The following is a 113,985-nucleotide window of genomic DNA, read 5'->3' as shown; positions in this document are numbered from 1 at the left end:
CTTGATCCCTCCGTCCCTAGTACTGCAACACACACACACGTAACTATATTCCATCAGTTTCAAGTTTTACAGAATTTATCAACTCAGATTCGCTGGCAGTGGGTGAAGCAAGGTTCGACTCTTCTAATGTTTCAAAACTAAAGCTTCGTTACGTCAGATTGAACTCGTTCCTCAACCTCCAAATCGAACCCGGAAATTTTCGGTTTTAAAGAATCCGGCCACAACCGCAAGCTCTCGAGTTTGATCCTGGGGCGAGGTGAAACGTATTGGTGTCTTCTGACACCTGCTGCCCATGCTCAACTAGCAGTAAATAGGTAGCTGGAGTGTATGTTTAATTCAACCCTATTTTAAGGATAAAAGTATCCTTGACTGATATACAGGCAATATGCTACCTTTGGGTTATCCTAGGTTCTCTACACATATGCTGCTATGTATGATAATCTATGTAACTGTATTTGTGTATACCTGAATAAACTTACTTAATGACTATTTGTGACAAGGACCTCGAATGAAAAAAAAAATACATTGCTTGACTTCACCTTGGGTTCTAGGTAAGTTAATATTAACACCATTATAAACATTTGAACTTATGCATGACAAACAAAAACTGAATCGGTATCAGTCGACTATATTTTGTTATCGCCAGAGGAGACAGTATATTGTATTCATCCTCTGTACGTCTAGAGGGAGGTTCCTTGATGCTGGCCAGGGGACTGTGATGACAGGAAATTGACTCTTCCCCTTCCTTGGATCGACCTTGGTTGTCTCCCATTTTCCCGGGCGCTGTGGGACCCCAACGGGTTTAGTACTTCCCTCTTAATTTAATATAATTGTGCATCTATACATTTCCCAGGTGCCGTATGACCTACGTTTTTTCCCATGGATAAATAGTTTTAAGGGTGAGAAGTTTGTTTAAAAGCTTTGGGACTGCATATAACCAGATATGAAATAAAATTTCCATATGAGCAGCCGGCCTCATGAATGTTCTGAGCACGTACTGTTACATTACTGGTGTTGAGCAACATGCATCATATTTAACATTCAGCGAGAAAACTAGGCCACTCTTAGCAAGTTTACATAGATCATTCGTGCTCTCCCTCTACAACATACAAGAAAATGAAACAATACCATTACTTTAACTCTGAAGATAATTTTTAGCGATTACAAAATGTATAAAACTCCACCTTGTCACTGTTGTTTGCTGTGGTCAACTACCTTAGATTATTATCAAGTAAACAGTGTTTAGAAAGTGAAACATTGTGATTAACATGTAACCTACTGGTGATAGTTCCATTGTTATATTCACGGGGAAACTCTTAACCAGTAAGGGTCATGCAATGGAAATAAAGTAACCGATGACGCGTTGATTTTTTTTTATCCCGGGTAGAGGAGGCATCTTAGTACATGCACTGAATGAAGACTGCTCGTTTGTGTGTGTGTGACCTAATTCTCGTCTGAATATATAACTCATTACGACAGTAACCAGATATAAACATGTAAAGTTCATACCACTGTAACCTGTTTAGTCGTCAGAACTTTCAGGCTCAGACCCTGGATCCTATTATGTGCCTCTAATATTTTAACTACCCCGCACACCATGGGTACGAGCTACGCGATAAAGATATTTAAATTAAGAGTACTGACGCTATTTTAGCTAACCAGCATCAAGACGCCCCTTTGAAGAGAGTCAATCCCTATCCTTTCTAACCAACATGACTCCACAGCTCATGAATATTCCAGTGCTATATGCACGTAGAATAAATATGCATTTTTTCTGTTGTAACATGCAAGTATGTACTCACCTGTATGTGGTTGCAGGGGTCAAGTCACATCATATATATATATATATATATATATATATATATATATATATATATATATATATATATATATATATATATATATGATGCAAGGAGGGAAGAGTATATGGAGAAAAAGAGAGAAGTTAAGAGAGTGGTGAAGCAATGTAAAAAGAGAGCAAATGAGAGAGTGGGTGAGATGTTATCAACAAATTTTGTTGAAAATAAGAAAAAGTTTTGGAGTGAGATTAACAAGTTAAGAAAGCCTAGAGAACAAATGGATTTGTCAGTTAAAAATAGGAGAGGAGAGTTATTAAATGGAGAGTTAGAGGTATTGGGAAGATGGAAGGAATATTTTGAGGAATTGTTAAATGTTGATGAAGATAGGGAAGCTGTGATTTCGTGTATAGGGCAAGGAGGAATAACATCTTGTAGGAGTGAGGAAGAGCCAGTTGTGAGTGTGGGGGAAGTTCGTGAGGCAGTAGGTAAAATGAAAGGGGGTAAGGCAGCCGGGATTGATGGGATAAAGATAGAAATGTTAAAAGCAGGTGGGGATATAGTTTTGGAGTGGTTGGTGCAATTATTTAATAAATGTATGGAAGAGGGTAAGGTACCTAGGGATTGGCAGAGAGCATGCATAGTTCCTTTGTATAAAGGCAAAGGGGATAAAAGAGAGTGCAAAAATTATAGGGGGATAAGTCTGTTGAGTGTACCTGGTAAAGTGTATGGTAGAGTTATAATTGAAAGAATTAAGAGTAAGACGGAGAATAGGATAGCAGATGAACAAGGAGGCTTTAGGAAAGGTAGGGGGTGTGTGGACCAGGTGTTTACAGTGAAACATATAAGTGAACAGTATTTAGATAAGGCTAAAGAGGTCTTTGTGGCATTTATGGATTTGGAAAAGGCGTATGACAGGGTGGATAGGGGGGCAATGTGGCAGATGTTGCAAGTGTATGGTGTAGGAGGTAGGTTACTGAAAGCAGTGAAGAGTTTTTACGAGGATAGTGAGGCTCAAGTTAGAGTATGTAGGAAAGAGGGAAATTTTTTCCCAGTAAAAGTAGGCCTTAGACAAGGATGTGTGATGTCACCGTGGTTGTTTAATATATTTATAGATGGGGTTGTAAGAGAAGTAAATGCGAGGGTCTTGGCAAGAGGCGTGGAGTTAAAAGATAAAGAATCACACACAAAGTGGGAGTTGTCACAGCTGCTCTTTGCTGATGACACTGTGCTCTTGGGAGATTCTGAAGAGAAGTTGCAGAGATTGGTGGATGAATTTGGTAGGGTGTGCAAAAGAAGAAAATTAAAGGTGAATACAGGAAAGAGTAAGGTTATGAGGATAACAAAAAGATTAGGTGATGAAAGATTGAATATCAGATTGGAGGGAGAGAGTATGGAGGAGGTGAACGTATTCAGATATTTGGGAGTGGACGTGTCAGCGGATGGGTCTATGAAAGATGAGGTGAATCATAGAATTGATGAGGGAAAAAGAGTGAGTGGTGCACTTAGGAGTCTGTGGAGACAAAGAACTTTGTCCTTGGAGGCAAAGAGGGGAATGTATGAGAGTATAGTTTTACCAACGCTCTTATATGGGTGTGAAGCGTGGGTGATGAATGTTGCAGCGAGGAGAAGGCTGGAGGCAGTGGAGATGTCATGTCTGAGGGCAATGTGTGGTGTGAATATAATGCAGAGAATTCGTAGTTTGGAAGTTAGGAGGAGGTGCGGGATTACCAAAACTGTTGTCCAGAGGGCTGAGGAAGGGTTGTTGAGGTGGTTCGGACATGTAGAGAGAATGGAGCGAAACAGAATGACTTCAAGAGTGTATCAGTCTGTAGTGGAAGGAAGGCGGGGTAGGGGTCGGCCTAGGAAGGGTTGGAGGGAGGGGGTAAAGGAGGTTTTGTGTGCGAGGGGCTTGGACTTCCAGCAGGCATGCGTGAGCGTGTTTGATAGGAGTGAATGGAGACAAATGGTTTTTAATACTTGACGTGCTGTTGGAGTGTGAGCAAAGTAACATTTATGAAGGGATTCAGGGAAACCGGCAGGCCGGACTTGAGTCCTGGAGATGGGAAGTACAGTGCCTGCACTCTGAAGGAGGGGTGTTAATGTTGCAGTTTAAAAACTGTAGTGTAAAGCACCCTTCTGGCAAGACAGTGATGGAGTGAATGATGGTGAAAGTTTTTCTTTTTCGGGCCACCCTGCCTTGGTGGGAATCGGCCGGTGTGATAATAAAATAAAAAATATATATATATATATATATATAGATATATATATATATATATATATATATATATATATATATATATATATATATATATATATATATATATATATATATAAATATATATATGCAATAAGATCACAGTAAACAGGTGATTTCAGAATATGCAAAACAACCACTCTGAAAGAATAGAGAAATTCCAAGCGCATTCGTGACTACTCACATTATCAAGGAACTATGAAAGTAAAGCATCCCCCCCCCAGTACCAACAATACCACCAGTCCGATAACATTCTTCTTGGCAAATATAGGGTCTAAACCCAACAACAAACAACAAAATACCTTTCATCCGTGGACTGCTTGCAGAGGCAAAGGCAATGTTCACTGCTTTCACTGAGACCCACATAAAGGATCACTTGGACAACGAAATGTGGATCCCAGGTTACAACCTATACAGATGTGACAGAGTGAACAGGCAAAAGGATGGGGGGTTGGCCTGTACATTGCAGAGTCACTTGTTTGCACAGAACTGCTAAATGCCTCAAATGATGTAGTGGAAGTTTTAGCGGTAAAGGTCGAGAACCAAAACCTAGTCATTGTGGTAGTCTACAAGCCTCCGGATGCAACATCCCAGCAATTCCAGGAACAGCTGTTAAAAATTGACCACTGTCTGGAAAATCTTCCAGCTCCTGCACCCAACATCTTGCTCCTGGGGGATTTCAACTTAAGGCACCTAAAATGGAGGAATATAGCAAATAATATTGTTGCAGTAATAACACCAGGAGGCAGCTCTGATGAAAACTCACACTCACGCGAGCTTTTAAATCTCTGCACAAAATTCAATTTAAACCAGCAAATAATAGAGCCTACTAGACTGGAGAATACACTAGACCTCATCTTCACTAACAATGATGATCTGATAAGAAATGTCACCATATCAAAAACAATATACTCAGATCACAACATAATTGAGGTTCAGTCATGTATGCGCGGAGCCCCAGACCGACATAATGAGATTAGTCACGAGGGAGAATTCACCAAATTCAACTTCAATAACAAAAACATAAAGTGGGACCAAGTAAACCAAGTCCTAACCGATATAAGCTGGGAAGATATACTAAGCAACACAGATCCCAACTTATGCCTAGAACAGATTAACTCGGTGGCACTCGATGTATGCACAAGGCTTATTCCTCTAAGAAAAAGGAGGAGTAGATGTAAAATAGAAAGAGACAGGCGCTCCCTTTACAGGCGACGGAAAAGAATAACAGAGCGGCTAAAAGAGGTCAATATATCTGAAATGCGTAGGGAGACACTGGTCAGAGAAATAGCAAGCATCGAACTTAAGCTAAAAGAATCCTTGAGGAGTCAGGAATCGCGGGAAGAACTAAAAGCCATAAATGAAATCGAAAGAAACCCAAAGTATTTCTTCTCCTATGCCAAATCAAAATCGAGAACAACGTCCAGTATTGGGTCCCTACTTAAACAAGATGGGTCCTACACAGATGACAGCAAGGAAATGAGTGAGCTACTCAAGTCCCAATATGACTCAGTTTTTAGCAAGCCGCTAACCAGACTGAGAGTCGAAGATCAAAATGAATTTTTTATGAGAGAGCCACAAAATTTGATTAACACAAGCCTATCCGATGTTATCCTGATGCCAAATGACTTCGAACAGGTGATAAATGACATGCCCATGCACTCTGCCCCAGGGCCAGACTCATGGAACTCTGTGTTCATCAAGAACTGCAAGAAGCCCCTATCACGAGCCTTTTCCATCCTATGGAGAGGGAGCATGGACACGGGGGTCGTCCCACAGTTACTAAAAACAACAGACATAGCCCCACTCCACAAAGGGGGCAGTAAAGCAACAGCAAAGAACTACAGACCAATAGCACTAACACCCATATCATAAAAATCTTTGAAAGGGTCCTAAGAAGCAAGATCACCACCCATCTAGAAACCCATCAGTTACACAACCCAGGGCAACATGGGTTTAGAACAGGTCGCTCCTGTCTGTCTCAACTATTGGATCACTACGACAAGGTCCTAAGTGCACTAGAAGACAAAAAGAATGCAGATGTAATATATACAGACTTTGCAAAAGCCTTCGACAAGTGTGACCATGGCGTAATAGCGAACAAAATGCGTGCTAAAGGAATAACAGGAAAAGTTGGTCGATGGATCTATAATTTCCTCACAAACGGAACACAAAGAGTAGTAGTCAACAGAGTTAAGTCCGAAGCAGCTACGGTGAAAAGCTCTGTTCCACAAGGCACAGTACTCGCTCCCATCTTGTTCCTCGTCCTCATATCTGACAGACAAGGATGTCAGCCACAGCACCGTGTCTTCCTTTGCAGATGACACCCGAATCTGCATGACAGTGTCTTCCATTGCAGACACTGCAAGGCTCCAGGTGGACATCAACCAAATCTTTCAGTGGGCTGCAGAAAACAATATGAAGTTCAACGATGAGAAATTTCAATTACTCAGATATGGTAAACACGAGGAAATTAAATCTTCATCAGAGTACAAAACAAATTCTGTCCACAAAATAGAGCGAAACATCAACGTCAAAGACCTGGGAGTGATCATGTCGGAGGATCTCACCTTCAAGGACCATAACATTGTATCAATCGCAGCGGCTAGAAAAATGACAGGATGGATAATGAGAGCCTTCAAAACTAGGGATGCCAAGCCCATGATGACTCTCTTCAGGTCACTTGTTCTATCTAGGCTGGAATATTGCTGCACACTAACAGCACCTTTCAAGGCAGGTGAAATTGCTGACCTAGAAAATGTACAGAGAACCTTCACAGCACGCATAACGGAGATAAAACACCTCAATTACTGGGAGCGCTTGAGGTTCCTGAACCTGTATTCCCTGGAACGCAGGGAGAGATACATGATTATATACACCTGGAAAATCCTAGAGGGACTAGTACCGAACTTGCACACGAAAATCACTCACTACGAAAGCAAAAGACTTGGCAGACGATGCAACATCCCCCCAATGAAAAGCAGGGGTGTCACTAGCACGTTAACCCTTTGACTGTTTCAGGCCCCTCTCTGAAACTGTCATTCTATGTCGCCAAATATTCAAAAAAAAATTATTTTTTCTTATGAAAATGTTAAGATTATTTTTCTGAGTGTTTTAGTCCAAAAAAAAAATTTTTGCCATCGGTACTTACCGAGATATAGAGCCGTGAAGTTTGCAGAAAATGAGCCGCGTATGGCAACAGCGGCGACTGCCGCTCACCCGGTAAACTTTAGTTTACTTGTAATTGAAGGTTTTTTGTTTTTTTCACTATTTTATTTTTTCACATAACTTATGTGGCCTATGAGACCAAAGTAAGGTGCAATGTATATATATACACTCGTTGTATACAACACAATAAGCACACAAACATAATTATCAATATATTGTTTACAAAACTTGTTTACAAAAACAAACAAACAATCATCCTCCTCCTCCTCCTTCTCCTCCTCCTCCTCCTCCTTCTCCTCCTCCTCCTTCTCCTCCTCCTCCTCCTCCTCCTTCTCCTCCTCCTTCTCCTTCTCCTCCTCCTTCTCCTCCTCCTCCTCCTCCTCCTCCTCCTTCTCCTCCTCCTTCTCCTCCTCCTCCTCCTCCTCCTCCTCCTCCTCCCCCTCCTCCTCCATTGCTTTTGGTCTCAAACTCCTCCAAATCATGAAATTGATCTTCACTGACACTTCCATCTGTGTTAGAGCATCACTTGGGAAGAGAAGAGTCCCAGATTTGCTGGGGAATCACATATTTCTTACCGCTAGACATGCTGAAAAAGGACAACTGAAATGGCATTCCCACAATGCACCACTGGCTCCCCGATTTTTTTTATATGGTGCACACTGACCATGGAGACCCATTCTCTCACATGTGGGCCTACCAGCTTTCTCCTGCTTGATTTGAAGCTGCTAGAATTTATGCGTATAAATACGTCAGAAACATTGGCTCGTAAGACGTATTTATACGTCGGAAACAGTCAAAGGGTTAAGAGACCATACATAAGGGGGATTACCAATAGACCCCTGGCAGTCTTCAAGCTGGCACTGGACAAGCACCTCAAGTCGGTACCTGACCAGCCGGCTGTGGCTGGAGTTTACCTGGAGTTTACCTGGAGAGAGTTTCGGGGGTCAACGCCCCCGCGGCCCGGTCTGTGACCAGGCCTCCTGGTGGATCAGCGCCTGATCAACCAGGCTGTTGCTGCTGGCTGCACGCAAACCAACGTACGAGCCACAGCCCGGCTGATCAGGAACTGACTTTAGGTGCTTGTCCAGTGCCAGCTTGAAGACTGCCAGGGGTTACCTGGAGGTTACCTGGAGGTTATTCTGGGGATCAACGCCCCCACGGCCCGGTCCACGACCAGGCCTCCCGATGGATCAGGGCCTGATCAACTAGGCTGTTACTGCTGGCCGCACGCAGTCCGACGTACGAGCCACAGCCCGGCTGATCCGGCACTGACTTTAGGTATCTGTCCAGCTCTCTCTTGAAGGCAGCCAGGGGTTTATTGGCAATTCCCCTAATGCTTGATGGGAGGCTGTTGAACAGTTTTGGGCCCCGGACACTTATGGTGTTTTCTCTTAGTGTACCAATGGCGCCCCTACTTTTTATTGGCGGCATTTTGCATCGCCTGCCCAGTCTTTTACTTTCGTAGGGAGTGATTTCTGTGTGCAGATTTGGGACCATTCCTTCCAAGATTTTCCAAGTGTAGATTATGATATATCTCTCCCTCCTGCGTTCCAACGAGTACAAGTCAAGTGCTTTCAAGCGTTCCCAGTAGTTAAGGTGCTTGACAGAACTTATACGTGCAGTAAAGGATCTCTGTACACTCTCTAGATCTGCGATTTCACCTGCTTTGTATGGAGATGTTAATGTACAGCAGTATTCCAGCCTAGAGAGAACAAGTGATTTGAAAAGGATCATCATGGGCTTGGCATCTCTCGTTTTGAAAGTTCTCATTATCCATCCTATCATTTTCTTTGCACGTGCGATCGTGGCACTGTTGTGATCCTTGAAAGTGAGATCCTCAGACATTACTACTCCCAGGTCCCTTACATTATTTTTCCGCTCTATTGTATGGCCGGAGTCAGTAGTATACTCTGTTCTAGTTATTATCTCCTCCAGTTTTCCATAACGGAGTAGTTGGAATTTGTCCTCATTGAACATCATATTGTTTACCGTCGCCCACTGGAAAACTTTGTTTATATCTTCTTGGAGGTTAACCGCGTCCTCAGCAGATGACAGCCTCATGCAGATCCTAGTATCATCCGCAAAGGATGATACGGTGCTGTGGTGTATATCTCTGTTTATGTCTGATATGAGGATAAGGAATAAGATGGGGGCGAGTACTGTGCCTTGTGGAACAGAGCTCTTCACTATGGCAGCCTCCGATTTAACTCTGTTGACTACTACTCTTTGTGTTCGATTTGTTAGGAAGTTGAAGATCCATCTCCCCACTTTCCCAGTTATTCCTTTAGCACGTATTTTATGGGCTATTACACCATGATCGCATTTGTTAAATGCTTTTGCAAAGTCTGTGTATATTACATCTGCATTCTGATTTTCTTCCAGTGCATCCAAGGCCATGTCATAGTGATCCAGTAGTTGTGAGAGGCAGGAGCGACCTGCCCTGAACCCATGTTGCCCTGGATTGTGCAGATTTTGGGAATCCAGGTGATTTGCAATCCTGCTTCTTAGCACTCTTTCAAAGATTTTTATGATGTGGGACGTCAGAGCTATTGGTCTATAGTTCTTAGCTAATGCTTTGCTGCCACCTTTATGGAGCGGGGCTATATCCGTTGTTTTAAGTGACTGTGGAATCTCACCCATGTCCAAGCTCCTCCTCCATAGTGTACTTAGGGCACGCGAGAGGGGTTTCTTGCAGTTCTTAATGAAAACAGAGTTCCACGAGTCTGGGCCCGGGGCTGAGTGCATAGGCATGTTGTCAATGGCTTTTTCGAAATCTATCGGAGTTAGGGTAATGTCGGAAATCTGGCATACATTTATGGAGTTTTGAGGCTCATTCATGAAGAAATCATTTGGGTCGTCGATCCTCAGACCGATTAGTGGTTCACTAAACACAGAGTCGTACTGGGATTTCAATATTTCACTCATTTCCTTGTTGTCATCTGTGTAAGTCCCATCCTGTCTGAGTAAGGGCCCGATACTAGATGTGGTATTTGCCTTGTTTTTGGCATATGAAAAGAAATATTTTGAATTTCTTTCAATTTCACTAATAGCTTTAAGCTCCTCCTGCCTCTCCTGGTTCCTGTAAGAGTCATTTAGCTTAAGTTCGATAGTTTCCACTTCCCTGGTCAGCGCCTCCTTTCGTGTATCAGATATTCTAGCACTCCTGAGGAGCTCAGTGACTCTTCGTCGTCTTCTGTAGAGGGAGCGTCTTTTTCTCTCCAGTTTACTCCTGCTCTTCTTCTTTCTTAGGGGAATATGCCTAGAACATGCTTCGGCTACCAGGAAGTTGATCCTTTCAAGGCACTGGTTTGGATCCATGTCATTTAAGACATCTTCCCAACATGTTTCGTTTAGGACATGGTTTACCTGGTCCCAGTTGATGTTCTTGTTGTTGAAATTGTATTTTGTGAAGACACCTTCACCGGTACATGCATTCTGCTGATCAGGACCCCTATGCATGTACGTCTGGACTTCGATTAGATTGTGATCGGAATTAGTTGTTTTTGATATTCTTATGTCTCTTATCAGGTCCTCATTATTTGTGAAGATAAGGTCAAGTGTGTTTTCTAGTCTTGTTGGCTCCACTATCTGCTGGCTTAAGGAGTGTTTTTCGCAGAGACTTAGTAGCTCATGTCTGTTGGTAATCCCCCTTATGTGTGCTGGGAGGCAGTTGAACAGTCTCGGGCCCCTGACACTTATTGTATGGTCTCTTAACGTGCTAGTGACACCCCTGCTTTTCATTGGGGGGATGGTGCATCGTCTGCCAAGTCTTTTGCTTTCGTAGTGAGTGATTTTCGTGTGCAAGTTAGGTACTAGTCCCTCTAGGATTTTCCAGGTGTATATAATCATGTATCTCTCCCTCCTGCGTTCCAGGGAATACAGGTTTAGAAACCTCAAGCGCTCCCAGTAATTGAGGTGTTTTATCTCCGTTATGCGCGCCGTGAAAGTTCTCTGTACATTTTCTAGGTCGGCAATTTCACCTGCCTTGAAAGGTGCTGTTAGAGTGCAGCAATATTCCAGCCTAGATAGAACAAGTGACCTGAAGAGTGTCATCATGGGCTTGGCCTCCCTAGTTTTGAAGGTTCTCATTATCCATCCTGTCATTTTTCTAGCAGATGCGATTGATACAATGTTATGGTCCTTGAAGGTGAGATCCTCCGACATAATCACTCCCAGGTCTTTGACGTTGGTGTTTCGCTCTATTTCGTGGCCAGAATTTGTTTTGTACTCTGATGAAGATTTAATTTCCTCATGTTTACCATATCTGAGTAATTGAAATTTCTCATCGTTGAACTTCATATTGTTTTCTGCAGCCCACTGAAAGATTTGGTTGATGTCCGCCTGGAGCCTTGCAGTGTCTGCAATGGAAGACACTGTCATGCAGATTCGGGTGTCATCTGCAAAGGAAGACACGGTGCTGTGGCTGACATCCTTGTCTATGTCGGATATGAGGATGAGGAACAAGATGGGAGCTAGTACTGTGCCTTGTGGAACAGAGCTTTTCACCGTAGCTGCCTCGGACTTTACTCTGTTGACGACTACTCTCTGTGTTCTGTTAGTGAGGAAATTATAGATCCATCGACCGACTTTTCCTGTTATTCCTTTAGCGCGCATTTTGTGCGCTATTACGCCATGGTCACACTTGTCGAAGGCTTTTGCAAAGTCTGTATATATTACATCTGCATTCTTTTTGTCTTCTAGTGCATTTAGGACCTTGTCGTAGTGATCCAGTAGTTGAGACAGACAGGAGCGACCTGTTCTAAACCCATGTTGCCCTGGGTTGTGTAACTGATGGGTTTCTAGATGGGTGGTGATCTTGCTTCTTAGGACCCTTTCAAAGATTTTTATGATATGGGATGTTAGTGCTATTGGTCTGTAGTTCTTTGCTGTTGCTTTACTGCCCCCTTTGTGGAGTGGGGCTATGTCTGTTGTTTTTAGTAACTGAGGGACGACCCCCGTGTCCATGCTCCCTCTCCATAGGATGGAAAAGGCTCGTGATAGGGGCTTCTTGCAGTTCTTGATGAACACAGAGTTCCATGAGTCTGGCCCTGGGGCAGAGTGCATGGGCATGTCATTTATCGCCTGTTCGAAGTCATTTGGCGTCAGGATAACATCGGATAGGCTTGTGTTAATCAAATTTTGTGGCTCTCTCATAAAAAATTAATTTTGATCTTCGACTCTCAGTCTGGTTAGCGGCTTGCTAAAAAATGAGTCATATTGGGACTTGAGTAGCTCACTCATTTCCTTGCTGTCATCTGTGTAGGACCCATCTTGTTTAAGTAGGGGCCCAATACTGGGCGTTGTTCTTGATTTTGATTTGGCATAGGAGAAGAAATACTTTGGGTTTCTTTCGATTTCATTTATAGCTTTTAGTTCTTCCCGCGATTCCTGACTCCTAAAGGATTCTTTTAGCTTAAGTTCGATGCTTGCTATTTCTCTGACCAGTGTCTCCCTGCGCATTTCAGATATATTGACCTCTTTTAGCCGCTCTGTTATTCTTTTCCGTCGCCTGTAAAGGGAGTGCCTGTCTCTTTCTATTTTACATCTACTCCTCCTTTTTCTTAGAGGAATAAGCCTTGTGCATACATCAAGTGCCACCGAGTTAATCTGTTCTAGGCATAAGTTTGGGTCTGTGTTGCTTAGTATATCTTCCCAGCTTATATCGGTTAGGACTTGGTTTACTTGGTCCCACTTTATGTTTTTGTTATTGAAGTTGAATTTGGTGAATGCTCCCTCGTGACTAGTCTCATTTTGTCGGTCTGGGGCTCCTCGCATACATGTCTGAACCTCAATTATGTTGTGATCTGAGTATATTGTTTTTGATATGGTGACATTTCTTATCAGATCATCATTGTTAGTGAATATGAGGTCTAGTGTATTCTCCAGTCTAGTAGGCTCTATTATTTGCTGGTTTAAATTGAATTTTGTGCAGAGATTTAAAAGCTCGTGTGAGTGTGAGTTTTCATCAGAGCTGCCTCCTGGTGTTATTACTGCAACAATATTATTTGCTATATTCCTCCATTTTAGGTGCCTTAAGTTGAAATCCCCCAGGAGCAAGATGTTGGGTGCAGGAGCTGGAAGATTTTCCAGACAGTGGTCAATTTTTAACAGCTGTTCCTGGAATTGCTGGGATGTTGCATCCGGAGGCTTGTAGACTACCACAATGACTAGGTTTTGGTTCTCGACCTTTACTGCTAAAACTTCCACTACGTCATTTGAGGCATTAAGCAGTTCTGTGCAAACAAGTGACTCTGCAATGTACAGGCCAACCCCCCCCCTTTTGCCTGTTCACTCTGTCACATCTGTATAGGTTGTAACCTGGGATCCATATTTCATTGTCCAAGTGATCCTTTATGTGGGTCTCAGTGAAAGCCGCGAACATTGCCTTTGCCTCTGCAAGCAGTCCACGGATGAAAGGTATTTTGTTGTTTGTTGCTGGCTTTAGACCCTGTATATTTGCAAAGAAGAATGTTATCGGACTGGTGGTATTGTTGGTACTGGGGGGGGATTTTTTTTCCGGCATTAGTATCTGTATCTGTTGGTTTGGAGTGGAGGCCATCGACTGTGGTTCCACTCCAGGAATGACTGGATTTGGTGTACGATTTCTGCCATTTCCTGCCAGTTTTTTTTCCTTCCTGGTACTAAAAAACCTCTCCCTCTTGAGTGGCTGTGGCTACCCAGGTTTTCCCATGGCCTGGATGTTTTGTATCTTTTTGTCCCCTTTAGATGGTATGCCTGGCAATTTAAGTTATAGCACAGTCTTTCCTGTACTGAAGAGGTACACATTTCAGGGTGAAAAAGCTTACAGGAAGGGAGTTTGCATTTTCCTGTTGTCATATGGGCATGGCATTTTCTAGGGTGGTCATAGTTGCACGTCCCATCTGTTTTTCCAGATTTCCCATGCCAGCAGATACCAAGTGCATAGTATGTGCACAGGCTTGGTTTCCGCTTGCCTTGGGTTTCTGTGACTGTATTCCCTGTTGGTGCATGTTTCCCTGTCTTACTTCTATCCTCCCTAGCACCAACAATGGAGCTCCCACCAGTTGTTTTTGGTAATTTATCCTCACTATTGCTATTGGAGTCCTCTTGTTTGCTATTTCCTGCGGTATTTCTAGTTTGCAATATTGGTTTTATCTTATCTTTGACTACACTTGTTTCCCTACTATGGCTCCTGTCCCCTATGAGGTCATTTATATGTATTCCTTCCTGCGTATAATTCCCGACTACCTGGACAAAATCTCCAGCTTCACCATTACTGTCTCCCAGGACAGTATCTCCAGCTTCACCATTTCTGTCTCCCAGGACAGCACCTCCAGCTTCACCATTTCTGTCTCCCAGGACAGCACCTCCAGCTTTACTATTACTGTCTCCCAGGACATCACCTCCAGCCTTACAGTTTGTGACTACATGGCCAGTATCAAGGGCAGTACCATTCAGCCCAGACTTTTTATGTTCCCATCTGTTGTAGAAAGCTTCCAGATTTTCTATGAAAGCAGCTTTGATGTTGTCCTCTTTTAATACCCTTGTGATTTTAGTCCACAGATTTTCCTCATTTGGGCATACCCAGAAACACTTCTCTGTTTTAATACTGCTTGTAGCTAGTTCTGGGATATCTGCACAAGGGGCGTGACACCAATTTCCACAAAAATGACAATTTATCCATGTGGAAGCCCGTTTGTTTGACTGACCACAGACTACACACAGCTTCATAATGATTTGAATGGTTGATTTACTGCAATTCTACTAGCAACCTCTTGAATATTATATTAATAACCTTAAATGAAGCTCTAGCTATTTGTATTTCTGTTTCTAACTCTTTTTGTATATTGGACAGCTTACCGTCCGTTGGTTTGCGTGCAGCCAGCAGTAACAGCCTGGTTGATCAGGCTCTGATCCACCAGGAGGCCTGGTCACAGACTGAGCCACGGGGTAAACTGTTTTTGCAGAGGTGCCCAGAATACAACAGTTCAGAAGCATATACGTATGAACATACACAACATATCCCTCCAAACTGCCAATATCCCGAGCCCCTCCTTTAAAGTGCAGGCATGTACTTCCCATTTTCAGGACTCAAGTCCAGCAGTATAAAAAATAACCGGTTTCCCTGAATCCTTTCACTAAATATTACCCTGTTCACACGCCAACAGCTCGTCAGGTCCCAAATACCATTCATCTCTCCATTCACTCCTATCGAACACGCTCAAGGAAGCCTGCTGGAAGTCCAAGCCCCTCGCCCACAAAACCTCCTTTATCCCCTCCCTCCAACCCTTATATATATATATATATATATATATATATATATATATATATATATATATATATATATATATATATATATATATATATATATATATATATATATATTATATGCAAACAATTGCAGACAGGCAATCTTAACCATGCAAGACAAGCCACGGGAGGGGGGGGGGGAATCTTTAGCCCAAGTAATTTCAAAATTCTCAGTGCATCATCAGGAGCTATGCAATGTTGCTACCTTGCAACATTGCATAGCTCCTGATGATGCACCGAGAAGTGTGAAAGTACTTGAGCTAAAGATTTCCCCCCCCCCCCTGTGGCTTGTCTCGGTTTGGTCATTTAGAGAGAATGGATCAAAGTAGAATGACATGGGCAGCATATAAATCTGTAGGGGAAGGAAGGCAGGGTAGGAGTCATCCTCGAAAAGGTTGGAGGGAGGGGATAAAGGAGGTTTTGTGGGTGAGGGGTTTGGACTTCCAGCAAGCATACGTGAGCATGTTAGATAGGAGTGAATGAAGATGAATGGTATTTGGGACCTGACGAGCTGTTGGAGTGTGAGCAGGGTAATATTTAGTGAAGGGATTCAGGGAAACCGGTTACAGTGGAACCTCAAAAATCGAACTTAATCCGTTCCAGGAGCTAGTTGTAAATTCGAAAAGTCTGAAATTTGAAGCAATATTTCCCATAAGAAATAATGGAAATACAATTAATCTGTTCCAGAAACCCTAAAATATTCACACAAAAAAATGCATTTTATAGAGATTAATTACAGTTTTACATACAACAAATACATACTATAGTTTTTAATTATGTATAGTAATACATATAAAATAACATTTTTACTTACCTTTATTGAAGATTGGTGATGGCATCTGGAAGATAGGGAGGAGGAGAGAGGAAGTTGAGGTTAGTGTTTGGAAGGAGAATCCCCCTCCATGAGGACTTCAGGTAAAGCCCTCTCTGGGGTTACTTCCCTTCTCTGTCTTTTAATGCCACTAGGGCCAACTTGAGAGTCACTGGACCCCTGTCTCACAAAATAACTGTCCACAGTCCTCAGTTTCTGGCGCCTCTTTAACATTTCCCTAAAATGGGACATGGTTCTGTCACTGAACTTGTTGCAAAGATGGCTTGTTTTAGCTTGCTCAGGGTGGTACTTCTGCACAAACATTTGGACATCATTCCACTTGGCACAAATCTCCTTAATCTTTGAAGAAGGCACCTCATCCACTCCCTATATTAACACCTTTTGCAACATCAGCTTCCTTGATTTGTTCTTTCTTTGACAGGATAGAACCGATGGTCGACTTGTTTTTCCCATACATCCTGGCAAGCTCAACAAGTCTCACACCACTCTCATACTTCTGTATTATTTCCTTCTTCGCATCTATGGTGTTTCTCACTTTCTTTACCACAGGGGTACCATTAGCAAGTTTCTTTGGGCCCATGGCAGCTTATTTCACAGTCCCACAAGCACTAAACACAACGAAATAATTGTAAAATGCGTGAATGAGAGCGCAGGTTAGTGTTCACTCAAGCATAAACAAAGCTAGACTGCTCACAGCGCCTGCACGGGGACGCGGACAGAGCGGGCCGGCAGACAGGTCCCGTACCTGGCGGTCCGAAAATAGGGGCGCGTTCGATTATAGGGACACAGTTTGTCCGAAAAAATGGTCCTATTTTTGAAACGTTCGGCATGTGATACATTCGATTTTTGAGGTTCCACTGTATTTTTATATAGCCGGACTGGAAGTACAATGCCTGGGAAGTACAATGCCTGCACTTTAAAGGAGGGGTTTGGGATATTGGCAGATTGGAGGGATATGTTCTGTATCTTTATACATACGTATATGCTTCTGAACTGTTGTGTTCTGGGCACCTCTGCAAAAACACTGATTATGTATGAGTGAGGTGAAAGCCTTGATGATGAAAATATTTTCTTTTTGGGGATTTTCTTACTTTTTGAGTCACCCTGCCTCGGTGGGAGATGGCCAACTTGTTAAAAATATACATGTATATACATGTATAGAGTTCTTGAATCTACTGCATCTCAACACTATATATATGCCACTTGTTTTGACACTGTATATACAGGACTTGATAATGCCTCATTTTGATCAAATGTTGTACTAATAAAGGATTTTTTTTTTTTTTTTAACATCTGGCTCTTGGATGATGACTGGAACTGCTAATGCACGTCAGGAAAATAATAGTTTATTATTATTATTATACTCATAACCAAGTGCTAAACCCATAAGGGTCATAGTGCTGGTTCCACTGATGAAGCCTGAATAGTTCTTGAAAACAATCTATGATTATTCCTAAGAGCCTTTCACTAGTATTAGGGCACCTCCCTTGAAGAAATCATCTAATTATTATTATATTTAGGGGTGCCAAACCTGTAGGGGTCATACTGTGCCTGGGGAATAAGAGGTAATCAGGTTCTATCCAAGGGGAAAAAACAAATCTTAATTCCTTGGATCAAGAGCCCCTCACCAGCATCAAGGACCTCCCCTGAAGGGTCCATACTATTAGACATGTCAATCCAACTATTTCAATATGGGTGGGCCTCACTTCACAGCACTTCGCTTTAGAGCATTTCGCTAATACAGGGGTTTTCATTATACCCATTCTTCATTTATTCAGACTTCCTACAATAAATATACTCACCACTCACTATAAGCTAAGGACGAAAATATTTTAATTAAGGTAAGTATCGTGTGTACTGTATGTGCGTGCATTTTTTAGGCCTAGCTCTATTGCTTGCTTAATATATGATAGTGTAAACATGTTATCAAGCTTTTATATGCATTTGAAAGTGAAAACAAAAAAATGTTTCACTTTACAGTGATTTTTGCTTTACAGTAGTTGTCCAGAACCTAACCTGCTGTATATGCAGGGCCCTCCTGTATACAAGTATCCCCACCCCCCTGTCCTGGCAACTACTGCATCACTATATTAATACAGCACAAAACCAAACTATAAAAACAATGATCCTTCAACACCTTCCAGGAATACATATATTACACTCTATCAGAGTTCTTCTAAATTTAGGAAAATGCCTTGACATACTATGAGGAATTAATTTCTGTACCTTTATCCTTTGGGTTTAGCACTTTTTGTGAACATACAATGATAATCATCACCTTTAGTTGTTTTCGGTCATGACTCGGTCATGGTGTAACACAAGATGCTCAACCTTTCACGGATTACCTCAATGCTGGTGAAAGGATCTTGATCCTAGAAGCTACCACTTCTCTTTCCTTCCTCAGGCAAAGCTTGATTACCCCTTATGGGTTTAGTACTATACTTCCCCACTTCATGGTGGCTCATGACTCATCTAAAGAAGATAGGTTCAAACCTAGGACAACTGGAAATGTTTGACATCTTTTCTTATGCAAAGACTGTGAACACAAACTCATAATCCCATGCCTGGAATAATTGGAAATATGAAAATGCCTACACTCATAATTTATCATTATGACTGTCCACTGATTTTCCCCCTCATCACTACTGTAATCTCAGACTGGACCACATGGGCAATGATCCCAGAACCATTAACACAACAGATACTGCATAAAAGTACCTCACTTGCTTAGTCAGCAAAACGTGGGCCCAGTTCCTGGACCAGTTTTGCGGCTCAGTAAGTTTTTGATTACTGAGGTGCAAAATAAAGCTAATCAAAGAATTCGAGGAACATAATCCTTATGCATTAAATTAAATATACAAGATACTGTATGCTAAATTATAATTTGTATTTATGAAAAATAAACCATTTAACACTTAATCAAAATCAACATATACTTGATTCAGTTTAATTATAGTTGTCAAATGTCAGTGCTGTATGCACGAACAATAATAGAACTACACTGCTAATACAATTATAGTGTCCACTAAGTCTGTTTTTAACAAAATAAGTAAATTTTTGTCTTCCCATATTTGCCTTTTCCCACTGAGGTAGGGTGACCCAAAGAAGGTAACACATTCAATATCACTAATATTTTTGCTGTCTCTACAGAAGGGCACTGACAACACAAATCAATTTCCCCCACCCATCCTTCAGTATTAGTGCAAGAAAAATCTCAGGAGCAAGGGGCCAGTAACCCTTTCTGTATTAATTACTAAATTTAAAAAAAAAAAATCTGGTTTTTCTTTTTAGGTCACCTACCTTGGTGGGATACAGCCGGTGCATTAAAAAAAAAAATCTAAGACCTATACCATATATGTTATTCTTCTCTTGCCCTTACTGCTTTTTTTGCTGCCTGATGGATTTTAGGATCCAACTTGTATATTTTATGCTGCCCTTTAATTGGAAACTTGAGTATCATTTCCTGTGGATTTTCACAGACAAAGACATAGGGACTATCACTTTCTCCGTCAGGGTGTACCTTACGGTACTCTTCCTGTGGAAGAACATCTATTACATCTACACATCCTAAGAGACAGCCAGTGGGATAATGATGTGGAAATGGCAGATTCTCATCCTTTAAAAGAACACTGTACGCATGTTCCATTTGTTTAATCTCATCTGGAGTCGGCATCTTTGCAGCAGCTGCAATCCACAGCCTTCCTCGGTGAGGAGAGTACCATGTTCTTCCTTCATGCCTTTTAACTCCAGCCACCAACAGTGATGCCCATGGCTGGTGCATGCTCAGACACATTCCTTCATCTGTCATTTCCTGTAGTTCACGGTCCTGCACACGAAGTTTGGTATCAAGCCCTCTGAACTTACTACCCTGTCCTTTACCAGGTCTAACATCAGTTTCCATATACTCAGGGCGACTTACCTCGACTAATGGGCTAGATTCTTCTCTATCTGGGGCTGAAAATATGTCATTAGTTTTACCTTCAAGAATCTCTCTAACCAAAGGATCATCTGGATCATAAATACCATTTATATTATCATCAGCAACAACCTTTCGGCCTAAAAAGTCAATAGTAAATTTCTGATGGCTCCTATCATACATTTTGCTTCTAAGTTCCTCTTCTCGTTTCTGAAGTCGCATCTTGTCTTCCTGACTCAGCCAACGAGAACTAATATTGAAGTAATCATTTTCATCATCAAAAACTTTGGTCCTCTTCTCACTTGTGCGATCATACTCCAAGAGCTTGTTTTTGTGCTCAATGGCCTTCTTTAAGGTCTCAGATGGTTGTCCAGTTTCAGCTGTGGGTTCAATGACAACAGCATTTTTCTCACTAAGAAGTCGTTTTTGAAGTACCTCTGATTTCCGGGAGCCTCGCCTAAGAATTTCTTTTTCTTCTTTTGTAGTTACCAGGTTTCCACAAAACTGACATGGCCCTGAACCTTCCTGTTCACAGACAATTCGACCACACTTAAGGCAGTTGTTTATAAGTTTATGTTTACTTGCTTGACAATCACACTTGTGCCTTCCACTTAAAAGAACTACATCTCTATCCTGTCCTTCATCTGAGTATAGGTTAACAAACTTTGTCTTCTTCTTCCCTACACCTGACAAACTTGGAATACTAGAACCAGCAGCAGAGGGCAATTCTTTTTGACTTTTACCATTAGGCACCCCATTTTCTTTTAAATTTTTTTGTTTTTTCTTGTTTTCACTCATTTTGAATCCCATATTTTCTTCCAAATCAGGTTTCCGGTAAAACCTGGAGTCCACATTTGACTTTGCCTCCTCCTGCTTCTTCAAGAATATTTCAATAAATTTCTGATGAGATGACTTGTTCACATCCAACATTGATATTAAATACTCTTCAACCTCCACTGGGTTTTCTATGGGCTGTAGGTATCGTACAATATCTCCAGGATCATGTATCCCCAACTTCTCCAGCTCTTCACAAGCCCACTTCTCTAGTGATGCCATTCTTCTCCAGCTAGGTAAGTGCCTGAAATTAGAATAATCACAATGAAATATTGTATGCCTACTAAGATGTCGCCATGCAGGACAATAATGATGGTATCTCTCAGAATATTCACAATAATATAGTGTGCTTACTTGGGCATTTCCATGCAGGACATTTTATTTATGGTATTTCTCCCACAATAAACTTGACACCATCTACAAATGGCTGAAATTAACAGTTTTAATTTAAAGGACATGTGAATACATAAAACTAACAGTTTTAAAAATTAATATAAAGTATATGATTTAACTGACTCTTGTACCAGCCTTGGTGATGAGCAGATGTATCACTCTCTCATGAGCATTGGTGACAAATTTTCCCCCATTCTCGCTGGCACACATGTTCTCATCTTATTCTGTTCTCTGGGCACATTAAAAAAGGGACACCATTCATCAGTTCCATTTTTCTGCTCTCTGGAGGATTATAGTTTGGGTCTGAAGAGTTACTGATTCAGGTGAGAATGCAAATGTCCTTCTCTGCTGGGGTTTAGGTAAGGGTAGGTCCACCTGACCTAATCGGGAACATTTTGCTCCTGTTCCTATTGGCAGTGGGAAATCCTGTCCATTATTCTTTCATTGCCCAGCTTTGGGCAATACTTCTTCCCATACATTAGGAAGCAGGGATCAATATGGTAAAAGCTCTCAGTGGCTCTTAACATTCCCAAAAAGTAGCAGTATATGATTAAATGGCTCTAATACCTTTAAAGTGATAATTTATGGATGAAAGGCTGGATGGAATTGGATGGGCAGAATGGGTTCAAATGGATGGAATGGGTTTAATGAATGGAATGGGTTCAATGGATGGAATGGGTTAGATAGACGGAATGAGTTGGATAGATGGAATGGGTTGGATGGATGGAAAATAATAGATGAATAGATGGAATGGGATGGGTTGGATGAACCAGACAGATGGAACGAGCTCAATGGAATACATTAAATGGGTGGATAACTTCGAATATCACGATTCAGTAAACTGTCATGATTTACGTATAACTGGTAATATCCAATAATGCAATCAATAATAATACTTCGCTACACAGCAATTTACTACCCAAATATTTTCCTTTTTGTCTGAAAGTTCATTAACTAGGTACTTCTTAGATTTAATCCTTAATTTGATTATACTATTACCGGCCTTGACATGGTCCAGGTAAACTCCAGGTTAAGATAAGATAAGATAAGATTTTGTTCGGATTTTTAACCCCGGAGGGTTAGCCACCCAGGATAACCCAAGAAAGTCAGTGCGTCATCGAGGACTGTCTAACTTATTTCCATTGGGGTCCTTAATCTTGTCCCCCAGGATGCGACCCACACCAGTCGACTAACACCCAGGTACCTATTTGCTGCTAGGTGAACAGGACAACAGGTGTAAGGAAACGTGTCGAAATGTTTCCACCCGCCGGGAATCGAACCCGGGCCCTCCGTGTGTGAAGCGGGAGCTTTAGCCACCAGGCCACCGGGCAATTAATTTCCAGTTTTATAAGGGTGTAGAAGGCCTTGATGATTATCTGAAAATAATCCAAATACATAAAGCCTAAACCAAGTTCCACAAAGGAGAGGATGAAGAATATTGCAGCACATGGTACAGGATGAGAAATTATCTCCTGGGTCAAGTCATGACTGACCAATAAGCAATAGTGTGCATAAATAGAGAGAAATCTGAATGAGGACCCCTTTTAGGCGATGTGCCACAGAGGTCAGTTGTGGGATCTTTGTTGCCTTGGTGTTCACAATATACATAAACAGTACAGAAAATAGATGAGAGAATAAATAGACATAAGTAACTTTGCCGATGACACTAAAATGGGTCATCAGAGAAGTAGCAGGTGCAGATGAATGTAGAAAAAGTAAGGATCTAATGCTAGGAAAAGAAAATAACTATGGTACTTATAAGCTAAATAATGTAGATCTTAGCCCAAGTAAATGCAGAATTGATTAAGAAACCCTGGTGAATACTTGCTCATTTATTCTTTTAAACCACTTTGTCGGTATCAAATACCAAGATTTACACCAGAAATTTAAAGCCAAGATAACAGTGCATAAATATTCACAATAAAGCTAAGATTCTTGGCTTCAGAGCAAGAAGTATAAATAATAGTAATCCTAATGTTATATATACTTCAACTTTATATACAGTATCTTTGGTGAGATCTCATTTAGATTATACTGTTCAGCTTTGATTCCCATATTAAAGACTGGACTTAAATGCACTCAAAAATATACAGTGAAGGATGCTGAAGTTGATTCCATGTATCGGAAATGTTTCCCAACAAGACAGGCTGAAGGAACTAAATTTTCATTCTATGAAAAGAACAATTAGGGAAGATATAATATAAGTGTACAAATGGAAAACAGGAATAGATTAAAGGACATAAATAGCATACTGAAAGTACCTAACCAGGACAGGACTTGCAGTAAAGGATTCAAGTTGAACAAATTTAGGTTTAGAAAGGATATTGAGAAATATTGGTTTGGCAAAAAGAGTTATAGATAAGTAGAACAAACTCTATGGTAGCATCACTGAAGTAAAAACTGGGTGGTTAAATAAAGGTCGGATTGATGCATGAGTGGGTGTGAGTTGAACCTGCATAGAATGGGTCAGGAGGCCTACTGCAAGGTTCTTTTATTCTTGTGTTTTTGAGTGAAATGAATCCATTAATATTATATTCACGGGATCAAACAACATAAGGACCATACAGCACCTGGAAAATAGGAAGTAATCAGGTTTGATCCGAGGAGTGGGGTAGCTCTAATTCCTTGGATCAAAAGCTCTTCACTAGCATCAAGGAACCGCCTGCAAAGGACAATATGGGTCAAATATTAGGTACTGTAATATCAAAATAAAAAAAAATCACGCAAACATCAAGCAGCTATTTTAACACTATTATACCAAGCACAAACTATTATAGTTTTATATGCGAACAAAACTGAAAAAAGCTTGATTTTACAGATAATCAAAACCTTATATTGCTTATTTTTTCCTCCTCTTCAGGAAATATGTAGTTTACTTAAAAGTTTCTTTTGATGACTAGCTTCCTCTTGTTGTTGGGTTTAAGAGGCCACTGACAGCTTACACAGTATCCAACCCGCTTTTCCCGTGCACAGGAAAGATATATTGCTCAGAGTTGGGCAATGAAAGAAAAGGAACTTTAGTTCCTTTGTAAACAGAAAAAAAGAAGTTCCCAGTCAGATCAGGTGGACACCACTGTCAAGCCCCAGCAGAGCTGGACGCCAACACCCTCACCTAAGTTTACTAACCGGCTTCCCACTAAACCATTAAAGTTCTGATGACTGTACTAGTTGCTGTTCTTGGGTTTGTAAGGGCCACTCTCAGACAGTTCCTCGATGACGCACTGCCTTTCTTTGGTTATCCTGGGTGACAAACCCTCTGGAGTTAAAAATCCGAACAAGATCTTATCTTAAGTTGGACTGTAACGTCGTCATAACTTCATAAGTTTTATTCACCAATGGGCGGGTTATTTGTGTATTTTTCCAGTCACGGTATTGTGCCTTTTTATTCTTTATGTTGAAGAACCCTTGATTGTTGCTCAGTTCAATCGAATATCTTTCATAAGTTGGCCTGTGATACTCCAATACTGAAACTATGTATTGTGCGAAAACAAAAGCATTCACATTGCTGAACTCACAAACTAGTATTTAGTCACTTAGCCATAATACAGTACCAACTTACCTCATAATTTGTAATATTTTAAAGTTAAGAATTAATCTAAGTCTGCCCGAAATGCCTAGCCATGCTAGGTGTTCTAGTGGCCTCCTCTGTAATTAGTATTTTAAAACATGTAAACCACACAATATCCAAATTCTGTAAACTCAGCATTGTAATCCTTATAGAGAATAAACTTGATTTGATTTGATTTATTGCTGAGTTACGGTAGCTCTAGAGTTGTAAGAACCCTTCATTATTGTTGCTGAGTTGAACTACAGTATATAAGCCACTTCTACAGCCCTGTGCTGTACTTTCTACAAAATTGATAGACTTAGGATAGGATAATACGAACTTTCGACTGTTTTTTTGGTAGGAGATATTACCGGAAAACCTTATAAACCCTCCAGCTGTTGTTGTTAGATAATATGATCCAAGGTGCGTACAGATGAATGGAATAGGGGAGATGGATGGATGGAATGGGACTGGTTACATTATGAGGGCGAATTGCATTATAAGAATAGGTTATATTAGGTCTTGAAAAAATATTTAATTATAACAAGCGCTCCTCTTTTTTAACCTTCACACTGCGAGAATCCGGGTTCGATTCCCAGCGAGGGTAGAAACATTGAGCGCGTTTCTTTACACAAATAATAATATAACATAATATCTTTATTTCTATCTTCATTATACAAGATACACAGTCCTAGCTGACATCAACGACATACTATATAGAAAGCCGCTCGTTAATCAGAGCATTCGGGCAAATTAGGTCAGTTATGTCCCAGGATGCGACCCACACCAGTCGATTAACACCCAGCTACCTATTTTACTGATGGGTGAACATAGAAACCTGTGTAAAGAAACTCCCAATATTTCTACCCTCGCTGAGAATCGATCTCGGACGTCACCGTGGACAGCGAGAGCTTTAGCCACCAGGCCTAGATAATTTACATTGATAATTGTCTTATGTAAGCCTGGGCCTAAATAAACTTACGAACGCAATTGCTAGTAAGTTTATTAAGGCCCAGCTCACATAAATACAATTATCATACATAGTATAAATTACTATATATTAGGATTGTACATCTGTGTATCTTGTCCAAATTAATAATAAATAAATAAATAAATAAATGGTTTGGTGATACTGACAAGATGTGGAAAAAGACGCTTATGTACATAAATGTCTTTTTCCACATTGATTGGTTTGTCTGAAATGCGCTGCATGCTGGTGGCTTTTTTTTGTGCCTGCCAGTATTTTATTATATGTAAACTACATTATTTTTTTTACTAGAGAGAAATAAAAATTTGTTATTTGTGGTGTGTTGGGTCTCAGGGCTGCCCGAAATGCCCAGGCATGTTAGTGGCTTTATTTGTACTTAACATTTTATAAAATGTAAATCACACATTGTAACCCTTGCAAAGAAATAAAAATTTGAATTTGTATTGTGTTTGGTGATGGGCTGCCGGGAGGGCTGCTGGGAGGGCTGCTGGGAGGGCTGCCGGGAGGGCTGCCGGGAGGGCTGCTGGGAGGGCTGCTGGGAGGGCTGACGGGAGGGCTGCTGGGAGGGCTGCCGGGAGGGCTGCTGGGAGGGCTGCCGGGAAGGCTGCCGGGAGGGCTGCTGGGAGGGCTGCTGGGAGGGCTGCCGGGAGGGCTGCTGGGAGGGCTGCTGGGAGGGCTGCTGGGAGGGCTGCCGGGAGGGCTGCTGGGAGGGCTGCCGGGAAGGCTGCTGGGAGGGCTGCCGGGAGGGCTGCCGGGAGGGCTGCTGGGAGGGCTGCTGGGAGGGCTGCCGGGAGGGCTGCCGGGTGGGCAGCCAGGAGGGCAGCCAACTACCTCAGTAACACCTGCCTTCACCTCGGCACTAACATCATGGCTGCTCTCCTCAGAAAATTAGCCCAAAATGTAAGTGCGAGGGAGTGTTGCTAGTCCATGTATGTGTAATTTAGATGGTAAGACGTCTTGGTATTTTGGGAAGTAGCTTTAATAATAATGTGAGTTTTGTAGTTGATTTAAAGGAAGTAATAGAGGCAGGGGGTGGGTAGGCATGTCCTAGGGCAGGTTATATAAACGGCAGGTTTAATTAATCCCGTTAAGAATAGTGACTGTGGTAGTCAAGGGTTCTTAATCCAAGGAATTGATGCTGCTACCTTCACCTTGGATCCAACCAGTCCCTGTATAACCCGGGACTTAACATGTGCACTATTGTCATCTATATATATTATGTAGAAATTATTATTGTTATTATTATTTTATTTTAATTATCAGTATTGTAACATATATTTAATAGATTATGAAATTGTGATTTGTCATTCGTCAATTTCTTGATGTAGTCATAGAACAGTGGGTTTATTAAGGTACAATTACACAAGTTTTGGGTGATTACAATTGTCTTGCATAGTAACGTTTGTGTAAATTACCTAGAATAACCCCTCGAAAAAGTCAGTGACTTGTTTCGAACTATAATTGAAGAAGAATTTTATATTCTCCAAAATAATTTAATGTATTTTATTCTGCCAGTCATTTTACAAGGCCTGACTTCCATTCTGCTTTAGCTGGATGTTAAAATATGGATATACAAATGTGGCATTTTATGATGACTTAACATAGGTTATCCTACAATTCTTCAAAAGGATTTTAAATTCATTCTCCATTCTTCATTCTCCTTATAACTTGTATATAATTAAACTAGATGTAAAAAAGTGATGTGTCATGGTGATAACCAAAATTTTTATTTGTTTCAAACAAAAGTTTAAGTTTTGCAATAATTTTGTATAGTACTGGTACTTTATATAGTATTTAATGAAGGATGAGTCAGTAAAAATGAAAAAAACGTTCAATATCATTACATTTATAGAAATAGCCAATATCAGCATGTCTCCTAACATGTCCTCAATTTTACAGTCCACTAGAAATATACAGTATTAACAAACAGGTAAACTTCAGGTAACCCTCAGCTCATCCTGTGAGCAGTACTCTAATGTTAAAAGATAGGATTATAGGTCATAATTGGCATTCTAAGGTTATACTTCATCTTTTTATTTCTTTGTTAATGCCTCATTTAGATTACGCTTCTCGGTTCTGGTCTTCATATAGGATTAAGATAATAAATAACGGCCATTAATCCACTGAAAAATATACCGAGAAGGATGATAATGTTGATCCCATGTATTGGAAAACCTTTTCTACGAAGAAAGGCTTTAGGTTAGGTTGCTTAAAAATCATCTCATCTCGCAGTACTAACCGAACCAACCAAAAAACCTCTAATCATTTTGAAGCAATTCTCCCAAATATATTATATGACCTCAAGTCTGTTAAACATCTGCCAATCCATAAAATATTACTGTTTGAACCATTATTTGTAATATTGTTTTTATTATGTGCAACTTAAAGATTATTATTCTTATAAACCTCCACCTTGACTACCTCGCACTATTATTAATTAAGATTAAATAAAGATTTTACTACAAGTTAACCACTCTTGTCTAGATTTAAGTAGTTATTATATACTGTACTAGGATTAGTCTGCTCAAAATGCCCTGGCATAATAGTGGCTTTCTTTGTACTTAGCAAACCAGAATTGTAATTACACGTTGTAACCTTTACAAAGAAATAAAATATTTATCTTCTCTTTATCTTTAGACAGGTACCTCAGTGGGTGAGAGTTGGACCTGCCTAGCATGGGTCAACAGTGTACCGCAGTGTACCTTCCTTCTCGTTATATCTTGTAGATATAACAATCATTTTATGTATTATGGTCACATTATATGCATTCTGTAGTAGTGAATATAAATCCAATCTTAAACTTTCAAATATTAATTATTATTACTGTATTATATTCATATTATATTGTGATGATTGCACAGTGCCAGATCATTAACACTGAAATCATATTAATATTGGTAGAATTACTGGCAAATTACACTGCAAAGCGGACATCAACCAAATCTTTCAGTGGGCTGCAGAAAACAATATGAAGTTCAACGATGAGAAATTTCAATTACTCAGATATGGTAAACATGAGGAAATTAAATCTTCATCAGAGTACAAAACAAATTCTGGCCACAAAATAGAGCGAAACACCAACGTCAAAGACCTGGGAGTGATCATGTCGGAGGATCTCACCTTCAAGGACCATAACATTGTATCAATCGCATCTGCTAGAAAAATGACAGGATGGATAATGAGAACCTTCAAAACTAGGGAGGCCAAGCCCATGATGACACTCTTCAGGTCACTTGTTCTATCTAGGCTGGAATATTGCTGCACACTAACAGCACCTTTCAAGGCAGGTGAAATTGCCGACCTAGAAAATGTACAGAGAACTTTCACGGCGCGCATAACGGAGATAAAACACCTCAATTATTGGGAGCGCTTGAGGTTCCTAAACCTGTATTCCCTGGAACGCAGGAGGGAGAGATACATGATTATATACACCTGGAAAATCCTAGAGGGACTAGTACCGAACTTGCACACGAAAATCACTCACTACGAAAGCAAAAGACTTGGCAGACGATGCACCATCCCCCCAATGAAAAGCAGGGGTGTCACTAGCACATTGAGAGACCATACAATAAGTGTCAGGGGCCCGAGACTGTTCAAATGCCTCCCAGCACACACAAGGGGGATTACCAACAGACCCCTGGCAGTCTTCAAGCTGGCACTGGACAAGCACCTAAAGTCAGTTCCGGATCAGCCGGGCTGTGGCTCGTACGTTGGTTTGCATGCAGCCAGCAGCAACAGCCTGGTTGATCAGGCTCTGATCCACCAGGAGGCCTGGTCACAGACCGGGCCGCGGGGGCGTTGACCCCCGGAACTCTCTCCAGGTAAACTCCAGGTAATATGTTAAGTAAAAGGACACAAGTGTAACTAATGTGACAGGCCTTCTCATATACATTTGCCTAACCTATTTTTATGTTACCCAAGCCATAGCTTTTATAACCACATGTATCACTACTACTACTACCTCCACCAGTACACACCTCACTCAAAACCTATACATACCCTCTTTGTGTCCATGTATTGTTTGTAACGGCTTGACAAAGCTCCTGGAGAGTGAAACTTTGCCACAATAAAGTGTCACATTAGTTGCAATTGTGTGCTTTTACTTAACACTAAAATCATAGTTAGAAACATTGGGCATGTTTTCTTAAACCTGCTGTTCCTCTTCACCCAGCAGTAAATAGGTACCTAGGTGTTAGTCAACTGATGTGGGTCACATATGGGGGACAAGATTGAAGGGCCTCAATGGAAATAAGACAGACAGCCCTTAATGACACACTGCCTTTCTTGGGTTATCCTGAGTGGCTAACCCTCTGGGTTAAAAGTCCAAACAAAGCTTATTTCTTAATTACATTCTCATCATATACAGTGGACCCCCGGTTAACGATATTTTTTCACTCCAGAAGTATGTTCAGGTGCCAGTACTGACTGAATTTGTTCCCATAAGAAATATTGTGAAGTAGATTAGTCCATTTCAGACCCCCAAACATACACGTACAAACGCACTTACATAAATACACTTACATAATTGGTCACATTCGGAGGTAATCGTTATGCGGGGGTCCACTGTACTGTACTGTAGTAGTTAATTAACCCTTTGACTGTCGCGGCCGTATATATACGTTTTACGAGGTGCTGTGTTTGACGTATATATACTCATAAATTCTAGCGGCTTCAAATCAAGCAGGAGAAAGCTGGTAGGCCCACATGTGAGAGAATGGGTCTGTGTGGTCAGTGTGCACCATATAAAAAAAATCCTGGAGCACGCAGTGCATAATGAGAAAAAAAAACTCAGACCGTTTTTTTTAATTAAAATGCCGACTTTGTGGTCTATTTTTGTATAGTATTTATGGTTGTATTCTCGTTTTCTTGGTCTCATTTGATAGAGTGGAAAACATATTACAGAAATAGAGATGATTTTGATTGATTTTACTATAAAAAGAACCTAGAAATGGAGCTCAAAGTAGGGGAAATGTTTGATTTTTGCCAATGTTCAAAAGTAAACAAATGATGCCATTGTCCAATAAATGTCTAACTAGCCATTCTAATATGCAGTCATGAATGGGTTGATGTTATTTATACAGTTATTACAGCATTGCAGTAGTCTGCATAATAGTAAGTCTAATATTTTTTGTTTGAATAAAAATTCAAAATAGAAAGCAAGAGTAATATCAGAGGGGCCTGGAGACGTGACTGATGAACAAAGAAAACGTTATTTTAGAGCCTGGAATGTCTGCATTGTTCATTCTGGACATTATTTTGAAATTGTCATATTTTTTAGTTTTCGTGAAATTGGCCAAATTGCAAATTTCTGACCACATTATTAGGTAGTTGAAATCAGTAAATGGGCAGTTTCTTGTACTCAATCGATAGAAAAAATGAAGTTCTAAAGAAATAGCTATGAGTTTGGGCGACTAGAACAATGGAATTAGCCGAAAATAGGGCTCAAAGTGGGCGAAATCGCCGATTTGTAAACAGCGCCGAGGTCGCTAACTTCGCGAGAGCATAATTCCGTCAGTTTTCCATCAAATTTCGTTTTTTTGGTGTCATTACAATCGGGAAAAGATTCTCTATCATTTCATAAAAAAAAATAATTTTTTTTTTTTTTAAATTTTGCGACACCAGGAGACACCTCAGGATTGGGGGTTGCGACAGTCAAAGGGTTAAACAAGTTGATGCAAGTAAACTAGTGGATGAGTGGAACAAACTCCCAAATACCGTCATTGAAGATAAAGCATTGTTAGTTTTAAAAATAGGTTAAATACACAAGTGGTTGTAAGTTGGACATAAAGCATTGTGTAGTTTTAAAAATAGATTAAATACACGAGTGGTTGTAAGTTGGACTTGCCTCGCATGGGTCAGTAGGCCTGCTGCAGTGCTTCTTCTTTCGTACGTTCTTCAGTGTGGATATATGCTCGAGATTTCAAATATCATATTACCCATGAAGTTATCAGTCATTACCTGTATGATTTTGCCATGTGATAAAAGGTTTATTGAGTTAATAATCTAAAGAAAGTTAGTATTCCTCATTAGAATAGTTGCCCCCCAAAAATGTGGCTTCAGTTGTAATACATATAATACAGTGGACCCCCGCATAACGATTACCTCCGAATGTGACCAATTATGTAAGTGTATTTATGTAAGTGCGTTTGTACGTGTATGTTTGGGGGTCTGAAATGGACTAATCTACTTCACAATATTTCTTATGGGAACAAATTCGGTCAGTACTGGCACCTGAACATACTTCTGGAGTGAAAAAATATCGTTAACCGGGGGTCCACTGTAGTTACAGATTATATTACTGCTCATAATTTGTTAGAAAAGTCCTGAATGTATATTTAACATTTAACACACTAACCATTGCTCATTGGCTACTTGATGATATTTTATTCAGAATTACGTATATATTTAATAGCTAATTTTCAAGTAATGAAACAGGATATTCTAGTTATAGGTTTATGCAATATGACTAATTACGGCATTTTTTTCCCCCCAGACTACACGCAGCATGCTGTCCCAAGTGGGAATGCAGCGCTATTTTTCCACTACCTCACGGTGTTTGGGTGTTGCTGTGACCCAGCCTGCACCCAGCTTCAAGGGTCAAGCAGTGTTCCAGGGACAGTTTAAGGAGATCTCCCTCCAGGACTACCGAGGGAAATACCTAGTGCTTTTCTTCTACCCTCTGGATTTGTTAGTGACTTTAATTGATGTACTGTCCTGTTATTAGGAATAGTGTACAGTATACCGTAAGTAAGATACATAGGCAACAGTCAGGCATCTTTATTCCGAAACGTTTCGCCTATACAGTAGGCTTCTTCAATCGAGTACAGTAAGTAGGCAGGAGCAGTAGAGATGTGAACACGATGTAATTGTCTACTGCTCTTGCCTACTTTCTGTACTCAACCGAAGAAGTCTGCTGTGTAGGTGAAACGTTTCGGAATAAATATGCCTGACTGTTGCCTATGTGTCTTACCAACCTTTCGGTATTGTATACCATTTTGATATTCACAGTATACTGTTATTAGAAATAGTGTACAGTATTAAGAATGATCATAATGACAACAGGAGGAAATTGGTCATTTCTGTAAATTCATTTTTAGTTAAAATACAGTATAGACAATCTGCATTGAAGTTGGAAATGTCAGAGGAGAGGGCAAATGAGTTATGTCAGTGCACTTAAGAAAAGGTTGGAAATAACATCTCTGTGGTTTCTGATGACTGGGGCAGTTGATCACAAGATATTAGACTGTCAGCATGACCTGATAATTCCCATGGAGACACTGGGTGCCTCTCCTTAGTACAGTTCTGGTTGCAGATCTTTGTGTAATGTTTCTCAGAGATATATAATTGCTGCTTGTTGATCCCAAACATAGAGCTTGTAAGGTAGGAGCTGATCACTGTGTACCTAGGTAAATAATAGATTATGGAAAGTATGCAGTACTTATAGTGGATGTTAAAGTTGACGGTCAGTATGAATGCCTAGGAATTATTTATTTTTCAATTAAATGCCAGTAGTCTCCCACCGAGGTAGGGTGATTCATATTCATGTAGTTTATTTGGACATGATACATAGTTGTACAAGGAATTATAGTAGTTGGATGTACATACCAAAAGCCCCTTGTATGCAGAGCATTATGGGCAGGCTTAAAATTAACTTAAATTAACAAGCCATAAGCAATGAAAGGTACAGAGGAAACTCAAATATTTACCTTCATTCATTTACTAGCTATCTTGCCAGAAGTGTGCAGACATCACAATACAAATGATCTTCCAAACTGCAGCATCCTCTACTAGCAAGCACCAGAAAGCCTGGCCAGGATGGACTGTAGGAATAGGAAAACTCTTGAAAAAGTCAGTGGTAAAGTACTGTGTATCCTTCCTTCTGAGAGCAGGCACTGTACTTCCCACCTTCAGGACTCAAGTTTGTCTAACCTGTTTTCCCTGAATCTGTTTGAAAATGTTACATCTCTCACACTCCCAACAGTACACCAACCCATAAAAACCACTTGTCTCCACATGTAATGATCTAACATGCTTACACAAGTGTGCTGGATGCTTGAGCTCCTAGCACTCAAAACTTTTGTCCTCTCTCCAACCCTTGCTGGAATGACCCCTACCCCTCCTTCCTTCCACCTCAGATCTATATACCCTCTTTATTATCCTATTCGGCTCCATCCTTTCTAAATGCTCAGCCACCTCAGCAACCCTCCTCAGCCTTCTAGATTTTACCTTTGGTAAACCTACACCATCTCTAATTTCTGTGCTGTGAATTCTGTTTATTCTTAACACCAAATGATCTCATACGTGACATTTCCTCTGCCTCTAGCTGCCTTCTTGCTGTGAAGTTTGAAGCCCATGTCTTGCCCCCATAAAAGTGTTGGTGCCACTACTATGGTACATTTTCCTTATTGCCTCCATAAATGAACTTCCTTTCCACAGATGCCTTAATGCACCACCTATGTTTTTTTCCCTCTCCTTGTCTGTTCTGATTCACTATTTCTTTCATAGACCCATCTGCCAACACATCCACTCTCAAAAATCTGAATACAGTCACTTCTTCCATACTCCTTCCAGTCTGATATTCAGTCTTTCATTGCCTAGACTCTTTCTTGCTCTCCATCATTTAACATTCTTCTGTGTTCACTTTTATACACCTTCCCAAATTCCTTTACCAACCTGTGCATCTTCTCTTCAGAATCCCCAAAAGTGTCATTGGCACAGAGAAACTGGACAACTGCCACTTAGTATCAGCTTCATTATTTTAGATTTAGAGATCTTCTGTAGTAGGTTGGATAATTTTATCTTGCATATTTTGTAGTACTGTGTTCTTTTCAATATTTAATAGGAGCTTGTTGCAACATCAAGTTTTTCTTTTAAGATGATTTTATTAACTAGATTGGTCTCTTGGAATCAGAGATTGAGAACATGAAAGAGGTTTCACTAACAAAGTGAATTGGTTTAGTGATTAGTGCAGTCTGTAGCTGAAAGGTCTCATGGTTTGAATAGTTGTCAGAAGAATACACATAACCCTCTTCTTTGCTCATAAATTTACCCGTTCAACTACCTTATGTTGATACTTCTCCACCCTTCCAGCAATTTAGAACCCTTACAGATCTGGCCACATTTTGTGAAGGGATTCAGGAAAATTGGACAGCTGGACTCAAGTTCTGGAGGTGTGAAGTACAGTGCCTGCACTGTGGGGAGGGTTGGGGATATTCTCATTTTAGAGCCGCATCTGAATTGTAGTATCGGCACGTCTCTGGGGAAGACAGTGATGGAGTGTTTCTTTTTTGGGTCACCCTTGGACAGGCCCAGAGGGCAGCACCTGAGTGGTGCAAAATATGAACTAAGCTGGTAGACAGTATAGGCTGTCTACACTTGGTGGGAGAGGACCAGTTTTTTACAACAATAATAATTATTATTTTTTTTTCAACAAGTCGGCCTTCTCCCACCAAGGCAGGGTGACCCAAAAAGAAAGAAAATCCCCAAAAAGAAAATACTTTCATCATTCAACACTTTCATCTCACTCATACATAATCACTGTTTTTGCAGAGGTGCCCAGATACAACAGTTTAGAAGCATATATAAAGATATATAACATATCCCTCCAAACTGCCAATATCCCAAGCCCCTCCTTTAAAATGCAAGCATTGTACTTCCCATTTCCAGTACTCAAGTCTGGCTATATAAAAATAACCAGTTTCCCTGAATCCCTTCACTAAATATTACCCTGCTCACACTCCAACAGCTCGTCAGGTCCATAAAGCCATTCGTCTCCATTCACTCCTATCTAACACACTCAGGCTTGCTTGCTGGAAGTCCAGGCCCCTCACCCACAAAACCTCCCTTACCCTCTCCCTCCAACCTTTTCAAGGACGACCCTTACCCTGCCTTCCTTTCCCTACAGATTGAAACGCTCTCCATATCATTCTACTTTGATCCATTCTCTCTAAATGACCAAACCACCTCAGCAACCCCTCTTCTGCCCTCTGACTAATACTTTTATTAACTCCACACCTTCTCCAAATTTCTACACTCTGAATTTTCTGCATAATATTTACACCACACATTGGCCTTAGACAGGACATCTCCTCTGCCTCCAACCACCTCCTCGATGCAGCATTTTCAACCCAAGCTTTACACCCATATAAGAGTGTTGGTACCACTATACTTTCATACATTCCCTTCTTTGCCTTCATAGATAACATTTTGTGTCTACACATACCTCAACGCACCACTCGCATTTTTTCCTTCATCAATTCTGTGGTTAACCTCATCCTTCATAAACCCATCTGCTGACACGTCAACTCCCAAATATCTAAAAACATTCACTTCTTCCGTACTCCCTTTCTCCAATGTGATATCCAATTTTTCTTTATCTAAATCATTTGATACCCTCATCACCTTACTCTTATCTATGTTCATTTTCAACTTTCTATCTTTACACACCCTCCCAAACTCATTCACTAACCTTTGCAACTTTTCTTTAAAATCTCCCATAAGCACTGTATCATCAGCAAAAAGTAACTGTATCAACTCCCATTTTGTATTTGATTCCCTATAATTTAACCCCACCTCTCTCCCCAACACCCTAGCATTTACATCTTTTACAACCCCATCTATAAATATATTGAACAACCATGGTGACATTACACATCCCTGTCTAAGACCTACTTTTACCAAGAAGTAATCTCCCTCTCTTCTACATGCCCTAACCTGAGCCTCACTATCCTCATAAAAACTTTACAGCATTTAGTAACTTACTACCTATTTATACTTGCAACATCTGCCACATTGGTCCCCTATCTACTCTATCATATACCTTTTCTAAATCTGTAAATGCAATGAAAACTTCCCTATCTTTATCTATATATGCTTCAATGTAAGCACTTGATTTACACATCCCCTACCCACTCTAAAGCCTCCTTGCTTATCCTCAATCCTACCTCTAATTCTTTCAATAACAATCCTACCGTACACTTTTCCTGGTATACTCGGTAAACTTATTCCCCTATAATTTTTACAGTGTCTTTTGTCCCCCTCCCCTTTATATAAAGGAACTATACATGCTCTCTGCCAATCCCTAGGTACCTTCCCTGCTTTCATACATTTATTAAACAAAAATACCAACCACTCCAATACTATATATCCCCCTGCTTCTAATATTTCTGTCATGATCCTGTCAGTTCCACCTGCTTTACCCCCTTTCATTCTATGTAATGCCTCGTGCACCTCCCCCACACTCGCATCCTGCTCTTCTTCACTCCTAAAAGATGCTATACCTCTCTGGCCAGTACACGAAATTACCGACTCCCTTCTTCATTGACATTTAAAAGTTCCTCAAAATATTCCCACTATCTACCCAATACCTCCAGCTCCTCATCTACTAACTCCCCTACTCTGTTTTTAACTGACAAATCCATTCATTCACTAGGGTTTCTTAACTTGTTTATCTCGCTCCAAAATTTTTTCTTACTTTCATCAAAATTTCTTGACAGTGCCTCTCCCACTCTATCATCTGCTCTCCTTTTGCACTCTCTCACCACTATCTTTACCATTCTTTTACTCTCCATATACTCTGCTCTTCTTATAACACTTCTGCTTTGTAAAAACCTCTCATAAGCTACCTTTTTCTCTTTTATCACAACTTTTACTTCATCATTCCACCAATCATTCCTCTTTCCTCCTGTACCCATCCTCGTATAGCCACAAACTTCTGCCCCACATTCTAATACTGTATTTTTAAAACTAATCCAACCCTCTTCGACCCTTCCCCCACTAATACTTGCACTAGCCCACCTTTCTGCCAATAGTTGCTTATATCTCACCCTAACTCCTCCTCCCTTAGTTTATGCACTTTCACCTTTCTCTTACTTCTTGTTGCCATTTTCCTTTTGTCCCATCTACCTCATACTCTAACTGTAGCTACAATCAAATAATGATACATATATCAGTTGCCCCTCTGTAAACATGTACATCCTGAAGCCTACCCATCAACCTTTTATCCACCAATACATAATCTAACAAACTACTTTCATTATGTGCTATATCATACCTTGTATACTTATTTATCCTTTTTCATAATATATGTATTACTTATTACCAAACCTATTTCTACACATAGCTCAATTAAAGCTTCCCATTTTCATTTACCCCTGGCACTCCAAATTTACCTCCTACTACCTCCACAACATTTGTACCCACTTTAGCATTGAAATCCCCAACCACAAGTACTCTCACACTTGGTTCAGTACTTCCCATGCACTCACTCGACATTTCCCAAAATCAATCTCTCTCTCTCTCTCTCTACACTTCTCTCTTCTCCAGGTGCATAAATGCTTACTATAACCCACTTTTTACACCCAACCCTTATTTTACTCCACATAATCATTGAATTAATACACTTATATTCCCTCTTTTCCTGCCATAACTTATCTTTCAACATTTTTGCTACTCCTTCTTTAGCTCTAACTCTATTTGAACCCCCTGACCTAATCCCATTTATTTATCCCCACTGAAACTCTCCCACCCCCTTCAGCTTTGTTTCACTTAAAGCCAGGACATCCAGCTTCTTCTCATTCATAACATCCACAGTCATCTCTTTCTTATCATTCACACAACATCCACACACATTCAGACATCCCACTTTGATGGTTTTCTTATTTTTCTTTTTATTAGGCTATACGGGAAAAGGGGTTACTAGCCCATTGTTCGATTCTTATTTCCCCATGGATATAAAAGGAAAAACAATAAGAACAAGAACTATTAAGATGAAATTAAAGAAAACTCAGATAAGTGTGTATACATAAATGTGTATATGAATGTGTAGTGTGACCTAAGTTTAAGTAGAAGTAAGAAGATGTACCTGAATTCTTGCATGTTTATGAGACAGAAAAAAAGACACCAGCAATCCTACCATCATGTAAAACAATTACAGGCTTTTGTTTTACACTCACTTGGCAGGACAATAGTATGTACTTTCCTGGGTGGTTGCTGTCTACCAACCTACTAAAAGCAATTATTATTATTATTCTTTCTTTCAACAAACCGGCCGTATCCCACCGAGACAGGGTGGCCCAAAAAGAAAAACGAAAGTTTCTCTTTTTAAATTTAGTAATTTATACAGGAGAAAGGGTTACTAGCCCCTTGCTCCTGGCCTTTTAGTCGCCTCTTACAACACACATAGCTTACAGAGGAAGAATTCTGTTCCACTTCCCCATGGAGATAAGAGGAAATAAACAAGAACAAGAACTAGTAAGAAAATAGAAGAAAACCTAGATGGGTGTGTATATATATGCTTGTACATGTATGTGTAATGTGACCTAAGTGTAAGTAGAAGTAGCAAGACGTACCTGAAACCTTGCATGTTTATGAGACAGAAAAATAGACACCAGCAATCCTACCATCATGTAAAACAATTGCAGGTTTTTGTTTTACACTCACTTGGCAGGACGGTAGTACTTTCCTGGGTGGTTGCTGTCTACCAACCTACTAAAATCAATTATTATTATTGTTATTATTTTGAGATAAGTTTTTGTATCTTTCTTTCTTTCAACACACCGGCCGTATCCCACCGAGGCGGGGTGGCCCAAAAGGAAAAACGAAAGTTTCTCCTTTTACATTTAGTAATATATACAGGAGAAGAGGTTACTAGCCCCTTGCTCCCGGCATTTTAGTCGCCTCTTACAACACGCATGGCTTACGGAGGAAGAATTCTGTTCCACTTCCCCATGGAGATAAGAGGAAATAAACAAGAATAAGAACTAGAAAGAAAATAGAAGAAAACCCAGAGGGGTGTGTATATATGTGCTTGTACATGTATGTGTAGTGTGACCTAAGTGTAAGTAGAAGTAGCAAGACGTACCTGAAATCTTGCATGTTCATGAGACAGAAAAAAGGACACCAGCAATCCTACCATCATGTAAAACAATTGCAGGTTTTTGTTTTACACTCACTTGGCAGGACGGTAGTACTTTCCTGGGTGGTTGCTGTCTACCAACCTACTAAAATCAATTATTATTATTGTTATTATTTTGAGATAAGTTTTTGTATCATTGAGGTAAATTTCCAATTTTTGGCCCCTCAATTTCCATGGAGTGTATTCAAGTCGAGTTGTACATGGGGAATATCTTGAGAGATTTATTTCTAGTGTTATGCCTATGTTGGAGCTCAGGGTTAATACTTGTTTTGAGTTTTATACATATGTAGTACACACAGTAGTGTGTGTGTGTTTTGTACATTAAAAGGGACCAATTAAGTAGGTTCGAATCTTTGAATTGTTGGGGAGGAGAGGGGTGTTGTCTGGAACCATATTGAGTGATCATTTTAATGGCAGATTTTTGTTGGGAAATGATTGTGATGGCAGATACAGAGTAAGGAGTGTTGGTCACAGTGCAGTAGCTTGGTCAAATGTCCACTGTTTTGGAAACTTTCTTAGATTGTGTGCTGAGTGTGTTTGTTTTATTTAAGTTTGCTGTCATCTTGTCTTTCAATGTGTCCATTATTTATCATTTATGTTTAAGTCCTGGAGATGGGAAGTACAGTGCCTGCACTCTAAAGGAGGGGTGGGGGTATTTGCTGTTTGGCAGGATATCTGAACTGTCTTATCTGCACATCTTTACACCTCTGACAAGGCAGTAATAGTGTGAATGATGGTGAAAATTTTCCTTTTTCAGGTCTCCCTACCTTTGTGGGAGATGGCCAGTGTGTTAAAAAAAATTAGCTATATTCCTCACGTTATAAAATACAACATTGTTGTTGAGGTCAGCTAGATATGAATTGGTAATGATGGAGTGTCTTCTACAAATAAAACTGGTTAAAGTTTTCAAGATGTGTTTCGTAGGTTATTGATGTAAAGAAGAAATTGAAGTTGTAAGACACTGTCCTGCAGCACCTCAATGTTGATGGGTTGAGTCGATATAGTAGTCATTTATACTCATGTTGGTGTATGTCATTGAGGTAAGATTTTAAGTAAGAGAGTTCATGGCCACTTATTCCATAATGTGCTAGTTTTAAGGAGTATTTTAGTCCTGCTTAAAACTGCCAAAATGCTGTGCATACTATGGACTTTTCAAAATATCTTTCCTGACCCCATCTTGAGTATACTGCAAAAATAAAATATCAGCGAACAGCAGATGCACGTGTGAACACTACAAGCACTGAGACACAACTGACGCCTACCACTCTGGCTGTTAGTGCTGGGTCACACCGCCATGTGGCAGCATTGGAGTTATGTAGAGATGACTGACACTCCACACTCCACGAAAAAACTTCGGTTTTCTGAACTTTACTGTATATTTGTGTGATACCTTTAAAAGAATTTTGCTTCAGTAAGAAAGTACAACATAGACTTTTAGTTTCTATTTAACATTTCATTCATTAGTTTTTCTCTTTCAGAAATTAATTTAATTAAAAAAAGATTAATTTAGACTGTCTTCAAGACAAATAAATATTTAGCATTTGATGTTACTAGATAGGAAAACACTTGTAGCAGACTTGTATAGATATGCTGCCCCATTTAGGACATTGTTATAAAATTAAAAAGCTTGTTCTGCTATGGGTGTTCTGCATTCTTAGTTTGTCACCTACTCACCATTCACTATGTCTATAAATGACTAACTTAGCCAATACATTTCAGCACATTTGTCTGTCCAACTGAGCTGATTGCTTTCAGTGAGCATGTTAAATCATTCACCTCTCTCAACTGTGAGATTATAGGTGTTTCCACAGACTCCCACTTCTCTCACCTGGCATGGGATAATATGCCAAGAAAGGTTGGTATTAGGAAAAGTATTGTTATTTATCCTAAATTCTCTCTTGCAGAATGTGTATGCTTTATACAGAGATTGATTTTGATAGGTTGAGAATCTAAGCTATGCGAGTTAAGAGGCTCCCATACAAAAATATTTTAAGTTATCTTCCACGTCAGTATTGTTATTATAGTGTGTTTGTTATAAATGACCATAATTTTTAAAGGGGTGGACCGGTAAGCCAGCGGAAGGCCTCGGTCAGATGACCAAAAGCTCCAAAGGCGGGTCATCATCTGACTAAGACCCGCGTCAGGAAACATTTGTCCTGTTTCCTGACGAACCTTACCTAACCTAACCTAGTGTGTTTATGGTGAAGCATGAAACCCAGAAGGGTCATACAGCACCCAGGAATGAGAGGAAATAAACTGCTGTCCAGGAAATGTGAGGACAGTTTCAAGCATCAGGCATCCTTCACAGGCATAAAGGAAACACTATTTAGAAATACAAAACTAATTTATTTATTAATACATGTCTCCTAGGTAGTAGGTTGGTAGCAACTGCCCAGGGAGGTACTACTGTCCTGCCGAGTGAATGTAAAACGAAAGCCTGTAATTGTTTTACGTAATGGTAGGATTGCTGGCGTCTTTTTTTTCTGTCTCGTAAATATGCAAGATTTCTGGTACGTCTTACTACTACTACTTACACTTCGGTCACACTACACATGCATGTACAAGCATATATATACACGCTTCTCTGGGTTTTCTTCTATTTTCTTACTAGTTCTTGTTTATTTCCTCTTATCTCCATGGATAAGTGGAATAGAATTCTTCCTCAAGCCATGCATGTCATAAGAGGTGACTAAAATGCCGGGAGCAAGGGGCTAGTAACCTCTTCTCCTGTATACATTACTAAAGTTAAAGAAAGAAACTTTTGTTTTTCTTTTTGGGTCACCCTGCTTCGGTGGGATACGGCCGGTTTGTTGAAAGAAGACGACAATGACATATATGTCTATGAAGTTGGAAGGAATAACAAACACAGTCATATTCTATAGTTAAAACACTGATGTTCTAAACTGTTTCTTAGCTTGTGCCAGTGTCAGGCACTGGCTCTGTCTGCTGATTGTAAAACCCTCCAAGGGGAATATTTAGACAAATTAGTCATGATCTGAAAAGTGGAAGATGCAGTTCAATGTGGACACATGCAAAGCCCTAGTCCTTGGGAATGAAAATAACTGTCATAGTTATAAACTAGGTAATGTAGAGCTTAATCATACAGAATGTGAAAAAGACTTTGGAGTGGATGTCTTGATGCTAGTGAAGGGCTGTTGATCAAAGGAATTAGTTACCCTTCACTTTCCTTGAGTCAAACCTGATTAATCCTTATTGCTTCCATTCTCCAGTCACTGTATGACTCATACATTTAGCACTTTACCATGATTATAATGTTGCTGAATATAAGTACTTGTAGGTCATTTTCTTTTATACGGTATAAGAAAGGTAGTTCATAAATCTCCATTTTTATTATTATCAAAACTAAGCGCTAAACTCACTGGGGTCACACAGCGCTGTTAAATAATCCATTTATTGCACTATAATGCCTGTATGGCTTTATTGTAATTCTAATGTATTTATAGTTATTACAAAGTGTAGTTTATATTTGGGTAACCATTTTATTTACAATAAAAATTCAGAGAATTAAGTGAGTTTATAGTTTTGACTTTTTTAGTGCCTAACTTAGTGGTAAGGAATGTTGCAGACTCAGTGGGCACTGGGTTGTACCCACTTTATTCTTCTTCGTTGTTACTTTCTTGGTAGTGTGAAATTGATGTATTAATAAGATTTTTTCAACATACTGGTCATCTCACACACAGGCAGGAGTACCCAAAAAAAAAAAAAAAAAAAATTGTAGTTTTTTCTTTTGGGTGATTACTAGGATTATTATTATTATTATTAATATTAAGGGGAAGCGCTAAACCCGGAGGATTATACAGCGCCTGGGGGGGATGTGGAAGGCATTCAGGCTTAATTCGGGGAACTGGAGCACAGATCCAATTCCTTAAATCAAGAGCCCCTCACCAACATCAAGGAACCTTCCTCGAGGGGTGATTACTAGGAATGTAGGATGCTATTACTATAGTCATGTGAAGCGCTAAACCAGAAAAGGTCGTACAGCATCTGGGTTTGATCTAAGGATGGAAAGGTAGCTCCAGTTCCTTGGATCAAGAGCCCTTCCCCTACATCAAGGAACCCCTCTTGAAAAATGTAGTGAGGTATGAATGCTACCTCTTTACCAGACTTGACAATAAAGTAAATCTCTCTCAACATCACTTTAATTGTTCTTTTCTCTCTCTCTTTAACAGCAAGGTGGACTAGGAGGCCTCAAATATCCACTTCTTTCTGATTTTAACAAAAATATTTCACGTGATTATGGAGTTTTGCTCGAGGATGAAGGTGTTGCACTCCGTGGCCTGTTTTTGATTGACCCTGAAGGTATAGTCAGGCACATGAGTATCAACGATCTTCCTGTTGGCCGCTCGGTTGAGGAAACGCTCAGACTTCTCAAGGCATTCCAGTTTGTTGCTGAACATGGGGAAGGTGAGACATGACTGTTTTTCTTTCTTTTTTAATTTTTTCATTTAAGAATATTATTATCAAGGGGAAGTGTTAAACTCGTGGTGCCTTGGCAAGGGTAAGTAATCAAGTTTGATTTAAGGAATTGGAAAGTAATTCATGAGTTCTTTGGTCTAGGCAGCCCCTTTGAACTAAGAATTTCTAGAGGATTAAATAATTTATAAATCATAGTTATCACAGTAGAAACAATTTTTTATTAATTACACTTCTGAAAGTATTGATTTTTTACATACCTTTTACCAGACTATTCTGATATTGTACTTTCACTGTTAAATGATTTGGCATAGATTACTGTTCTTTTATAAGTAGAAGCCCAGTAATAAGATTAAATGTGAAAGGGCATGCAGAAGAAATATAAAGGTGTAAGTCACAACTTCATATTATTATTATTATTATAATCAAGGGGGAAGCGCTAAACCCGGAGGATTATACAGCGCCTGGGGGGGGGGGGATGTGGAAGGCATTCAGGCTTAATTCGGGGAACTGGAGCTCAGATCCAATTCCCTAAATCAAGAGCCCCTCACCAACATCAAGGAACCTTCCTTGAGGGGTCACAACTTCATAATGATCCTGGATGCACCTTGTCTGGTTTATATTCCCAGTGTGTAAGTTATTATAATCAAATAGAAACACTAATGTTTGTAAGTTATATTTGTGAAATGTTCATTAGATGAAGGTGAAGCTTTGTGTAGGTCAGAAGTGGTGACTTAACCCTTTCACTGTCAATTCCATTGTATCACAGCTTTGAAGCTAGTGTTCGTCCTGTAGTATGACACCATGAGCTCAGTTCACTCATGAGCTGTGAGCGGTAAATTTGGGCCTACATATGAGAGACTGGGTCTGTGGTAAGTGTGCACCATATAAAAAAAAATCCTGTAATATGCAGTGCATGAGAAAAAAAAAAGTGCAACCACGTTTTTGATTCAAAACAGTGACTTTGTGGTGCATTTTTTGTATGTTTTTTTTTTATGGTTGTATTCTCATTTTCTTGGTTTCATTTGATAGAATGGAAGATATATTACAGAAATAAAGATGATTTTGATTAGTTTCCGGGCTGAAAGTAGCAGAAATGTTCGATTTTTTGCCGATATTCCAGAGTACACAAATGACATCACTTGTCCAATATACCACCAACTGGCTAATATAATATGCAATTAGGAATGCACTGACATTATTTATACCATTATGTATTATAATAATGCATTAGTCTGCATAAAAGTAAATTTTCTGTTTTTTTTTTTTTTTTTTGTGTGAATAAGAATTCAAAATGAAAAGTAAGCATAATATAAGAGGGGCTGGAGATGTGACTGAGGAACAGAGGAAATGTTTTAAGTACCAGGAATGTCTACATTGTTTATTTTGGACCCTATTTTCAAAGTGGCAATTGTTGAAATTGACCAAATTACTGATTTCTGATGATTTTATTGGGTAGTTGAAATAGGTAAATGGGCAGTTTCTTGTTCTCATTCAACAGAATAGTAAGAATACTAGCAAAATAGCTATGAGTTTGGTCAACTCTAATGGAACTGGCCAAAAACAGAGCGTCAAGTGGGTGAAATTGCCGAGACTGATAACTTTGCAAGAGCATAATTCTGAAAGTTTTCCTTCAAATTTCCTACTTTTGGTTTCATTACTTTTGGAAAAAATTATCATTTCGTTTTTTTTTTTATTAATTCTTTGACCCTGGGGGCAAGTTTAAGAGCAGGGGTCTCAGCACTGAAAGGGTTGTGTTATATAGATAACATCTCTCTACATTACATATGGTAGTTAATTACAATATTGCTTTACAGTTTGCCCAGCCAATTGGCAACCAGAGTCACCAACAATCAAGCCTGACCCAGCTGGTTCCCGAGAATATTTTGAGAAGGTCCACTAAGAGCAAACCTACCAAAACATCGTATGTTACCAGTTTAGTATGCTATAGTATTGTATCTGTATACGGGTAAATTCAGATTTGTCTAAATGTATAAAGGTACAAGGTTATCATCATTTATATTTACCCATGGCAAATGTGTACCATTCACAATGATACTTTAAAGTTGTTGCTCTTTGGTTTACTTATTTTTAATCAAGTCTTCAAGTACTTTTCATTAGTTCTTAATTGAAACTTCATTTGTAGGGATTATATTACTGAGGTACCTACAATAATGGGAGAATTTGCAAAATTACTCTTGAACATCCATAATGACTAATTTTTTAACAGCCACAACTTCTAGCATCTTTCTTGTTCATCAGCTGTTGTCATGTGGAGTAAGCAGTTGCTCCACCTCTTCCTTTTGCTTATCTTCAAAACCTTACTCTCTGAGATATGTCAAGACCTAAAATCTTGCCCATTTCAACTTAAATATTGGGGTAGTTGCTGAAATTATTCACCAGTACTATTCAAGTTCTAGTAACTATTTACAGTCGTCTCTCTGACTTCATCAATTGCATTCTTGACATTTTGTATATTCTGTGTAAAATAATGTTTCACTTTCATTTCTTCTCAAAATGCAGGTGCGTGTTATATTAAAGGCAGCTATCATGCCTTGATCTAGAGGTTCTTGCATGGAGATTACCTGGAGTTTACCTGGAGAGAGTTTCGGGGGTCAACGCCCCCGCGGCCCGGTCTGTGACCGGGCCTCCTGGTGGATCAGCGCCTGATCAACCAGGCTGTTGCTGCTGGCTGCACACAAACCAACGTACGAGCCACAGCCCGGCTGATCAGGAACTGACTTTAGGTGCTTGTCCAGTGCCAGCTTGAAGACTGCCAGGGGTCTGTTGGTAATCCCCCTGGAGTACAAATAACTAGAGTAGAATTTTAACAGGTACCTTCTCAGATTTGAGAAACTCCAGGTACAAAGCAGTCGTTAAAAATCTTCCCGAAAAAGTATTTGCTAACCCATGCTTTCCTCCTGGACATGCAGAATTTTTTTTTCTTTAATCAGCTAGCCTGCCCTCAAGACAGGAGCAGATTTTTGTTTTAAGAAACTTCATTCTGATATTCTTTCCCAGAACAAGGGTACTTTGTTGGCATTATACCTCTAGTAAATAATCCCCATCTCGTGTGATTTCTTAAAATTACATCTGCTGATGTGGACTATTCCACAATTGTGAAATCTACACCTCTTTGAACATTTCAAATTAACTCTTGCTTCCAGCAAAAGGTTTTGTATTACTGTCTTTCCTACTTGGTGTATACTGAACATCATTCATACATTTTGCTGTTTAATTTAGTATGGGCCTATATAGTATTATTACTAAAAGTGCTGAAGCCACACAGTAAAGCACGTCAATCACAATAGTTAATGAACACTGTTCCTTATCTTTTCTCCAGAATATGCTACAGAGTTCATTCATTAACAAAACAGTGCCTTGCCCAACAAGTAGATGATTGATGTGAAACACTTGGGATAAACCATTAATATTTGACACAGCATCTTGGAATCTTTGTACAAAGAAAACTTTTCTGCAATAAGCAGAGAAGTTTTGCCAGCCAGTGGATTATCAATCCATTTCAGAGCACAGTACTGGAGATGAAAGACTGTTGGACTGAATGCCTTGAAAGAAGGCATTCAGTCCAGCAGTCCTGATGAATCTAGATGCCCTAGGATGAACACTGGCATACTGAAGACAGGAGGTGAAGATGGCATCACAGATGGGCAGAGCCCACTAGTGGAAGTAGGTCATGCAAACAGGTTAAGCAAGTGTATAGAGTTGCAGGAATATTCTTTGTACAAAGATGCTGTTGTGTCAGACAAATATTATACATTAATGGTTTATCTACTTGCTAGTTTTGTAAATCATTAATATATATACATGACACAGCAGCCTCTTGGAATCTTGGTACAGAGGTCTACAAATCTATGCTTGCCTAATCTACTGCTAGTGAGCTCGGACCACCTGTGGTACCTTCACCTCTCCTGTCCTCGGTATACAATTGTCCATCCTCGGGTGTATACCTTAGATTCATCAAAACTGCACAACTGATCACCTCATTTCAAGGCTGAGGGACTGATCACTTCTAATTACCACTTTTGTGTCTTCCACTATCTTCAGTATTGTCCTCTGTATTGGTGAAACATCTCCACATTAAAAATACCCAAGTGTTATACATGGCTCTTATTTACCTCCTTGCCACCGAGGCAAAGCTGCCACAAACATGTTTGAGGAAATATAAAAGTTTCAGTCAACTGAATATCTACTCCTTATGACACTATTCACCTCTGCTATTCCTAATCTTAGGAGGCATGGCCAAGGACAATAATAAAAGGGATATAGTTATGCCATCAGTGTAATGTAGAACAATGAGTGTGTACGGAATGTGACAAATGAAAGCAATAAAATTTAAATCATGAATTGAGTAAAAAGCCAAGATGTACACGTAACACTACGAAGAACTCTGATTTGCCCTGGTTAGTGTAACTGCAAACCTTAAGAAAAAATATGAAGCTTACAGATTTCACTGTAAATACTGTACCACATAGAAATTATACTTTTCTTGCACTGTATGTACAAACACTAGTAAAAATCTAAAAATAAAAATTGTTAGTATTCATAACCTTGGTTGGGATTTGTAAATGGCAGAATCAATAAAGATTACACTTTTTATGCCTACATAGCTGCTTGTGACTGGAAACAAAACTATCAATAGCTTACTTTTTGTGAATCATCTAAAGTTAAAAAACAGTAATATTACATTCATGGAAAGAATCTGTTAGGATCACAGTACCTGGTGAATGGGAGGTAATTAGGTTTGAACAGACTTTTACTGGTATCTCAGTAATGCTTCCCTTGAAGGGATGAATGAGCGTATGGGTTTATTTAGCTTTTTCTTGTAATGGAAATTTTTAAGAAAGAGCAAATATCACTAACAAGCAACTGTTATATACCTTGGAAATTACAAAAAATTTTAGTTTTTTAAAACTAAAATTTGAGGTAAAAAAAAAAAAAACATTAATATTCTTGCTGAATGTTGAAAAAGCACTAAACCCATATGGGTCACAACAGCTTTGCTAATTAAATGACATTTAGAATAAAACATACCATAACTGCAATGATACCCAAATAACCTTACGTGTGTAAAATTACATTTACCAAAACAGGGACTTCGTATTTCTGCACTAACAATGCAGTTTATAGGCTTTTCATACTATTCTACATTTTTCTAATGTGATTCAGGCTAGAAATATTTTGAAAACTTATCAAATATGATATTTTTACAGTCATACCCTGCCCTATTTCATTAACTGGTTCCAAAAGCCATGACATAACCAAATTTTAGTCATATTTTTTAATTAATAATGAACAATTAAAAAAACTGATGTAGGTGATGTTGCTGAGTGACAAAGTCGGACGTAATGACGTTTGCCGAACTGAAATTTACCCTAGAAAAGTGGCATAAAGGTGAATTTGACGTATGTCGAAATGACAAAACGAGGTATGACTATATACATATCTCCATGGGGAAGCGAAAAAAAGAATTCCTCCGTAAGCCATGTGTGCCATAGGAGGTGACTAAAATGCCGGGAGCAGAGGGCTAGTAACACCTTCTGTATAAATTACTAAATTTGAAAAGAAAAACTTTTGTTTTTCTTCTTAGGTCACCCAGACTCAGTGATACATATATGCCTCTCTGTAGTTACTGAATGGATAATTGATGTAAAGTACCTTTTTCACTTGCTCCAGGTATTGTTGGCAGATCAGTGCCAACACTACGATCAATGTTTGATCGTGAATACTCTTCTCGTACAATCAAAAGAGGAATCAGTGACAGGGAACTGGAGCTCAAGAGGACATAGGTCACCCATTTATAGCCTATGGAAAAAATATATGGTTAATTATGAACAAGTGAAGTTGAGTCTGAGGGCAATGTGTGGTGGTGATAATGCAAAGATTTCTTAGTTTAGAGATTAGGCGTTGCAGGGTTACTAAAAGTATTATCTAGAGGGCTGAAGAGGAGTTGAGGTGCTTCAGACATTTAAAGAGGATGGAACAAACAAGGATGACTTGGATGGTATATAACTCTGTAATGGAGGGTAGGTGGAATAGAGATCATCCTAGGAAAGGTTGGAAGAAAGGATTAAAGAACATATGCTGTGATTGTAAGCAATACTGAGAACTTTAAAAAAAATTCTTAACTGTAAGCCTATAGCTCACGAGTTTTTCAAGCCAGTTTTTTTCCTTCCCTAAATTAGCAGTTGACATGGTAGATTTATTTGTTTGATCACTTCCTACAAATAATCTTAAATTATATTAACTATTAATATAAAGAATTATATATCTGAACAGCCATCTCTTGCTAAGGCAGGGTGAAAAAATAAAAAATATTCAATATCACTTATTCAAGTGCTGGCTCTCGAGAAGTGTGCTGACAACACTTTGGATGACCCTCTGAACTGCAATATCCTCATCCTTCCTTCAGAGTGCAGTCACTACATTCCACCTCCAGGACTTAAGTCTAATTGGTTTTCCCAAATCCCTTCACAAGTGTTACTTTGCTTACTCTCTAACACCATCATAGATCTGTGAAGTATACTTCTGGTAATTCCACTCTGTCTGCTAATCTAAACACCCCAAATTTTCTGCATGATAATTCACACAATAAAAAAATTTGCTCTGATTCTTACCTAAATCAGGAATAAGAAAGATGAAGAGGAATATCAGTCCAATGAAGTTCATGGTACCAGTGAGAAGGCCACCAACATAGACTTCTGGGCAGGGGTAGGCACTTTCCACAGCGAACTCAATGAAAAGTGGAGCATTGGCGAAATTGAACCCTAATCCAATCACTACAGAACAAAAAATCTGCCCTGTAAAATACACAATTATTTATTTACCACATACATAACATACATGTTGAGATATTGTAGTATACCACAGGCATACTCTTTTAATTTTATTCATATTTCATTAAAAAAAAAAAAGCATTTTGAAATCAGTTACAGTGGACCCTCAGGTAACAGTGGCATCGGCTAATGCCAAAATCAGATAGCGGCATGTTTTTGTGTCAAAATATTGGCTCGGCTAACGCCCAAGAACTCAGTTAAAGGCATTCGTCCCGAACGTGTCTGCGCGGCCTGAGCCTATGTACAGCCAGTGTGCCATTGTTTACAAGCCAGAGAGGACAATTCCACATGTACATGCGACATATTTTGTATTATTCCATTGTTTTTAGTCCTTGTAACTTCTAAATAAGCCACCATGGGCCCAAAGAAAGCTTCTAGTGCCAGCCCTGTGGTAAAGAAGGAAAGAAACGCAATAGAATTCAAGAAAAAACTCAGTAGCAAAGTACCAAAGTGGAGGAGGAAGAGAGAGGGGAGAATGTGCCTTCTGCAGTGATTCAGTGATTCTACGATATGTATGATACTAAAGCAGCAGGTATCGATAAAGGCTATAGTGCCAGCCAGCGATAAAGTGTAGAATTAACAGTGTAGCAAGTTAAGTGAGTAAGCGATAGAAAAACGACACGAAAGTAACTCTCCAATGTTGTTGGATGTTTATAGGGCCAATGAACATAATGCCAGCCTGCTATCTTCCACCACCCTAAACCTCTGCCGGCATCTCCTCCATCAAACTAATTACACTAACATCTCCAAGGTAAGTGTAAATATAAAAGTGGCAGTTTGGAGGGATACGTTGTGTATCTTTATACGTATATGCTTCTAAACTGTTGTATTCTGAGCACCTCTGCAAAAACAGTGATAATGTGTGAGTGTGGTGAAAGTGTTGAATGATGATGAAAGTATTTTTCTTTTTGTGGATTTTCTTTCTTTTTTGGGTCACCCTGCCTCGGTGGGAGACGGCTGACTTGTTGAAAAAAAAAAAAGTATAAAAGTAAATTTTTTTTTTTTAACAAGTCGGCCGTCTCCCACCGAGGCAGGGTGACCCAAAAAAGAAAGAAAATCCACAAAAAAAAGAAAATGCTTTCAACATCATTCTGAACTTTCACCTCACTCACACATTATCAATGTTTTTGCAGAGGTGCTCAGAATACAACAGTTTAGAAGCATATACGTATAAAGATGCACAACATATCCCCCCAAACTGCCAATATCCCAAACCCCTCCTTTAAAGTGCAGGCATTGTACTTCCCATTTCCAGAACTCAAGTTCGACTATATGAAAATAACCGGTTTCCCTGAATCCCTTCACTAAATATTACCCTGCTCACACTCCAACAGATTGTCAGGTCCCAAGTACCATTCGTCTTCATTCACTCCTATCTAACATGCTCACGCACGCTTGCTGGAAGTCCAAGCCCCTCGCCCACAAAACCTCCTTTACCCCCTCTCTCCAACCCTTTCGAGGACGACCCCTACCTTGCCTTCCTTCCCATATAGATTTATATGCTTTCCATGTCATTCTACTTTGATCCATTCTCTCTAAATGACCAAACCACCTCAACAACCCCTCTTCTGCCCTCTGACTAATACTTTTATTTACTCCACACCTTTTCCTAATTTCCACACTCCGAATTTTCTGCATAATATTTACACCACACATTGCCCTTAGACAGGACATCTCCACTGCCTCCAACCGTCTCCTCGCTGCTGCATTTACCAGCCAAGCTTCACACCCATATAAGAGTGTTGGTACTACTATACTTTCATACATTCCCTTCTTTGCCTCCATAGATAACGTTTTTTGACTCCACATATACCTCAACACACCACTCACCTTTTTTCCCTCATCAATTCTATGATTAACCTCATCCTTCATAAATTCATCCGCCGACACTTCAACTCCCAAGTATCTGAAAACATTCACTTCTTCCATACTCCTCCTCCCCAATTTGATATCCAATTTTTCTTTATCTAAATCATTTGATACCCTCATCACCTTACTCTTTTCTATGTTCACTTTCAACTTTCTACCTTTACACACATTCCCAAACTCATCCACTAACCTTTGCAATTTTTCTTTAGAATCTCCCATAAGCACAGTATCATCAGCAAAAAGTAACTGTGTCAATTCCCATTTTGAATTTGATTGCCCATAATTTAATCCCACCCCTCTCCCGAACACCCTAGCATTTACTTCTTTTATAACCCCATCTATAAATATATTAAACAACCATGGTGACATTACACATCCCTGTCTAAGACCTACTTTTACCAGGAAGTAGTCTCCCCCACTTCTACACACCCTAACCTGAGCCTCACTATCCTCATAAAAACTCTTTACAGCATTTAGTAACTTACCACCTATTCCATATACGTACAGTGGAACCTCAAAAATCGAACTGCTCCCAACACAACCAATTATGTAAGTGTATTTTTGTAAGTGCTTTTATAAGTGTATTTTTGAGGGTCTGAAATGGACTAATCTAATTTACATTATTCCTGATGGGAATAAATTCATTCGGTAAAGGCACTCGAACAGCCTTCTGGACTGAAGAAAGTTCGATATTTGAGGTTCCACTGTACTTGCAACATCTGCCACATTGCTCCTCTATCCACTCTATCATATGCCTTTTCTAAATCCATAAATGCAATAAAAACTTCCCTACCTTTATCTAAATACTGTTCACATATATGCTTCAATGTAAACACTTGATCTACACATCCCCTACCCACTCTGAAACCTCCTTGCTCATCCGCAATCCTACATTCTGTCTTACCTCTAATTCTTTCAATTATAACCCTACCGTACACTTTTCCTGGTATACTCAGTAAACTTATTCCTCTATAATTTTTACAATCTCTTTTGTCCCCTTTCCCTTTATATAAAGGGACTATACATGCTCTCTGCCAATCCCTAGGTACCTTCCCCTCTTTCATACATTTATTAAACAAAAGTACCAACCACTCCAACACTATATCCCCCCCTGCTTTTAATATTTGTCATGATCCCATCAGTTCCAGCTGCTTTACCCCCTTTCATTCTACGTAATGCCTCACGTACCTTCCCCACACTTACATTCTGCTCTTCTTCACTCCTAAAAGATGATATACCTCCCTGGCCAGTGCATGAAATTACCGCCTCCCTTTCTTCCTCAACATTTAAAAGTTCCTCAAAATATTCTCGCCATCTACCTAATACCTCCCTCTCCCCATCTACTAGCTCCCCTACTCTGTTTTTAACTAACAAATCCATACTTTCCCTTGGCTTTCTTAGCTTGTTTAACTCACTCCAAAATTTTGTCTTATTTTCATTAAAATTTCTTGACAGTGCCTCTCCCACTCTATCATCTGCTCTCCTTTTGCACTCTCTCACCACTCTCTTCACCTTTCTTTTACTTTCCATATACTCTGCTCTTCTTATAACACTTCTGCTTTGTAAAAACCTCTCATAAGCTAACTTTTTCTCTTTTATCACACCCTTTACTTCATCATTTCACCAATCACTCCTCTTTCCTCCTGCCCCCATCCTCCTATAACCACAAACTTTTGCCCCACATTCTAATACTGCATTTTTAAAACTATTCCAACCCTCTTCAGCCCCCCCCACTACTCATCTTTGCACTAGCCCACCTTTCTGCCAATAGTCGCTTATATCTCACCCGAACTTTTTCCTCCCTTAGTTTATACACTTTCACCTCCCTCTTACTTCTTGTTGCCACCTTCCTCTTTTCCCATCTACCTCTTACTCTAACTGTAGCTACAACTAAATAATGATCCGATATATCAGTTGCCCCTCTCTAAACATGTATACATCCTGGAGCCTACCCATCAACCTTTTATCCACCAATACATAATCTAACAAACTACTTTCATTAAGTGCTACATCATACCTTGTATATTTATTTATCCTCTTTTTCATAAAATATGTATTACTTATTACCAAATTTCTTTCTACACATAGGTCAATTAAAGGCTCCCCATTTACATTTACCCCTGGCACCCCAAATTTACCTACTACTCCCTCCATAACATTTTTACCCACTTTAGCATTGAAATCCCCAACCACCATTACTCTCGCACTTGATTCAAAACTCCCCACGCATTCACTCAACATTTCCCAAAATCTCTCTCTCTCTCCTCTACACTTCTCTCTTCTCCAGGTGCATACACACTTACTATAACCCACTTTTCACATCCAATCTTTATTTTACTCCACATAATCCTTGAATTAATACATTTATAGTCCCTCTTTTCCTGCCATAGCTTATCCTTTAACATTATTGCTACTCCTTCTTTAGCTCTAACTCTATTTGAAACCCCTGACCTAATCCCATTCATTCCTCTCCATTGAAACTCTCCCACCTCCTTCAGCTTTGTTTCACTTAAAGCCAGGACATCCAGTTTCTTCTCATTCATAACATCCACAATCATCTCTTTATTATCATTTGCACAACATCCACGCACATTCAGACTTCCCACTTTGACAATTTTCTTCTTATTCTTTTTAGTAATCTTTACAGGAAAAGGGGTTACTAGCCCATTGTTCCCGGCATTTTAGTTGACTTTTACAACACACATGGCTTACAGAGGAAAGATTCTTATTCCACTTCCCCATGGATATAAAAGGAAAAGTAATAAGACCAAGAACTATTACGATAAAATCAAAGAAAACTCAGATGAGTGTGCATAAATAAATGTGTACATGTATGTGTAGTGTGGCCTAAGTGTAAGTAGAAGTAGCAAGAGATACCTGTAATCTTGCATATTTATGAGACAAACAAAAGACACCAGCAATCCTACCATCACGTAAAACAATTACAGGCTTTCGTTTTACACTCACTTGGCAGGACGGTAGTACCTCCCTGGGTGGTTGCTGTCTACCAACCTACTACCTATAAAAGTAAATATAAGTGTAAATATAAAAGGACCCCAATGGAAATAAGTCACTCTGACTTTTTTGGGTTATCCTAGGTACTTTATACATATGCTGCTATGTATGATAATCTATATATGTACAGTGGACCCCCGCATAGCGATATTAATCCATGCAAGAGAGCTCATTGTTATGCAAAATTATCGTTATGCGAATGAATTTTCCCCATAAGAAAAAATGGAAATCAAATTAATCCGTGCAAGACACCCAAAAGTATGAAAAAAAAATTTTACCACATGAAATATACATTTTCCTACACACAAAGAGAAGGATACATGCACAATAGTAGAGTAGTACATGCACAATATATATTGTGCATGTACTACTGTACTAAATGAAGAATAAATGACACTTACCTTTATTGAAGATGCAGCAATGACTGATGAGACACTGTGTCCTGGGAGTGCCTTTTCCTCCTGAGTACTGTAGGTCCTGTTTAGCATTTTCTTCCAGAACAGGCCTTATCACACTGTGTATGCCACTACGATTCTTAAATCTCTCAAACCAACCTTTGCTGGCTTTAAATTCACCAATATGAGCACTAGTTCCAGGCATTTTTCCCTGTTCACCTGGGTGTTAGTCGACTGGTGTGGGTTGCATCCTGGGAGACAAGATTAAGGACCCCAATGGAAATAAGTTAGACAGTCTTCGATGACACTGACTTTTTTGGGTTATCCTGGGTGGCAAATCCTCTGGGGTTAATTGTTTCTTGGTATTCTCAATAAGCCACACCAACAACGGTGCTACAGCAGCAGCAGCAGCAGCAGCTGACAGTGCTACAGCAGCAGCAGACGATACTACAGCAGCAGCAGACGGTACTACAGCAGCAGCAGACGGTACTACAGCAGCAGCAGCAGCTGATGGTGGTACAACAGCAGCAGCAGCTGACAGTGCTACAGCAGCAGCAGACGATGCTACAGCAGCAGCAGACAGTACTACAGCAGCAGCAGACGGTACTACAGCAGCAGCAGCAGCAGCTGACGGTGGTACAACAGCAGCAGCAGCTGACAGTGCTACAGCAGCAGCAGACGATGCTACAGCAGCAGCAGACGATGCTACAGCAGCAGCAGACGATGCTACAGCAGCAGCAGACGGTACTACAGCAGCAGCAGCAGCTGACGGTGGTACAACAGCAGCAGCTGACAGTGCTACAGCAGCAGCAGACGATGCTACAGCAGCAGCAGACGATGCTACAGCAGCAGCTGACGGTGGTACAACAGCAGCAGCTGACAGTGCTACAGCAGCAGCAGACGATGCTACAGCAGCAGCAGACGATGCTACAGCAGCAGCAGACGGTACTACAGCAGCAGCAGCAGCTGACGGTGGTACAGCAGCAGCAGCAGCTGACAGTGCAGCAGCAGCAGCAGCAGCAGCTGACGGTGGTACAGCAGCAGCAGCAGCAGCTGTACCACCAATAGTAGCGATGGTTGATTGGGGTTTACTATATACAACCTGGCCAGCTCGGAGACACGCACTCCACTTTCATACTTATCAATGATCTTTTTCTTCATCTCTATAGTAATTCTCACCCTTATTGCTGCAGGGTTGGCACTAGAAGCTTTCTTGGGGCCCATGGTCACTTATTTTGCAGATAAAATCACCAAAAACACTGTAATAATACGAAATGTTCCGATTGTATGCTTGGATGTTACCGCGGAGGCTGGCTGGTAAACAATGCCACCGGCGGAACATGTGAGCGTGGCTCAGGCCGCACATAGACGCGTCTCAGACGAACAGCGTTGAGCGGGTTTTTTAGCGGTATGCGAGGCAAAATCTTGGCGATAAAATGTAGCGGTATGCGGATTTAACGTTATGTAAGGCCAACGGTATGCGGGGGTCCACTGTACTTACCTAACTGCATTTGTGTACACATGAATAAACTTACTTATTTATAAATTAAAATGTAAATATTTCTTATTTATAAATTACATACATTGTTTAACCCGTAAACGGTCCAAACGTATATATACGTTTTTTCAACATTTGAAAGTATGTAAAAAAAAGTAGATCTTTTTTTTTTTACATCTGAAAACGTGTAAAAAACTTTGATCTACTTTTGTTTTTTTGTTATATTTGAAAATATGCATAAAAAACAGATCTACTTTTGGAGCATTACGCATGTGAACATGGATCTGCTTGGACCGTTTACGGGTTAAGTGTGACAGTGTTGGTGGCTTTGCTGCTGCCTCTACCACCACTAATATGTACGGCTTCTCTCGGTGGCCCTTATAAACCTGACAACAACACTTCCACCACTTACTCCTCTCATACATTATAACACATTTTATTCATTCTAGAGTATATATCATGTTTCTATGTTATTAATATTGTTTATTATGTCATATTAGATGAATTGTGATAGATAAATAAGCAGTAGAGATGATTTTAGCGTCATATTGAAGCACAATAAACTCGCCTCCTACCTGTCTTCCATACACTAACGAGAGTTAATAAAGGTAAGTGTGATGTTAAATGTTCATTTATCCATTTTATTAGTGCTTTATATTTATTTGTCATTGTTTTCTGTATATGTATATTTAATCTTTAAAAAAAATATTTTTTTTTGTTAATACTTCTGGCTGTCTGAAACAGATTAATTGGATTTCCATTATTTATCGGGAAAATTAATTCGGCTAATGGCAAAATTGGTTAAAGGCAAGCTCTCTGGAACGGATTAATGCCGTTACCCGAGGGTCCACTGTACTTTTAATTATTGAATTTAAGCACACTTTTATAACACTTGTAATTTTAATATTGTAGCATATAAAATAAACCCATTAATGCAAGAAAGTCATAAGTGAAATATCTGACATTAAGCACACTTACATTTTGTTACGGTGATGGAGCCCATTGTCAAGAGGTAAAACCAATAAAAGCAGCATAAAGACGTGATCATGAAAGCCAGAAGTGATACCTTGATATAGCCATAAACTAAGTCAGTCATACGCCCCACCAGAAGACCGACCACACCTTGCACTAGCACCGCTGTCAGCCCAACCCACATAGCATCATCCTTAGGAAACAAAACAATTATCTTATTTTTTTCGTTTCTCGTTCTCACATCCCTTAATGACTACGTTAAATCTTGAATGATATGTCATTCAAAATCAAGCAGTTTTTTCTCACTCATATACACAATAAAACAAATGTCAAAAAAAAAAAGTAATACTTTTAAATTAGCACTTAGTACTTAAATAAAAGTGAAGTATATTTTTTATTGCAGCAGCCATCTCTCGCCAAGGAAGGGTGACCAAACAGAGGATACACATTCACCATCACTCACTCAATTACTGCCTTGTCAGAAACATGCCTACATCACAGTTAACTGTTAACTTGTTAGGTAAATGGACACAAGAGCAAGTAATGGACATTTATTATGGCTATGTTTTGCTCACTAGGAGCTTTATGAAACCAGTAATAGCTCAATATAGCTCCTTGGTGAATGAAATGTGTTCATTTACCTAATACTGTTGGTAATTTAGCTTTTACCACACCAGCTATCTCCCACTATTCATTCAACAGCTGTCTTGTGCAGACATCACAATTCGTATGACCCTCTGAACTGAAATATCCCCACCCTAACTTAAGAGTGCAGGCACTGTACTTCCCACTTCCAGGATTCAAGTCTGGCTAACCAGTTTCCCCAAATTCCTTCATAAATGCTAGCCTGTTTATGCTCCAACAGCACATTAAATCCCTGAAACCATGTCTCTACACTCCCTGATCTAACACATTCACACAAACCTTCTAGATGCTGAAGCCTCTAGCACTCAAAAACTATTTATTCCCTCCCTCCAACCTTTTCTGAAATGACTCTACCCTTGTTTCCTTCCACCCCAGATTTATACATTCTCTTGGTCATTCTATTCTGCTCCAACCTTTCTTAAATGCCCAAACAACCTCAACAACTCTTCATTGGCCCTCTGAATTAAACTTCGGTAACTCAACCAGGAAAGGTGTACAGTAGGGTCATTATTGAAAGAATTAGAGGTAAGACAGAGAGTAGGATTTCGGATAAGCAAGGAGGCTTTAGAGTGGGTAGGGGATGTGTAGATCAAGTGTTTACATTGAAGCATATATGTGAACAGTATTTAAATAAAGGTAGGGAAATTTTCATTGCATTTATGGATTTAGAAAAGGCATATGATAGAGTGGATAGGGGAGCAATGTGGCAGATGTTGCAAGTATATGGAATAGGTAGTAAGTTACTAAATGCTGTAAAGAGTTTTTATGAGGATAGTGAGGCTCAGGTTAGGGTGTGTAGAAGAGAGGGAGATTACTTCCCGGTAAAAGTAGGCCTTAGACAGAGATGTGTAATGTCACCATGGTTGTTTAATATATTTATAGATAGGGTTGTAAAAGAAGTAAAGGCTAGGGTGTTGGGGAGAGGGAAGGGATTAAATTATGGGAATCAAATACAAAATGGGAGTTGACAACAGTTACTTTTTGCTGATGATTTTGTGCTTATGGGTGATTCTAAAGAAAAGTTGCAAAGGTTAGTTGACGAATTTGGGAGGGTGTGTAAAGGAAGAAAGTTGAAATTGAATACAGATAAGAGTAAGGTGATGAGGGTATCAAATGATTTAGATAAAAAAAAACTGAATATCACATTGGAGAGAAGGAGTACGGAAGAAGTGAATGTTTTCAGATATTTGGGAGTTGATGTGTCAGCAGATGGGTTTATGAAGGATGAGGTTAACCATAGAATTGATGATTGAAAAAAGGTGAGTGGTGCATTGAGGTATATGTAGAGACAAAAAATGTTATCAATGGAGGCAAAGAAGGGAATGTAGGAAAGTATAGTGGTACCAACACTCTTATAGGGGTGTGAAGTTTGGGTTGTAAATGCTGCAGCGAGGAGGCGGTTGGAGACAGTGGAGATATCCCGTCTAGGGACAATGTGTGGTGTAAATATTATGCAGAGAATTTGAAGTGTGGAAATTAAGAGAAGGTGTGGAGTTAATAAAAGTATTAGTCAGAGGGTTGAAGAAGGGTTGTTGAGGTGGTTTGGTCATTTAGAGAGAATGGTCCAAAGTAGAATGACATGGAGAACATATAAACCTGTAGGGGGAGGGAGGGAGGGTAGGGGTCGTCCTCAAAAAGGTTGGAGGGAGGGGGTAAAGGAGGTTTTGTGGGCGAGGGACCTGACAAGCTGTTGAAGTGTGAGCAAGGTAATATTTAGTGAAGGGATTCAGGGAAACCGGTTATTTTTATATAGCCAGACTTGAGTTCTGGAAATGGGAGGTACAATGTCTGCACTTTGAAGGAGGGGTTTGGGATACTGGCAGATTGGAGTGATGTGTAATAGGATGGTATATATATAATTGGGGCCCTGATATTATATTCTATATGGACTTTATTATTTCAGGTCACTTTTTATATTGTATCTTTATTTATGCTTCTAAACTTTTGTATCTGGGCACCTCTGCAAAAACAGCAATTATGTGTGAGTGAGGTGAAAGTGTTGAATGATGATGAAAGTATTTTTGTTTTAGGGATTTTCTTTCTTTTTGGGTCACCCTGCCTAGGTGGGAGATGGTCAACTTGTTGGAAGAAAAAAAAAATAAATGCTACACTTCTAATTCTCTGAATACTATTCACACCACAAAGTGCTCTCCAGCATGACAGCACTGACTCAACACCTCATCGCAACATTTACAGCTGATGCTTCACACCCATACAAGTGCTGGTACCACTATACTCTGATATTTTCCCATTTTGCTTCCATAGACACTATTTTGCCAGTGATAATACAAATGCAGTGGACCCCCGGTTAACGATATTTTTTCATTCCAGAAGTATGTTCAGGTGCCAGTACTGACCGAATTTGTTCCCATAAGGAATATTGTGAAGTAGATTAGTCCATTTCAAACTCCCAAACATACACGTACAAACGCACTTACATAAATACACTTACATAATTGGTCGCATTTGGAGGTGATCGTTAAGCGGGGGTCCACTGTATTACCTTATGAAACAATTACCTATGCATTTTGCTCTTTGTAACTAAATATCTGAGCTTGAGAGACTGCAGGATTTAAGGTCAAGTGAATACAGTCCCTGATTTATTGAGGGGTCTCTGATAATACACATGCACCCTACTGTATTGTATATATTCAAGAAAAGCTCTAAACCCACCGGGGCAACACGAGACATTGTAAGTGTGAACTTGCCCTAGTGTTTCAGCCATGAGAGGGAGGGATGGAGTCAGCCATGGCCTCACAATACCAGACTTACTACAGTAACCTTCCAATGATGTTCAACAATGCAGTATTAATTATAATCTTGAACATGCCTTCAGTTAGTTTTTCAATGATAATGAATAGGTAAAAAAATACCAGTACTCTAGTACTATTTTGTAATTATATCAGCAGACAATGCAATAGCTGGTATTCCCTCTGATCTTCGCTGACTTTCACTCATTACTGCCCTTGTCAGTATACAGCATGAATAAAAGTTTTTGTACTGTATTGCAAATTTTCAGCCTACATCTCTGCTCTCTGCTTCATATGTTGAAATTACGGAAAACTATAATAAACCTCTTGATTCACTTGTAAACAGACCTGGATCAATGTGGGGTTCTTTCTCATGCCACGGAGATGCCACAGCCCAAAAGTAAACTAGTGCTATTGCTTGCTCCTTCCATATTCTTTTCTACAAAATGAGAAGTATTGCATTATGCCATTACTCGAGAGTTAGTTGTTAGTACAGGTACAAAATTTCCAGAAAAACGGTTTCCATAATTAAGAAAGACCAACTTATCAACAGATTATAAATTTAGGACAAGAGTTACACAAATTATCTTCTGAAGCATTCAAAAGTAACAAAAATAATTAATAAATAACATACCTGATGCATTCCCAGATCAATAAGAGAATAATTGAGCACAGAAAGCCAGGCGGCAGGAATTGCTAAACAGATGGAATACGCAACTGTCACCAGCAACACATCTCGATTTCTGAAAGCAGGAAAACAGTTACAATTTGAAATCTTGGAACACTTCACTAATTTGGGCTTCCTTCCAATACCTTACACATAAGGATTATTCAAACATTTTTTATTAAAATTAGATATGCCAGTTTGTGTGGCTCTGCTCATACCTGATATTTTGCAAGGTTAGAGCAAAAAATTACTTTTTCTAACACAAGTCAGCATACAGAATGATTTTTCCTATCACACTTCATCATACAGGATGGGTTTTCAAATTAAGTAAGTCTTTTTTTTTTTCCCCTTTCCAACAAGTCGGCCGTCTCCCACCGAGGCAGGGTGACCCAAAAAAGAAAGAAAATCCTCAAAAAGAAAATACTCTCATCATCATTCAACACTTTCACCTCACTCACACATAATCACTGTTTTTGCAGAGTTGCCCAGAACACAACAATTTAGAAGTATATACATATAAAAATACAATATATCCCTCCAAACTGCCAATATCCCAAACTCCTCCTTTAGAGTGCAGGCACTGTACTTCCCATTTCCAGGACTCAAGTCCGGTTATATAAAATAACCGGTTTCCCTGAATCCCTTCACTAAATATTACCCTGCTCACACTCCAACAGCTCGTCAGGTCCCAAATACCATTCGTCTCCATTCACTCCTATCTAACACGCTCACGCACGCTTGCTGGAAGTCCAGACCCCTCGCCCACAACACCTCCTTTACCCCTCTTCCTCCAACCTTTTCGAGGACGACCCCTACCCCGCCCTCCTTCCCCTACAGATTTATGTTCTAGCAGCTTTCATACCCTTCCATTTTCTCTTCATCACACTATAAATGACTTTTTACCTCCTCTATCTTAAATATAAATGCTGTATGTACTAAATATTTTCAGTATAGCAATATAAAAATATAACTTCCATCATGCAATTATTGAAGTCTTGACATTATCATACCTGAGAAGTTTTAAAATATTATTTCTATTATGCAATACTTTTTGTACATGTATAAACATTATTATACCTAATTATCTTCTTAAAAGTGGCTTTGAAGTTCAATCTTTCTACAGCTGATGTGACAGATGGCGGAACAGGAGGTTTTGAAGGGAAGTACACCAGGATAGCAATCAGCACAGTCACTCCAACAACAGCATCTAAAGTGGATACAGTGCCATCTCAGCTAGTGGTCATGTGAATGAATTACTGCATTATATATACAGGAAGTGCTAAACCTGTAAGGGGGTCACACAGTTCCTGGGTAATGGGAAGTAATCAGGTATGATCTAAGCAGACGGTATCTCTAATTCCTAGAGCTACTGTCCCCTACACCAGCACCCTCTTAAACGTTTAAATGAATGGAGAATGAAGTATATAGTGTAAGTTGTCAATCAATATTTCAATTTTTGCTTAAACAATTATTTTAATAGTGCAGTACTATAGAGAGCCATGCACATATAGCACCTTTCCAGTGTTCCACATTTTCATTGGCTTGAAATTGAGCCATTTTTCATTATGTTCCACCTGCTGGCTGGTGGAACAATGACTCAATTAAAAGCCAATGAAAACGTGGAACACCAAAAAGAGATCCTGTATATGTGGAGCCCTCCCGTACTGCACTATATAAACCAAAAATCATGAAGTCCTACATAATTTTTGGTTTATCTGTGATGAATTATTAACCCTTTGAGGGTCGACAGGCCCTCTCCGAAACTCGTTCTCAGGGTCGGCCAAATTTAAAAAAAAATTATTTTCTCTTATGAAAAGATAGAGAATCTTTTCCCGATCATAAAGACACCAAAAGTTTGAAATTTGATAGAAAACTTACGGAATTATGCTCTCGCAAAGTTAGCGGTCTCGGCGATGTTTACGCATCGGCGATTTTGCCCACTTTGAGCCCCATTTTCGGCCAATTTCACTGTACTAGTCGACAAAAAACATGAATATTTCGCTAGAACTCCATTTTTTCTATCGAACAGATGCAAGAAACCACTCATTTATGAAATTCAACTATCCAGTACAGTGGTCAGAATTTAGCAATTTTGCCAATTTCACACAAATTTCAAAAGATGCCAATTTCGGAATAGGGTCCAGAATAAACAAGAAAGACATTCCTGGCACTAAAATGACATTTCCTCTAGTCATTAGTCATGTCTCAAGTCCCCTCTTATATTCTTTTGCTTTCCACTTTGAATTTTTATTTTCACAAAAAATATAAGATTTACTGTTATGCAGACTACTGCATTAGTGTAAAAAATGGTATAAATATTATTGGTGCACTTGTGAAAGAATATTAGACTCACCAGTTGACGTGTATTGCACGCTTGGCACGATTTGTTTACTTTTGAAGTTTGGTAAAAATCGAACATTTCTGCTACTTTGAGCTCAATTTCAAGGCACCTTTCTTTGTAAAACCAGTCAAAATCATCTCAATTTCTGTAATATGTCTTCCATTCTATAAAATGAGACCAAGAAAACTAGAATACAACAATAAATACCATACGAAAATACACTGCAAAGTCGCTGATTTATTAAAAAAAAATGGTCAGTTTTTTTTTTCTCATTATGCACTGTGTGCTGCAGGATTTTTTTTAGACTGTGCACACTGACCACATAGACCCATTCTTTCATATGAAGGCCTACCAGCTTTCTCCCACTAGATTTGAGGCCGCTAGAATTTATGAGTACTAGTACGTCAAAAACCCCTACGCGTAAAACGTACTAGTACGACGAAAACCCTCAAAGGGTTAACTGAAGCCATAGAAGTGTTATAAACTGTTTATGAATATATCTAGTTTTCCCAGGTGTCTCATAGCTCAGTGTTAGAGCACTTGGTTCACAACCAAAAGAACCTAGGTTTTGATCACGAGTGAGGAGACACTTAGGCAAGTCTCCTTACACATGGCAGTAAACAGATACCTAAGGACTAGTCAGCTGTTATGGGTCATGTTCTAGTGCAGAAGACTCAAAAACTCCAGAAGAAATAAAGCAACACTGCTGTGTTTTCTTGGGTTACCATGAGTTAATAACCCCATGGGTTAACAATTTGGTTAAATTCATCTTGTTAACTTACTGATCAATCCAAAAGGAAAACTTGATGACATGTAATAAGTCATGTGTCTGTAACTGAACCCAAAGCTCTCCTCTGCAGAAAGCAAAACCTCCTATTTTTCACAAGAATGAAAGCTTTCTTTTACAGTACAGTAGGAGCCTGACTTACAAGCAAAGTCACTTATGAATGGGGCCCTTTGATTAACAATTTTATATGAATGACTACCTGCAGAAACCAACAGTGTAAACATTCAAACAAATTTTTCAATGCCCTGGCCATCTCCCACCAAAACAGGGTGGCCCAAAAGAAAAACCAAGTTTTTAATTTTTCATGTAGTAATTTATACAGGAGAAAGGGCTACTATACCCTTGCTGCCAGCATTTTAGTCGTCTCTTACGAGACGCATGGCTTACAGAGGAAGGATCCTTTTCCACTTTCCCATGGCGAATTCAAAGAAATTATTTTCTGGAAATAATTTTTTTGTGTGCAATCTGCATTTTATGTATGTGTGGAGGGCTCAAATCTGTGTGGTAGACTTTGGTTAACAACTGTAGCTATAATAATTCAAATTTTGTTAAAACTGAATCCTAAGTTTTATTTTGTCTCTACTTGTTTCTGCCAAATGCATTCACATTATGTGCAGGTTCATTTTATGTTTGTGTGGAGGGATCATGTTCATTTGCTAGACACTGATAAGGGAATTATATTTAAAATTAAAATGGTTTATTGGGCAGCATTAACTTTGTCCAGTACATGATCAATGGTTGACATGCAGTAGCTCAGCCCACTCACATAACCCTCTCTCCTTCACTACAGCCCAAGTATACAATTATCCTCACCACTACTTTCCCGAACCATATGTCGAGGCACTTAATACCTTCACCATAACAGTGACAGGGTGGAGAGCAAATGTAAAGTATGCAGTCCAGTTGATACTGATCAAGCAGTGTTGTGCCAGCTAGAGTGGGAAGGAAGGAATATGAGAGGTTAGGAAATTGGAGAGAGATAGCAAGAATGAAAGGAAGGAGAAAAAGGTAAGGAAAGGAAGAGAAAGTACTGTACATTGTTTTAAATTTCATTGTTAAAAGTGGATAAGATTAGATACTGAATATTATGGCTGAGGACCACCTCTCTTGACTATAAAATGAGTGTTTATGAAAAAATAGGTGTTGAGGTATGAACACTCAGGTCAGAACAATTTTCATAAATGCATTAAGTGGGAACCTACTGTAAATATTTTTTTTTTTTTTAATTTTCTAGCAAATATGTATATGGCATTCCAATAACTAACTTACAAATGAATAAAAGTCTTTTAATATCACTCCTAATTTGGTTCTTGGTAACATCACCAGTAGGAGCATGCACGAAGAAGGGTTGCAAGTAACTGCCTGCCATCCCCAGCTGGTTCAGCACCTGTGATGTAGCTGCAAATAGAGACAGCTAGCATAAGTAAATATAAAAAAAATATAAGACACAGTACCACAGATGGAACAATTTACAACCAACAAATTGGAGACAAAAGCTAAAAGACATTTTAATATTAGTCTTCTCTAAACTATTATTGACTGATGATGATTTTGGAAGGCTCAAAGCATCATCTAGTGTTTGGTCTTCAATTTATGTGTTGTGAGAAAATGTGTATATATCATTCATATGCATTTTTTTTTTATGCACTGGTTGTCTCCTACCAAGGCAGGATGATTCAAAAAAGAAAAATCTTTTTCATAGTTTTTCTTCTTTTTACACTTAGTAATTTATACAGAAGGGGTTATTAGCCCCTTGCTCCCGGCATATTAGTCACCTCTTATGACACACATGCCTTACAGAGGAAGGATTCTTCTCCAAGGGTGTAATGTGACATCGGCAGAAATCTCTGAATCCAAAGAACTGAAATGTGACATTCTACTGGTCAGCCGATCGATTTTCCCTTACTTTTCTTTTTGATTTCATCAAGTAAAGCCCTGACAGAGGATGCCAAATTTCTCATCAGAACTGCTCTAACCCTCAATTATAAAGGATTTATTCAAATTTGTGGGAAGTATTATTTTAGCATGATACGAGGCCCTGTTTTCCATCTGATTTCATCTTGTGAAACCCTGATATAAGATACCAATGTTCTTATCAAAAGTATATGTCCAATAAAATGGACACAAAGAAAGGGGAAAATAGCACCAATTCTTTGGATCAAGAGCTCTTAACTGGTATAAAACAGCCTTGCTTGAAAAATCTCTGCACAATACAGGTCTCCCTCAACATTCGCATTTTCCACTTTTGCAGAATATGGTTTGTTGCCATGCTTATGTGATGTGAATTTCTCCATTGTGCATCTATCTCATTACTACTGCTACTGAATCCATTTATTTATAACTAGTTCCTTATTTCTGAAACTTGCTTAGTAAACAGAATCATTTGCCTCTGTAATATTTTGACTATCACCCACAGGATGGGTATGTGGTCTATAATAAAGCTATCAGATTACTTCTATAACACAAAAATGGCAAAACATGATGCCTCAATCAGAAGTCATAAGCAGAAACCTCTTATCATTAAGATTTTAACCATAACCATATTATAGCTTGTAAATTTATTTTTAGATGTAATATTACCTGTCGCTGTAGTTCTCTCACCGGGTGGGAACCAATCTGCTGCAATCTTTGGTGGAGCAGACATGATTAGTGTCCCTGCTATCCCATTCAATATGGCTCCAATGTGGCACATTCTGTGCAGCATTAAAAGGAAATTAATTAATATGAATTGTACATTATACTGACATGGTAGTATACACACTCAGAAGTATATCTATTAGCATAAATAACCAAGTTGTACTTTAATTTTTATGTGAAGACTGAAGTACTTTTCATGTTTAATGTACAAGTGTATTACGGCCTTAATCACTACTGTGTAATTTATGCACTTTGAACCTAATAAGCAAATCACACTATACCATTATCCAGCACAATAACAAGTAATACTTTAGTCCAAGTAGGAGACAAAATTATGCTACCTTTGTATTTCTCTCAAATTATAAAATTACTGGCAAGAGATGCATCATTCCTGCAATGCACCTTGATATAGACACATGGTTGGTGCAAGTCTCTACAAATTGACTATAATATCACTCACTTGCATTTACTCTCATTCTTATCACCTTAATAGTAATCTTTCTCATTTCACTTGCTCTAGTAACATTAAATTATAAATACATTTATATCCTTATTTGATCCTTTTAGGGAGCTGCTATGATTCCAAAGAGTTGAAGTTGTTTTCCCTTCCTTGGATCAAGCTTGATTACTTCCCAGGTGCTGTATGACCTCAATGAGTTCAGCTCTTTCCCATGAATATACAATACATCCTGTAATTAATGGGCTAATTGGAGGGAGCAAGTGGCCAGAATGGCAACTGTGATGGCTAGAGAAAAGACTGTCTTGCCGTGACTTGAACAATGAACAATTATGCGACCAAAGGACTCTTTCCACTGTTTCCAAATCTACTGATCCAGCAGATTTTGTTCCGTATTTCCGAAATCTGTTCAATGGAGGGAGGGTTTACTGTGCTGTAATAATCTCTTATAATAAGTACTGTTTACTATATATTATTATTATGCTGATCTTAATTTAAGTGCCATTTTTCAGACTGAATCAACTCATTAGTACTGTACTTACACTGTAAAGAATTCAACAGAATCTGTCATAAAGGGGATAATTCTGGCGACTGTTGCACTGGCAACCAGTACACCACAAGTAATCACACCTACACGCAGCCCTTTGGTGTCCATCAGCCAACACATTGGCACAACAAAGAGTGCAAATGTTATTGTGCCCCAGTTGGACATCATTGCCACTGTTTCAGATCCCCAACCTTCATAAGCTGCACCAACACTCTCACTAATGGGACCCCACAGGCCCCATTGTACGCACTGAAACACAAGACCATAGAAACAAACATTACAAGCATTAGGTTTCCCATAAAACACAGGCACATGTGCCTAAAATTCTTTATGAGCAAATGTAACAAATCTATAAAGTGATCAGGATTCAAACTCTCTGTCAGAAATTACTACTATGGTTCAGTGGGGTTAAGATGATAAGCTAGTAATCCCAGAGTGTGGGTTCAAATCCTGATCATGCTGGGCATATGAACATTCATATTAAGGAACAAACAGTTTATTATTAAAAAGTTATCAAACTTAAAGGATAATTTTCTCAATGTATTCAGCAGGTAAACTCCAGCATTAGTTTTCATTTACATTAACTGCCTGAATTATTAAATCAGTCTGTTCCACCCCATGTCACTGATATGGTGGTGGTTGTTGCTCTCGCTCTCTCTCTATCTCTCTCTTTCATTCCCTTCCTTTCCCCTCTCCTCTCTCTCATTCCCTCCCTTTCCCCTTTCCTCTCTCATTTCCTCCCTTTCCCCTCTCCTCTCTCTCATTTCCTCCCTTTCCCCTCTCCTCTCTATTCCTTCCCTTTCCCTTCTCTCTCATTCTCTCTTTCCCCTCTCCTCTCTCATTCTCTCTTTCCCCTCTCCTCTCTCATTCCCTCTTTCCCCCTCTCCTCTCTCATTCCCTCCATTTCCCCTCTCATTCCCTCCCTTTCCCTTCTCTCATTCACTCCCTTTCCCCTCTCTCATTCCCTCCCTTTCCCCTCTCCTCTCATTCCCTCCCTCCCTCATTAGTAATCTTTTTTATTCTCCTTTTGAATGTTCTCTTATTTATCTTGTACTGCATAGTAGTTAATAGGCCCAAATACTTTTGGTTCCATAGTTACTACAGAAGCTCAACATCTTAATACTGAAATTCAGAACATACAGTACTATTTATTTTGTAAAGCACATCAAACTCAACCACCAGTCTTCACAATTCAAGTAAGCTTAGGTGCTGGTGATTACCTTCCATTAATCAGGTGCTGTATCACTCCAATGGGGTTGTTGTTTCCCCGTGAAAATATTAATAGTCCTCAATTCTCAGAATTTACCTCATATTAATTCCCGGTATGGGTGGAAACATTGGGTGTGTTTCCTTACACATGCTATCCCTGTTCACCTAGTAGCAAGTTGGTACCTGGGTGTTAGTCAACTGGTGTGGGTTGCATCCTAGGGGACAAGATTAACCTAAGTTGCCTGAAATGCTAGGTCTGTATAAGTTGTATCAAATAATTGTAGAAATGAAGACATTTATTATTATTACTTCATCAGCAATCCACTAAACCATTATTAATTTCCTGCAAACACTAATAAATTGTTAAATTCCAACTCTTCCCCACAAATCTCTGACCTGGGAAAAACTACATTATCTTGAGAGGAACTAACCTGAAACCATGCCAAAAATGAAAATACTGCCAGAATCCAAAACCGTCTCTGGTAAACCCTTGTCCGGCTATCCTTATCTGCACAGCTGTATCCTGAAAAAGCACATTTCTCTGTCATCACAAAGCAAGTAATATACATGTCTACTCTTTACGTAGTACGTACATACATTCCTGGCCCATAGCACATAAAATGAATGGGCATAAAGCATACCCAATGTAACATATAAAACATAAGAGATTCATTCTGAGACTTTGCAAATTCTTAGTTTCTTGACTAATAATAACCAAAAAAAATCAGTATACCACACATACACCAAATGGTCATTTTCTTTCAATACACCAACCATCTTCCACTAAGGTAGGGTGGCCCCCCAAAAGAGGGAAAACACATTCACCATCTCTCATTCAATCCTTGTTTTGTCAGAGGCACACTAATGTCACAGTCTGGATAACCCTTCGAACTGCAATATCCTCACCCATTCTTTAGAGTGCAGGCATTGCATTACCCACCTTCCGGACTCAAGTCTGGCTAACCAGTTTCTCTGAATTCCTTCATAAATGTAACCTTCCTCACACTGCAACTGCATGTCAGATCACTTAAACCACTTACATATACTTACTCATATCTAATGCACTCACATATGCCTGTCAAGATGTTCAAGCCCCCAGCACTCAAAAACCTCCTGTACTCCTTACCCCAAACTTTCCTGGGACAACTACTACTCTCCTCTCCACTAGTCATCCTCTTTTGCTCCATACTTTCTAAGAGGCCAAACCACCTCAACAACCCCTCTGACTTATATTTTTGGTAATCCTTCAACTTCTAATCTCCACACCCTGAATACTCTGCATAATATTCACACCAAACATCTTCCCTTAATACAAATTCTGGCACACCAAGAAAAGCCTGTAGTACCTGGTCATAAATCAAGTCCCCAGACATCACAGATGTATTTATTTATTTTAATCAGTGGAAGCACTAAACTCATAAACAGAATGTTTATTTAGGCATGAGTATACATAAGTACAATTATCATACATAGCATAAATTATGGTGTCCCATTGCCTGGAAGACAATGCTTGTGCCTCACACACTGAGTGCCAGCAGTTCAATCCCCTGCTGGGTGGAAACACTGAGTGTGTTTCCTTACATCTGCTGTAACTGTTCACCTAGCAGTAAGCAGGCGTCCCATAGCTCGATCACTAGCACACTCAGCTCACACACTGAGGTCCGGGGTTCGAATCTCCTCCGGTACGGCTGGAAAACATTAGGGACATGTTTCCATAAGACACCTGCTGTCCCTGTCCCTGTTCACCCATCAGTTTAAAATGGGTACCTGGGTGTTAGACGACTGGTGTGGGTCGCATCCTGGGACAAAACTAACCTAATTTGCCCGAGATGCTCAGCATAACAAGTGGTTTTCTATATAGTAGTATGTCATTGATGTCAGCAATGCCTGTATTCCTTGTACATGTACTTGTAGTAAATAAAGATATTATTATTATTATTATTATTATTATTATTATACCTGGGTGTTAGTCAACTGGTGTGGGTCGCATCCTGGGGGACAAAACTGAAGGACCACAATGGAAATAAGACAGATAGTCTCTCGATGATGCACCGACTCTCTTGGGTTATCCTTGGTTGCTAACGTTCTGGGTTAAAAATCCAAAATCTTATCTAACCTAGGATAACCCAGAAAAAATGTCAAAAGTGACTTACTTATACTAGGGTCCTTGACATAGCAAACTGGTGTCTTAAGAAATCACTGAGTTATCTACACTGGTACAGTAATAATAATAGTATAGCATTGTAGTTTTATAAAATGTAGGAATACTTACGAGATTTAGTAAATGTTGCAACATTCCTTCTTATTATCTCCACTATTTTCTCAGTGTACTTATTACTACAACATGATGTGTAAATATAGTTTAAGTGCAGTGTATGGAAGAAAAATTTTACTCTGTCCAGTAGATCTCGACATATACTAAGACGGCAGTTCCTCCACCACCATCGTTTCAAGTTTTTTGGGCAGTTTTCCATCTTTGTCTATGCTGTGAAACGTATTATTATTATTATAATCAAGGGGGAAGCGCTAAACCCGGAGGATTATACAGCGCCTGGGGGGGATGTGGAAGGCATTCGGGCTTAATTCAGGGAACTGGAGCACAGATCCAATTCCCTAAATCAAGAGCCCCTCACCAACATTGCTGTGAAACGTAGATTCATAAATAACTTTCTTTTTGTGAGCGATGAGCAAAGTTGGAGAATATGAAGAACCACTGTCAGCTGTGTCGAGTTCAACCTCCCAACATCCAGGATGGTGGCCCGGTGGTCTGGTGGCTAAAGCTCCCGCTTCACACACGGAGGGCCCGGGTTCGATTCCCGGCGGGTGGAAATTCCGACACGTTTCCTTACACCTATTGTCCTGTTCACCTAGCAGCAAATAGGTACCTGGGTGTTAGTCGACTGGTGTGGGTCGCATCCTGGGGGACAAGATTAAGGACCCCAATGGAAATAAGTTAGACAGTCCTCGATGACGCACTGACTTTCTTGGGTTATCCTGGGTGGCTAACCCTCCGGGGTTAAAAATCCGAACAAAATCTTATCTTATCTCTCTCAAAAACAAGCGCTAAGCCCATATGGGTAGCAGCCAGGAAAGATATATTGCCCAAATCTGGACAAAAAGAGGAAAATGGGACAAGCTTCCCAAAATATAAAGGGAACAAATGTTCACCCTGAGTGAAGATAAGTAACCAGCTTCCTCCACAAATATTTGAGTTAACCAAACTCGTGTGGTTGTTCCGCCACTGCAGCGTCCAGCTGGCGACAAAAGATTAAGGGCAACAGCCCAAATAGGTTTAAGGGTGATGTCAGGAAGGTTCAAGGCAGAGCAAGACGTCCACACACCACTAAGACCCAGACACTAATCTCAGCTTCCTGGATTTAAACATCAACAACAACAAATGGTGGTGTTGGGGTATTAAGGGCCACTACAGTTTACGCCTTAATGAACCCTACTGACCAGTTTCTGGGGAATAGTAAGTTTATTCATATTCATCCACATGGTTTATTTGGACATAATACATAATGTACAATGAATTATAGTAGTTGGATGTACATGCCAAAAGCCAATTGTATGCAAAGCATTATGGGCAGGCTTAAAATTAACTTAAAATTAACAAGCAATAAAAGGTTCAGTGGTAAAAAACAGCAAACAATTTACAATATGGAGTACAATTGAGTATTTAAAACAATAAAATTTGAATATTTCGATATTGAAGCATTATAGTTGTACAAATTTGTCGCATTACAATGTATAACAAACAAGATGACCAGTTTATTATATGTTGTCTTGAAGTTTTAAGATTTAATTGGAAGAATTATTGGTAATTATTGAGTGTTGATTATTTAGTCCTGAGCGAGTAAGTGGTTTTTTTAAAAGAGTCTTAAACTGATTTTCAGGCCGGGTTACTTTATTATGTTCTGGTAATGAATTCCAGATTTTGGGGCCCTTTATGTGCATAGAGTTTTTACACAGTGTGATATGGACACGAGGTACATCAAAAAGAGATCTGTGTCTTGTGTTATGGTCATGTGTCCTGTTAAGGTTGGTGAGGAGAAGTTTGAATGGAGGGTTTATATTTGCGTGTATTGTTCTGTATATGTAGTAGGCACATGAATTAGTATGGATGTTCTTAATGGTGAGCAAATTTAGACTTTTGAATAGAGGTGGAGTATGCTGTCGCGAGTGGGAATTTGTTATCAGTCTGATTGCAGGTATAGGTGCACATAAATACATAAATACCTAAAGTCGGTTCCTGACCAGCCGGGCTGTGGCTCGTACGTTGGTTTGCGTGCAGCCAGCAGCAACAGCCTGGTTGATCAGGCTCTGATCCACCAGGAGGCCTGGTCACAGACCGGGCCGCGGGGGCGTTGATCCCCGGAACTCTCTCCAGGTAAACTCCAGGTACATAAATTATCATACATAGCAGCATATGTGTATATTACCCTAGGATAACCCAAAAAATCAGGCAAAGCGACTTATTTCTACTGGGGTCCTTGTTACGGAACAGTGCCCAACGTTGGGTGGGAATTGGGAAGTAAATAATTAAGTTTATTCAGGTATAGGTACGCATAAATAGTTACATAAATTATCATACATAACAGTATGTGTAGATTATCGAGGATAACTTAGAAAAAGGTCAAAGTGAAAGGAATAGACATTTACATTATGTATGATAAGTGTGTTTAAATGTACCTGTACCTACATTATTATTATTATTATTATTATTATTATTATTATTATTATTATTATTATTATAATCAAAAAGAAGCCAGGTGCAGCCGACACCAAAATACCGGACAGAACCAGACATCCACACTCCTCCAGAGTCAGCAACGACGTACAAACCAACAGAGGGAATACTGGAATCATCGCTTATCTCTATAACCAACAATTTCAACCAGAACAACGGCTTCTATAACATAGCTGAACCACTCGCCAAGAAACTTCTTCATCGCTATCCCACATAAGGTCTACTCACAACTTGTCCAATACCCCTGCCAAGCTACCCAAGACTCCATATTATCTCCACCCGGTAGATCATCAGCTGCAGCATTCTCCACCTGACCTCAACATTCTGAACATGACTATAAATACTCCCGTACCTTCCACCCCAGGTAGATCTGTGTGTGACTTGAAAAAGCCCACTGTGTGGGTGAAACGTTGTCAATAAAGGATCACATTATACTGCATATGTGTTTATATTTCCACAGAGGGAAGGAACTGATGGGTCCATAGATCAATTGCCCCGCAGGCTGTGCATGGAATGAGGACATTTGTCAAGGGTGCTTATTATTATTATTATTATAATTAAGGGGAAGCGCTAAACCCGTAGGATTATACAGCGCCTGTGGGGGGATGTGGAAGGTATTCAGGCTTAATTCAGGGAACTGGAGCACAGATCCAATTCCCTGAATCAAGAGCCCCTAACCAGCATTAAGGAGCCTTCCTTGAGGGGCCAATGGTGCTTAGAACCATACGTAGTGGTGTCCGGGTTGTTAAGGGCCCAACCTTCCAGCTCCTTGGAATTAGAAAGCTTCTAGTGACGTAAAGACACCTCCATGCAAACCTTACCTGGAGTTTACCTGGAGAGAGTTCCGGGGGTCAACGCCCCCGCGGCCCGGTCTGTGACCAGGCCTCCTGGTGGATCAGAGCCTGATCAACCAGGCTGTTGCTGCTGGCTGCACGCAAACCAACGTACGAGCCACATCCCGGCTGGTCAGGAACCGACTTTAGGTGCTTGTCCAGTGCCAGCTTGAAGACTGCCAGGGGTCTGTTGGTAATCCCCCTTATGTATGCTGGGAGGCAGTTGAACAGTCTCGGGCCCCTGACACTTATTGTATGGTCTCTTAACGTGCTAGTGACACCCCTGCTTTTCATTGGGGGGATGTTGCATCGTCTGCCAAGTCTTTTGCTTTCGTAGCGAGTGATTTTCGTGTGCAAGTTCGGTACTAGTCCCTCTAGGATTTTCCAGGTGTATATAATCATGTATCTCTCCCACCTGCGTTCCAGGGAATACAGGTTCAGGAACCTCAAGCGCTCCCAGTAATTGAGGTGTTTTATCTCCGTTATGCACGCCGTGAAGGTTCTCTGTACATTTTCTAGGTCAGCAATTTCACCTGCCTTGAAAGGTGCTGTTAGTGTGCAGCAATATTCCAGCCTAGATAGAACAAGTGACCTGAAGAGTGTCATCATGGGCTTGGCCTCCCTAGTTTTGAAGGTTCTCATTATCCATCCTGTCATTTTTCTAGCAGATGCGATTGATACAATGTTATGGTCCTTGAAGGTGAGATCCTCCGACATGATCACTCCCAGGATATGGCAAAACACCTCATTACAAAAATAACTCGCACATAAGGAATGAAACTTATAAAGTGGCTTCGGGCCGAAACATGCTGTTTTTTTTTTTTTTTGTGTGTGTGAATTGTATTAAGGGCCACTGATACCTTTCGCCTTATAGTCCTGCTTTCCGATGTCAGAGAAAGAAGTCTTACCCTTGGCTCTCATAAGCCCAACAACAACAAGTCTTACCCAAAGAGGGAAGATAACAGGAAAGGGATAAGATAAGGAAACTAGTATTCATTTTGCAGACAAACAGGAACTTAATGGTACCAATTAGGTCACGTTAACTGTTGATTCCCTTTCCTAATACCCAGCAGAGCAGGGCACCTATACTTCTACCGGAGTCAGTGACCGGATTCCCACTAAAACTAAAAATACCCGTAGAGCAATGTGAGGCTGATAAGTGATGTCCCAGTCGTTAACTTACCCAGCAGACAGAATAAGAATGAGACATGCAACATATGAGAATCTTTATTGAGGGAATGTTTTGCCATACACTGGCTTCATCAGTCCTATACAAAGAAGAATGGTGAACATCAGGAAGTAATCAGTCCCTCGTGCACTGACCAAATACATGTAGTTTTATTTATTTATTAAAGTTTCAGTTGAGGATGGTTACTTAAGCATTAATATTTTAGCTAGATAATCTGGTCATTTTATTTAACATTTTCTCTTTCTTCAGTTTATTTTGTTCTGTTTCTTTACTTTTTTTATTTGTGTTTTCTTTCCCCTAATCCTCCACTTTCTGTTTCTTCTTCCCCTCCTACAACTTTTTTAAGTACATCCTTCTTTCTCTTGTACCTCCTCTCTCTTCTTTGCTTAACAGTCTGTTATTTACTTTCTGTTAATGAAGCCTTATCACCAGAAGCCTTATCACTAAACATCTGTAATAATACACACCTGATAACATACCTGGTACCACACCCATCACAACACACATGATTATGTATACACCTGCTACCACATTACAGTTAAGCCAAGATAATAAAGCCAGGGACAGGGAAGAGGATGCTAGGAACACTGTTCCAAGATGGAAAGCAACTTCAGTTAGGTTACACTCCAATGCACCTTCACACAACAGTATACATTTGCATTTTTGTAATGCTGTATGGCTTCTATTAGAATATTTGTTGTACCCAAATGGTAGATGAAAATGCTAATGGTGGATTCGTATATTCACAGTGCTTCATTGTGTTCTCTGGCCAGTATTAGACAAGAAAATTAGCGGTCTGCCTACCAGATGCGCACACATACATTTACACCACCTGGCCAGTAACTGGATAGGTGAAGGTGAGGTCATACCCTCACCTCTTCAGGAAAGAAATCACTGATAAACCATGGAATTCCTATTTCCCACAGCACATTTTATAAAACAAGTCAGATTACCTCTAGGAGGTTGTAGGATAAACATTCTAGATTGTTCTACATCAAATCAGATTCATTCTCAAGTACAGTACATATAATGCTCCAGCATCAGGATTCATGTGTCACAGCACAAGCGAACACCAGCACATGTGTGACACCAAACATACCTCTCCATTACACCCTACTACACACTTGTCATAGCACAAGTGAACACCACCACACAAATGACACCAAACACCTGTCCATCACACACCCTACTACATGCCTGTCACAGCACAGGAGAACACCAACACATAACACCAGACACACCTCTCCATCACATACCCTACTACACACCTGTCAGATCCATAGTGAAGATAGATTGCTGATGAATACAACAGGTGTGGCTGAAGGAACACAGTACGACAGGTATGACTTTAAAAATACAATACCAGCCTGCAAAAAATAAGAATAAACAATAGATTTAATGTGGTGCAAGACAACAGTAGGTGGTACAGGATAACTACGTGGTGCAAGACAACAGTAGGTGGTACAGGATAACAGTACGTGGTGCAAGACAACAGTAGGTGGTACAGGATAACAGTAAAGGGTGCAAGACAACAGTAGGTGGTACAAGACAAAAGAAGGTGGTACAAGACAACAGTAGGTGGTACAAGACAACAGAAGGTGGTGCAAGACAACAGTAGGTGGTACAAGACAACAATAGGTGGTGCAAGACAACAGAAGGTGGTACAAGGCAACAGTAGGTGGTACAAGACAACAATAGGTGGTACAAGACAACAGAAGGTGGTGCAAGACAACAGTAGGTGGTACAAGACAACAATAGGTGGTACAAGACAACAGAAGGTGGTACAAGGCAACAGTAGGTGGTACAAGACAACAGAAGGTGGTGCAAGACAACAGTAGGTGGTACAAGACAACAATAGGTGGTACAAGACAACAGAAGGTGGTACAAGGCAACAGTAGGTGGTACAAGACAACAGAAGGTGGTGCAAGACAACAGAAGGTGGTACAAGACAACAGTAGGTGGTACAAGACAACAGTAGGTGGTACAGGACAATACGTGGTGCAAGACAACAGAAGGTGGTACAAGACAACAGAAGGTGGTACAAGACAACAATAGGTGATGCAGGACAACAATAGGTGGTGCAAGATAACAGTAGGTGGTACAGGACAACAGAAGGTGGTACAAGACAATACAAGGTGGTGCAAGACAACAGAAGGTGGTAAAGACAACAGTAGGTGGTACAGGACAACAATAGGTGGTGCAAGATAACAGTAGGTGGTACAGGACAATAGTAGGTGGTACAGGACAACAGAAGGTGGTACAAGACAACAGTAGGTGGTGCAAGACAACAGAAGGTGGTGCAAGACAACAGAAGGTGGTACAAGACAACAATAGGTGATACAGGACAATAGTAGGTGGTACAGGACAATAGTAGGTGGTACAGGACAACAGAAGGTGGTACAAGACAACAGTAGGTGGTGCAAGACAACAGAAGGTGGTACAAGACAATACAAGGTGGTGCAAGACAACAGAAGGTGGTGCAAGATAACAGTAGGTGGTACAGGACAATAGTAGGTGGTACAGGACAACAGAAGGTGGTACAAGACAATACAAGGTGGTGCAAGACAACAGAAGGTGGTGCAAGATAACAGTAGGTGGTACAGGACAATAGTAGGTGGTACAGGACAACAGAAGGTGGTACAAGACAACAGTAGGTGGTGCAAGACAACAATAGGCGGTGCAAGACAACAGTAGGCAGTGCAAGACAACAGTAGGTGGTGCAAAACAACAGTAGGTGGTACAGGACAACAGTAGGTGGTGCATGACAACAGTAGGTGGCACATGACAACAGTAGGTGGTACAGGATAACAGGACGTGGTGCAAGACAACAGAAGGTGGTACAAGACAACAGTAGGTGGAGCAAGACAACAGAAGGTGGTACAACAGTAGGTGGTACAGGATAACAGGACGTGGTGCAAGACAACAGAAGGTGGTACAAGACAACAGTAGGTGGTACAGGATAACAGTACGTGGTGCAAGACAACAGAAGGTGGTACAAGACAACAGTAGGTGGTACAAGACAACAGTAGGTGGTACAGGACAACAGTAGGTGGTACAGGACAACAGTAGGTGGTGCAAGACAACAGTAGGTGGTGCAAGACAACAGTAGGTGGTGCAAGACAACAGTAGGTGGTACAGGACAACAGTAGGTGGTACAGGACAACAGTAGGTGGTACAGGACAATAGTAGGTGGTGCAAGACAACAGTAGGTGGTGCAAGACAACAGTAGGTGGTGCAAGGCAACAGTAGGTGGTGCAAGGCAACAGTAGGTGGTACAGGACAACAGTAGGTGGTACTGGACAACAGTAGGTCGTGCAAGACAACAGTAGGTGGTACAGGACAATAGTAGGTGATGCAAGACAACAGTAGGTGGTGCAAGATAACAGTAGGTGGTGCAAGATAACACAAGGTGGTACAAGACAACAGTAGGTGGTACAGGGGAACAGTAGGTGGTACAGGACAACAGAAGGTGGTACAAGACAACAGTAGGTGGTGCAAGACAATAGTAAGTTGTGCAAGACAACAGTAGGTAGTGCAAGACAACAGTAGGTGGTGCAAGACAACAATAGGTGGTACAAGACAAGAGTAGGTGGTAAGAATAAGATATATTCTATGGGTACTGAGTATAGCCCAGCTCCCACCTTCTATCTTCAACCAACCACTGAATGCACCTTCAAGAGTACTGGTTCACTTAGGAACAATAAAGCTACCACTTAATTGTCTCAAGTTTTTTCAGGCCACTTCAGTAATATCCATTGAACCACAACTAAAGTAGAACACTCCATTATTATTTCAATAACTTAGTATACCCATTTAAGTGGAGTACCACTTAAACAATTATTAATAGTAAGTCAATCAGTTCTCAAAGTTGAAGTTTGCTCTAAGAGTAAAAATCTATACTCACTTGGCTGCTGGATGAACATAAACCAGAGGTTACTATTAACCTTAATCAACACCAAGGATATCAGACACAGTTTAGGAAGGGCCAGGAGCTAAATCTCAACCCTGTACATACTACGGACCTTTAGATTATTGTATGTTTTGTGTGTGCAATAAAATGAAGAAAATAACTGAATTGACCCCCCTGCAAAACATAACTTGGTGCACACAATCCAGTGAGTACAATGCAGTGAGTACAGTGCAGTGAGTATGGAGATAAAAGAATATCCAGCTGGAAGAACCCCTAATGCTTGGTAAACTCCAAGACTTCACTTTTATTCACCTGATCTGGTCAGCTGCACCTCTCCTACAAGCCTCACTCTGCCTATACAGGACAGTCCTGCATATACAGCACCTTCTGTTTGATGTTCCCTTTTCTTTGGCTTCAAATTGAGCCACTTTTCATTATGTTCCACCCACTGACAGGTGAAACAATGGCTTAATTGAAAGGCAACAAAAAAATGTGGAACACCAAGAAGAGTTGCTGTACAGTATATGCAGAGCCCTCCTGTATAAACTAACATTTACCCTCTCTATGGTCTTAAAAAACTTGGTCTTCAAGGGAAAATTGTCTCACTGAAGTGTCCATCTTGCCTTGTGTTTTTGGTTTACAACTTTCAGTATTTTATGCTAATTATGTTTAGATTCAGTGTTGATAATGGTTCAGTATTCATTCATTCTTTATTATGCTTGGCAATATCAAGTACTTTTTCATGTTGTGTTTACTTATTTTTTCTGTTATCTCAGTTTCCTCCCATGCAGGACTCTTTTTCATTCCTTTACTGCTTGAAAAACTTCATTAAAGAAAAAGAAAAAGCAGAGATACAAAAAGAAATTAAAACCATAGAAAATAATGAGGAAATGGATAAGACTCCTGCTGTAAAATGGTGTGAAACCTTCAGCTACATACTCTGTATGCTGGTTACTGTAGCAGTGACCTCTCTTCCTGCCTGCTCTCCCTGCAACAGAACACAGTGACCTCCCTCCCTGCAACAAGCCACATTTACCTCCCTGCCTGCTCTCTCTGCAACAGACCTCACATACCTCCCTGCCTGCCTGCTCTCTCTGCAACAGACCACTTACCTCCCTGCCTGCCTGCTCTCCCTGCATCAGAACACAGTGACCTCCCTCCCTGCAACAAGCCACATTTACCTCCCTGCCTGCTCTCTCTGCAACAGACCTCACATACCTCCCTGCCTGCCTGCTCTCTCTGCAACAGACCACTTACCTCCCTGCCTGCCTGCTCTCCCTGCATCAGAACACAGTGACCTCCCTCCCTGCAACAAGCCACACTTACCTCCCTGCCTGCTCTCTCTACAACAGACCACGCATACCTCCCTGCCTGCCTGCTCTCTCTGCAACAGACCACTTACCTCCCTGCCTGCCTGCTCAGCTGACACTGAGCCACTACCAAATCCTGATGATCAAGATTAATCTCTCTCAATCACCTGCCTCCTGCTCTGACTGCCACCTGGCACCAACACACTCCAAATATACCATATAAAACACTTCTGAGTCACTGGGAAATCTAACATCAGACATGTCAGTGAAGAAGCTGTATGTAGATTATCTTCTGTCACCTGATAGGTCAATTATTTGATACTGGTGAAAGTTAAAGGAGGAAGTGAAGAAAAACTTAATACATACATTAAAAAAGTACCAAACCTGGAAGTGAAAGAGAGAATGAGAATGAGAAAATGAGAGACAGTAGGAGACTTTTAAAGTCCACACCGAGGCTATCTGCTGAAAAAAAAAGTCTACTACTATCTTGATAAAGAACTTCCCACTATTATCTAGATGGTTAGGGGAAGGATAGTAAACCAAAAGGCTCTCTTCCCTACCCTCCAGCCACTGTCCCCTCAAGGGAGGTTCCTTGATGCTGGTGAGAGGCTCTTGATCTAGGGAATTGGATCTGTGCTCCAGTTCCCTGAATTGAGCCTGAATACCTTCCATTTACCCCCCCTCGCATGCGCTGTACAATTCTATGGGTTTAGCGCTTCCCCATGATTATAATAATCATATAATAATAATCCAGCCACTGTCGGCATGAAACAAGGAAAATCATATCACCTGCCTCCTTGGAGTCTACCTGGAGTGTGTTTCAAAAATCAGTGCCCCAGGAGCCAGGTCCCAGACCAGGCCTCCTGGTGGACCAGGGCCTCATCAACTACGCTACTAGTGCTTGCCATACACAGCCGAACATACAAACCACAACCCAGCTAATCAGCAAGGAATCTATTGCTAATCCCCCTTATGTATGGTGGGAGGTTGTTAAAATAGTCTTGGGCTCCTTACGTTTATTATCTTATTATGTTGTCTCTTGGTGTAATCAGGCACTCCTGCTTTTTATTGAGGGTATTTAACACTGTCTGCTGAACCTCTTGCTTTCATAGGAAGTGATTTCAGTGTGCATATTTAGGACCAGTCCCTCTACAGTTTTTAAAGTGTAAATTCTGGTATGTCTGCCTTGCTTTTGTGGCAAGGGGTACAGGTCAGAGGACTTCAAATGTTTACAAAAAAAACTTCATTAAAGAAAAAGAAAAAGCAGAGATACAAAAAGAAATTAAAAACAGAAAATAATGATGAAATGGATAAGACTCCTGCTGTAAAATGGTGTGAAACCTTCAGCTACTTACTGTGTATACTGGTTACCGTAGCAGTGACCTCTCTTCCTGCCTGCTCTCCCTGCAATAGAACAGTGACCTCCCTGCCTGCCTGCTCTCCCTGCATCAGAACACAGTGACCTCCCTCCCTGTCTCCTCTCTCTGCAACAGACCTCACTTACCTCCCTGCCTGCTCTCTCTGCAACAGACCACACATACCTCCCTGCCTCTTGTTTTGAAGGTTCTCCTTATCCATTCTATCATTTTCCTCACGGTGTTGATAATGACACTATTGTGATCCTCTGACATTTTCATTCCTAAGGCCTTCACATTTGTTTTTCAGCCTACTCAGTGGTTAGAATTTGCTTTATACTCCATTCTAGCTTCTATCTCCTCAATTTTTTAATAATGAAGTAACTGAAATTTGTCCTCACTGAATATCATATTGTTGTCTGTGGCTCACTGGAAGACTTTGTTTATATCAGGTTAAAGATTTGCAGTATCCTTGATGGATGACACTCTTAAATTTTAGTATTGTCTGCAAAGAATGATACAATGCTATGGCTCATGTCCCTGTGTATGTCAAATTTGAGGATGAAGAAAAGGATGGAGTCGAGTACTGTACCACATAGAATGGATCTTTTTCCCTTTAACCAAACTGGGCAAACTATTAAGAATTCTTTGTATTCTCTTCCTTAGAAAGTTGAAAATCCTTCAGCCCACTTTTTTTAGTTAGTTCTGCATGCATTTTGTACACTATTACACCATGGCTTTTGCAAAGTCTGTGTGTACTACATCTGCATTTTGTTTATCTTTCAGTGCAACATGGTGGTCCAGTAATTTTGAGAGGCAGGAATGACCTGTTCTCAACCCCTGTTGCCTTGGGTTGTGTAAATGTCATGAGTCCAAGTGGATTTTAAAAATGTGGGACATTAGTGCTGTCAGTTTGAAGTTCTTTGCTCTTGTGAAGAGGGACTGTGCTGTTTTCAACAACTGAGATGACCCCCAAGTCTAGGCTTCCTCATGACCTCCATGTCTAGGCTCCCACATGACCCCCATGTCTAGGTGCTCTAATGACCCCCATGTCTAGGCTCCCTCATGACCCCCCCTATGTCTAGGATCCCTCTCCGTAGAATATTTAAGGCACATCAGAGGGTTTCTTGTGTTCTTGATAAGCACAGAGTTCCATAAGTCTAGGCCTGGGGCAGAGTGCATGGGCATGTTGTCATGTTGTGAGTGTACTCACCTATTTGTGGCTACAGGGGTTGATTCACAGCTCCTGTGTGTGTGTGTGTGTGTGTGTGTGTGTGTGTGTGTGTGTGTGTGTGTGTGTGTGTGTGTGTGTGTGTGTGTGTGTGTGTGTGTGTGTGTGAGTGTGTGAGAATGTGTGTGTGTGTGTGTGTGTGTGTGTGTGTGTGTACTCACCTAGTTATACTCACCTAGTTGAGGTTGCAGGGATCGAGTCCAAGCTCCTGGCCCCGCCTCCTCACTGGTCGCCACTAGGTCACTCTCCCTGAACCATGAGCTTTATCGTACCTCTGCTTAAAGCTATGTATGGATCCTGCCTCCACTACATCGCTTCCCAAACTATTCTGCTTCCTGACTACTCTGTGGCTGAAGAAATACTTCCTAACATCCCTGTGATTCATCTGTGTCTTCAACTTCCAACTGTGTCCCCTTGTTGCTGTGTCCCATCTGTGGAACATCCTGTCTTTGCCCACCTTGTCAATTCCTCTCAGTATTTTGTATGTCGTTATCATGTCCCCCCTATCTCTTCTGTGTGGGAGTATGTGTGTGTGTGTGTGTGTGTGTGAGGGAGATTGAGTGAGTGAGAGAGAGAGAGAGAGAGAGAGAGAAAAGAGAAAGAGAGAGAGCGAGTGAGTAAGTGAATACATATCTCTGTGTAAACATGTAGGTGTTTCTATATCATATTTAGAAATTGATGAGAATCTCTACTGATAAGCACTGTACAAGATAAACAGCTGTTCTAATTAACAACACTTCACACTATCAAGGTAAAAATAGTGATGCACAAACAAACAATTTTATTTCCAGAAAGGTATACAAAATTAGGTAAAATGTGTACAATACATTTTGAAACACTACTGATCATGCGGCAATGAACTTCAATTATTTGACATTATAAAGTTTCATAGTTGAAATGACATTATTTAAATACTAAAAAAGGTCCTTTGTTAATGACCTTATAGTATAGATTATTATTATATTATAATCAAAAAGAAGCGCTAAGCCACAAGGGCTATACAGCGCTGCAGGGTAGGGAAGGAAGCGAGGGTATTGGATGTCAGAAGGGGGGAGGGATGATCAGTAGGTTACAGAAAACAGCGGGGCAGGGGATAGTACGGGGGTAGAGGGTAGCAAGAGATTGAAGTAGAAAGGGCTGAAGGTATCAGAATTTGTGAAGCAAGTCAGTTGTTGTCAAAAAGTCAATGAGAGAGTCCAGATGAAAGGTGGGTCCATCAGCGAGAAGGGAAGGTAAAGAGAGAGCAGCAGAGCGAAGACGACGACGGAGGTAAATTCTGCGTGCTCGTTGATAAAGTGGGCAGTCCAACAGAATGTGGCTGACTGATAATGGAGCTTGGCAATTCTCACAGAGAGGAGTAGGGCGCCCCTCCATGAGATATCCATGAGTAAGACGAGTATGGCCAATGCGAAGACGGGAGAGAGTAGTCTCCCAACCTCGACACTGGTGATAAGAAGACGGCCAGTAACCTATACTCGGTTTAATAGATTGAAGTTTGTTGCCGAGCATAGTAGACCAACGTTGTTGCCAACGGGTGTGAAGGTGGGAAGATATTGCAGCAAAATAGTCCGTAAATGGAATACCTCTATATGAAACTGATAGGTCATGTACTGCTGACCGCACAGCAGTGTCTGCCTGTTCATTGCCCTGTACATCAACATGACCAGGGACCCAACAAAAAACAATATCTTTATGCTTGGTAAAGATGCGGCGTAGCCAAAGTTGAATACAGAGGACTAAGGGGTGAGGTGTATCAAATTTCTGTATAGCCTGTAAAGCACTAAGGGAGTCTGAGACAACCACAAATGATGACACAGGCATAGATGCAATACAGACAAGTGCTGCAAGGATGGCATACAATTCAGCAGTAAAAATACTAGCCGAAGATAGTAAATGCCCTCGTACGACGCTGTCCGGAAACACTGCTGCGACTTGACAATGGCGAGAGTACGAAGGGTGAGCCTCATGACAATTAAGACAAGAGGGAGGTCGATTGCAAGACGTATTAGAATGGTCATCGGCACCACAGACTGGGCATTCGGCAATAGATATGCAATATTTTGCTGGACGGCCAAAGCGCCAGCAATTTCTACACTACACACAATACACAAATAACCCGCACATAAAAGACAGAAGCTTACGACGACGTTTCGGTCCGACTTGGACCATTGACAAAGTCACACTAACAGAGGAGGAGCAGAACGGCTATATAAGCAGGAAGAGGTGGAGGTAGTAGTAGTGGTAGAAGTAGTAGTAGTAGTAGTACAAGAATAGTATATAATACAGACAGGATGAAATGACACATGCACAACACCCGGGCATCCCCACCGTAGACGTTTCGCCATCCAGCCAGCCACTGGATGGCGAAACGTCCACAACAAAGACAACCAGACGCCGCACATGTGTCTGCTCCGTTCTGCTCCTCCTCTGTTAGTGTGACTTTGTCAATGGTCCAAGTCGGACCGAAACGTCGTCGTAAGCTTCTGTCTTTTATGTGCGGGTTATTTGTGTATCGTTCCAGTCACGGTATTGTGCCTTTTTGTTATTTATTTCTACACTGTTGCGGTGTAGGGATCACCTTTCGAACTTGTAACCGATGTCCTCCTACATAAACTGAGGATGTGAGTTCACGGATGTCAAAAGTTAAACGAGCCACATTGCTAGGGTATCGTCTCCGCCCGTGGGCAGGAAGAACATAAGTGTCTACCTTGAGGATTGGGAGATCTTGGAGTTCCAGCTGTTCAAGAATGTCAGTGTCACATGTCTGGAAATTTTGTTGAACTATGGTATGGGGCAGAATGACGGTACCACTACAAGAATTGAGGGAATGATGTTTTTCAATAGTGACAGGAACAGCATCGATATGGGAAAGACGAGAAAGCTCATGAGCCTGGGTAGCATTCTGTACGGTGATGATGCGCATATCGCTCTTAAGAGCATGAAAAGAAATATCTTTACCAACATGGCGTAGGAGTGCCTTGCCAATACTGTGGTCAGAAAGATAGGCAGTAGAGGAAGTCGGTCATAAAGTGAAGAATTTAGTCCATTGTGCAGTCTGAAACTGAGCGTGGAAAGGTAGTGAAGGACGCGTTGATCTTTTCTGAGAAGAACGAGAAGGTGGAGAAGTATCATCAGCAGGTAATTGTCGTTGGCGTTTAGGCGTGGGACCAGAGTTGGTCCAACGTGGAACGAGCCGGCGATTCAAAAATTGCCGCACCGTAGAGGGAGAGGCCGGAAGCATAGTCAGAGGAGAGCGAAGGTCAGATAAATCAAAGGAGTCAGTCGAGGCCTCAGTACCTGAAGCGGGTGAGGAAACAGCAGCGGCAAGAGGTACAGAGGCATGAGGAGTGTCCGAAGAGTGGTCCAAAGACAAGGCGGGGTCAGAACGGGGTGCGGTATCAAGAAGGGGCCCGGGGGTAGCAGGTTCATGGACTAGGGCTGCCATGGTTAGGTTACTTCTTTCTTTTTGTTTTTAAGAAAAAAAAAGAAAGAAGAAAAGAAAATAAAAATAAAAAAAGAATAAAAAAAAGGGGGGGACCGGGGAGGGATAGTTCCTAGGAGGAATGAAAGGGCCAGAAATCTCCCTCCGCACCCAAGAGGACCTCAGCACCGCAAGTAGCACAGATGCAGCATGGAACCCGTGCCATACCCAACCCATCATGCCAGTAAACCGGCAATCCGGGATAGCAACCTCACATCTGCCGAGCTACCTCGGTGGACAAAAGCATACCTCCTTCGGCCACCACCCCCGGAATCCGAAAAGTGGCTTCCAGAGATACACCCGTCACCCGAGAGACACCTAAAGCCACCCTCCGGGATACCGGAGAGGGATCGGGACATCCCCAGGCAATCCAGATTCCACGGCAAACTACGCCACCGCCAAGAACCTCAATGGAATGGGATGGACCCCGGTACCCTTTCCCCTACCTAGGAACTAGCGTGCCTGTGGGAAAAAAAAAAAAATCCCAAAGGCCAAAAAGGAAGGGCAAAAGGGAGGGGTGGGGAGGAGGAGGAGGAAAGGAAAAAGGGGAGGATGGGATAGGGAACGGGGGATTGTGGAGTAATTAGGTTCGGTCTGAGGAAGGAGACCGACAGGTCTAATTCCTCAGACCAAGAGCCTCTTCACCACGCCAAGGAGCCCCCCTTGAAGAGGCTTATAGTATAGAACTACATATACCTGTCTGTTTGTGAGTGTCCACTGTCGCCCCAGTGTTCCTGCACCCAGAGAGGGAGGGAGCTGACACTTACATTAATTATAATGCACAATATATTATAATTAGGCTCTAGTAACACTTCAAACTTACTGTTATTACTGTGTATTAATGTTAAATCCATCATATTAGGATAGAAATGACCTCTAAATACAATACATATTTTGCATACTTCATGAGGTTTTACTAAGGCTAACTGGTTACTGGTGCCTAAATAACAATGGTTACTGGTGCCTAAATAACAATGGTTACTGGTGCCTAAATAACAATGGTTACTGGTGCCTAAATAACAATGGTTACTGGTGCCTAAATAACAATGGTTACTGGTGCCTAAATAACAATGGTTACTGGTGCCTAAATAACAATGGTTACTGGTGCTTAAATAACAATGGTTACTGGTGCCTAAATAACAATGGTTACTGGTGCCTAAATAACAATGGTTACTGGTGCCTAAATAACAATGGTTACTGGTGCCTAAATAACAATGGTTCCTGGTGCCTAAATAACAATGGTTACTGGTGCCTAAATAACAATGGTTACTGGTGCCTAAATAACAATGGTTACTGGTGCCTAAATAACAATGGTTACTGGTGCCTAAATAACAATGGTTACTGGTGCCTAATTAACAATGGTTCCTGGTGCCTAAATAACAATGGTTACTGGTGCCTAAATAACAATAGTTACTGGTGCCTAAATAACAATGGTTACTGGTGCCTAAATAACAATGGTTACTGGTGCCTAAATAACAATGGTTACTGGTGCCTAAATAACAATGGTTACTGGTGCTTAAATAACAATGGTTACTGGTGCCTAAATAACAATGGTTACTGGTGCCTAAATAACAATGGTTACTGGTGCCTAAATAACAATGGTTACTGGTGCCTAAATAACAATGGTTCCTGGTGCCTAAATAACAATGGTTACTGGTGCCTAAATAACAATGGTTACTGGTGCCTAAATAACAATGGTTACTGGTGCCTAAATAACAATGGTTACTGGTGCCTAAATAACAATGGTTACTGGTGCCTAAATAACAATGGTTACTGGTGCCTAATTAACAATGGTTCCTGGTGCCTAAATAACAATGGTTCCTGGTGCCTAAATAACAATGGTTACTGGTGCCTAAATAACAATAGTTACTGGTGCCTAAATAACAATGGTTACTGGTGCCTAAATAACAATGGTTACTGGTGCCTAAATAACAATAGTTACTGGTGCCTAAATAACAATGGTTCCTGGTGCCTAAATAACAATAGTTACTGGTGCCTAAATAACAATGGTTACTGGTGCCTAAATAACAATGGTTACTGGTACCTAAATAACAATAGTTACTGGTGCCTAAATAACAATGGTTCCTGGTGCCTAAATAACAATAGTTACTGGTGCCTAAATAACAATGGTTACTGGTGCCTAATTAACAATGGTTCCTGGTGCCTAAATAACAATGGTTACTGGTGCCTAAATAACAATGGTTACTGGTGCCTACCCCTCAAGGAAGGTTCCTTGATGTTGGTGAGGGGCTCTTGATTTAGGGAATTGGATCTGTGCTCCAATTCCCTGAATTAAGCCTGAATGCCTTCCACATCATCCCCCCCAGATGCTGTATAATCCTCTGGGTTTAGCGCTTCCCCCTTGCCTTTAATAATAATAATACTGGTGCCTAAATAACAATGGTTACTGGTATCTAAATAACAATAGTTACTGGTGCCTAAATAACAATGGTTACTGGTGCCTAAATAACAATGGTTACTGGTGCCTAAATAACAATGGTTCCTGGTGCCTAAATAACAATAGTTACTGGTGCCTAAATGGTTACTGGTGCCTAAATAACAATGGTTACTGGTGCCTAAATAACAATGGTTCCTGGTGCCTAAATAACAATGGTTACTGGTGCCTAAATGGTTACTGGTGCCTAAATAACAATGGTTACTGGTGCCTAAATAACAATGGTTCCTGGTGCCTAAATAACAATGGTTACTGGTGCCTAAATAACAATGGTTACTGGTGCCTAAATAACAATGGTTACTGGTGCCTAAATAACAATGGTTACTGGTGCCTAAATAACAATGGTTACTGGTGCCTAAATAACAGTGGTTACTGGTGCCTAAATGGTTACTGGTGCCTAAATAACAATGGTTACTGGTGCCTAAATAACAATGGTTACTGGTGCCTAAATAACAATGGTTCCTGGTGCCTAAATAACAATGGTTACTGGTGCCTAAATAACAATGGTTACTGGTGCCTAAATAACAATGGTTACTGGTGCCTAAATAATAATGGTTACTGGTGCCTAAATAACAATGGTTACTGGTGCCTAAATAACAATGGTTACTGGTGCCTAAATAACAATGGTTACTGGTGCCTAAATGGTTACTGGTGCCTAAATAACAATGGTTACTGGTGCCTAAATAACAATGGTTACTGGTGCCTAAATAACAATGGTTACTGGTGCCTAAATAACAATGGTTACTGGTGCCTAAATAACAATGGTTACTGGTGCCTAAATAACAATGGTTACTGGTGCCTAAATGGTTACTGGTGCCTAAATAACAATGGTTACTGGTGCCTAAATAACAATGGTTCCTGGTGCCTAAATAACAATGGTTACTGGTGCCTAAATGGTTACTGGTGCCTAAATAACAATGGTTACTGGTGCCTAAATGGTTACTGGTGCCTAAATAACAATGGTTACTGGTGCCTAAATGGTTACTGGTGCCTAAATAACAATGGTTACTGGTGCCTAAATAACAATGGTCCCTGGTACCTAAATGGTTACTGGTGCCTAAATAACAATGGTTCCTGGTGCCTAAATAACAATGGTTACTGGTGCCTAAATGGTTACTGGTGCCTAAATAACAATGGTTACTGGTGCCTAAATGGTTACTGGTGCCTAAATAACAATGGTTACTGGTGCCTAAATAACAATGGTTCCTGGTGCCTAAATAACAATGGTTCCTGGTGCCTAAATAACAATGGTTACTGGTGCCTAAATAACAATGGTTACTGGTGCCTAAATGGTTACTGGTGCCTAAATAACAATGGTTACTGGTGCCTAAATAATGGTTACTGGTGCCTAAATGGTTACTGGTGCCTAAATGGTTACTGGTGCCTAAATAACAATGGTTACTGGTGCCTAAATAACAATGGTTACTGGTGCCTAAATGGTTACTGGTGCCTAAATAACAATAGTTACTGGTGCCTAAATAACAATGGTTACTGGTGCTTAAATAACAATGGTTACTGGTGCCTAAATAACAATGGTTACTGGTGCCTAAATAACAATGGTTACTGGTGCCTAAATAACAATGGTTACTGGTGCCTAAATGGTTACTGGTGCCTAAATAACAATGGTTACTGGTGCCTAAATAACAATGGTTACTGGTGCCTAAATGGTTACTGGTGCCTAAATAACAATGGTTACTGGTGCCTAAATAACAAAAAACAAGTCTGCTTTTTGCACACTGCAAAATGTATGCTACATACTCTTCTCCAACCTGTCGAACTCTCCTGAATCCATTTATTGCCTATACATAAATTCTATTCTGTAGTAACTTATACCTAAACTTTATTATTATATTCTTAAATATCAATATATTACATTATATTCAATAAATTTAATATAGAAATAACTTTTTCCACACAGTGAGTCATTATTATTATTACTACTACTAATTATTACATTCATGGGGGAGCACTAAACCCATAGGGGTCATATAGTGCCTTGGAGAATGGAAGGCATTCAACTTTGATTCAAGGAACTGGAGCACTGGTTCAACTCCTTAGATCAAGAGCCCCTCACCAACATCAAGGAACCTTCTTTGAGGGACAAACTGTGGGTCAACTCATGGCCTACACAGTGATTTGGTCATAGTTTCCCTCAGGTAGATCAACTTTGTCACCGCTCTCTAGCCAGCCTCACTGCTGTCCTTAAACAGTGATTTACACTCAAGAACACACGCTGATCTTCCATGGTGAGCCTCTGGCACTGTTGAAGGTTCAACACTACTCAGCTTTTGATGGCAATAATTTCTGAAGTTCTAAGAATCAATACCTTGTGGCTTAGTGCTTCTTTTTGATTATAATAATAATAATAATAAGAATCAATACACTTTAAATTAGCACTTTCAGTTCTTGCCACACTATCACTGCCTGGATTCAAAATTTTTTTTTTTGCTCTAAGGCCACATCAACCTGGGGCAAGTACTGTCTATATTAATTATGTCTTCTGAAAACATGAAGAAGACCTGGGGTGATAAGCTTTCAATTATATTTACAGGTTCTTAAAAGTTATCAAACCTCAGGGTTTTCACACAGTGAGTTATGGTGAGATACACCGAGCCTGAAACAGAGTTAATGTCATTCTCTTAAAAAATCTACAGACATGACCTAGCAGCAAAATTGCAAAATATTGAGACAAATAATGGTGCAGTCATATCAATGGCTACTTCCAGATGAGCAATTCTGGTAGTACAGAAGAACAGATATAGTGTATGTACTTAAATTTTATTTGGTACCAGTAATTTATCAGATAGTTTAGTGAGAATACAATATATCTAGTCCTCTCTGGATACTTATAAGGTCTAGCATCATGTATAACTCTAGTATCTTGTATAACTCAATGTAACAACTTTACATTGTATCTCTTATAATTAACTCTGTAAACTAGTGATATTTAGGAAATGAGATTGGATACTTTAGTGAATTATTATTATTATTATTATAATAATAAAAACTAAGTACTAAATCCTTTAGCGAAGAATGATGATTCTACCTATGTATGTATATATCTTTTGAATTGTCACAGAGTCCAAATACACATGTAAGCTTAACCCTTTCAGGGTCCAGAGGCCAGGGTCCAAGAATTTAAAAAAAAAAAAATTATTTTTTCTTATGAAATGGTAGAGAATCTTTTTCTGAAGGTAATAAAACAAAAAGTACAAAATTTGATGGAAAATTGACGAAGTTACACTCGTGAATTTTGATGCATCAGCGATTTTGCCAACTTTGACTCCCATTTTAGGCCAATTACATTATTCCAGTTGACCAAATTCTTAGCTATTTCGTTAGTATTACTTCTATTTTATCGACTGAGCACAAGAAATTGCCAAGTCAACTGTTTCAACTACCTAATAAAGTGATCGGAAATTGGTAATTTGGCCAATTTAACACAAAGTTCAAAATATTCCAGTTTTAAAATAGGGTCCAGAATAGACAATGCAGGCATTCCTGGCACTAAACTAACATTTCTTCTGTTCATTAGTTACGTTTTCAGGCTTTACAAATGAATTCCATTTTTATTTTTTATTCACACCAAAAAATAGATTTACTGTAATGCAATGTTGTAATAATTGTGTAAATAATATCAGCACATTCAAGAACGTATATTAGACCCACTAGCTGATGCGTATGACCAATAAATTGCAAATACAACTGTAAAAAACATACGAAAAAACACTGCAGAGTCACTGTTTTAATCCAAAATTATGGTCAGAGTTTTTTTCTCATTATACATTGTGTGTTGCAGGATTTGTTTTATGTGGTGCACACTTACCACAGAGATGCGTTCTCTCATATCTAAGCCCAAATTTACCACTCGCAGGTTATCTGAGTGAGCTGAGCTCATGGCATAGATCTACGGTTCAGACCCTAGCTTCAAAGCCGTAAATCTACGGCACAGACCCTGAAAGGGTTAATACTAACTTCAATTTCTTTTAAGGAGCATTTACCTTCTTGCTCAAAATATTTATATTCTGAAGTAATAACATCCTCTTGTACATATTTCAACCAATACCTGAGAGGCTCAAAGAGTTCATACTCAATTCTCCTCTCGCTTAATTCCCTTTGTTTAATTTATACAATGTAGAATACTTCCTACCATCTATAGTCCATGATGGTGCTTTTGTAAGACTGTTATTACTGCTGGTACTGAAGCTATGTGCATTTTCTGCTCTGATCAGTTAGTTTCATCAATCAACCATCTTCATCCACATATACATAATACAGTGGACCCCCGCATAACGATGGCATCACATAGCGATTTTTCCGCATACCGCTTACTTTAATCGCAAAATTTTTGCCGCGCATACCGATTAAAAACCCGCTCACCGATTTTCGTCCGAGACGCGTCCAATGTGTGCCCTCAGCCAGCCTCACATGTGCCGCCCCTGCCATTGTTTACCAGCCAGCCTCCGCGGTAACATCTAAGCATACACTCGGAATATTTCGTATTATTACAGTGTTTTCGGTGCTGTTTCTGGAAAATAAGTGACCATGGGCCCCAAGAAAGCTTCTAGTGCCAACCCTACACCAATAAGGGTAAGAATTACTATAGAAATGAAGAAAGAGATCATTGATAAATATGAAAGTGGAGTGCGTATAGCCGACCTAGTCAAGCTGTACAAGAAACCCCAATCAACCATCGCTACTATTGTGGGCACCAGAAAGACAATCAAGGAAGCTGTTCTTGCCAAAGGTTCAACTGTGTTTTCGAAACAAAGATCGCAAGTGATGGAAGATGTTGAGAGACTCTTATTGGTGTGGATAAATGAAAAACAGATAGCAGGAGATAGCATCTCTCAAGCGATCATATGTGAAAAGGCTAGGAAGTTGCATGAGGATTTAATTAAAAAAATGCCTGCAACTAGTGATGATGTGAGTGAATTTAAGGCCAGCAAAGGTTGGTTTGAGAGATTTAAGAAGCGTAGTGGCATCCATAGTGTGATAAGGCATGGTGAGGCTGCCAGTTCGGACCACAAAGCGGCTGAAAAATATGTGCAGGAATTCAAGGAGTACATAGAAACTGAAGGACTGAAACCTGAACAAGTGTTTAATTGTGATGAAACAGGCCTGTTCTGGAAGAAAATGCCAAGCAGGACCTACATTACTCAGGAGGAAAAGGCACTCCCAGGACATAAGCCTATGAAAGACAGGCTTACTTTGTTGATGTGTGCCAATGCTACTGGTGATTGCAAAGTGAAGCCTTTATTAGTGTATCACTCTGAAACTCCCAGAGCGTTCAGGCAAAAGAATGTCCTCAAGGATAATTTGTGTGTGCTGTGGAGGGCAAACAGTAAGGCATGGGTCACTAGGGAATTTTTCTATAACTGGTTACACCATGCATTTGCCCCCAATGTGAAAGATTACCTAACTGAAAAGAAATTAGAACTTAAGTGCCTCCTGGTGTTAGACAATGCCCCTGGTCATCCTACAGACGTGGCAGAGCGACTTTATGGGGACATGAGCTTCATTAAGGTGAAGTTTTTGCCTCCTAATACCACTCCTCTCCTGCAGCCCATGGACCAGCAGGTTATTTCCAACTTCAAGAAACTGTACACAAAAGCTCTGTTTGAAAGGTGCTTTGTAATGACCTCAGAAACTCAACTGACTCTAAGAGAGTTTTGGAGAGATCACTTTAATATCCTCAATTGTGTAAACCTTATAGGTAAGGCTTGGGAGGAAGTGACTAAGAGGACCTTGAACTCTGCTTGGAAGAAACTGTGGCCAGAATGTGTAGACAAAAGGGATTTTGAAGGGTTTGAGGCTAACCCTGAGATGATTATGCCAGTTGAGGAATCCATTGTGGCATTGGGAAAGTCCTTGGGGTTGGAGGTTAGTGGGGAGGATGTGGAAGAGTTGGTGGAGGAGGACAATGAAGAACTAACCACTGATGAGCTGATAGATCAACTTCAAGAGCAAGAGGCCAGACCTGGGGAAACTGGTTCAGAGGAGGGGAGAGAGAAATTGAAGAAGTTGCCTACTACAAAGATTAAGGAAATCTGTGCAAAGTGGCTTGAAGTGCAAACCTTCATGGATGAAAATCACCCTCACACAGCTATTGCAAGCCGTGTTGGCAACCTGTACACTGACAATGTTGTGAAACACTTTAGGCAAGTCATAAAGGAACGAGAGGTACAGGCCACTATGGACAGATATCTTGTGCGAATGAAGTCCAGTGACTCTGAAGCTGGCCCTAATGGCATTAAAAGAAGAAGGGAAGTAACCCCGGAAAAGGACTTGCTACCTCAAGTCCTAATGGAAGGGGATTCCCCTTCTAAACAGTAAGAAGATAATGCTCTCCCCTCCTCCCATCCCATCAATCATCACCAGATCTTCAATAAAAGTAAGTGTCATGTAAGTGTGCATGCCTTTTTCAGTTTGTGTGTATTAAAATTAACATTTCATGTGGTAAAAAATTTTTTTTTTCATACTTTTGGGTGTCTTGCACGGATTAATTTTATTTCCATTATTTCTTATGGGGAAAATTCATTCACATAACGATTATTTCGCATAACAATTACCCCTCTTGCACGGATTAAAATCGTTAACCGGGGGTCCACTGTATACTACTGATAAAATTCCTAAATATCATACCTCTACACAGGACATCTAGGTGAGTACAAATAGGAAGCATGTCTGTCTGGCGCTCAGCAGACGGAGGATCAAACCTCCACCAATTCTTACACTGAATGACCCACATGGGTTTAGCACTTAACCCTTTTCAGGGTCCAGAGGCCAAATTTCAAAGGGTGCACCAGTGTCCAAGAATTTTCAAAAAATAATTTTGTTATTTTTTCCTATGAAATGGTAGAGAATCTTTTTCTGAAGGTAATAAAACAAAAAGTACAAAATTTGATGGAAAATTGACGAAATTATGCTCTGCGAATTTTGATGTGTCAGCGATATTTATGCATTGGCGATTTTGCGGACTTTGACTCCCATTTTAGGCCAATTACATTATTCCAGTTGAACAAATTCTTAGCTATTTCACTAGTATTACATCTATTCTATCGATTGAGCACAAGAATTCGCCAAGTCAACTGTTTCAACTACAAAATAAAGTGATCGGAAATTGGTAATTTGGCCAATTTTATGCAAAATTCAAAATACTCAAATTTCAAAATAGGGTCCAGAAAAAACAATGCAGGCATTCCTGGCACTAAACTAACATTTCTTCTGTTCATTAGTTATGTTTTCAGGCTTTACTAATGAATTTCATTTTGATTTTTTATTCACAATGATTTTTTATTCAAACCAAAAAATAGAAGATTTACTGTTATGCAATATTGTAATAATTGTATAAATAATATCAGCACATTTGTGAACATATATTAGACCCACCAGCAAGCGTGTATTAGACGTGTGAGGTCATTTGTTTACTCTTGAACATTGGCAAAAATTTAACATTTCTGCTACTTTGAGCTTAGTTTCAAGCCATTTCCAGTAATAAAACCAATCAAAATCATCTCTATTTCTGTCTTCCATTCTATCAAATGAGACCAAGAAATCGCAAATACAACTATAAAAAACATAAGAAAAAACACTGCAAAGTTGCTGTTTTAATCGAAAACTACGGTCTCATTTTTTTCTCTCATGCACTATGTGCTACAGAATTTGCTTTATGTGGTGCACACATACCACATAGATGTACATGTATTCTCTCATATCAAGGGCAAAATTTATTGCTCACAGCTTATCAGAGTGAGCTGAGCTCATGACATAGATCTACGGTTTGGACCCTCAACGTAAAGCCGTAGATCTACAGCACGGACCCTCAAGGGGTTAACATGACTTATTCATTTATACCTCTACACGACAAATCAACAGGATTGTTCTTGCCCATAAATGCAACAGAACAGAATGGTAAGTTCTACTCTGAAAAATAATCTTCTCGAATCTGATTGGTTTCTGCAACCTTGTTTCAAGCATAAAAGAAGTTTTAACAGTGTTCCTTATCCATTGTACAGATACCTCACTGTTCACCCTCATTACAGTGTTTATAATCTGAATGTATCTCAATACCCTGAGTATAAAAGTTGCTTGCTGGCTTCTCACCTACACACACTTCAGACAACTCCAGCTGAGGTACTTTATACCTTTGATGAGTTCCGAGAGTTTTTCTAATCCTGGAGCCCAGCCTTGGGTAAGGCTCGTCTGGTGCTTGCCTGGTCAACCAAGCTTTTGCTGCTGGTGGCCCACTGACCCACATATCCATCATAGCTTGGTCGACTTGGCACCTGGTGAAGATACCTGTCCAGTTTCCTCTTCAAGACTTCCACATTTGTTCCAGCAGTGTTTCTGATATCTTTTGGTAAGATGTTGAATAGTCTAGGGCCATGGATGTTGATATAGTGTTCCTTTATTGTGCCCACTGCACCCCTTACTCTTGGAAGTTCTGATATGCTACCTTCTGCACTTCACAGATAGTCCACAGCCCCATAAACTTTGATGGAGGATCAGAAAATTTATGCAGTGTATAGTGCACATCATATCTAGGTATGTATCTCTCTCTCCTCTGCTCCAATGAGTACATGTTCAAGACTTGAAGGCATTCCCAGTAATTTAGGTGCTTTACTGGCTCAATGTGAGCTGTAAACAATATCTGTATTTGTTCCAGCTCTGATATTTCTCCTGCTTTGAAAGAGGCCATCAGCACTGAGCAATATTCTACGTGAGGGAGCACTAGTGTTTAGAAGAGTGTCACCATCGGCATTATTTCCCTTGTTTTGAAAGTTCTCAATACCCACCCTGTCATCTTCCTGGCTGTCATGATCTTTGTCTTGTTGTGGACTTTAAAAGAAAGGTCAGCTGACATAATTATTCCCAGGCCTTTTACATGTTCCTTTCATTCTATTTGGTGACTCTCTTGAGTTTTGCATATAGTGTTCCTTTTGAGTTCTTCATTCTTTCCATACCTAAGCAGCTGGAACTTATCACCATTGAATGTCATGTTGTTCTCCACTGCCCACTGGAAGACCCTGCTTATGTCTTCCTGTAATTTTTCAGTGTCCTCTACAGTAGTGACTTTCATGCTATTTTAGTGTCATCTGCAAATGATGATACAAAAGTGTGCCAGGTGTTTTTATCTATGTCTGCTAAGTGGAGGTGCCAGGACAGTGCCTTGGGGCACTGAGCTTTTGACCTCGCTGGTGCTGGATCTTGCCCTGTTCACTACTATTTTTTGTGTTCTGTGTGTTAGGAACCTGAAAATCTATCTGCCTACCTTCCCCATAATGTCCATGGCCCTCATTTTGTGTGCTATCACTCCATGATTGCATTTGTAAAACACCTTTGCAAAATCTGTGTAAATCACATCTGTGTTTTGGCCATCTTCCAATGCCTCCGTAATTCTGTCATAATGGTTCAGCAGCTGTGACAGGCATGATGTCCTGCTCTAAAACCATGCTGGTTGTGCTGGTCCATGAAATTTGTAATCTGCTGCCCCATCACTCTTTCGAAGATTTTTATGATGTGAGAAGTTATGGCTACTGGTCTGTAATTTTTAGCTAGTGCTCTACTACCTTCCTTATGTAGCTGAGCTATGTCTGCACTCTTTAAGGCCTCCGGTATTTCACCTAGAGCTAAGCTCTTTCTCCAAAGAATGCTGAGTGCTCATGCTAATGGTACATTTTACATTTCCATGAATCTGGTCCAGGTGCTTAGTGAGCGGGCATGTTGCCCATTTCTTTTTTGAAATCTATGGGATTTGTACTAATGTCAGTAAGTTGGTCTGTGCAGCCTTCTTCTGGAGTGAAAAATATTTCTGCATTTTTTACCTTGCTGTCATTTAGTGGGTTGCTGAATACCGACTCATACTGTTCTTTTACGATTTCACTCATTTCCTGTTCATCGTCAGTATACGAATCTCCTTTCAGTAGTGGTCCAATTCTACAGTAGTTCTTAGATTGGATTTTGCATAGGAATAGAAATATTTTGGGTTTCTTGCAATATCCTGTATGGCCCTTTGTACTTCTTCTGTGAGGTAAGTTTTTGCTCTAATTCAGTGATCTCTCGGCTAAGCCTATCTTTCCTGTGTTGCAGCATATTTGTGTTTTTAAGCAATTCAGTAACCCGTTTTCTTCTTCTGTACCATCTCCTACTCTCTCTCTGTATATCTGATCTTTTGGGTTTCCTCAATGGTATGTGCTTCATACATACCTTGTATGCTTCTCTATTCAGCTTCTTTAGGCACTGGTGGGGATTAAGGTCGCTCATGTCTGATTCCCAGGATATGACTGATAGCTCTTGGTTTATTTTTTCCCAGTCAATTCTATGGTTGTTAAAATTAAACTTACTGAACATCCTGTTTCTAACATTAGTGATGCAGTTTCCTAACCCTGAGTTAATACTTGTTTGAACTTCTATGATGTTGTGGTCAGAGTATGTATATTGTTTTTTAACTGTTATGTCTCTGATTAGTTCCTCGCTGTTTGTGAATATCAAATCCAGGGTATTTTCATTTCTAGTGGGATCAATTACCTGTTGGTTTAATGAGTACTTTTCACAAAGCCTCATTAGTTCCCTGGTATGTGCCTGTTGAGCCAGAGTGCTTCCCGGAGATATTTCTGGTATAACATTACATTGCGCCATCTTCCATTTTACATGAGGTAGATTAAAATCTCCAAGGAGTAAAATATTTGGTGTGGGATTTTCTAGCCTATCCAGATAGCTATCTATCTTCCTTAGCTGATCTGTGAATTCCTCAGCAGTTGCTGATGGTGGTTTGTATATTAGGATAATTATCAAATTTCTATTTTCAACTTTAATGCCTAGGATTTCTACTATATCATTCGTAGAGTTCAGCACTTCTATGCAACAGAAAGTATCCTTTGCATAGATTCCTACTCCTCCCTGTGACCTACTAATTTCTATCTTTATCTCTTTGTCCAAAATATCCCTTGTATGTGTTTCTGTAAATGCTCCAAACATGGCATTCACTTCTTCACTTTATCATTTTTATTTGACTTCAAACCCTGAATATTTGCAAATATGAAGCAGGAATTACCATTTGGGATGTTTTGTCTTGCTTTGTGTTTTGTTAGTACCACTGGTGATGTACTACCTGGTATGGCCCCTGGTGTACATACCAGATTCCATAGAAAATTTAGGAAAGATATGTAGGTAGTAGGTTGGTAGACAGCAACCACCCAGGGAAGTACTACCGTCCTGCCAGATGACTGTGAAACAAAAACCTGTAACTGTTTTGCATGATGGTAGGATTGCTGGCTTCTTTTTCTGTCTCATAAACACGCTAAGATAACAGGGATATCTTGCTACTCCTACTTACACTTTGGTCACACTTCACAGACACGCACATGCATATATATATATACATACATCTAGGTTTTTCTCCTTTTTCTAAATAGCTCTTGTTCTTTTTTATTTCTTCTATTGTCCATGGGGAAGTGGAAAAGAATCTTTCCTCCGTAAGCCATGCGTGTCGTATGAGGCGACTAAAATGCCGGGAGCAATGGGCTAGTAACCCCTTCTCCTGTATACAATTACTAAAAAAGAGAAGAAGAAAAACTTTATAAAACTGGGTTGCTTAAATGTGCGTGGATGTAGTGCGGATGACAAGAAACAGATGATTGCTGATGTTATGAATGAAAAGAAGTTGGATGTCCTGGCCCTAAGCGAAACAAAGCTGAAGGGGGTAGGAGAGTTTCAGTGGGGGGAAATAAATGGGATTAAATCTGGAGTATCTGAGAGAGTTAGAGCAAAGGAAGGGGTAGCAGTAATGTTAAATGATCAGTTATGGAAGGAGAAAAGAGAATATGAATGTGTAAATTCAAGAATTATGTGGATTAAAGTAAAGGTTGGATGCGAGAAGTGGGTCATAATAAGCGTGTATGCACCTGGAGAAGAGAGGAATGCAGAGGAGAGAGAGAGATTTTGGGAGATGTTAAGTGAATGTATAGGAGCCTTTGAACCAAGTGAGAGAGTAATTGTGGTAGGGGACTTGAATGCTAAAGTAGGAGAAACTTTTAGAGAGGGTGTGGTAGGTAAGTTTGGGGTGCCAGGTGTAAATGATAATGGGAGCCCTTTGATTGAACTTTGTATAGAAAGGGGTTTAGTTATAGGTAATACATATTTTAAGAAAAAGAGGATAAATAAGTATACACGATATGATGTAGGGCGAAATGACAGTAGTTTGTTGGATTATGTATTGGTAGATAAAAGACTGTTGAGTAGACTTCAGGATGTACATGTTTATAGAGGGGCCACAGATATATCAGATCACTTTCTAGTTGTAGCTACACTGAGAGTAAAAGGTAGATGGGATACAAGGAGAATAGAAGCATCAGGGAAGAGAGAGGTGAAGGTTTATAAACTAAAAGAGGAGGCAGTTAGGGTAAGATATAAACAGCTATTGGAGGATAGATGGGCTAATGAGAGCATAGGCAATGGGGTCGAAGAGGTATGGGGTAGGTTTAAAAATGTAGTGTTAGAGTGTTCAGCAGAAGTTTGTGGTTACAGGAAAGTGGGTGCAGGAGGGAAGAGGAGCGATTGGTGGAATGATGATGTAAAGAGAGTAGTAAGGGAGAAAAAGTTAGCATATGAGAAGTTTTTACAAAGTAGAAGTGATGCAAGGAGGGAAGAGTATATGGAGAAAAAGAGAGAAGTTAAGAGAGTGGTGAAGCAATGTAAAAAGAGAGCAAATGAGAGAGTGGGTGAGATGTTATCAACAAATTTTGTTGAAAATAAGAAAAAGTTTTGGAGTGAGATTAACAAGTTAAGAAAGCCTAGAGAACAAATGGATTTGTCAGTTAAAAATAGGAGAGGAGAGTTATTAAATGGAGAGTTAGAGGTATTGGGAAGATGGAAGGAATATTTTGAGGAATTGTTAAATGTTGATGAAGATAGGGAAGCTGTGATTTCGTGTATAGGGCAAGGAGGAATAACATCTTGTAGGAGTGAGGAAGAGCCAGTTGTGAGTGTGGGGGAAGTTCGTGAGGCAGTAGGTAAAATGAAAGGGGGTAAGGCAGCCGGGATTGATGGGATAAAGATAGAAATGTTAAAAGCAGGTGGGGATATAGTTTTGGAGTGGTTGGTGCAATTATTTAATAAATGTATGGAAGAAGGTAAGGTACCTAGGGATTGGCAGAGAGCATGCATAGTTCCTTTGTATAAAGGCAAAGGGGATAAAAGAGAGTGCAAAAATTATAGGGGGATAAGTCTGTTGAGTGTACCTGGTAAAGTGTATGGTAGAGTTATAATTGAAAGAATTAAGAGTAAGACGGAGAATAGGATAGCAGATGAACAAGGAGGCTTTAGGAAAGGTAGGGGGTGTGTGGACCAGGTGTTTACAGTGAAACATATAAGTGAACAGTATTTAGATAAGGCTAAAGAGGTCTTTGTGGCATTTATGGATTTGGAAAAGGCGTATGACAGGGTGGATAGGGGGGCAATGTGGCAGATGTTGCAAGTGTATGGTGTAGGAGGTAGGTTACTGAAAGCAGTGAAGAGTTTTTACGAGGATAGTGAGGCTCAAGTTAGAGTATGTAGGAAAGAGGGAAATTTTTTCCCAGTAAAAGTAGGCCTTAGACAAGGATGTGTGATGTCACCGTGGTTGTTTAATATATTTATAGATGGGGTTGTAAGAGAAGTAAATGCGAGGGTCTTGGCAAGAGGCGTGGAGTTAAAAGATAAAGAATCACACACAAAGTGGGAGTTGTCACAGCTGCTCTTTGCTGATGACACTGTGCTCTTGGGAGATTCTGAAGAGAAGTTGCAGAGATTGGTGGATGAATTTGGTAGGGTGTGCAAAAGAAGAAAATTAAAGGTGAATACAGGAAAGAGTAAGGTTATGAGGATAACAAAAAGATTAGGTGATGAAAGATTGAATATCAGATTGGAGGGAGAGAGTATGGAGGAGGTGAACGTATTCAGATATTTGGGAGTGGACGTGTCAGCAGATGGGTCTATGAAAGATGAGGTGAATCATAGAATTGATGAGGGAAAAAGAGTGAGTGGTGCACTTAGGAGTCTGTGGAGACAAAGAACTTTGTCCTTGGAGGCAAAGAGGGGAATGTATGAGAGTATAGTTTTACCAACGCTCTTATATGGGTGTGAAGCGTGGGTGATGAATGTTGCAGCGAGGAGAAGGCTGGAGGCAGTGGAGATGTCATGTCTGAGGGCAATGTGTGGTGTGAATATAATGCAGAGAATTCGTAGTTTGGAAGTTAGGAGGAGGTGCGGGATTACCAAAACTGTTGTCCAGAGGGCTGAGGAAGGGTTGTTGAGGTGGTTCGGACATGTAGAGAGAATGGAGCGAAACAGAATGACTTCAAGAGTGTATCAGTCTGTAGTGGAAGGAAGGCGGGGTAGGGGTCGGCCTAGGAAGGGTTGGAGGGAGGGGGTAAAGGAGGTTTTGTGTGCGAGGGGCTTGGACTTCCAGCAGGCATGCGTGAGCGTGTTTGATAGGAGTGAATGGAGACAAATGGTTTTTAATACTTGACGTGCTGTTGGAGTGTGAGCAAAGTAACATTTATGAAGGGATTCAGGGAAACCGGCAGGCCGGACTTGAGTCCTGGAGATGGGAAGTACAGTGCCTGCACTCTGAAGGAGGGGTGTTAATGTTGCAGTTTAAAAACTGTAGTGTAAAGCACCCTTCTGGCAAGACAGTGATGGAGTGAATGATGGTGAAAGTTTTTCTTTTTCGGGCCACCCTGCCTTGGTGGGAATCGGCCGGTGTGATAATAAAAAAAAAAAAAAAAAAAAATGTAGTCTACTTTCCATGGGGAAGCAGAAAAGAATTCTTCCTCTGTAAGGCATGTGTGTTGTAAGAGGCTACTAAAATGCCGGAAGCAAGGGGCTAGTAACCCTTTCTGTATAGATTACTAAATTTAAAAAAAAACTTTTGTTTTTCTCTTTTAGGTCACCCTACCTCGGTGGGATACAGCCGGTGCATTAAAAAAAAAAATGTACTTATGTTATGATACAATCCAAATCATCCAGCCAGCAGAACCTGAATTTATATAAATATTTTAGAATATTTCAGGCAACCTGCTGTATCTATTATTCAGTTAGATGAACCACTGAAACTAGTGACAGGAACCATATCTACAGCAGTTCCGTCCAGTTCATAAAATATCCTGAGGTGTATGATGACCACCTCCAGCCCTGCCTCCCAGTGCTCATTATTTCACATCAGTATGTGTGTGTGTTTTTCACAGTGCTTTTTTTTCCTTCTTACATGGTGTAAAATGTACTAACTTAATAACAAATGCTAAAAACCAAAAACCCATGGGTTTTGGTGAGCGATACTCTCTGCTTTGTGAAAAAAAATATTTAGAAGGGTTAAAGTGTTCTAAACACATTGATTTGGCAAATACACATACATCAATAGTAACGTTAACTCCACTGTATGCAACACTTGCGATATATGTATTACATTGTACCACCTTACAACTAGAATTTTTTAAAACAAACTTTCGAACATACCTGTGATCAGTCTCAGTTTCTCTCATCCTTGTAGCAAAGTCTGAAGCCACACTTCTTCTTGTTGATTGCCTGATCAATGCCTCTAAAAGAAGAAAAAACTATTGAAACTCATCAGAGGTAACCAGACTGTTTCTAGCAGCAGTCTGCAAGCACACATAACCTGGCTGATGTGGACAATATATTGTAGGTGGTGGTTAAATTTATTCTTGAAATCTTTTAATTTTATTCCTAGAGATACTGCTAACATCTTGTCAAAGCTTCATTGCAAGAACCTCCATCTTTATTTTAAATATTATTACATTGCTAGTGTCTTCATTTACAATGATATAGAAGACTCACCTCACACTGTGTGAGGAAGATCATGATGGGCAAGGAGGTTGGCCTCCTGGTTCACTGGAGTTGCAGTACTCATTTATGGTTGCAGGGGTCTAGTTGCAGCTCCTGGCAGTATACAGCAAGTGGTATGGCTGTAGCATATAGCAGGTGGTGTCAGTGTATCACACAGCAAGAAGTGATGCTGTAGTATGCAGCAGGTGGATGGTGGTGTGCCTGCCCAGATTAAGGGCTTTAAAGATTCCTAGGGACTTAAACAAGTGTAGACCCCAGGATAGATCAGTTTTACACCTATGCTACATCTCTAAGTAGACAGGAATGACAAAGATAGCTTCAGTATTAATATATTCACAGGGAAACATTAAACTCATATGGGTTATACATTGCCCAAGGAATGTTATATAATCAGGGTGGGTCCAAGGAGGATAAGGATAACTCCAATTCTTTGGATCAAGAGCCCCTCACTGACATCAAGGAATCACCCTTGAGGCAAATGATGAAAAATGAAGGCAAAAAAAAAAAAAAAGATAAATTACATTAGGGAGACCCAAATTTTATGAGAGTTGCATTCCTAGTGTTTCAATTAATAAACATTCCATTTGTAACATGGAATCTATTTCCCCATGCTGTATGTATTGCTATACTGTATTGCATTCTTGAAAAATCCTAAGAGATACCTAGGAATACATGGTAAAACAAGATAACAGAAGATTTGAATGTCCACAATAAGGCTACCTACTGCCATCTTGATTGAGAATTACCTACTGTTTTGTAAATGGCTGAAGCAAGAATAGTAAAGCAAAAAGCAGAGAAGTGGCAGTGGTGTCGAAGAAAGGACATCAGTTGAAACAAAGGAGGGTTAAGGGTGGATTCTTAGTGAGGTACCACACGAGGGTGCACAAACCTTCTACCTTAACAGTGACACAGCATCAAGAATTTTCTTACAGAAAACACTAACACAAGAGATGGTCATGTTTCGCATGCTTGTAACCGTGCATTGGCAGCCACAAAAATTTAATTGTTTTTAAGTTTCTCATTCTTAAATGTAGATGTTTATAATTCAGGACAGTCATAGGCTGGACACCCACTTATACTGTGTGTCTGTGTTTGTGACAAGCCCTGTGGGAGACAATGATCATCAAACAATTTTAATAATATTAATAGTAATAATAATATAATATCTTTATTTCTACAAGTACATGTACAAGGTATACAAGCCTAGCTGATATCAGTGACATACTACTATATAGAAAGCCGCTTGTTATGCAGAGCATTTCCTGCAAATTAAGTCTGTTTTGTCCCAGGATGCGACCCACACCAGTCAACTAACACCCAGGTACCCATTTTACTGATGGGGAACATAGACAGCCAGTGTAAAGAAACATCCCCAATGTTTCTACCCTTCCTAAGAATCAAACCCGGACACTCGCAGTGTGACGCGAAAGCTTTAGCCACCAGGCCACGGGGTTCACAATAAAGAACAAAAAGGCACAATACCATGACTGGAATAATACACAGATAACCCGCACTCTCATGTTAGTGTAACTTATAAATGGTTCAAGTCGGACCAAAACATTGTCATAAGTATCTCTCTCTCTCTTTCTCCTATGTGCAGGTTATTTGCATATAAAACAATGCAAGGGATCACTAGAAATAAAAACATTATAAACATGTATTAGTAAAGAATTTTAAAAGACAAATATCCATCCTCTTATGATGCATAATATGCATGCAAATTTTAAAATTGTACATAATTGTTTAAATGCAAGAGGGCCCTGCTTTACAAACGCTTCACTTTACGGCGTTCTGCTAATATATTGGTTTTCAATTATACCCATTCTTCATTTATGCAGATATTTTACAATAAATACATTCGTCACTCATTATAAGCTACAGATGAAGATATTTAAAGGTAAGTAATGTAGTAAGGTAGTAGGTTGGTAGACAGCAACCATTCGGGGAGGTACTACCGTCCTACCAAGTGAGTGTAAAAAGGAAGCCTCTATTTGTTTTACGTGATGGTAGGATTGCTGATGTTTTTTTCTGTCTCATAAACATGCAAGATTTCAGGTACATCTTGCTACTTCTACTTACACTTAGGTCACACTACATATCATGTCACGTTCATGTATACACACTCACCTGAGTTTTCTTTGATTTTATCTTAATAGTCCTTGTTCTTAGTGCTTTTCATTTCATATCCATGGGGAAGTGGAATAAGAGTCTTTACTCCGTAAGCCATGTGTGTGTTGTAAAAGTCAACTAAAATGCCAGGAACAATGGGCTAGTAACCCCTTTTCCCGTATAGCTTACTAAAAAGAAAAAGAAGAAAACCATCAAAGTGGGATGTTTGAATGTGCGTGGATGTTGTGTGAACGATAAGAAAGAGATGATTGTGGATTATATGACTGAGAAGCTGGATGTCCTGGCTTTAAGTGAAACTAAGCTGAAGGGGGTGGGAGAGTTTCAGTAGGGAGAAATAAATGGGATTAGGTCAGGGGTTTCAAATAGAGTTAGGGCAAAAGAAGGAGTAGCAATAATGTTGAAGGATAAGTTATGGCAGGGAAATAGGGAATATAAATGTATAAATTCAAGGATTATGTCTTGTAAAATAAGGGTTGGATGTGAAAAGTGGGTTATAGTAAATGTTTATGCATCTGGAGAAGAGAGAAGTGGAGAGGAAAGAGAGAGATTTTCGGAAATGTTGAGTGAGTGCGTGGGGAGTACTGAACCAAGTGAGAGAGTACTTGTGGTTGAGGATCTCAGTGCTAAAGTGGGTAAAAGAGGTTTGGTAATAAGTAATACATATTTTATGAAAAAGAGGATAAATAAGTAGACAAGGTATGCTACAGCATGTAATGAAAGTATGTAGTTTGTTAGATTATGTATTGGTGGATAAAAGGTTGATGGGTAGGCTTCAGGAGGTACTTGTTTACGGAGGGGCAACTGATATATTGGATCATTATTTAGTTGTAGCTACAGTTAGAGTAAGAGGTAGATGGGACAAAAGGAAAATGGCAACAGCAAGTAAGAGTGAGGTGAAAGTGTATAAACTATGGGAGGAGGAAGTTAAGGTGAGATATAAGCAACAGTTGGCAGAAAGGTGGGCTAATGCAGGTATGAATAGTGGGGGGAGTTGAAGAAGGCTGGGATAGTTTTAAAAATGCAGTATTATAATGTGGGGCAGAGAAATTTTGCTGAAAATAGGAAAATTTTTTGGAGATAAACAAGTTAAGAAAGCCTAGGGAATGAATGGATTTGTCAGTTAAAAAAAAAAAAGAGTAGGGGAGTTAGTAGATGGGGAGCTGAAGGTATTGGGTAGATGGTGGGAATGTTTTGAGGAACTTTTAGATGTCGATAAAGAAAGGGAGGCAGTAATTTCATGCACTGGTCAGGGAGGTATAACATCTTTTAGGAGTGAAGATGAGCAGGATGTGAGTGTGGGAGAGGTGCGTGAGGCATTACGTAGAATAAAAGGAGGTAAAGCAGCAGGAACTGACGGGATCACGACAGAAACGTTAAAAACGGGGTGATATTTTGTTGGAGTGGTTGGTATTTTTGTTTAATAAATGTATGAAAGAGGGGAAGGTACTTAGGGATTGCCAGAGAGTATGTATAGTTCCTTTATATAAAGAGAAGGAGGGAAGGAGGAGATTGTAAAAATTATAGGGGAATAAGATTACCGAGTATACCAGGTAAAGTGTACAGTAGGGTTATTATTGAAAGAATTAGAGATAAGACAGAGTCTTTAGAGTGGGTAGGGGATGTGTAGAACAAGTGTTTACATTGAAGCATATATGTGAACAGTATTTAGATAAAGGTAGGGAAGTTTTCATTTCATTTATGGATTTAGAAACAGCATATGATAGAGTGGATAGAGGAGCAATGTGGCAGATGTTGCAAGTGTATGGAATAGGTAGTAAGTTACTAATGCTGTAGAGTTTTTATGAGGATAGTGAGGCTCAGGTTAGGGTGTGTAGGAGAGAGGGAGACTACTTCCCGGTAAAAATAGGTCTTAGACAGGGATGTGTAATGTCACCATGGTTGTTTAATATATTTATAGATGGGGTTGTGAAAGAAGTAAATGCTAGGGTGTTCGGGAGAGGGGTGGGGTTAAATTATGGGGAATCAAGTACAAAATGGGAGTTGACACAGTTACTTTTTGCTGATGATACTGTGTTTATGGGAGATTCTAAAGAAAAGTTGCAAAGGTTAGTGGAAGAGTTTGGGAAGGTGTGTAAAGGAAGAAAAGTTGAAAGTGAACATAGATAAGAGTAAGGTGATGAGGGTATCAAACAATTTAGATAAAGAAAAATTGGATATCACATTGGAGAGAGGGCGTATGGAAGAAGTGAATATTTTCAGATATTTAAGAGTTGACGTGTCAGCGGATGGGTATATGAAGGATGAGGTTAATCATAGAACTGATGAAGGGAAAAATATGAGTGGTGCGTTTTGGCATTTCTGGAGACAAAAAAACATTATCAGTGGAGCCAAAGAAGAGAATGTATGAAAGTATAGTGGTACCAATACTCTTATATGGATGTGAAGTTTGGGTTGTAAATACTGCAGCAAGGAAGTGGCTGGAGGCAGTGGAGATGTCCTGTCTAAGGGCAATGTGTGGTGTAAATATTATGCAGAGAATTCGGAGTGTGGAAATTAGGTGTGAAGTTAATAAAAGTATTAGTCAGAGGGCTGAAGAGGGGTTATTGAAGTGGTTTGGTCATTAAGAGAGAATGGATCAAAGTAAAATGACTTGGAGAGCATTTAAATCTGTAGGGAAAGGAAGGCAGGGTAGGGGTTGTACTCGAAACGGTTGGAGGGGGTAAAGGAGGTTTTGTGGGTGAGGGGCTTGGACTTCCAGTGTATGTGAGCGTGTTAGATAGGAGTGAATGGAGACGAATGGTTTTTAGGACCTGACAAACCGTTGGAGTGTGAGCAGGGTAATATTTAGTGAAGGGATTCAGGGAAACCGGTTTTTATATATCCAGACTCAAGTACTGGAAATGGGAAGTACAATGCCTGCACTTTATAGGAGGAGTTTGTATTGGCAGTTTGGTGGGATATGTTATATATCTTTATATATGCTTCTAAACTATTGGGCACCTCTGCAAAGACAGTGATTATGTATGAGTGAGGTGAAAGTGTTGAATGATGATGAAAGTATTTTCTTTTTTGGGATTTTCTTTCTTTTTGGGTCACCCTGCCTCGGTGGAAGATGGCCGACTTGTTGAAAAAAAAAAAAAGTAATGTGTGTACTGTATATGCATTATTTTAGCCTAGCAATATTGCTCACTTAATATATGATAGTGCAAACATGTTATCAGGCTTTTATATGCATTTGAAAGTGACAAAGGGCTATGTTTCACTTTACAGTGATTTTCATTTTACAGCAGTAGCCTGGAACCTAACCTGCTGTATAAGTGGAGTCCTACAACAGCCTGGAACCTAACCTGCTATATAAGCAGGGCCTGCCTGCACTCCACTTCCAGATAAAAATGTGCTCACGTTTAAGTTGTTTATTTACGAGTAAACATACATTTTTATAGATCTGTGTAACCTAACCTAACCTAAAATAACAAAATCTACACACAGGGAAGTTTAGAAACTGAGATTGGGATAAGCGACAACAAAAGTGGAGAATAAAATAACTGTGCATGAATACTTTGTTTATTGATGCCTAACAACACAGAAAGTATGTTCCTACACATTCTAGTCTTTATTGGATCCGTCCTATGGGGTAGAGTTTTGTTTTTACAAATGTTTCCTGGTGTACAGCTTGACAGTACTGTTCACAGTTATCACAAAATTAAAAAAAGAAAGACCAGTCTACCAACGTGTCGGTAAGAAATATTTGCATTACTCTATACATACTGCTTAAAATGTTGACTTGTTTTATCAACCCTTTGTGAATTTTTGATGAAACAAAAATATCAAAAGGTGGGTGGTAGGGGGAGGGGGGATGAGGTGTCTATGATCAGCACATTCATTTTTTATACAAAAACACATTCACTTAGCATTCTCTGGTTGGTGAGCGTCGTACAAGGGACTCCAACTCTCCTAAAAAATTATGTACAGTATTCTCCACAAAACTGATAACTATATCAGACATCTATATTACAGTGTCTTACAGCATGTGTACAATATGTAAATATGGAGGGCAGAGGAATGGCAGACCATTAGCATGGCTCGGCCCTCCTCATCCTAAGAGGAAATTTTGAATCACCCTGTACGGTTGATGAAGACAACTTTTACAAATTTGCTAAATGATGAAGTGTGTCATTATTCATCAAGCCTAAAGTCAAGCTGTCTTCATCCAAATTACATGGGATGGAATAATGAGTGCAGGAGGAAATAATACACAAGAAGCAGTCGCATTTGTCTGGGGGCCGACTCTGACTTTGACTTCGGCAGTATCACATGACAGAAATCTAAAACTATAATGCTGGCTGATGTTGTGAATTCATGAGACCAGGATCTATGAGATATGAAGGGGCTGAAGACGAGGACTTATGGAGCTGACTGAAGGATGAGTTGTGGGAAGCAAGTCAGAGTACACACAGACGAATGAGCAAACAATATGCCTGAAACACAACACAGACGTAGAGGGCAGCACATGGCAACATGGCCT

General features: G+C 40.0%; 4 protein-coding genes across 15 annotated transcripts in view; 1 reads left to right on the top strand and 3 right to left on the bottom strand.

The window, feature by feature from the left end:
* Positions 1 to 19,273: 19,273 nt before the first annotated feature.
* Positions 19,274 to 24,776, bottom strand: LOC128697999 (activating signal cointegrator 1). Of its 10 annotated transcripts, none has more exons than XM_053789988.2 (4): positions 24,598 to 24,776; positions 24,056 to 24,147; positions 21,447 to 21,519; positions 19,274 to 21,336 (listed from the first exon to the last, which is right to left on the bottom strand). In XM_053789988.2, the coding sequence occupies exons 3-4, from the start codon at positions 21,467 to 21,469 to the stop codon at positions 19,701 to 19,703; spliced, it is 1,659 nt and encodes a 552-aa protein (XP_053645963.1). In that variant the 5' UTR covers positions 21,470 to 21,519; positions 24,056 to 24,147; positions 24,598 to 24,776; the 3' UTR covers positions 19,274 to 19,700. The 10 variants fall into 10 exon arrangements, with proteins under 10 accessions (XP_053645963.1, XP_053645961.1, XP_053645962.1 ...); XM_053789986.2 differs by having other exon boundaries at positions 24,612 to 24,776; XM_053789987.2 differs by lacking the exon at positions 24,598 to 24,776 and adding an exon at positions 24,302 to 24,571.
* Positions 24,777 to 26,766: 1,990 nt separating this feature from the next.
* LOC128697998 (peroxiredoxin) lies at positions 26,767 to 48,487 on the top strand. 2 transcript variants are annotated; one of them, XM_070097535.1, is made up of 6 exons: positions 26,767 to 26,920; positions 32,514 to 32,707; positions 41,655 to 41,790; positions 44,126 to 44,360; positions 46,187 to 46,293; positions 46,893 to 48,487. In XM_070097535.1, the coding sequence occupies exons 1-5, from the start codon at positions 26,888 to 26,890 to the stop codon at positions 46,270 to 46,272; spliced, it is 684 nt and encodes a 227-aa protein (XP_069953636.1). In that variant the 5' UTR covers positions 26,767 to 26,887; the 3' UTR covers positions 46,273 to 46,293; positions 46,893 to 48,487. The 2 variants fall into 2 exon arrangements, with proteins under 2 accessions (XP_069953636.1, XP_053645958.1); XM_053789983.2 differs by having other exon boundaries at positions 46,187 to 48,487.
* LOC128697997 (solute carrier family 49 member 4 homolog) lies at positions 46,049 to 82,779 on the bottom strand. Its single transcript, XM_053789982.2, has 11 exons — positions 82,768 to 82,779; positions 79,053 to 79,151; positions 71,444 to 71,535; positions 69,799 to 70,052; positions 68,743 to 68,855; positions 67,432 to 67,560; positions 64,112 to 64,241; positions 63,002 to 63,110; positions 58,979 to 59,165; positions 51,005 to 51,187; positions 46,049 to 50,192 (listed from the first exon to the last, which is right to left on the bottom strand). The coding sequence occupies exons 2-11, from the start codon at positions 79,063 to 79,065 to the stop codon at positions 50,017 to 50,019; spliced, it is 1,386 nt and encodes a 461-aa protein (XP_053645957.1). The 5' UTR covers positions 79,066 to 79,151; positions 82,768 to 82,779; the 3' UTR covers positions 46,049 to 50,016.
* Positions 82,780 to 113,010: 30,231 nt separating this feature from the next.
* Positions 113,011 to 113,985, bottom strand: part of LOC128697961 (dual specificity tyrosine-phosphorylation-regulated kinase 2) — a 387,141-nt gene continuing 386,166 nt past the window's right edge. For both annotated transcript variants that reach the window (XM_070097533.1, XM_053789948.2), the window contains one exon: positions 113,011 to 113,985. This exon is cut by the window's right edge and continues 4,612 nt beyond it. The gene's annotated coding sequence lies outside the window, so the exon portion shown is untranslated.

Source organism: Cherax quadricarinatus, chromosome 58 (assembly GCF_038502225.1).
Source record: "Cherax quadricarinatus isolate ZL_2023a chromosome 58, ASM3850222v1, whole genome shotgun sequence".
In the NCBI taxonomy this organism is placed as follows: Eukaryota; Metazoa; Arthropoda; class Malacostraca; order Decapoda; family Parastacidae; genus Cherax; species Cherax quadricarinatus.
Note: the sequence above shows the minus strand (reverse complement) of the source record. Positions and strands in the feature narration are given on the sequence as shown.

Excerpts from the sequence above, each read along its gene's own strand:
- LOC128697999 (XM_053789988.2), bottom strand. The coding sequence starts at position 21,469 with ATGTCCTGCATGGAAATGCCCAA. Across the intron at positions 21,337-21,446 it reads TCCTGCATGGAAATGCCCAA|GCACTTACCTAGCTGGAGAA; the intron begins GTAAGCACACTA and ends TTCTAATTTCAG.
- LOC128697998 (XM_070097535.1), top strand. The coding sequence starts at position 26,888 with ATGGCTGCTCTCCTCAGAAAATTAGCCCAAAAT. Across the intron at positions 32,708-41,654 it reads TTCTTCTACCCTCTGGATTT|CACATTTGTCTGTCCAACTG; the intron begins GTTAGTGACTTT and ends AATACATTTCAG. Across the intron at positions 41,791-44,125 it reads GGGATAATATGCCAAGAAAG|CAAGGTGGACTAGGAGGCCT; the intron begins GTTGGTATTAGG and ends TCTCTTTAACAG.
- LOC128697997 (XM_053789982.2), bottom strand. Across the intron at positions 70,053-71,443 it reads CATTTTTGGCATGGTTTCAG|TGCGTACAATGGGGCCTGTG; the intron begins GTTAGTTCCTCT and ends CTTGTGTTTCAG. Across the intron at positions 67,561-68,742 it reads TGAGAGAACTACAGCGACAG|CTACATCACAGGTGCTGAAC; the intron begins GTAATATTACAT and ends CTCTATTTGCAG.